Source organism: Chrysemys picta, chromosome 1, assembly GCF_011386835.1.
Source record: "Chrysemys picta bellii isolate R12L10 chromosome 1, ASM1138683v2, whole genome shotgun sequence".
NCBI lineage: Eukaryota > Metazoa > Chordata > Testudines > Emydidae > Chrysemys > Chrysemys picta.
Window position 1 is genome coordinate 106,441,194 of NC_088791.1, and position 144,179 is coordinate 106,585,372.

The following is a 144,179-nucleotide window of genomic DNA, read 5'->3' on the forward strand; positions in this document are numbered from 1 at the left end:
CCGATTGTGTATTCACTTCAGTCTGTTCCTGCTCTGATCAAAGTCAATAGCAAAAGTTCCACTGACTTCAATGACAGCAGGATCAAGCCCCATAACTTTTTTTTCAGGACAACAACCATGTCTTTCCCACTGTAAATATCTTACATGCTGCCATCTGTTTGGGCTACTCAGACACTTGGCAGATACAATTAACCTCCTACAACTATATCAGCTTTTTTAAAAAAAAAAATTCTTATCCTTATGGGTGAAATTTGAAATTAATATAATCCATGATCAGAGATGTTTAAAGCATGTTAGAGCCATCAATATACTGTCTAAATGTAGCTCTAAAGAGAGTGAAGGCCAATTGGAAAGTTCCCTGCTGTGCAGCAAGTCAGTTCAATCTGCATTCCTATTCAGTGGATACTGCAGAAGTGAAATTTCACAATAGGCTGCACTGCAGTCAGCCATCCTTATTAATATTTTCTCTTCTCCTTTTCAAAAATGTTCCTTACTATTGTGTGCACTTTCATTAAGAAAGGATATAGGGTTTTTATTTTCTTCATACATGGTGATTTATTTCTTCATACAAATGTCATTTTTATTCTTTTATGATCATATTCTTGCATTGCCAAGATTTAAAAAAAAAACTTGTAGGAACTAGTCCATTTTTCAAATTTGCCATCAGTTTCCAGTCTCTGGCTATATAGCTAGGATGTTCTGCATAGAAAAAACTTTGCCACTCACCCCTTTTGTGCCACCTACTGGCACAAAACTAAACAATAAGCAAAACAAGCATGTTGTAAAGGGTAAATGGTTTTGTAAAGGGAAATCATGCCTCAATGTGCTAGAATTATTTGAGGGGGTCAACAAGCATGTGGACAAGGTGGAATCCAGTGGATATAGTGTATTTAGATTTTCAGAAAGCCTTTGACAAGGTCCCTCACCAAAGGCTCTTAAGCAAAGTAAGCTGTCATGGGATAAGAGGAAAAGTCCTCTCATGGATTGGTAACTAATTAAAGATAGGAAACAGTAGGAATAAATGGCCAGTTTTCAGAATGGCTAGAAGTAAATAGTGGTGTCCTCCATGGGTTTGTACTGGGACCAGTCCTATTCAATATATTCATAAATGATCTGAAAAAAGGGGTAAACAGTGAGGTGGCAAAATCTGAAGACTATACAAAACTACTCAAGATAGTTAAGTCCCAGGCACACTGTGAAGAGCTACAAAAAGCATCTCTCAAAACCGGGTGGCTATGCAACAAAAATGGTAGATGAAATTCAATGTTGATAAATGCAAAGTAATGCACATTAGAAAAAATCATCCCAACTATCCATATAAAATGATAAGGTCTAAATTAGCTGTTTCCACTCAAGAAAGGGATCTTGGAGTCATTGTGGATTGTTCTCTGAACAACATCCACTCAATGTGCAGCGGCAGTCAAAAAACCCTAACAGAATGTTGGGAATCATTAAGAAAGGGATAGATAATAAGGCAGACAATATCATATTGCCTCTATATAAATCCATGGTATGCCCACATTTTGAATACTGGGTGCAGATGTGGTGGCCCCATCTCAAGATATATTGGAACTAGAAAAGTCCAGAAAAGGGCAACAAAAATATGAGGAGAGATTAATAAAACTGGGACTTTTCATCTTGGAAAAGAGATGACTAAGGGAGGATATGATTGAGGTCTATAAAATCATGACTAGTGTGGAGAAAGTAAATAAGGAAGTGTTATTTACTCCTTCTCATAACACAAGATCTAAGGGTCACCCAATGAAATTAATTGCAGGTTTAAAACAAACAAAAGGAAGTATTTCTTCACACAATGCACAGTCAACCTGTGGAACTCTTTGCTAGAGTATGTTGTGAAGGCCAAGACTATAACAGGGTTCCAAAAAAAGAACTAGATAAGTTCATGGAGGATGGGTCCATCAATGCCTATTAGCCAGAATGGGCAGGGATGGTGTCCCTAGCCCCTGTTTGCCACAAGGTGGGAATAAGCGACAGAGAATGGATCACATGTTCTTATGTCATCTTTTCATACCTAACTTTATTTAACCCTAATTCTCCCTCTTCCAGATGTCTCCTAGTTCAGCCTCCATACACTGCTCCATGACACAACGTTCTTGTGATATTTGTGTGTTGGTAATAACAATCCTCTCAATTTAATCTCACTTGTTGTACAATGTAGGCCAATTCTTAAGAGGTACTGTGCGTCACCAGCTTCCATTGAAGCCACAAGGAGTTGAAGGTATTCACCAGCTTTTGGGATTTGGCATTAGCTGGAGTTGGCTGCTAGGCGATCCCCGCCAAACAACATCCAGTACTACAATATTTGTGCCTCGCTCCACTCTGTGCTGGGGAAAGACTCCGGCAATTGGCGCGCTAGGATTTCATCCCATTTTATAAATGTTTTGCTGCAATTTTTCATTTAGACTACCGTTAATATTCTCTCTTCTCTCAATTTTTCAAATCTTCCTCTGAAAACATGTAATGATATTTAAATTGAAATCCCTAGCTACAATGGATTTGGTTGATTAGAAATGGAGTCTTCATGATGCAGTACCTTAATCTTCTTTGAAAACAGCACCTGGGGCTCCCTGCAGCTGTAAAATTACAAAAACAAAGGTGGGGGAGGTAAGCATATTGAAGAGAATTATTTTATAGTTCAGCATGTGGTGTTTAAACAGGAGTGTATGAATATATAATTTAAATAAATTAGGGCTTGAATACTCTTTTTTAGCTTCTACCTTTGCTATGTAATTTCGATTGGTGTTTTGTTATTGTTGTTTTAGTTATTTTGAAGGCACCTGGGTCTCGGTCTTCTCCCACTTAGACCAGTGTAAACCAGACAAATCTAGTTACATTTGTTTAAAACAGGTGGGAAATCAGAGTTAGACCTCTACAATATGAAAACCTGACCAGCTGATTCTCCAGACTGCACTATGGCTTCCTTTCCACTCTTTGCCTGTCCTTTCTTTAGATTATAAGCCCTTCCAGGCAAGGACAGTCTTTCACTATGTGTTTGTATATTCCCTGGCACAATGGGGCCCTGATCTCATTTACTGCCTTTAGCCATTGCTGTAGTATAAACAACAGAGATAACAATAAACAACATGATAATGCCTGAGAGCTGTGGTGGGAGACATCGGCCATTCCCCTTTCCTGAATCTTAAGTTTTCATCAAGAACCTGTCGTAGTATTTGGTTTGAACTATGGTAAGGAAAAAGAAAATCAAACTCCCTCCTAATTGTCATCCATGTACCACATAACCAACACCCACTCTTTAAGCCTGGAATTCTCTCTTTATCTGACTCGAGAATAATGAGTGGCTAAGTCTACATTTTCAGTCCAGCCCCTCTTTTCAGCCACAATCCTGCAAACTCTGCTGCATGCACGGACTCATAGAAGTCCCACTGAGTTCAATAGGGCCCTTTGCAGACTTTCAAGATGAGGGATCTAGTTGCTTGACTATCAACATAGTAGCAGCTGCTAGTCAGAGGGAACCACCATGGGAATCAGAAAATTCTAAACATTCCTTGACAAGTCCCCTCAATGCTTTGGCAAGAGAGAAAGACACCAAAAATACAGCAGCCAGCATAAGAGAACTTGGGTGCTATCCACACAAAAGATGTGCAAACACATGCTTCCTATGCACACCCTATTCATGGTTCTTTGGCTGTGTGGTCTAGCATTCAGAGCTCATGGACTAGAGTCAGACCTTCTGACCTCTAGTCTCAGTTCTGGTGGGGATTATGGTCTAGTGGTGAGAGAGGTGGGACTGGCAGTCAGGACTCGTGGGTTTAGCTCTTGCATCACAATCACTCTGGACTCATGATTCCAAGTGGCACAGCGGTAACCATTAGAAAACACTTTCCCATGGATTCAAGAATAAGATATCTGTAAGCAGTCTCTAATTCAGGGGTTTCTAAACAATGGCACATTACCACTGGAGGTACGTGCGCTTAATGGTCCATCAATTCACTTCACAACAGTTTTTTAAAGAAATTGGTATGTGACTCAATTAAGTTGGGAACCGCTGCTCTCCAGTTATTGGAGGACTCTGAGCAGAACGAGGTCTGTGATCCTTCCCAGCATGTCCTTCCTTTCTCAAAAGGAATCCTCTCTATCCTTTGGCTATGTTTCTTTCCCCATTTCCTACACTCCTCTGCCCAGTTGAAATAAGGAACAAAGCACTCTCTTCTTCAAAGTGTTTCATTCCCTGTGAGACACTTTGAATAGGTTCTTTTCAGACATCCCCTGCAGAGTGCTCAGGTTACCAAAGGGAGGCATTTGTTTTACTTTCCTTTAATTTAAAAAAAAAAAAAAACACACACACCACACACACCATAGTTCCATTGGAGAGCAGAATTTGGCCTCTTTTGGTCCAGAAGATGTGTGTGTTCTCTAAAAAGAGAATGAAAAGAAATCCAAGGCAAGGACTACACTGAAATAGTATCTTGTTTCTTAATTTTTACTCTCCAGGACATAGACATCAAGCTAAGACTTGGGCAAATGCATGAGGGAACACTCTCTATGCAGGGATCCTATTGGGTGCAGACAGAATGAATGCTCTTGGACAATCTCGATCTTTGTGGATGCAAACCAAAGAGGGGCAGTGCAAACACAAGCTGTTACTCACTAATAAAACTATCAAAAAATGATAGACCAAAAGCTAATGGCAGTTTTATTTATAAAATGCTCCTGCTCTCTACCTTAGCCCTCACACCCCACCAAGGCACTTGAGGTAAAACAATTTAAAATACAAGAAAAACACCACACTTCTGAGTACTTGGGGCTAGATTGTGGCATTTAGCCACAGCCCATAATAAGGGCGGGTGCCCATGTAGTATAATGAAGGGAACTAAAGAGAAAGGGACAGGTTACAGGAGGGACCTAGTCTGGTGGAGCCAGGGGCTGAGGAATGTAAGCCAGGGTGCAGTCAAGACTGAGCTTCAGCACATCTAATAGCTCTCTTGCTAACAACTCTGCCTGCTTGCCGGATCCCTGAATGAAGCACCCCAGGGCAGCTTTGGAAGCATTCTGAAAGCCCACCGGCTGGGCTTCACAGGGGAAAGAGCATTCTGCAACATTCCTTTAAGGGGTGCATCATACTCCACTCTACCCCAATGCCTCTGGTCAGCTCTGCTGGTTGATCAATGCACAAGGGGACAAAGCCATAGCCTGGCCTACTCCCTGTCCCTCCCCAACCCCTTTTGGGTAGGTTGTTCCCAGTAGTAACAACCCCTGCACGCCCCTGAACAGAGAGACTGCAATTCTGTCAACTCCAATATGGGCCGCACACAGAACTTCTACCTCATTCCTTCCCCATTGCTTCATGGCTACAGAAGGCTACATTCTGCCCCTTTAATAAAAGTCAGTCAAAATGGGAAGAGGCTGTCCAAAATGAATGAGGGGAGAGGGGACTTAAAAGAGGAAAAAGTAATAAGGAAGACAATAGTGATCCAACTAAAAAATTACAGCTCTGAAATATAAACATTTGAAGATGATTTTTAAAAGTGGGGAAGAGATAACGTCAAGAATTTCAATGAGGTCCAGTTCAGCCTGGCAAGGCCCACCACTGCAATGGCTACCAAATTAAGGCCCTGAGTCAGGAAAGCACATCGTTCAAGTTAAGCATGTGCTTAACTGCTTTACTGAACCTGGGCCTAAGACTGGTGGTGGATTTCTTAAATAGGACAGCTTTTCACTGTTCTATTAAAAAATAAATATATATATATATATATATATATATATATATATATATGTGTGTGTGTGTGTGTGTGTGTGTGTTTTTTTACTGGAGATAGCTAACCCAATGTAAAATCCTGGGGAAGACAAGGCAAAGTAGTTTTTCCCTCAGCATAGCTAATTGAAGTAAAGCTCAGGTGCAACATATAGGTTTGACCTCAACCACCTGCATCAATGTACAAACTACTTTTGACTTGTCTCTATGAGGATATTATAGTGAGATAGACATCTTGAGTTAGTGAACTTGATATAAAAATACACCCGTTTTGCAAAGAAGACATAGCTTTAGTGTGATCTGAGTGAAGGACAGAGTTTGGAGGGAACAGGAGAGGGGTGTTCTTGAACGTGTGTTTAGGAAGAAGATTAAACAAGGAAGAAATCAATTAATCTCTAAAATGCTTTTGGCATTCTCTTTTCCTGTTCTAAGCAAAAATGTAATAGACTTGGGAGGGCTGACAGACCCTCGTTAATCTATAAAGTATATATCATTCGGCCAAAGAGTCATAAATGCAACAAGATCTCTTCCAAAGCTTCAAAAGAGGGAAGAACCACCTATGGTAGAATGTTCACACAAGGCTCCATTATTATTTAAAAGTGGAAATAACTCAGGTTCTAGTTTCTTGCACCTTTTCATTGGGACATTTTAAACATGCTAAATAGTGGGGAAAAAAAAAAATCAGGATTTTCAAATGGGAGTGAAGTAGAAGTAATACTTCCAATGAACAGAGCTTTTCTTTTTTTATTGTTAATATCAGATGTTATTGGGGCATGAAGTTTACTGCTACAAGATTATTGCTTTGAAAGTAAAGAGGGGAGTATCTGGACCTCCTAACTGAAAACCTTTTCGACCTTCTTGGGTTCTAGAATTCAGTCTTATAGAACTTGCAAGTACAGGACGTGCTCTGTGGCTGAATCAAGATGCTGTAGTAAATGAGGCTGTTGTCTGTAGGACCCCTGCATTGTTTGTTGCAGAAGTTAGAAAGTGTGTAGTGAATTAGACAGGGGATTGCAGAAAAAGAAAATCAGGCCTTGTGCTTAAGGCAATTGAATACAACCTTGGAGGACTGGATTATACCCATGTCTCTACCATTGAATTTCTATGTGATGCTGGGCAAGTCACTTAAAACCAAACTTTTCACAGGTGACCAATGTGTGTTCCTCATAGTCTGGGTGCCTGATTTGAGATCCTGGGGTCTGATTTGCAAAAATGCTGAACACTCATAATTGCAACTAAAGTCAATGGGAGCTGAGCTTTGAACATCTGCAGTGCTATAAAATGTGTAATACTCCAAGAAATCAGGCCCTAATGTCTCAAATTTGGCAACCAAAATTAGCTGACAATTTTGATTTCCAGGGTCTCCATTACACATCTACAAAATGAAAATAGTAAAACTTCACTTGGATGCTGTGAAGGTAAAATCATTAATATTTGTAAAGCACCAATATACTATTATGAGAGCACCATAATAATGTCCAGAAGGAAATTATTAATTCCGTATTGCATGGTTTGGATGGCATATATTGAATGGGGTCACACACTGAATGAGGAGCATAACAATAAATAGTGAATAGCTACCCATTCACTGGGTCTTGTGGGATAAATAGCATGCAAGTATGTAATTAAAGGCTGTATAATATTGCAGATATGCAAAGGGGCCAAATTAAGATTGCACAGGCAACTTTAATTCTACTGTTCCCTAACTTTTGAGGGCTTGACTTTGTAACCTTAATGTACTTTGAATGTCCATAACACACACACACACACACACACACACAGAGATTAAGAGACTATAAATTGCTAGACTATGATATTAATTTTATTATTAATGCAGCTGGAATAATCTCTCTTCAAAAACTATTAATTCTTGTCTATTTTCTCTTATAGTTCTTTTTCAAGAGAAATGACAGTGCAGAAAAGCCAGTTTAAGCTTAGCTACTGTTGTCCCCTGTAATAGAAGGCTTGTTAATTAGCAAACTGGGGATTTCACTATTAAAATTTCAATAATTGTCAGTTCCCACTGAAGGTAAGTAAATAAATCTCCTTTTTGAAAGTAGCTTAGGGTGACGATTGTTCATCTTTATGTAAAGTAGTGATAGTAGATAATGTTTGCACCCCTCAGCTCATAGGTATTACAGGACATGAAAAAAATCAGACATTATGAAGTAGTTTGCTACTGTACTTAAAAAGTCTGTTAGTGTGTATTCTTGTAGCCTGTGAGCAAAACAGAGGCAAGTGACTTGAGTCATTGTCATTCATTATTTATTAAAGGCTTAGATGTGAATAGCACTGAACATACAGTTCCAAAGATAAAAATCTTTCTTGTGTGGGGATCTATAGGGCTAGTAGGTCCCTGAGCAACTGCCGCATCCATGACACCCCCGAACAGCTCCAACAGAGCAACAATTGATGGGTTGTGAGCCTTGTGGGACCAAGCACCACTGGATGTCCCGCCCACAGGGGCGCTGACTGCTGGAGCCAACCATGTTCCCTCATTGGCACACTATTTAAGGCCTTGGAGAAACACCCAGAGGCTGTCTGTGCAACAAGGTAGATTCCTGGCCCACTGCTGAGACAGACTCTGTATTGTTCCTGTTTCTTCGCCTTGTTCCAGCTCTGTCTCAGCCTCGCTCCTGCCTCTGACCCAGCCCTGACTCTTGCTTTCCCTGGCTCCAGGCTGGATAACCCAGTTCTGATCCTCAGCGTTGATTCCTGGCTGACTCTGGTTTGACCCTGGCCTCCAGCTTGACTCTGGTTCTGAGCTTTGGGTTCCATTTTGCAGCTCCTGGCTCCTGCTCTGACAACTAGGTATGACCAATCACACCCTGATTCATGGCCCTGGAGAACTGATAATTATAGGATTTGATCTAACGCCTGTTAAAGTCAATGGAAAGACCTCCGTGGATGTTGGATCAGGGTATAGGGCCATATTTTGCTTTTGGACTCGTACATACTACTCATGAAATAATAGGAAGGCAGGATGTGTTCCTAAATTCTCTGCAGGTACAGTGCAATACAACAACAGCAGCATCAGTTAGTAAAAACATTTAGAGCAAGAGTTTAATAGAAGAACAGTACAACAATGTGATGGAAAGGTGTGGCAGTGATTGTCTTTGAGTGACTAGTTAGATGGTACACAAAATAGAACTGGAATCATAGTGATGAGGCAAGATGGGATGTGTCATTGTGTGCTGTTTCATGGGGGATGTGCTTGTAATGGCTGCTAAGCTGTATTATACTGTTCAGCCAGTAGGTAGCACTGTGTGTAAAATACCTTATTTACGCAAACTTCAGCCACACCTGGCAGAGCATTAAAGGATCTGATGATGAACACGTCTGGTGTGTATAAGAAACTCTGTGACCAGTCCATATCTGATACAGGAGCATGACATGGTGTCAGGAGTAAACTAAGAAGGAAAACAAAAGGAAAGCAGCAACAAAGATTGCAGATAGAAGGACCAACAGCAAAGTTTGCAGGCCATCATCAACATGCCACTCTTCAATGCCCAGAGAACTTGAGCTTTGACAAACCTTCAGAATGGACAGACTGGAAACAATATTTTGCAAGATTTTGCACTGCTACCAAGCTGCACAAAGAAACTGGAAATATACAGGTATCTTCTTTAATTCATGCTATGGGGAACTGTAAGACAACCGGACTCACCCCTGCAGTGCCTCCTGCTGGTCATCTCAGGAATTAGCTCTTCCAGCATCCTGGAGCACCCCTGCAGGCTGGTGATCCACCTGTCCTCTGGCCCCGTGTCCCTCCCGGACCCCAGTGCCCTTGTATCTGGGGTGCTGCCCCCTGGCAGTACTCACACACTAGGTCTCCCCTCCCTGGGGAACCCCCACCCACTATCCCCACCTTGCCTCAGCACTAGGCCACTGCCAGTCACCAACTAGCCCCAATCCCTGGGGCAGACTGCAGTATAGGCCACTCATCACTGGCAAGGAGGGTTTGGACCTGCTGCCTTGGCCTAGCCCTGGGCTGACCTCTGCAACCCCCAGTACCCCTTGGCCTTCCACTAGGCCACAGTCTGGGGCTATCCAGGCTGGGGCTCCCCAGCCCCGCTCCACTTACAGATACCTTATCTAGCTCCCTGCAGCCAGGCCCTTCTCTCTCTGAAGGCAGAGAGAGACTCCAACTGCCTGGCTCCCAGCCTTCTTATACAGGCCAGCTGGGGCCTGATTGGGGCGTGGCCCAGCTGTGGCTACTTCCCCAATCAGCCCAGTAGCTTTTCCCTTTGCCCCAGCCCTCTGCCAGAGCTGTTTTAAACCCCTCAGGCAGAAGCAGGGTAACCACCCTGCTACAGGAACCAAGTAGACCATATCTTTAAATCCTTTGACTTTGCTGGACACAGCATTTTATAGCCATCTTTGGGACTATGTCTGATGCATATTTTATACCTCAGAGAAATGGGGTGTATGAAAAAGTAGCTTTCACCCAAGAATTCAAGGACCAGCAGAAAATGTTGACTGTTTTTTTTACAAGAAATCTGCATACACTGGCTGAAAATTGTGATTTTGGGAATACAAAATATGAAAATATAAGAGACAGGCTGGTAATTGGGTTAACAGTTAAAACCTTTCACAGCAACTACAACTGAAGAGAAATTTAACACTAGCCACAGCTATCCAAATAGCGAAGCAGTCAGAATTAGTCAAACAGAACAGAAGGCAGAAGCAACTTGAAAACCTGAAACTAGCTTAGAAACTATTAACGGACACGTCAGTGTTAACAGTCATTATCATAAAACCCCAGAGACAAAGAGAGACAACGCACAGGCTAAGAAGGACAAATTCCAGCCTACATGCACAACGTATGGAAAAAAGTCGTATCCCAAGAGATAATGCATGTCTAGCTAGAAGAACATGTGAAATACATGCATGAAATATGGACATTTTGCTGCTGTTTGCCACACCCAAAATTGTTAGGGAGTTGACTCATATTACAGAAAATCAAGAGCCATTGTTTCTGGGATATATCACTTTTGATATCACAGACCCTGCCTGGAGAGTGAAACTATTAACTTTAAAATTGACTTAGGGGCTGATGTCACAGTCATCTCAGAAGGGACTTACAATCACCTTCAACCCCTCCCAGAGCTGAAGTGACCTGACATAGCTCCAGACTAGCCTTGGAGTGATTCTGAACTGCATGGGCTGGGTCACCAGAGAAACAACTTACAAAGATGAAAGCTCTGCCTTCAGAGTGTATGTGATGAAAGGATCAAAGATCAACAACCTTCTCTGCCACAGCATGGCAGCCAGGATGAGCCAAGTGAGATAGGTGGAAGAACTCGATGGAATATTTGATGTTGGACTTTTGAAAGGAGACCCGGTACACATCAACTTAAGAGACAATGCTGAATCATACAGTGTACAAACAACCCTACCAGAGAGAACTTGGAAGAGACTTGCTGCAGATTTATGCAAATTCAGAGGATATCATTACTGGGTCGTAGTGGACTATTTTTCCAGGTATAAGGAAATAATGTACTTGAAAGATATAACATGTTGCAGTGTTATAAAGAAACTGAAGTGCATTTTTGTTCACTTCAGTATTCCAGAACAACTAGTGACAATGGGCCACAATTCACTGCAGCAGAATTTAAGTCATTCCAAACAAAATATGATTTTGATCATATTATTAGCAGCCCACATTACCCACAAATGAATGGAGAGAGCTCTGCAGACAGCCAAGAAAATCCTAAAGCAGGAAGATCCATTCCTTGCTCTTCTGAGCAGGGGCGGCTCTAGGCACCAGCAAAGCAAGCACGTGCTTGGGGCAGCCCATTTGCAGGGGCGGCAGGGATCCAACATGGGAGTTGAGAACCAACAGGGGGCCCTGGGAGCTGTAGTTCCTTGGTTAGCTCCCTGCCTATAGAGCCAGCCCTGGAACAGGGAAAGAACTACATTTCCCAGCATTCCCTTGGCCACTACCAACAGGAAAGAGGGGGAGGGAGTGAGGAAGCTGAGACCTCATGCTGCAGCTTGCTTTGAATGGAGAGCTGCATTGTGAGTAGGGATCCCATATTTTAACATTCAAAAAATAGGACACTCCACGGGGAGGGAGGGTAGCCCCACCCTGCCCCCATCCACTCCCTCCGACTGCCCCCCAAAGAAACCCCAACCCATCCAACCCCTCCTGCTCCCTGTCCCCTGATCACCCCCTCCCGGGACCCCTGCCCCTAACTGTCCCCCAGGATCCCACCCCCTATCTAAGCCTCCCTTCTCCTTGTTCCCAACTGCCCCCTCCTGAGGACCCCCCCAACGTCCCCCGTAGGACCCCACCACCTACCTGTCCCCTGACAAATCCCCGGGACTCCAATGCCTATCCAACCGCTGCCTGCCCCCCCAACCCCTGACCCATCTAACCCCCCTTCTCCCTGCCCCTGACTGCCCCCCCCCCGAACCTCCACCCCATCCAACCCCCCAAACCCCTTACCCTGCCACTGAGACCAGCGTGTCTGGCTCCACGCAGCGCCAGACACACTGCTGCATACATGCTGCCATGCTCCCCCGCAGAGCCATAGCCCCCTCCCCCCCCCCCCCCCCCAGCACCTGCCTTCCAGATTTGAACACCGCAAAATTCAGGAGTGCTCAAGCTCAGTTTGGGCAGCTGTTACTTCATTTCTCCCAGATCAAATATACTGATCCACTGTAACTTGCTTTAGAAAAAGTAGGATAAAATTGAGCAAGAAATGCTTTCCAGTGGTTATTAGGACTGGAATTGCTATTTTCAACAGCCATTGCCTTTTCTGTTTGTTTGTTTGTTTGTTTAAAAGGAAGACAGTGATATTGCATTGGCAAATTCCCCATAGAAAGAAAGAGAGGAACAAAAGAATAATAAAGGCACCTCAACTTTTCTTCATTTATGTAGGACAGTCTTATAATATGCATCCAGATATCCTCCAGTCACACAAGTTGAAAATTGTTCCACTTTACTGCAGTTCTGTAACCATATAGGAACCAATCCTGTCTGTGTTCTGTGCACATCTAAAATTCCTGCTGAATGACCTGCCGTGGGAGTGAGTTACCAGTGACTCAGGGCTGCAGTGGAAGGAGGGTGCAGGTGGGGGGCAGCCAAAAATTTTTTTGCTTGGCGGCAAAAAACCTAGAGCCAGCCCTGCTTCTGAGTAACAGATCAATATAAATAGTGGCTATATAGGCCAGCACAACTCCTGATGAGAAGACAACTCAGAACTATTTTTCCAGTTTTGGAAAAGATACTATTTCCAAAGTGGCCAGACATGAAGAGAGTGGCCAAATCAGATAAAAAGGCTAAAAGAGTTCATGAACACTTTTACAACAGATTTCACTCATTTAGAGAACTGCCAGATCTCAAACCTGGTGATCATGCTCATGTCAAATTGGATGGAGAAAAGGAATGGGCAATTCCAGCTGTCATAAAGAAAAAGAACTCAGTGTCCAGATCATATGTGACTGAGACTGACCATGAAGAGTTCAACAAAAACTGTCGACATCTACAGTTTGTTCCTCAGAAAGTCCAATCAACAGAGCAAACTCTACCGGTAGCAGATGCGGAACAAGAAGGAGATGCAAGGATTCCAAACTGATCACAGCCAGTTGTTGCAACTAATGGACAGCCAGATGACCAAGTTGTTGCACGTCCATGTCATGTAATTAGGAACCAGGATGATTCACAGACACTTAACAGATTGATATGTATTGAATTGTAAAGACTGTGTGAAAGTAAATATTGTAAATGGTAGGAATGTAGAACTTAAAAGGGGAGATATAATAGAATGGTAAACTGTATTTTACAGTTCAGCCACTAGGTGGCACTTTGTGTAAAATACCTTATTTAAACAAGACTCAGCCATAGGTGGCAGAGAATCAAAGGATCCTATGAGGAACACATCTGGTGCGTGTAAGCAAGCTCTGTAGCCAGTCCATATCTGATACAGGATTATGACAGGCATGGACCTTCTTCTTCACACATGCACAGCCTATTATTATTGTGGGCATCTTCCTGGCTTTCCATATTAGGCTCAATTTAGGAACAAGGAGCCCAAATCTCATTTACGGTAAAATCCTTTGATACTGCTCTGGTGGCATAAAGAGGCCTTAAAGGGGAAGGAGGTGCTCTCCCCCAGTAATGTGCAGGTATGACTTCATCATCAGGTCTTTGCTGGCCCTCTGCACAGTGGTGAATTTAAGCTCAACTCTACCCTCGCCACACATACCCCCCATGCAATGAACCAGGAGGAGGCCTGTGAATCACTAAAGACACATTTAAGTTCTACTTTGAGGGTTTTCGTGGACTAAATTCACCCTATCCTCCACACAGGGTGAATTTCACCCATAGTGATATAAGTGTACACTTGTGCATAGGTGCCTTCTTCTATAACTTCACAAGCTGCTGTACACTTTTGCAAAAGAAGGTGTAATATAAACACAATGGGCCAAATCCCTGTGTGCAATCCCATTGAAAGCAGTGAAGAATTTAGCCTGATACTTGAAAATGATCTTTAACATTTTTGATGAGTGACTTAATTCTGAATTTTAGATTTCCTTTTTTTACTGTTTCATGAAAATATCACATAAGTCAGAACAGAGTGCTTTACAATTGCAAATGACAGCCTTAAGTTCTTATTATGGCTCAGGGAGCATTAAAGTATTAAAATCTTTCTTAAATTGTGGTAGGACGCTTTCTTCTATATTAAATATGAAACATCTAAGTTAATGCAAAATTAAGGTAGCATGGTTAAAATAACAAAAACCCAGGAAAGTTGGGAACCGTTTCCACCAGCAATGTTAATTTGGCTGCATTGCAAATCCTGGGTGCAAATTTATCCCTGAAAATTGAGCTTGATCCAAAATTCATTGATTTTAAGAGAGAGACTCCCACAAAGCTTTGAATGAGGTTTATTGCATGTCCCTTTGCCTGTCTGGCAACACCTGAGGGGCATTTATCTACTACCCAGTACTTGGGTTGTTGCCCAGAGGATGCATCTTTAATCTCTCTGGGGAGCTCTATAGAAGATTTTTCAGTTAGGCTGCCTAGAATTTGTACTGAACTACTGAGTGTCCCAATTGCCCTGGTCACATTCCCTCCCTGGCCAGCAATGCCCTTGTTTGGGACTGCTCTGAAGTCAGTGGGAGCCCTTCCATTGACTGTAATGGGATTTAGATTGTATTCCTAATATGCTGCAGGCTCTTTGGCAGGCCGTTACAAACCTGGACTGGACAACCTGTCTGTGACTGGGGCCTGTTTTTGCAGAGGCAGAAGCTGGCCCTGTGACTTTGGTTTCCTCTGTGATTTGTGGTATGCATTTCCCACCTTAAACAATAATATATTAATACATATTTAACCAAAACCCAAGAATACAAAATACTGCTTATGTGGCTCTGTAAAAGTTGCTGCTAGAACTTTTTCATGCTCTGGTATATTGTGATTGTAATTGTGCCACCTTAATATTGCAGCATTGCAGTAACTTAGTGCTGCACATTTCATGTCTTTTTTTTTTTTTCCAAAAAGAGAAAAAAACAACTATGCTATGGTTAATTATTTGAACAGTGTAATCACAAATAGGCTTCAGTGTTCACACTGCATTGAGGAGGGCATATGTTCCCACCTTTGCCACTGCTGTTACTTAGCTGAGGGCAATTTTCTGTAAAACTGGATTCAGGGGGCAGAAGCACATTTGTTTATATTATTGTTTATTTGTATTGCAATAGTGCATAGAGTAAGGCTGTGGTGGAAGGAGTATGTGGGGTGGGGTGGGGCAACAGTATGCAGTACTGCAGAGATTCAGGGAAGCACTATGGCCTATAGGGCACGCCAGGGAGGCTGCGGTAACTTACTGTGTTTGTCTAAATTACCCCAGGAGCCACAGACAGCCCAAGTTTGGGATAATGCAAAGATGGCTGAAAGCCTCTCTTTCCCTGCACTGCAAGTTCTGCGCTGTGCTTCTAGAAAAGCAATTTCCTTAATTTATTTCTAACCAAAATGTCCTTAATTCAGTAAAGGTATTAGTTACCCTGATCAGGACCATTTTTAGTCTTCAATTCAGGCAACCGCATCTATTCAGCCAAGCACTTGAGCATACACTTAAGTGTCATTGACTTTAATGGGACTTAAGCATGTGTTTAAAGTTATAACACATGCTTTACTAAATAGGGGCATTTGGGAGCAAGGCAATTGATTCCTTGGGGCTTGGAAAGACTCTTAAGGTACATCTACACTGCAAAAGAACCCCTGCGGCAGCAAGTCTCAGAGCCTGGGTCAACTGACTCAGGTTTGTACTACAGGGCTAAAAATAGCAGTATAGACATTCCCACTTGGGCTGGCAAGGGAGGTGGGTCTCAGAGCCCGTGTTCCAGCCCAAGCAGGAAGGCCTACACTGCTATTTTTAGTCCCATAGCACGAGCTCGAGTCAGTTGACCAGGACGCTGAGACTCACTGCCGAGGGTGTTTTTTTGCACTGTAGACGTACCCTTCAGTAGACTTATTGACTTCAGGAGAAGTTGGATCAGGCATTTAGCCTTTTAGCTGACATTTGCTTTATCCCCACTGAAAGCCACAAAAGAAACCAAATTCCTTACATTACGGTAAATCCTACATCTTTTGGACATATTTTTCTGCATCTTCAAATTATGTGCAGATAAACTGGATCCAGAAAAAGTGAATGTTCAACTCATTCCTCTTACTGTCTCTCTGACTCTTCTTTTTTATTATTCTTACTGTTTGATTCAATTTAGAGTAAAAAAGTATGTTTAATAATTGCAGCTACATCCATCTTCCATTACTAGATTTAAAGCTTTATTCTTTCAGGTATGTAGACAGACAGACAAAGAATTTCTAGATATCCTTTAAAATAAATTACATTTTATTAGAAATTGTCATTTTATGCATAATTATATATATACCTGTATTATTTATATGTCTTGTATGCTGCTGAAATAATAGTCAAGTACTGTACATGTTGTCCCTGGGAATAAAAAAATAATATATACTGTAGCATTTGTGATGCTGAAGGGATGCTTTCCAGTTGATTAGGCCACAAAATTGATTTACCTTTAAAGATTTTTCATATTGTAGCTCTTTACCTCCAGACTCCCAAGCGTGCTTCTTTTTAAAATCAGTCTTCATTGACAAGTGTTTATGACAAAGCAATAACGAATGGGGCAAGGGTCAGACACAAAGAGTTGGTGCCGCCCATAAAGTCTGGGGAAGCTTTTCAAAGGCACAAATGGAAAGTAGGCAGCTAACTCCCATTGACTTTCTGTAGCAGTTAGACACCTATCTGCCACTTGTGATTCTTAACATCTCCTCCTACTAATTTTAAAGTACCGGACTGTAGCACGTTATAATAAATTAGGAATTCTGAACAGAAGTCATCTTGGACTACACTGCTGGAGGCTCATCAAAGAAAACTGTCATCAGAAATGCACTCATTAACTTCATGCATATATTGTATTCCATCGTGGTGTACAAAGTTGCAGTTTCTGCTGATTGCTAAAAAATTAGGATAACTTATCAGACAGTACAGTATTTATGCATAGGGCATGATTTACAATTTCTATGTGAGCCATTGGGGTTTTTTAAAGAGCCACTAAAACATGCTGTTGCATTATTGAACATGGCAAATATTATAGAAATTTCCCCCAGCGTGCTGATCACCAATATCCTTGGATCACAGCAAGAAGGCAGGGATGACTTGTGCTAACCTTGACAAAAACCATCTGCGAATTGCACCAAAACGTGTTCACCCTACATCATCTGGTGTCGGCTGGGAGAGTGGCAAGGTAGCTTGATGAATTTCACCACTTATTCCAGTAACTGTAATGCATGTACGTGTAGAAACCTTACTATGGAATTGAAATGGCATTGTGGACTGCACACCTTGAGGCTCACAAAATTTTACTTCACTGGGATCTCAATGGAAGAACCATAATTTAACAGATGGTCTTGTATAAAAAGAGGGAGAGAGAAAACATTTCTTCATTTTTTATTCTTTTTTATTCTTTTTTTAAATGACAATGAAAAGAGGGAGTGCAGCTGCAAAAACTAAATTAGAGTACACTAAAAGTATAAATTAAATCCAGAGAACAACTGAATTCAGAGTAAATGCTGGAATTCTGTTCTTAACGCTATCATATCACACTTAGTTTCTGGGCTACCATAAAGCACTAGAACTGGTATGATATCCTGTACACGTGCTGCAATGCTTAGGCTCAGTGGAATGAGTTAAGGATGAAATTGTAGTGGCTTTTAATCTATTTCCCTGCAGTAGTGGGTTTAAATTAAACAATTAAGGACAACATTTTCAAAGCCCTGTACAAAGGGTGGACTCACCAAGGGAATTCACATGCAACTGCCAAGTTGCTCTTGCAATTACATGACTTGTGTGTGCAAACACAGATGAACTCATAATGGATACATGTACATTTTTCTGAATGAACACATTGTGCTGGGCTTTGAAAATACAACCAATATATTTGTATGTATCTATTATTATTATTACACTAGTATCTAAAGGCTCCAACTGGGATCAGGACCCTAGTGTACTCAGCACTGCACAAACACAGTCAGAGTTCTTGCTCCAGAGAGCTTATAGTATAAATAGATAAGACAGTCAAAGGGTGGGAGACAGGCAAATCACCCCATTTTGCAGATGAGGAACTGAAGCAAAGAGTGATTAAGTATCTTGTGCGAGGTCACAGTGGAAATCCATGCCAGAACTGCAGGTTGAATTCAGATTTCCTGAGTCCCATTCCAGTCCCTGAAGCACAACTTCATTTTTTCTCTTAACAGTAGTACCTTCACATTTAGATAAATATAAACCCAGCTGGCTAAATTAATAGGCTGGGTTAAAAGCACAGCATATAGTCAGCTGCACCTAAGTACCTTAGTTATAAAATAATCTTTCTATTTTCCTTTCCCTCCCTTTGGCCTTTTCTTGTTTTCTTCAGTAATTGGCAATTTCTTCCTTTAGTACATCAGCTTCATCATTCTACCTCCAAGGATTAGCTGACAGGGAAAAATATTACAGGTGTTTGCTAGAACTACCACTGAATATCACTTTATACAAAAAGCTTTTAAACAGCCAGCATCTTCCCAAGTCCTTCTCAGCAGTCCCATAGATCTGTCCCTTTTCTTTTATGTTACACGTGGAGTTGAGCAAAGAAAAAATTTCTATTGACATTTGTTCACATATTTAACCAAATTTGTGCTGGCAATGTTTGCACCCTGTTTTGTATTTGTGTTACGTGAAGAATCTAGATATGGAGGTTGCTGGCACCAGCAATTGCAGAAAATGATATTCAAAGCATATATGTATTTAGATTCAGTATATAAAAATGCTTAGGAAGTATACCTGTCCATAAGATTTAGGCACCTATGACATAGGGTATTATTTGTGCTGTATTTTTAAGCTAAGTGCAGCAGTACAATTAAATATAATCCACCCCCAATAAGCCAGGCAGCTGAAAATGCAAATTTTCCTACCCCTCCAAGAAATCGCCAACCTTATAATTCCCCTTCTCATTTTCAATTCCCCTTCTCATGCGGGGAAATGACAAGCTTTGCAGCGTGCCCTGACGGTCAGCAAATTCAAGCTGTTTCAGATCAACAGCTGGACAGATTCCAAAGCTGCAGGGCCCTTACAGAGAATTCCACTGCCAGTAGCCCCCTCTCATTGATCCTCTCATGTTGGAAGTAAGGATATATCCACACAGAGCTGGGAGGATGCTTCCCAGCACGGGTAGAAAGACACGCTCTAGCTTAAGATAGTGTGCTAAAAATAGCACTGTCGCTATGGCTTGGGCTAGCTGCCTGAGTACAATCCCACCTCATCCTGAGTATGTACTTGGGAGACTAGACCGAGCCACTGCCCATGCTGCTGTGGCCACACCGCTATTTTTAGGGCACTAGCTCCAGCAGAGCTAGCACAGGTCTGTCTGTTCAGGCTGGGAAGCACCCTCCCGCAGCTGCTGCTAGACATTGTAGCCCCATGGGATTATTTTGCTAGCTATTATATCCTACTAATCCAGCCAGCCGTAACAAATAATATGTTTTTCTTTATGAATTAATCCCTTTCATATATGATTCTTATATTTTATCAGTATTAATTCCTATGAAGTTAGGATGTGTTGAGACATATATGTGTTTCCTAATAATTATACATAGAATAAGTTTTGCTGAAATGCAAGAAGCCTACTGGCCTGTATCCGGTAAGATCAGCTAAACAGCTAAAAGTGGTGAGCTGGAGCTAGTTTGCACCGGTTTGCAAGAACCGGTTGCTAAAATTAGACGCCGGTGGAGAACAAGCTGTTAAAGGGCTGGGCAGGTGGGCAAACAACTCCAGTCCGCAGGCCACATCCAGCCCGCGGGACCGTCCTGTCCCCCACCAGAGCTCCCAGGAGTCCCAGCTGGGACCTCCCCGAGCACCTCCCTCGCTTCCCCCACCCCCCATAGCCGCAGCCTGCCGAGCCGCTGGCAGCTCAGCTCCCCAGACCTGCCGCTTTGAGCAGCTGCCGGCAAGGTAAGGGGGTGGGGGGGGCTGCGAGCTCCAGGGCCGTCCAGGGGGGCGTCAAGTGGGGCACTTTGCCCCGGGCCCCACAGGGGCCCCCATGAGAATCTGAGGCTCCCCCCTAGCCCCACCTCCACCTTCCCCCCACCCAACCCCCCTCCGCTCCCCGTCCCCTGACCGCCCCCCAGAACCTCTGCCCCATCCAACCCCCCCTCCCCCCGCTCCCTGTCCCCGGGACTCCCTGCCCCTTATCCAACCCCCCCCCCCCCCGCCCCGGCCTCTTACCATGCCGCTTACCCCGCTCAGAGCCGCATGGTAAGGCCGGGGTGGGGCTGCGAGCTTCGGTCCGAGTGGCGGGAGCTCAGGCCCTGGTGGAGCCACTACGCCGCTGCAGCGCTGTCCAGGGCTGCTCCTGGACGCTGCTTGCTGAGACTCCGGGAGAGGGGGGAGGCGGGAGTAAGCAGCATGGTAAGGGGCTGGGGCTGGGGGGGGTTGGATAAGGGGAAGGGAGTCCCGGGGATGGGGGAAGTTGGAGGGGGCAGAGGTTCTGGGGGGGGGCGGTCGGGGAACGGGGGTGGAGGGGTTGAGTAGGCGTGGGAGTTCCAGGGGTCTGTCGGGGTGGTGGTGGATGGGGTTGGGGCAGTCAGGGGACAGGGAGCGGGGCGAGTTGGTAGGGGGTGGGGTTCTGGGGGGCAGTTAGGGTAGGGGGTCTCGGGAAGGAGTGGTCAGGGGACAAGGAGCAGGGGGATTGATGGGTTGCAGGTTCTGAGGGGGGCACTCGGGGGCAGGACATGGGTGGGGGTCAGATGGCGGGGGTGGGCTTGTACTCACTGGGCGGTTCCCTACCGGTCTTCGGCGGTACGTCCTTCACTTGCTCCAGCACTGAAGGACCTGCCGCCGCCGTGCCACCGTGCCGCCAAAGACCTGGTAGGGAACCGGTTCCTAAGATTTTGGCAGCTCATCACTGGTTAAGAGTAAGTCAGCATAAAGGCTGGCAACCTTTGGCACAGATAGAAATGCTCCCTGAACTTTGGTGAACTGAAGGGAGGAACTACACACAACACTGAATAGGTTTATCCAGCGTCTGCAACCGGTTAGTAACTGCAGGGTACACCACAAACCTGAAAGTCACCAAGAGAGCCTAGGTTGGCAGTTTTTAGAGTGAGACAATCCTTATTAATATGTAGAGAGATAATCCACTAACCTATAGGACAGGGGTAGGCAACCTATGACACGTGTGCCAAAGGCGGCACGCAAGCTGATTTTCAGTGGCACTCACACTGCCCGGGTCCTGGCCACTGGCCTGGGGGACTCTGCATTTTAATTTAATTTTAAATGAAGCTTCTTAAACATTTTAAAAACCTTATTTACTTTACATACAACAATAATTTAGTTATATATTATAGACTTATAGAAAGAGACCTTCTAAAAATGTTAAAATGTATTACAGGCACGCGAAACCTTAAATCAGAGTGAATAAATGAAGACTCGGCACACCACTTCTGAAAGGTTGACGACCCCTGCTATAGGATAAGGATACCCATAAATTTCTTAAGGTACGGAAACAAGATTTGGGTATAGTAGGTTGGGCCTGAATTACATAGCGTCAGGATCTTATAAAATATCATGAAAATGTAACCCTTCTGCCCATCTAAGTTGGCAGCAACAAGGGCCGGGTTCTGTATCTAGGGGTTCCGTTTCAATAACACAATGCAAAACCGGCTCGAGCCCCCACCCAGTGACCTGGGACAATTACATACCACCCCCTGGGCGCCCCTAAGAGGCAATACTTCCCCTCTCGCAAGCACGGAGTCTGAGTGTAACAGAAAATGTTTAATAACATGAGGTAAATGGAATTAAATTGGAAAAAACACCACAAACAGGATTCATAACACAAACCATGAGCAAAAAACCCACCCCAGCAAGTTGGGCTGTGTCCTTTCCCTTGGGTTCTTGAAACCAGCAACCCAAGGTTCACCAAAGTCCCAAAAGTCCAACAACCCCCCAAAGTCTCTGTCCCTGGTCAGTGCAGCCCCAGAGTTCAGGGGGGGGCACGCAGGGTGTTAAGGGGCACCTTACGTGATCCGAGGCCAACGGGGTTCCGCCGCAGCCTTCACCACGAGCCACTCCACTCCACCAGCTGCCCCGTGAGCTGCTCCCGCCGTCCCACGAACTGCTCTGGCAGCTGCTCCACTCTGCTCACCGACCTGTGAGCCGCTCAGCTCTGCTCCACTTCAGCCGTCCCTTGGGCCGCTCCCACAAGGCTCCGCTCTGCTAGCTGCTCCTCCAGTCACTCCGCTCCGCTTGCAAGGCTCCACTCTGCTCGCTGCTCCGCCAGCCGCTTAGCAATATAGCTTCAGGCTCCCCCACTAGCTAACACAGCCTCAGTGATCTCAGCTCTTTTGTGATTTCAGCTCTTAGCAATTTCAGCTCATAGTAGTAAGGGAGCCCCAGTGCTAGTGCACCATTGGCCCAAAGTGAATTCAGCTCAGCAGTCGGTAACTAGACTTCTAATGGAATCAAATTTAGCTCTGATATTCAACAGTGAAGAGAGGGGATAATGCAATTGGTGTTTCAACCCCTCAGAGAGGGGCCCATCCCATCAGGTACAAATACCTGTCCCCATCCTCTCTCCCTTCACTGGGTTTTGTAACCCATGCCCCTTGTCAAGCAAGTGCTACTTAGGTAATGGTGAAGGACTCCCTCAGTCCTTCTGTCATACAACAGTTCCACTGGCCTTGATTCACAGAATCAGGGTAACAAAACTTTATTCTTCCTGCCCCAATAACAGAGAAACTGGGGATCCCACACCAGCCAAAGTAACCACTTTGAGTTGCTGTTGTTTCATGCCAGGCGAGTGGGTGTGCCTATGCAAACAAGATCAGCCCCTGGAGTTCTTTTCCACACTCGCCATAATTCACCACCAGATGTCAGGGTAGAGCTCATCCTGACTCTGCTTACATCAGGATATCTTATGGAGCTTTTTTCTTTTCTTTGTTCTCCTATATTCTATAGACTATCTTCCATCACACTATCAGCTCAGCTTGTGTAGTATAGTATAACTACTCAACATTCCTAACTATTGGGGAAGCCAGAATCATCATGTTATTAGGCATGCCAGGAGTAAGGCTGGTCCTTCACCTCCTATTACTGGGTCCTCAAGAAAGGGTATGGGTATGTTAGGTTAAGGTACTTATAATAGGAATGTTACCACCAGGAGTTTTGGAATTCTTTTACTGTTTTGCAGTGATAAGTTTCATAACATTTCTTATTCTTTTGTTAATCTCAATAAAGTTTTTATCAATTTGGTATTGTCCTCAGTGTAAGTGTTTTTGCCAAGCACCCCAAGAGTCCTCTCCCGATATAGAGCTCTCTGAGTTCTCGGACCCTGTAGTCTGAATTGGACAAGACCCTACACATCTTCTGGTCGGATGTGATCAGTGGCGAGCCATAACAACTAACCCATCAAATTCAGGTCAACAACATAACCTTTGTGTGTGTTCATCCAATCAGAAAATGGAAACATGCGACTTATTTGACCAGTCTCAACAAAGCAACAGAGCTTGAATTTAGAATATTTCCTGTCAATCACAAGAGTAAAAAAGAAAAATTCAAAGAGCTATTCATCAAATACATTCAAATAATTAACACATTTCAGAAAACTACAATCTGCTCATGGATATTCCGTGATCAGAGAAAGATGCCAAAAATCATCAGATAAATTGTTTGCTGAGAATGAGTCACTTGTGACTAATTACTAGTGCTTCAGTCAAAGCCAATGAAAATCTGAGCCCCTGCCATCAGGTGAGAACGTATGTTATGTCTCATTCACTGATCTGAGGTAACAGGCTTCTTATGATAGGTAGCAATATAACAGTAACAAAAGTATGTTGTTATCTCTTTCTTTGTAGTTTTTTTTAAATTATCTTCTTACATATCCATATTACTACTTTATCTATTTTCACATATAGACCCAGATTCAGCAAAGCTAAGTATGAGCTGAAGAAAGATCTTAAAATGGAGTGCGTACTGGAGAAAGATCTTAGGCCTGGTCTACACTACGAGTTTAGGTCGACTTTAGCAGGGTTAAATCGAATTAAGCCTGGACATGTCCACACAACGAAGCCCTTTCTTTTGACTTAAAGGGCCCTTTAAACCGGTTTCTTTACTCCACCTCCGACGAGGGGATTAGCGCTACAATTGGCCTTTGCGGGTCGGATTTGGGGTAGTGTGGACGGAATTCGACGTTATTGGCCTCCGGGAGCTATCCCACAGTGCTTCATTGTGACCGCTCTGGACAGCACTCTCAACTCAGATGCACTGACCAGGTAGACAGGAAAAGCCCCGCGAACTTTTGAATTTCATTTCCTGTTTGCCCAGCGTGGAGAGCACAGGTGACCACGCAGAGCTCATCAGCACAGGTAACCATGATGGAGTCCCAGGATCGCAAAAGAGCTCCAGCATGGACAGAACGGGAGGTATAGGATCTGCTCGCCATATGGGGAGACGAATCAGTGCTAGCTGAACTCCGTAGCAGTAAACGAAATGGCAAAATATTAGAAAAGGTCTCAAAGGCCATGAAGGACAGAGGCCATAACAGGGACGCACAGCAGTGCCGCGTGAAAATTAAGGAGCTAACACTTTACCATGCCAGGCTAGTAGCACGTAGTCTGGAATCATTGCATAACAAAGCATGGCAGCGTATGGTTTGCTGGCATGCAGACAACATCCATTCCTTATCTCTCTTTGTTATCCTCAGGAGAGTGATATCATTCACGGTCACCTGGTTGAAATGGGGTGATTTTATTAAGGGGGCATTCAGAGGTGCCCGTTCCTGCTCGGCTGAACAGAAATGTTCCCCGCTGATAGCCACGTGGTGGTGGGGGGAGGGATCATCCCAGAGAATTGGGTGTGTGTGTGTGGGGGGAGGGTAGTTGGGTTTGTGCTGCATGTTAACCCGGAAACCCCAGCCCCTCCTTTTACATTGCAAACCCATTTTAAATGGCCAACCCAATGGGTCCTTGGCATGGGAAATGAGGGTGCTACTGTTTGAAACCATTCCCACATGTTATGAGGGTTAAAAAAGCCAAAAGACTGTGGCTTACCATGGCTGCCTGCAAGCCGAATTCTGTTGCCTGGCACCGCGTGAGTGATCTCTCACACCAAACCAGCAGGCCCTCAATATAAGAGGAAAAATGCGACCTTGTAATGAAAGCACATGTGCTGTGTAATGTGAACAGCAAAATGTAACGTGAAAGAGTGTACCCATTGTTCTCTAAAATGTGTCTTTTTTAACCACCTCTCCCTTGTCCTCCACCAGCTGCAAATGTTTCTCCTTCGCAGAGGCTAGCAAAGATTAGAAGGAGAAAACGGTGGACTCGGGATGATATGTTCACGGAGCTCCAGATGTCCTCCCACGCTGAAAGAGCACAGCAGAATGCGTGGAGGCAGTCAATGTCAGACTACAGAAAAGCACAATATGAACGAGAGGAGAGGTGGCGGGCTGTATCGCGGGATGAACAGAGCAAGTGGCAGGCTGAAGATGATAGGTGGTGTCAGCTTGCAGACAGAAGGCAAGAGTCGATGCTCCGGCTGCTGGAGCATCAAACTGATATGCTCCAGCGTATGGTTGAGCTGCAGGAAAGGCAGCAAGAGCAGAGACCGCCGCTACAGCCCCTGTGTAACCAACAGCCCTCCTCCCCAAGTCCCATTGCCTCCTCACCCAGATGCCCAAGAACACGATGGGGGGGCCTCCGGCCACCCAGTCACTCCACCCCAGATGATTGCCCGAGCATCGGAAGGCTGGCCTTCAATAAGTGTTAAAGTTTTAAAGTTTTAAACTGCAGTGTGTCCTTTTCCTTCCCCCTCCCACACCCCTCTCGGGCTACCTTGGCAATTATCCCCCTAGTTGTGTGATGAATTAATAAAGAATGCATGAATGTGAAGTAACAATGACTTTATGCCTCTGCAATCGGTTCTCGAAGGGGGGAGGGGAGGGTGTGGTGGTTGGTTTACAGGGAAGTAGAGTGAACTGGGGGGGAGGGGACGGAGGGTTCATCAAGGAGAAACAAACAGAAGTTTCACACCATAGCCTGGCCAGTCACAAAACTCGTTTTCAAAGCTTCTCTGATGCGCACCTTGCCCTGCTGTACTCTTCTAACTGCCCTGGTGTCTGGCTGCACGTAATCAGCGGCCAGGCGATTTGCCTCAACCTCCCACCCCGCTATAAATGTCTCCCCCTTACTCTCACAGATATTGTGGAGCACACAGCAAGCAGCAATAACAATGGGGATATTCTTTTCACTGAGGTCTGGGCGAGTCAGTAAGCTGCGCCAGCGCGCTTTTAAACATCCAAATGCACATTCCACCACCATTCGGCACTTGCTCAGCCTGTAGTTGAACAGGTCCTGACTCCTGTCCAGGCTGCCTGTGTACGGTTTCATGAGCCATGGCATTAAGGGGTAGGCTGGGTCCCCAAGGATCACGATAGGCATTTCAACATCCCCAATGGTTACTTTCTGGTCCGGGAAGAAAGTCCCTTCCTCCAGCTTTCGAAACAGAGCAGAGTGCCTCAAGACGCGAGCATCATGTACCTTTCCCGGCCATCCCACGTTGATGTTGGTGAAACGTCCCTTGTGATCCACCAGGGCTTGCAGCAGCATTGAAAAGTACCCCTTGCGGTTTATGTACTCGGTGGCTTGGTGCTCCGGTGCCAAGATAGGGATATGGGTTCCGTCTATGGCCCCACCATTGCAGCGAAGCCATCCACTATGGCCTGCACATTTCCTTGATATCAGCAGGTGTTTGATTGCCCTGGCAACTTGGATCACAGCAGCCCCCACAGTAGATTTGCCCACTCCAAATTGATTCCCGACTGACTGGTAGCTGTCTGGCGTTGCAAGCTTCCACAGGGCTATCGCCACTTGCTTCTCAACTGTGAGGGCTGCTCTCATCCTGGTATTCTGGCGCTTCAGGGCAGGGGAAAGCAAGTCACAAAGTTTCATGAAAGTGCCCTTATGCATGCGAAAGTTTCGCAGCCACTGGGAATCGTCCCAGACCTGCAACACGATGTGGTCCCACCAGTCTGTGCTTGTTTCCCAGGCCCAGAATCGGCATTCCACGGCATGAACCTGCCCCAGTAGCACCATGATTTGCACATTGCTGGGGCCCATACCTTGTGTGAGGGCTGTGTCCATGTCAATTTCCCCATCACTCTCGTCGCCGCGCTGCAATCGCCTCATCGGCTGGTCCTGGTTTTGCTTTGGCATGTCCTGGCTCTGCATATACTTCAGGACAATGCGCGTGGTGTTCATAGTGCTCATAATTGCCACGGTGATCTGAGCGGGCTCCATGATCCCAGTGCTATGGCGTCTGGGCTGAAAAAAGGCGCGAAACTGACTGAGGGAGGGAGGGGCGACTGACAACATGGCGTACAGGTACAGGGAATTAAAAATCAACAAAGGTGGCTGTGCATCAGGGAGAAACACAAACAACTGTCACACAGAATGGCCCCCCCCAAAGATTGAACTCAAAACCCTGGGTTTAGCAGGCTGTTGATTTCACGGAGGGAGGGGTAAGCAAATGAATACATCTATTTTTTACATCTTAAGCTGGCAGCAGACGGTGCAGCATGACTGATTGCCCTCGGCATCTTCTGGGTGCTTGGCAGAAGATACTGTACTACGACTGCTAGCCATCATCGTCAAGATGGTTCAGTCGGACTGCCGACAGGACTGAGTCTCCAGGAGACAAAGCATGTCTGCCCAGGTGCCTCTGATTGAACTGGAATACGACGATGACGGATATCAATCTTAATACACCATCTACTGCCAAAAGGCAAGGGGCTACTGCTGTGTAGCAATGCAGCCCCATGTCTGCCAGAACCCAGATGACATATGGTGACGCTGAGCTGAGCTGAGCGGGCTCCATGCTTGCTGTGGTATGTTGTCTGCACAGGTAACCCAGGTAAAAAGGCGCGAATCGATTGTCTGCCGTTGCTCTGATGGAGGGGGAGGGGCCTGATGGCATGTACCCAGAACCCCCCGCGACACGGTTTTGCATCATCAGGCATTGGGATCTCAACCCAGAATTCCAATGGGTGGAGGAGACTGCGGGAACTGTGGGATAGCTACCCACAGTGCAACACTCCGGAAGTCGACGCTAGCCTCGGTACTGTGGACGCGGTCCGCCGGCTTCATGCACGTAGAGCATTTTATGTGGGGACACACACAATCGACTGTATAAAACCGATATCTATAAAACTGGCTTTTATAAATTTGACCTAATTTCGTAGTGTAGACATACCCTTAAATTCATGTGCTTAAGTCCTTTGCTGAATCAGGGTGACAGGCAACTTTGTTAATTTTACCCCTAAAGGCTTTTTGTCAGGCTAAGAAGAACTATCAATATTCAAGAAAGCCCCCATTGCTTACAGTTGGCATAAGGACTGCAATATCTTTTCAGTCCACTAGAGAGTAGTCCTTTCTTCTCATGTGAAAATGTGGAGTAATATATACAAGAGGCATAGCAACTAGCCTTTGAAAAAATAATGTATGTAAATTAGAGACACAACTATAAAACAGTATTCTCACTGCTGAACAAAGAAGTGGGAGCAGAAAGAAAGCACACATGCAGAGGAGTGCATTAGAAATGGGTCCAAGCCTGAAGTATGGATCCAGATTTTGAGCCCTTCCCGCCCACTCACCTCCCAAGTTCACACTGTGGGGAGTTTGGTTTGTTCTCATCTCTATTACACATGACTCTACTCACACTAGGAAGTTCTCTTTCAACTGATCGTTTTATGATGAATAATGAATTTAGATACCATTCCCATATCCTTTCCAATCTCCTTAACAAATAGGAAGATAGTCAAAGTTGCACCGTGCTTAGAATGATACTTTTTTATTATTATTTTGACCTGCAATCAACACTTGCAGTATTTTTTCTTAAGAGGAAAATTCAAACATAAAGCTGGCAGCCCAAAGCATTTGTATCTGATCCACTATAAATCTACAAAATGAACTGTGATTAATACATATAGGCATTTTAAGCAAGTGATTATACAAGGGCCATCAAAGATTCATGAATTCCAAGGGCAGAAGGAACTATTGTGGTTATCTAGTCTGACCTCCTGTATAACATAGGACATAGAACTTCCCTCAAAATAATTCCCACAGCAGTTCTTTTAGAAAAATATCCAATCTTGATTTAAAACTTGTCAGTGATGGAGAATCCACCATTGTCAGTAACAAGGGGAAGAAAAAGATTTCCAAGAAGCTACAGCGAAGAAGAAATTGTACAGATAAAAATTGCTATACGTATTCAAATGTTAGTTGACATATTAAGATAAATGGGTGGGTCAAAGTTAGATAAAGTAATTTGAACAGCGAGTGAGCAGGACAATATTTTCTCAACGATCAGCAAGAGCACAGTGTGCCATCAGCCATAACAAAAAGTATCTAAAATGTCCTCATGTATTTCTTTTTTGGACTGGTTCCTCAGATAAGTACCACTTTTTTCTGACTCCCTCAGTGTCCTGGTAGTCTGCTGGCAGGGAACAACAGTGTTTTGGTGAGTCATACTGCTGTAATACAAATAAATTGCCTGGCTTATGCTGCAGCCCATAACAATTATTATGTGGGATTCTTTAGCTTTACCATATTTTTGATTAGCTTGGAATCCTGCATACAAGTTAGTTCTCCCATTGACCCTGATCCAAAGCTTGTTGAAGTCAATGAAAAGACTCCCATGGACTCCAGTAGGCTTTTGCTCAGGCTCATAGAGCTTGATCGTGCACCCACTGAAGTCAATGTTAAAGCCCCTATTGATTTCAATAAGGCAGGTTCAAGTACTTAAAGGGCAATTGCACCATTAATTAATTTCTCTTTCCCCACCTATCATCAGAACTATAGATCAATTCATCTCTCATGTAAGCACATTGAAGTAAATGGTTTTACACCACAGATTAGCTTGATCCACAAAGTCTGGGGGGAAAAACACCTTCCAATTAAAAAATGTTATCATTAATCGAAGTTTACCAACCCAGCTGCAACAGATTCTTGCATAAAGTTTGTGGACGATACCAAGCTGGGTGGGGTTGCAAGTGCTTTGGAGGATAGGATTAAAATTCAGAATGATCTGGACAAACTGGAGAAATGGTCTGAAGTAAACAGGATGAAATTCAATAAGGACAAATGCAAAGTACTCCACTTAGGAAGGAACAATCAGTTGCACACATACAAAAGGGAAAATGACTGCCTAGGAAGGGGTACTGTGGAAAGGGATCTGGTCATAGTGGACCATGAGCTAAATATGAGTCAACAGTGTAACACTGTTGCAAAAAAAAATTGAACATTATTCTGGGATGGATTAGCAGGACTGTTGTAAGTAAGACATGAGAAGTAATTCTTCCTCTCTACTCCATACTGATTAGACCTCAACTGGAGTATTGTGTCTAGTTCTTGCTGCCACACTTCAGGAAAGATGTGGAAAAATTAGAGAAAATCCAGATAAGAGCAACAAAAATGATTAAAGGTCTAGAAAACATGACCTATGAGGGAAGATTGAAAAAATTGGGTTTGTTTAGTCTAGAAAAGAGAAGACTGAGAGGGGACATGTTAATAGTTTTCAAGTACATAAAAGGTTGTTACAAGGAGGAGGGAGAAAAATTGTTTTTCTTAACCTCTGAGGCTAAGACAAGAAGCAATAGGCTTAAATTGCAGCAAGGGAGGTTTATGTTGGACATTAGGAAAAACTTCCTAACTGTCAGGGTGGTTAAGTACTGGAATAAATTGCCTAGGAAGGTTGTGGAATCTCCATCATTGGGGATTTTTAAGAGCAGGTTAGATAAATACCTGTCAGGGATGGTCTAGACAATACTTAGTTCTGCCATGAGTGCAGGGGACTGGACTAGATGACCTCTCGAGGTCCCTTCCAGTCCTATGATTCTATGATTGAACCTATGACCCAGCTATTCATTCACCTATCTATAGTGGGCTTGTTTCTCCCCTCCTGATGCATTCAGTAGCTCTACAATCTAACTAACTCAAATTTATTAAAAAAAAAAAAACAACGAGGTGCAACATCTGTAAACAAAGGTACAAAAGAGTATGTTTATCTCTTGTCTGATACTTTTATCCTGGACTGAAATTAAGCATCATGGATCTCAGTCGAAGAGTAAACAATTTTCATCAAATGTAAAAAAAATTGGCTAGGGCATTTTTAGGTCTAAAGTAGAAACTTTAAATGTGAGACCCACATATATGAGTGCACAGAGTACTAGAACTCTTGAATGATCATCTGTGGATAAAAAGGAGGAATACACACCTACACCCACCTACCTCTATACCAAGCAAGAGAGAGAAAGTTAGTATACAATGCTAAGTTGTGGAAGCTACTGTGAAAATAGATAACTTTTCAAATCCACTAATCAAAGTGGATGCATTTTTCATTTCAAGGCAAATGACAAGATAGTAAATATTGATTGAAGGCAGTTAACTAGTATCTATAACATTGTATTAAATCATAAAATATCTATGTGCATTGGTAGGCTTTTGACAGTTCTGGTTATTTAGAAGCTGAGCTTTTTTTTCTAGACTGAAACTTAATATCTATAATGGGGACTACCTACAGCAGTGGGTCTTAAACTTTTTTACTGGCGACCCCTTTCACATCACAAGCCTCTGAATGCAACCCCCCTAATAAATTAAACACTTTAAAAAATATATTTAACACCATTATAAATAAATGCTGGAGGCAAGCGGGGTTTGGGGTGGAGGTTGACAGCTCGTGACCCCCCCCAAGTAATGACCTTGCAACCCTCTGAGGGGTGCCGACCCCCAGTTTGAGAACCCCTGACTTACAGCCTTTGGGAGATTTTTGAAAAACATATATAGATAGATAGGCTCAAACCCAGAGACTGGGTCTGAATCCAGATGCCAGTTTTGCAGCATAGGCCTGTCCATCTTTTATAAAATGGATTCAACCTGGAACACTGGATTCAATATATCCCTTCAGCAGCCCCTGCTGTTGAGATAAATCACTTCATTCTTCATCCCCAGTCCTGAGATCCAAATAAAGCGTGTTAGTAGCCCTTTCTACCCTCCCTCAATGCAAATCTTGAGACACAAGGGTTTAAGATGGTTATGGGAAGATTAATTTACATCTAACTTTCCAATTTTGATGAATCTGGCCTCTTAATGGTAAACAGACTTATTTTTAGTTTTGATGTTATGTACAATTCTCTGTAAAATAAAAGTCTCCTTTTAAGGATGACATATCATCCATTATTCTGAATTTCCTTAATTTATATTCTTCACTGCTGGATGTTTCACCTCCTTCCAACTCCTGTACAGACACTTTAAATTCATGTGCCACTGAAATTAATGGAAAGTTAGGAGAAGAGGCTACTTTGGATAATACAGGTGATATGTGGTTGTCAAACTAGTCCATTTACACAGTTCATCTGATAGCATTTGAATAACCCTTAATATTATTTTATTATAGTTTTTAAAAATCCAGTATTAATGCATTTTCATTTAATTTCTAAGTATGTTTCATTCCTTTGACATTACAATATTACAGATAATATTTTAAATGTTCTGTCCATTTAACATCTCATTACTGATGTTTTGCTAGAGGTCACTTGTAATGTATAGTGTGAAATCTGAGTGTCTAATCTGGAAATAAAGATCAAAATTGTATACAAAAGGGTTTTATGCAAATGCACTGTCTCCATAGATCTTGGCACTGTCTCCTGCATCTGAAAGGCCCAACCAATTCCCAATCAGTAAAACATGCTTCAGCCACAGTTCAGAGAGTAACTACTAATAAAGCAAAAGCAATCAGCAGGAGAAAACACAAATTTACATCTGAAGTGGAAGAAGTATTACTCAGAGAGATGCCAGGAGAAATCCAGAGAAAGAAATGAGAATTCTTAGGGTCTGATCTTTCAGTCTTCATGCAGGCAAAACTGTGATTGATGCCATGTTAATTTTTCTGCATCATCAGTTCACCTGGATGTAAGTTGGGCAGGGAGCTCTAGCGGTGATATTTTCATTCTTCCTTTTTTTCTCTTTGGAATGTTGGCAAGGCTGAATCCCCACTCTGTCACTCCGAGTCCAGAAAGTGGGGGCCCTCAAGGATTCTAAAAATTAATACTTTCCACTTCAGGCTTGTATTAAACTCCCCAGGTTACAGCTTTTCTCTGACCTTGGCTTGGTAAACGCTGCCACCACCCAAATGCAAAAACAAAACAAAACAAAAAAAAACCTTGGACTGGGGAAGGAACACTTGGGAATTCCTCCCGGTGGGATACCCTCAAGCCTTTTCACACACACCCTCCGGGGAAGAGCTGAGAAAGAAAACAAAGGAAATTAGCTGTTGCCACCAGCTAATCAAACAGCACATGCACAAATCTCTTAGGACACCAGAAATCCAAGCCTATTCTTAAAAATGGTAAATTTTATTAAAAACAAAAAAGGAAGAAAATACATCTGTAATTTAGGCTTTTGCTAGATTTTAAAAAAGCAATTCCAAAAATTAAGCACCCAAACTAGCTTTCTTGGAGGTTCAGCTTAAAGGTTACAAGCAAACAAAAGCATCAGGGGTTAGCACAGAGAAAATCCACAAGCCAAAATAAAAAATAAACCTGATTGTGTCTAACTAAACATTCCCTATCCAAATAATTTCTTCTAGGTATGGAAGATGAATTTTCATACCTGGTTCAAGTCTTATACAGCATTGCTGCTCCGTGTCTCCATCTCTGGAGAACAACAGACAAAGGGAAAGTTTCTTTCTCAAATTAAAAAGTTCTAGCCTTCCCACTAAAAAAGCAACAGAGGGCCCTGTGGCATCTTTAAGACTAACAGAAATATTGGGAGCATATACCTGCCTCTGGAGATTTCCATTACTTGCATCTGAAGAAGTGAGGTTCTTACCCACGAGAGCTTGTGCTCCCAATACTTCTGTTAGTCTTAAAGATACCACAGGACCCTCTGTTGCTTTTTACAGACTAACATGGCTACCCCTCTGATACTAGCCTTCCCACTGGCTCTTTTGATCAGGTGCCCACTCCTTTTCTTTACCTGTAAAGGGTTAACAAGCCCAAAGGTAAACGCAAGCAGAAAACAGCTACCAAATTGGATTTTACAGCTAACTGGCTGGCTGGGTGTCCATCAAAGGGAGCTTCACCCCTCCCCCCTCCACCCCCCCGCCACTTCATTTATCACAAATGTGGGGTAAATGGAAGTTTGACACCAGTGTCTAATGTCCTCTCATCAATTAAGTAGGGTACCAAGTCAATATTCTATCCTCAAAATATATCTCCACATGGTCTTCCCCTCTCCTCCATACCCAACAATTGTACAACTCCACAGAATGCTCAGTTTAAGGTTGAATCAGTGATGGACACATGGCTAAATATTACATTATTCAGATGCTGTCCAAAAGAACACAATGTTGAGTCCATTCAGTCTAACAATGTACAGACATTTCATTGCATGCACATTGTTTGGGCTGGCAAAAGAAGCAACAGAAAGACCCCTTCATGTGAGCACCATTATATGTGCTTTGCTGACAGGGATGGATTAACCCTTTCTGTTGCCTTGAATCAAAACTGAAAATATTGCCCGCTGGCCCACCCCACTAGGGGCAACAAAGACATATAAATAAATAAATGAATAAAAATGCTCCCATGATCTGTATCTTTTTGGGGTAAATAAGAAATCAATAGCAAGAAAAAAAAGTTTGTATTTGAAGAACATAATTAAACCTGCATGCCAATAAATACTACTTCAAGTAATATACTGCATTAGGACTATACACTATTAACTATTCACATGTTTTGTTTTGAACACAGTGCACATTGTATCCAATATACATTTCAGTTCTTACATTAGTTTTTTTTTTCCTAGACTATAAATTAGAAAATGAATCCACAGATTCATCAAAACCAAGGCTCTATTGAAAAGACCAAAAGTGAATTTAATCTATTCTAGGTCATCTCCTTCTTATTATAGATAGAGCTGATAGCACAGCCTATAGTTAAGGTTGCCTGATACTTCCCATTATAAATCCGGTTTTCAATTGCTTGTAACTTTGCCAAGCTTTAATCATTGGTTGCCTGGCATAGGTGCTGGAACTAGGAGTGTTGGGGGTGCTGTTGCACCCACTGGCTTGAAGTGGTTTCCATTATATACAGGGTTTACAGTTTGGTTCAATGCCTCTCAGCACCCCCACTATACAAATTGTTCCAGCACCCCGTTACCTGGGCAACTTTAACTCAAGCATTTCTTAACTTTTGAGCGTTTAACTTTGCAACCTTATCATCCTTTTAATGTAGTGGGTTTTTTTTTTTTTACATAATTAATAATGTATAACATGTTTACTACTCCTCAGGTCAAAACTCTATACAAACGTTATCTAATTAAATCTCACAACTTCCAGATTGGAGAAACTGAGCCAGAGATGTTAAGTGACTTGTTCAAGACCGCAAGAAGCATTAGGACTCAGAAATCCCAGATTCCCAGCCTCATGCTCAATCCACTGGAACACGCCTTTCTATTAAATGTAATTCTTAAATCAGATTTTGTTCTCTTTGTTTTCCATAGTATTCATGTGAAGCATGAATGTGTCCTTTTTATCCTTCTCTCTGATAACCACAGAATGTTTCCCCCGGCCTTGGCCCATATCCAAATTTGGCTCCATTTTGCTAAGGTCACTGTGAAGTGTTATGTGGAAGCTTCTTCTCTGCTCCAAAACTGCAGTTTATAGACAAAGTTAACACAGCCAGTATCAGAGCTATACCATCAGTTTCACAGCATAAAAGAGCTGAATAAACCATTTAGGATCTAATTTACCTGTGCAGCACTTAGGTACTTGAGTGAGGGGCTCTATAGAAAACCTAACATAAAAAGATCTTCCTGAATCACCCATGTATTTATTATTACTAGAATATCTAAGTGCCCCACAGACATTTTATGAATTTTCCCTCATAACACACCTGGGAAGCATTAGCTCCATTTTATATATGAGGAAACTGAGGCACTGAGCATTTACATGATTTGCCCAAAGTCACACAGGAAGGCTGCGGCGCACGCAGGAACATAATCCAGATATCCTGAGCCCCTGTTGAGTGCTTTAACCAGAAGAATATCCTTTTTCACCAACTGCAGTGCCTAGGGTACACCAGAGAAATAAAATTCTCCTGCTAAGGAAAGCTGTAATAGCAAAAAAAAAAAAGGCATGGCTGTGAAGCTGGTCTACCTTTGTTATAACCTCAAAAACCCCAGCAGTGATTAGCAGCAGATAGAAAAATAGCATATGCTGACATGTAATGATCTGCTGTCATATCTCACTCACAGAAAAGAACAGCTACAAACAGGGCTGGCTCCAGGCACCAGCGCAGCAAGCTAGTGCTTAGGGCGGCCCTTTGAGGGGGGCGGTGGCACGTCCCGGTCTTCGGCGGCAATTCGGCGGCCGGTCCCTCAGAGGGAAGGACCAGCTGCCAAATTACCGCTGAAGAATGAAACGGTGCAGGAGAGCAGCTGCCGAAGTGCCGCCGATCGCGGCTTTTTTTTTTTCCCCTCTTCGCCGCTTGGGGCGGCAAAAAAGCTGGAGCCGGCCCAGGCTACAAAAAAAGGCTCTTTTTCAGAGTGTACCCACTTGGAAGCAGTTATATCTTTGCCGACATACTGTATTCAAGATATTTGTTCTATTGATGAGGCCACCATACCAAAATAGATTCTAGATAGATGATTGCAGCAGCATCTGGAAGGTCACTGGGATTTGGTAAGGCACAAATCACTAGTACAGCAATATAAACATATGCTCCCTGGTCCTATCAGGTAACTGTAGGTCACTGTGTCTGTCCTTGTCGGATCAAAGTGTACGTCCCTCATCCACAGTTCTGTACAGCACTTGTAATTGTTAAGTATGCAGATAGTTATGAAGTACTCAAATGTAACTGCACACAATTCTCTGTTTAGGAAAGTATAATAACTAATATATTGATAACAGTAAGTTTCAGAATATATCAACTTTACACTTACAGAAATAGGATTATATCATGCAAGAATCTCACTCAGTTTATACATATACGGATTTAGAGGATGCCATTACCGCCTATAATTTCAGGTCAAAATATCTTCTCAATTATGTGCCCTACCTGCATATTAGTGGGTGATATAAAATATGAAATATTTTATCCATCGATCTCAAAGCACTTTTCACAGATGAGTAAGCATTACTGTCCCCATTTACAGAAGGGTGAATGAAGGCAGAGAGAAGTTAAATAATGTGTCTAAGCTCACACAGTGAGTCAGTGGCTAAAATGGAATATAAGGCAAGATATTCCCCTATTGTAAATCAACATAGCACCATTTATGTTAATGGAGCAACACCAATTTGGCTGAGATTGAGGATCTGGTCAAGAATCCTGACTCCTAGTCTGTTCCCTTTTCTACTATATCATATTGCCTCCTAACTGGTGGGGTCTAATCACTCATTTTAGTGCTCTCAAAAATGCATGTACCATAGTCTGTAAATGTGTAGCTCACTTGCACATCCGGATATCCTTCAAAGTCATGTATATTGCAACTACATGTATATTTTTTTAAAAAACCCTCATCAAATAAACCACATATGCTCACTCCCAGAACAATGTGTTTAGCAGATGTTTCACATACACTTTTGGGGGTTGGAAACACATTTGACAGAATAGGAAGTGATGTTCTGCTCATGCATCTACAGATGTGGCTTCTTACAGTCTGCATAGAATAGATTACCATGTTTGTATGAGATCCATTACATCCAGATCCCTTCTCCTCATTCAGGCTTTATGGAACCTTATGATTGAACTGATCTTATGTCTTTAGCCACCTCATTTTCCTTAACTATCAACTAGATGTTCAGGAACAAGGTACTTGTCAACCATAAAAGGATACTTAATATATCACACAATGCCCCATAACAGAATCATATATAATTTACCTATATTACCACTAGAAGTCAGACAATATAGCATGACGAGATGTAGTATCGCTAACAGGACTATATCTCCAAATACATCTAGCAAGAAAAGTATATTACAGGTGTAATACATATATAAGAAGAAAAAGGCTTCCGCTTCCTTTTCCCCATCAAAAAATAAAATTGTATTCTTGAAACCTCATAACATTAGATACCAATATAGTGGTTAGGCATACATAATTCTATAAAATATAAAGCCTATGTGCAGTTGAGTATGGATCTTCTTTGAAAGTATAAACGAGCACAGCAAAGGTCCCAATCCTCACAGTGCCTCAAATCTATCCAAAATTGAAAGAGTTAACCAATCACGGGTTGCCATCCCAATTGAGGTAATATTTTACTGGAATACCTTCCTTATACATTTAGCACAAGAAAACAAAACCTTCTGACTTTTTTGTCTCAATGAGAAATGCAGCCCCAACCTTGAGTATACATATGGAAGATATCAAATTCTAATAATAGGTTTGAGCATTGGCCTGCTAAACCCAGGGTTGTGAGTTCAATCCTTGAGGGGGCCATTTAGGGATATGGGGCAAAAATCTGTTAGATGATTTAATTGGGGATTGGTCCTGCTTTGAGCAGGGGGTTGGACTAGATGACCTCCTGAGGTCCCTTTCAACCCTGGTATTCTATGATTCTATGAAATCATGAACAGCTACTTCCCTAAAATATGTTCTTAGGTTACATACTATCATACACTGCACACAAAGTGAAAAGAAGGGAAATATTTTTTTTTTAAATTTGGTACCAACTTCTTAATATGCACAGTTGCCTATGGGCTCCTTGATCTCTGGTTCTTGAATATTGCTTAATATCTATAACTGACAACTCTGCCAAAACACAGCAGATAGATTTGTCTGCTATGAAGGTGATGTATGGTTTTAGTTAAGGCAGACCATTATCAGGGTTCTCTATCCACTGTGTAATGAATCAGTTACGTTTTAACCACGTTTTAACTGTAGTGGTTATTAAGCAAACCAATGTAGTACAAAGGAAATGTAGGTTTACTTACAATTACGTAAAATGTAAAATAATAAACAAAAGACCTGTGTACAAATGCTCAGTTCACTTACATATACTACCAGTGATAAGACAGGCTAGTGACTTATTAATACTTGTGAACTAGCCTTCATAATCTTGTTCCTCCTTAATCATTTCTAATATCTACAAAACTGTAGGCCTTACATGTTCCATATGGCTGCTCTAGATGTTAGAAATAGCATTAACTGTAGCAGGGGAATCACAAGACCCAACAATTCTAAATGTAAATGCTGTAGGCCTGCCCCTGCAACCTGAATAGTAGTTACTTGTATGAATAGTTTTATTATAGTCACTGTGAATAAGGATTGCAGAATTAGGCCCAGAGTTTACAGTAAAAATCTTGTTCTGAAATGCTGCAGAATACACATCTGTTCTATTCAGGTATTCTCTTATTCTTGTATTCCTTTGTAGATGTTTCACATACACTGCATTGCAGTTTTATCAAAGCCAAGTCATGTGCACAGGCAAATGTCTCTGTAATGTTAATCCTCCTTGAATTCCTCCAAGGAAACTACCAGGTAAGGCCAAATGATTGGCAGTTTCCATGGAGAGATGCAAGCAGATGTCAAGCCGTAGTGAAATGCACAGTTTGTCATTTGCCTTTGTCACCACCTCCACTGTGAAACAATGCTGAGTTTGACACTGCACAGCAGTTTCTAGTTGGAGAGTAACACCTGGTGGATAGAAAGAGAAGCAAGTATAACAAAGTTTTGCATAGGAAAATGCAAGATTAATTATTAGCCTATACAAATGCAATCTGAAATCAAATTGTAAAAGTGAACTGTGATTAATACTCCTAACAGTCAGTTTGCTGCTCTGGGCTCCTGCAAAATAATAGAAGACACAACAAAAGAATGGATATGCAACAAGACATGCACAACAAGTGGCCAGTATGTGTTTATTTACCCTTTTATGGCATAGACATGCCACTTCTATACGCTATCCACCCAGAGAGAAGTAGGGTAGTTTATTTTTAAAGTAAACTCATACAACTATAGTGACACAGTAACTTAGAATATTTATCTATGTGAGCCAAGCATGAATGACAGGAACCTTCATCACTTCATAGTAGATGAGCAGCCAGTATTGTAAATAGTCATCCTTCTAGAGGAGATCCGGATACACGACCCACTCCATTCTCCACTGAGCCCTCAATATCTCAAGGCTCTGCTGAGAAATTTAAAAAATGGCATTAGTTAACTATTACGGGCATATTTCTAAATATTTAGAAATAGTAAGAAAAAGCAGAATATGTTAACTGTACAAATGGCTCTTTCTTGTATGGTACTGTACTTACTGCCACAAACGCTATGACCCCAGCTTGTTGGGCATCATCCATGTTGAGGCCATAAGTGATCTGACAGAACATATTGCACATTCTTTAGCCATTCTGTTGTTATTGTTGCAAGGCTCTTGACCTACTCTCATATAGAATTAGAATGATGGACATTATTATTGTGTGAGGCTCTGCAATAGCGTTCCCAAGATATCATTTCACCAAGAGGTGTATACACTAGAGAATAATTTATTTAGCCCCAAGACTGTATCGGATAGAGCAGAGGACGTGATCCGTGGACGACCTGTGGTCTGCGTGCTCCATTCAGGTGGTCTGCGGATAGTTCCCTCTAAGGTGCACGCCTGGGCAGCCACACACAAGAGAATGAAGGGCCACTCACCTAATTAGGTGCCTGGACCCTGGAGAAGATGCACATGTAAGGTGAGGTGGTGGCCTTGGGGGGAATAGGGAGTAGGTGGGAGGGGGCAGTGGGATGAGAAGAGGGGGTGGGGAAAATTTGGGACGTGCAGGGCTGCGACGGCCAGAGAAAGAGGCGACTTTCCCCAGCTCCAGGGCTGCAAATGCCGGGGAGAGATGGCCCTTCTTCCCAGTCTCAGCTCTGTGGCTGCTGTGGTGTGGGAGAGAGGAAGAGACCCCCCTTCTTCCCTGCCCCAGCTCGGGGGCTGCTGCAGTGGGGGAGAGAGGGAGAGATCCCCCTCCTTCCCAGCCCCAGCTCGGGGGCTGCTGCGGTGGGGCAGAGAGGGCACATCCGTCACATTAGAAAGGTAAGACTACTGATGTTAAAATATGAATTGTGTGTTTTTATTTGTAGAACAAAAAAAGTTAATTATTATTACGCTTTTTTTATATAGCGCTTTTAGCCAAAGCGCTTTACAATAGTTAGCTAATGGTACCAACAACAATTGGAAAGATCAAGTGGTCCGCCGAGACCCTCAGCAATTTTCAAGTGGTCCATGAAAAAAAAAATTGAGAACCACTGGGCTACAGCATGACCATATTTGGCTAGAATGGAAGAGGCAGCCTAGCATGTGAAACAGCCCCAGAAAGATCTATGACTGGAAAGTATCACCAAATGTAGAGCAGTGCCTGTGTAATCTGCACAGCCCACGTCATGAGCACAGATGTACACCTACTCAGAAAAGCTATTCCCTTCTTCAAGAGTGTGAAAGGCAAACCCAGCCTATGCCGTGTATAAATATAGATGATGGTGAGAGCATTATAACAGCTCTGCCTCAGCTAACAGGAAGTACAGCCAATGCATTTAATAACAAGCAGCCTAGGAGAGTGGGAAAAATAAGGAAAGGAGGAAAACATATCAAGGAAGACAAAAATAAATAGGATAGCATTTGAAGCCAGCAAAAGTTGCTGATTAAAAACTAACATCTGCTACTTAAAGTGACACTTATACTTGCAATATATTAGGATAGAAACTTTATGCTGAGAGAAATGAATGTTATAGCAACAATTTAGATTCCATCTCCTGTCCACATTCATACTACAAAGAGAGAAATATAAACAGAAAGGTTTGTAATAAAAAATTATGTAGACTCGGAGACAATAGTTGTGAAAGCACTGTATGAAAATCTGTTAGAATAGAAAAAAATTTCAAAATACTCTATCAACAGCAAAAAGACATCTATGGGTTTGGCGAAGAACTTTCTTGACTTGTATATTTTCATATATATTGGTCCTTAGACATGAATGTTCATCAACAGCAGAATACTTTCTATTTTGGAAGCTAATGCTCCTTTCGCAAACATGTTCTGACACATTTCTATAAAACTTTTTCTCCAAAGATCAGTAGTAGTAATAATAATTGATTCCCCACACCTAGATCTGAAGTATCTTGGCATATGACTGCCAGGACCTCCCATGTCACCCTTGCATTAATATTACTTTTCACTTACACTGCACCTTTCATCTGAGACTCTCAAAGCATTTTACAACAGTGGGGAAGTATCATCGTCCTCAGATTGCTAATGGGGAAACTAAGGCATGGAAAGATAAGGTTGGAGAACACTGTCTCACTCTGGCATTGTGACTGATTGTTATTATTATTATTATGTATTGATTGTTAAATGCCAACTGTATGATCTTCAGTGTCAAAAACACAAAGGAAGATATGGTCCCTGCCTTGAGGGACTTACAGTCAAAGATCCAATCCTGTCAAAACACCTAAGTATATACGTAACATTGCTCACATAGGTAGACTGTTCAAGTAAGCAAAGTTATTCATATGCTTAAATGTGAAGCAGGATTGGGGCTTATGGGACCTAATTCTGCATGAGATTCTGCTAGTACAGATCCCCTGAACATATGCAGCGTCCCATTGAAGTCAGGGGTGTAAGAGTCCCTCCTATCAGCTTTGGATGCAGAATCAGGGACCAAGACTGAGGTATAGTTGTGATGGGAGCTTTAACATAGAAATTTCTTAACAGTTGTGAATTTGAATTCTCACCTTTAACATTGTATGTCTATAGCTCTTTGAATGTACTGTAATAAATATATCTGTTGCCTAGTCATTCTTTTCTGGGGGGCTGAGAGAGGGCATGGGAGTGGGCAGAGGATGTTAGGCCCCTGCAGTTTTGCCATAAAATGTTCCTCATATATGACTCAGAAGTCTGTGCTTACTGGGACAATCAAAATACACAGTAGACATTCAAACTTGTAAAAGCATAGGCCAGGTGACTGTATTTGCCAAAAATGCTCACAGCTAGATCCCTAAATATAGTTTCAGAAAACTCAAAAGGCAGAAAACAATATAAATTCCTCTGTTCATATAGGGTCAAATTCAGGGGTGACATAAATGTTGTGTGTAACACGTAAGTTAATCAGCCTGTCACACATTGAGTGCATGGAAGTGGGGGGCAACTGGCAGGAAACACAACCAGAAGCAGTATATTAGATGATATTGGAGAAAGCAAGCTTGACAATGGCTTATCTTGCACTTCTTTACACCCTTCTTTCAGTTTCTTTTTCTGCTAAAACCCACCCTTCCACTCTCCTATCATGTAAGTTACACCAACTTGCACTCACTTTTCAAAGTGCAACTTTCACCACCATTTATGCTTCCTCTGACTAAAGTGCACAAGGATGTGTCAACATTTTTCTCTTCAGCATTTTTTTCCTCAAAAGGGCAGAATTTCAGCCATAATATTTTAGCATTTGGAATTCCTACTGAGCAATGTCCGTACTATAAAGTGTATTTTAGTTTTTTAAAAAACCCACATCTGGATTGTGTCTTAGGTTAGCAGTTAGATGTTGATCCATATATTGCTTTAAGTGTGGTGATGGTGAAAAGACTTATTGTGAAAATATCATCTTGTTACTTTACACATGTGTATCATCTTGTTACATTCCCTATGTGTCCAAGTCTTATTTGCTTACTGGCAAAGGATTTCACCATAGTTAGAATGGCAAAGTCAACAGAGTTGTGAAAAAGAGAGCTGCATTCTATTCTAACTAATTCATTATTAGTAAAACTATGAGCTAAGTTCTTCTGATTGTTACTTTCAACTACATTGAACAATCACACATTTTAGGATACAGACCTCCATCTCTCTCATGCAACCCTGAGGCTACCTGATGTTTAACTTAATAACAACAACAGTGTTATAGCCAATTTAGAGAAATTATATTGGAGAATGTATTGTACTGTTACTTCCCTTTTCCATTTCAGAGAGGTAGCTCAGTGGACTAAGCCTCAGATTTTAAACACGTAGGTTTTATCTACCTTAGACATTTGCCCTGATTCTGCCAGTCGGTAAATAATTACCAATGTAGATGCACTGGTGCAAACCCTTAGTGCACAATTTGCACTAGTTGAGCTCATCTTGGTTTTGAGCAGGGGTAAGCTTCATTGGTGCAAATCACAACCTTGTCTACACATGTGGTTTGCACTGATGCAATTACGCCAGTGCCTGGCCACTGATCACTGAAATCCAGGTAAATTCCCAATGCAGACAAGGTCTTATACATCGTGAATATGCTTGTTTAACTCATTCCAGGGTCAAGTCATTGTTGGATCACAGAACCCCCCTTCGGAGCTGCCACCCAATGTGCCAAGACTACTTCTACCCCTGCCTTTCCTGCCAGTTCAGGACTCTAGCACCCTGTCTCGCTGAGCCAGACACTCCCATCTGCTCCAACAAAGACCCAGGGTCTGAATTAGTTGTCCCAAAGCTGCAGGTTTACCTGAAAGCAGCTAACAGAAGTGTTCCTGTCTCTAACACTCTGATTTATTTGGGTTTAGACCCCATTGGGAATTGGGCATCTATTTTACCCTGTATAAAGCTTATGCAGGGTAAACTCATAAATTGTTCGCCCTCTATAACACTGATAGAGAGGTATGCACAGCTGTTTGCCTCCCCAGGTAGTAATACATACTCTGAGTTAATTAATACGTAAAAAGTGATTTTATTAAATACAGAAAGTAGGATTTAAGTGGTTCCAAGTAGTAACAGACAGAACAAAGTAAGTCACCAAGCAAAATAAAATAAAAGGCACAAATCTATGTCTAATCAAACTGAATACAGATAATCTCACCCTCAGAGATGCTTCAGTAAGTTTTTTCCTCAGACTGGACACCTTCCAGGCCTGGGCACAATTCTTTCCCCTGGTACAGCTCTTGTTCCAGCTCAGGTGGTAGCTAGGGGATACCTCATGATGGCTCCTCTCCTCCCTTTGTTCTGTTCCACCCCTTTATATATCTTTTGCATAAGGCGGGAATCCTTTGTCCCTCTCTGGGTTCCCACTGCCTCCTTCTCAATGGAAAGACACCAGGTTAAAGATGGATTTCAGTTCAGGTGACATGATCACATGTCACTGCAAGACTTCATTGCCCACTTGCCAGCACACATGTATACAGAAAGACTTACAGGTAAAACACAGCCATCTGGAGTCAATTGTCCTGATTAAAGGGAGTCATCAAGATTCCAAACCACCATTAATGGCCCACACTTTGCATAATTATAATAGGCCCTCAGAGTTATATTTCATATTTCTAGTTTCAGATACAAGAGTGGTACATTTATACAAATAGGATGATCACACTTAGTAGATTATAAGCTTTGTAATGATACCTTACAAGAGACCTTTTGCATGAAGCATATTCCAGTTACATTATATTCACTCATTAGCATATTTTTATAAAATCATATAGACTGCAATGTCACAGTCATCTCTTCATTTTTCCAAGATAGATAAACTCTTGAAGAATATGTAATTCCCTATATGTAGTCTTTTACTGCAATTTGTAGTACAGGAGTTTCCTTGGTGCAGCCTTCCCCCAAAATGCAAGTCTCAAGGAATCCACTGGAAGAAAGAGCCATTCACACAGACGCTCTGTGCCACATTGGTTCCTGGGAAAGACTTCATCCAGGAACGCTGATACTGGCTGCTGTGCCTGAAACTTCCCTCATCACATTTTGGTTTTCACAGCACAGGGAGGCGAGGCACAAAAGTTAATACTGCTCTGTCATTATTAATTTTAATTTGGAGCCTTGGTTCCCCAAACCTTCCATGTACAGATCCCCAACTGCTTGGAGGGGCTTCCATGAGGTGTTGGAGAAATGGAAAATTATGTCAGAAGCAGGACTTCCTCTTCCAGATTCCTTGGGTGAAGGCCTAAGTGATTTTAGCCCTTTCTACCCACAGAGATGGAGGGGGTGATTTGAACCTGTACTTTTGTAAACCTGAGATAGTCAAAGAGTCTATAGAGCTCTATATGCAGTCTATAGAGCATATTGGCATCTACAAATGATATTGATACAGAAGAGAATCCAAGGCTGCAAGAATACTTGTTTCATGAGATGATGCATAAGTCCACCATACTGATTTAGAGTTTGATCCTGCAAACCCTTACTCACGTGAGTAGTCTCATTGATCTTACTGAGACAAATTATGTGAGTATTGATACACTCAATTTGCAGAATCAGGCTCTTATTTAGTAACTGCTTCACTAAGGCCTGGTCTACAGTGGGGGGGATTGACCTAAGATACGCAACTTCAGCTACGAGAATAGTGTAGCTGAAGTCGATGTATCTTAGGTCAACTTACCTCGCATCCTCACGGCATGGGGTCAACTGCCGCCGCTCCCCCGTCGACTCCGCTTCCGCCTCTCGCCGTGGTGGAGTATAGGAGTCGATGATTTATCGCGTCTACATTAGACGCGATAAATCGATCCCTGATAGATCGATCACTACCCGCCAATCGATCCGGCGGGTAGTGTAGACGTACCCTTAAGTGATAAGTTATGGGGCATTAGGCATTGCCCAGGATTACAGGCAGTGAGAAGCAGCACCAGCCCAGGGAAGCACATGGACGTATTCATTTCTATTTCAAGGAAGTAGAATAACATCCTTCTCTGCTGCAGGAGGGGAGCACAACTACTCTTATACTTCTTTATAAGGTGCAGCCCCTTACTTAGGGATTCATGGGCCAGTGCAGAGAGGGTGGAGCCATGGCCTCATCTCATCCTGGTCCCCTTTGTTGTGCCAAACACCCTTGTGGGAATAGAGTGAACAGTTCTTGACCTTTCAAATGCAATTCTGCCCTCAGAAAAGGGAGGAGAGAAGAACATTTTATACCCCCTCCTTCCCTCTCTCTATGCATATTATATTAGGGCCAAGCAAAATTGGACCCTATGAGTTTATTTCTAAAGTGATTTAGACGAGGGGAGTGAATTTCCAAAGGATAAGAATAAATTTATTTCCAACAGCAACAAACTCTATTCAATCATGTCATCAAAGATTCATGCAGCTGAAGAAAGAATTTATGGAGACAGGAGCTATTTCCATTTTCTATGCTGCTAAATTATGGGTTCAAATTGATGGGAGAAAAAAAATCTTTGTTCTGACCATTATGAGGTGATACAATTGCTCGATGCACAGCATACAGAGAATACTTCAGAGTTTCCTCTCCAGTGATTTTAATGGGAGACAAAGTGTATCAAATCCATTAGAAACGTAGCAAACTAACAAAAGAAAATAATTATGTTCCCCAGTTTTCACACCGGTCACTCCTAGAACTCCGGTAACATTTTAATAACCATACTGAATTTAGAGTGGTGTTAAGAGTTTAGTGTATTATTTCCTGAGTTGGTTTGATTTCTTTCTCTTGAGAAAAGGATTTTACATGAGATTGTATTTTGCATTTATGTTTGTTTATTACCTCTAATATAAATATTGTCTTTAATGAATTTTATGGTGCTATGGCTCGAGGTAGTATATGGTAGGTTTCTTCCTTGACCAAACAGATGTAGTTCTCCCTTGAACAAACAGGACTTTTAAAATAAAGCATGGAGGGGTACAAATAGGTACTGTGTCTCCTGTTTTTTTTTTTTTTATTGGATAATTAAAACAGTTGGATACTCTTTGATTCTAGAAAATGTGAATAATTTATTGTGATTATTTTATTCCTTCCTACCTTTATGATTTATTTATTTGTTGAACCATATTCTTGCTCTTTTTTGACCTGATCAGCTAGTCAACGTTTCAGGGCCCTTGGGGTGTTCTGGTTGGAAGTAGAAATTGATGGAATCTGGTATTTTCTTTGATGTAGTTTTATTTACAAAGAATGTACAAAGTCCTGTCTCTGAACACAGAAGGAATCAAATAGCAGGAAACGGTTTCAGTTGCTTGTTTTTAGTACCAGAACCACCCTTTTCAGCCTGCACCCTGAACCAAAAACTGGTCACCCACCAGGGTGATCATTGTGCTTTTAGCTTCTCATTTAGGTAGTCTCTCTCTCTCTCTCTCACTTTCTCAGTTATTCTGTTCTGCCTTCCTTCCCACCCCACATACCCCCTTCTATCCAAATAATACTCAGCCAATACTCCTGGGCAGGTTCACAAACTCCTTTTGTCTTAGATGGGAATTTTCACTCAACTTATAACAAGGTTCCACCCAGCTCATGACAATATAAATAAAAAAGTTATTTAAGCTAGATACAGTATTTATATTCAACAAAAATGAAATTCACGCCTGTGCAGAGGCCTTTGCACCACTTAAGTAACCACTGAAGCCCTCAAAAAAGGGTGTAAGTGGGACATAGCACAAGGATGAATTTAATAACATCAGATGTAATGGGGCTGGAGGCAAAGCAGCATTAACTTCTGGCACACCCACTTACCAACCTTCTTATGCCTTGCCTCAGCACCTTTCTGCTACCGCCTCCAATCTCATGGGGGATATATGAGCATTTCCCATGCTTCTTCCACATAGTCAACCTGCTACAGTCCCCCTAATCAGTGCTCCCCAATTCTTATCTGCCTGAAGTACATACACAGACACCACCTCATACATATAAACTACTTGGTTTCAATAATCAGTTAAATTTACAAAGTGACAACTTATCACATCATTTCTGAAACACAAGCACTTATATTGTGTTCAATGGTGTAGAAGGTGGTTTCTATAATAGGTAGACATAATCCCAGGCTATAAAGAGTTTAAAATCCATGAATCAGACTCTGTAGATCTGGGCTGTCCCCCATACTCTGTCATGGGCAGAACCCTATGCCATGTGGGTTCACTTGCAGGATCCTGCCCTAAATTTTAGACTGGAAGCAACAATTGAGGGACAAAAGAAATTAGAGGGGAACTAGACAAGGATGTAAATATGATGTTGGTGTCACTCTGTGCACAATTTTAGGTAAGTTTTTTTGGTTTACATTTTAAATGGTTCACTGTTGTAGACTTTGTATCAAGTATCTAGGAGTCTCTTGGATGAGGTTTAGGACAGTGGCTGGTTTGAGTAGGTTTTTTGAATCTGCTCCAGATACCAGAGGCAGCATAGAAAAGAAAGAATTGGGTTTCATTTGCTACTTCTTGGATTTTATAAACTTCAGTTGTCCACAGAGTCTCTTTAGGGAAATCGGACATATAAGTCTGGGTGTTCTAGCAACAACAAAAGAGATTAGCATACTTTTCAGCCTTTCTTTATTTAAAAAAAAATCAGGAAAGGGGGTGCAAAACCCTTTTCCCTTGTAGCATGAAGCCATCCTCTGCAAACAGGGGCAAAAGCTCTTGTTCCCATTTCTGAACCTTCCTCTATTTTACCAGTCTGCAGCCATCTCTGCCCCTGCTTTTATGTCCTCATTTTGCTCAGGGAACAACCCTCTGTCAGCAAATGAAGACGGGGTACAGCAGGGGCTTCAAGGGTGTGCGTGGTGGCGTTACAAGGAAGCAAGAACCTGCGCGGGGAGCCCGCGGAGTTTAAGAACCCTGATTCCAGCCACAGCACTGCGACAGGCGTTCATTCGATCAGGCTCCCGAGGCGCATGCTCAGTTAGACAAGCCAGAGTGGTCCGGAGGCGCATGCGTAGTTTAGTGGCCTTTCTCTGCTGGGGTGGAGGGGGCTGGGCTCGGGCTGACCGATTGAAAACCGGAAGCGGAAACGCTGCGTGTAAAACCGCTTTTCCCTTCGGTTAGGCGGATTCCCCTCCCCCTTCTCGATTCCCGGCGTAAAGCGAGAGCTGCAGGCCCGGAACGTTGTAGTATAACCGCCCTAACTGCCGCTCGCCCGGGTCCCCTCCCCTAGGACAGCGAGAGCCGGCCAGAGAAGGGTCCCTCCCCCGACCTGAGCAGCGCTGCCCCTCTCCGTGTGGGTGCTGGGCCCTCGCCGCTCCCGCCTTCCCGTGTCTCTGTCAGGCGGCGCTATGTCTGACAAGGAGTTTATGTGGGCCCTCAAAAATGGAGACCTGGATGAGGTGAAGGACTATGTGGCCAAGGTAAGAGTCGGGCGGGGCCGTGATGGGGAGCAGCGCCCCGGCGGTGCGCTTGGGTATAGCGGGGTGTGTGTGTGCGAGAGAGAGAGAGAATAGGCCGCCTCTGCCCCCACGTTGCCAGGGGCCGGGCTGGGCTGGGCGCTTGCAGGGGTGATAGCGCGGTGGGGGTCGGGGGTGTAACAGGCCAGGCGGTGGCGGCGAGGATCGAGCGGGGCTGGGAGTTGTTTGCAGCCGGGCGCGCCGCGCCCAGAGGCCGGGAGGAGGGAGGGAGCCTCGGGCCACACGCGCGGGTGGGGAGGTGTCAGTGCCTGGGGGCTGCCCCCCCCCCAACCCCCAGGTAGTGGCGGTAAATCCTACCCAGGGAGCTGAGGGATAGCTCGGTGCTGGGCTCTCCTGGCTTACTAGGACTGTCTCTGCGGCCTTGGGCTGGTCCCGCTCCCGTTTTGAGTATCGGGGCCCCAACAGTACAGCGGGGGCAGTTCTGATCTACTGGGCATGGTGCTTAGATCCAGGAGAAGGGCAAAGGATTATTATGACAGGGTAATAAACATCTGTGTAGTTACTGTCAGGTCTTTCTGCCCTGAGCACTTCAGGGGATGAACTCTGCCCTCACGCCCTTGCAGCTACCATTGAGGATTGGGAATTGCACACATTGTGGGGGGAGGGAATTCTGCCTTGACAAATCTTCAAGATGCTGTGGGAGGTGGATATGCTCCCTTCCATCTTGGTAGAGATGATTCTAGCAGAGTTTCTCAAACTCATAGCATGGACCTGCATCTTACTGTGTGTTGCAGGCCATCTTTCCTCCTGACAGTTGCTTACACTGAATACTTCCCTAATATTACATGTATCTTTATTGTATTACAGGCAATCACTTTTTAATTTATTTGAAAAAGGTAATTATCTTTTGCTGATTTATCTCCTCTTAACTAGAAGTAGTCAGACACTAGGTCAGTTTGATTTCTTTGTTTCTAGTAGCTTTTGTAGGCCTCCAGGTTCTTCTTTTCACTGAACATCCAGCATACCTGCAAAAGCTGTTGAAAGGAGCCAGCACTGTGTGAATAGAGAGCTCTCCATGGACTACTATTTGAACACTGTGAAGAATGTCAGATATAAATTGATGCTACAAGATGCTTTCGCCATCTCCAACATTAGGCGCAATCTTGAAATGGAAAGTAACTAACATGGGGGGAGATCTATTTTATTTTATATTTCTGCTGCTGATTGAAAATGGTGTATTCCACCTCAATTTGAAGCCACCTTTATTTTCTGTGTTGAGTGCTTCTGATAGAGCAGACTAGCTAGTGATAGAAAGACTTAATAGATGTAATGATTCTTTCTTTCTCCCCTACCTATTAGGTTTGTCCACTAGATTGTTGTGAGGAATTATACTTTCTTCTCCTCTCTCCCGACACACATTCTGCCTCTTTGATTCTCTTCCCCCTGCTTATGAAACTTCTATCTGCTGCGGCCCATTACTTTCCCACCATTAGTATAGTGTAGCCCTCAGAATCACGTAAACGTCATATTGCTGTAGCAGAGATTCCCACTCTGCATGGGAGAGTGCTTTTTACTGGCGGTGCACTCAGAATACTGAGTACTACTGTTCCATTTTCTCCCCTTAATCTCACTCTTAGTGACTCCCCTCAGCACTTCTGAAATACTTCCAGTTGCCCTACACAAAACCATCCTTTGTTCCAGTTTGTTGTTGTTCTAATCTTAACTATGCACATTACCTCTAATGTTGCAGTCTTGTCCTTTCTTTTCATGTAAGGAGTTCAGTCTTCTGCCATGTTAATAACTGATTAGTAAATGTTTTCGTGCCCTGACAGAAAACTACAAATAATCATGAAAGACAAGGGTCAGGGTGGGCTTCACCAGTGAGGTACAGAAGCAAAACATTGTTGAGCATCTTAGGCTCCTCTCCACTCATGGCCCTGTAGGCTTTAAAGATTCTGTACCCTGGATGTGCTGTTCTTTCACATCAGCCGCTGGGCTGGCTATTAGGTGTTCAATATATCTTAAACTATACGCTTTCATTTTCTGCTTAGAAGTGAGAAGGAGCCATGGGCCAATATTGTCATTGCTGTTGTTTAGCTGAAGTGTAGCAGCACTAGAGCACCTGTCTGCATACTTGGAAAGACAACACTACATTGGCTTATGTACAGTTAATATTTGGAAGGTTATTGGTCTAACTGTAAAGATTTGAAATTTTCATTATTTAAAATGAAAACTTAAATTCTGCAGAAATTGTGGGCTTAGGCCCTGTGTTTGCCAGTGAAAGCTTCCCATTGGCAAGTAAATTTTTCAAGCCTTCCTTAGTGTTTCCTTTATGCTTAACATTGTTATGTTCAGCAGTTACAGACTTTTATTTTAGATTTATCTACATTGTCCCCCTTTTGACCTCTCAAGAACAATTCTTGAGTGGTCACCATATAAATCTTTTGTATTTGTTGCAAACAAACCAAACAATTATAACCAGGTGAATATAACTAAAACCATTACAATTGACTAAACACCAGATATAACATAAACACAAATGCAAACAATTATAATAATTGGAAATACAACAAAACCATTACCATTACAATAATTGGGTACATTAACAAACAAAATGAGGCCCAAGTTTGATGCTGCAATAGCCATCAAACAATAAAAGTCACTGAGGTCAGGACCTTCTTAAGCACACACAACAAATAAGATTTTGTAGGAGTACCACAGTTGTTATGCAAGGCCAAGCTGATTTGGACTCAAACCAACATTTAGTTGCAAAAATGTTGTAGAATTCCCTATTTTTAACAGTTGTTTTTAGAGGTTTCTGGGGACCTGAAAGATGGGGCCATACAATTATGGGCCAAGGTCTTACAGGTTATGGGGGCCCAAGAACTACCCTTCAGGGCTTGGGGAAGTAGAACCAGAGTGCATAGAGGAAAGTGTGGAATTAATAATAATACAAGCAAATGTAACTAACAATACAAATGTATTAATAACAAAAATTAACAACAAAATGACTATTAGAGAACCTAACAAAAAATAAACCTGATGCATTGGGGACCACAGTTTTTTTTGGACACAAGTGGTGATTGATAAATTGGATGGACATGGGGGAAGTAGAGAGAGGAAAAGACTTTTATTTTGACTCTTCTATTTTGACTGAATCATTTTTACTAGAAATGGAGTTTTTGCTTTATTGTATAGGCCATTGGATAACAAGCAACAGCACATTTTTAATTTGTTGAACCCTTATTCTTTGGGTGTCTATGGCTAATCATTTTCCTTTTCTTTTTGGAAATGAATAGTGTCTATTGGCTTCAGATATGCCTTTGCTGGAGATTATGTGGGATGGTAAGAATTCAGTGTGATCTTCCCCCTTTTGCTTTACCCACTCAAATTCTTAAAATTCCATTGTAGGAAGGCCCCATGGAATAAGATCACTACTATTCTGTTGGGGATGGTCCTATGTGTAGTAGTGTAGAAAGTGATTCTTCCTGGCAGAAGGGAACCCAAACAGAATGGGGAAGTGGAAGGCATACATGGGGAATTAAATATGACTATTCAAAAGAAGTGAAGGGGGTGGGGAGGGGTTAGCTTTGTGGCAGAGCATATACAGCCTTGTATACAGTGATGAGCTCCCAAAATCCTAAGAACCGGTTTCCTACCGGGTCCTCGGTGGCAGGGGGGGGTCTTCACTCGCTCCGGGTTTTCGGTGGCAGGTCCTTCACCCGGAGCAAGTGAAGGACCTGCTGCCGAAATACCGCTGAAGACCCGGTAGGGAACCGCACAGTGAGTACAAGCCCCACATGCCTGTCTCCCCCCCTGCCACGCACCCAACCCACGTCCTGCTCCCGACTGACCCCCTCAGAACCCGCAACCCATCAACCCCCCCGCTTGTCCCTTGACCGCACCCCCACCCTAACTGCCCCCCCAGGACCCCACCCCCTACCCAACTCGCCCCACTCCCTGTCCCCTGACTGCCCCAACCCTATCCACCAACACCCCGACAGATGCCCGAGACTCCCACGCCTACCCAACACCCGCCCCCCCCCCCACCCCCCCAGTCCCCTGACTGCCTCCCCATAACCTCCGCTCCCTCTAACCGCTCCCTACCCCTCCTCCCAGCCCTGGCTGGCCCCCTTACTGTGCTGCTGTGTAAGGATGCTGCGCAGCTGCTGGAGCTTGCAGCCCCACCCCCTTGCCCAGAGGTGAAAGTAAGCTGGTACGCCCCCGTATGGCGTACCGGCAAGAGCAGGGGCTGGAGCCCCAGGCTCTTTAAATAGCCCCCAGAGCCCCACTGCTGGAGCCCTGGGGTAGCGGCAGTGGGGCTCTGGGGGCTATTTAAAAAGTCTGCGGCTCCTGCTGCTTCTATCGGCCCTTTCAATAGCTGCTGGAGCCCCGCTGCCACTACTCCAGGGCTCTGGTGGCTATTTAAAGGGCTGGGGCAGTAGAAGCAGGGGAGCCCTGGGCCCTTTAAATAGCCGCCAGAGCCCTGGGGTAGCGGGGGGCTCCAGGGGCTATTTAAAGAGCCAGGGCTCCAGCTGCCTCTGCCCCCCGCCCCCCCCCCGGTCCTTTAAATAGCCGCTGGAGCCTGCCACTTCCCCCAGGGCTCCGGCAGCTCTGCGAGGGGGGAAGCAGGGAGGGGCCGGGGGAGCCTTGGCCTCCCCAGCTGGAAGCTCAGGCAGGCCAGATAGGATGACCGGAATTTGCCCGCCCCTTTAGGAACCGTTTCTACACCAGCTTCTACATTTAGCGACTGGTTCTTGCGAACCGGCTCCAGCTTACCACTGCTTGTATATACTAAAGCATTTTGCAGGGCTAGGTAACTCTTACTTCCCCCTCTCTCTTGAAATAAACTTTGTGTCCACACAGAAGAACTCCTGTTGGTTTAGTAAAGAATTTAGGTAAAGTTGTTGAGTCTGTTATTCCAGGCTTAATCACTGGATGGATGGATGGAAGTACTTGTGCAAACATTTTATAATAATCTTTTGCTCTATACTTATCAAAGCTTCTGTACTTTGATGGCTGAGATTGACATCCTTTCCAGGCCGGCCTGGAACATCACCCGTGTTGTTTCCCCCCTGAAAGTGCTGCAGTTTATATCCTCATTTGGCAAACCATCTAGTTTACCAGCTGTAAGACAGATCAGCAGGTAGTTTGTGAAACTGAAACTCTCAGCCAGCAAAAGTTGGCTCACTGACTGAGAGTAGTGTAATGGGAAGTTTGGAAATGGGCAACATTTCTAGGTGGCATTCAACTGGTGGGCATGGCTGATGGAGGGGATTCCTGGTTAGTGAACAAAGGAGGCTCAGGTTTCAGAGTAGCAGCCGTGTTAGTCTGTATCCGCAAAAAGAAGAACAGGAGGACTTGTGGCACCTTAGAGACTAACAAATTTATTAGAGCATAAGCTTTCGTGGACTACAGCCCACTTCTTCGGATGCATATGATATGCATCCGAAGAAGTGGGCTGTAGTCCACGAAAGCTTATGCTCTAATAAATTTGTTAGTCTCTAAGGTGCCACAAGTCCTCCTGTTCTTCTTTTTAAAGGAGGCTCAGTGGCTCAAGCTACTGTGGAGTGCAGCTAGTGGCTATGCTTCCTACCCCGTGATGGGCATGGGTATAAAGAGGGCCTTGGATTGAATTAAGACAGTGCTAGTGAAGACACAAGACAAAACTAAAACAAGTTCATTGACTTGTGTGGAACACTGCTTCCACCCATTTATTACAATTGTTTGGAGCATAAACTATTAGGTCTTAGAATGAGAGAGAACTTGGATCTTGATTGCTAAGGTTCTCTCAATGTGATGCAAATTAACAAAAATAAAAAAAGTTCTAAGGCACTGGTGGCTGGATCTACTCTTCTAACTGGTATATTTAAACTTCTAAACCAGTTAGAAGAACAGTACCAGCGACCTAGAACCATACATGTTGATCCACCTGGTTTAAACCGAGTTAGATTTCTTTTTTTCAAGAGGGGCGATGGTAGGGCATGTCTACCCTGGGGAAAACAGCCAAAGTTGGCAGGTGTGAGAGTTATCTCTATTCTGCATCACTTTAAACTATGGCTACACTGTGCACCTTACAATGTAAGTGTGTAGCCACTCTTTATCTCTGGGAGAGAGCTTTCACGGCGACAAAATTAAACCACCCCGAACAAGGGCAGTAGCTTCATCAACAGGAGAGCAGCTCCTGCCAATGAAGTGCTGTCCACGCTGATGCTTTTCGTCCTTAAAACTTTTGTTGTTCAAAGGGGTGTCTTTTTCACACCCCTGAGCGACACAAGTTTTAATGATGAAAATCCAGTATAGACAAAGCCTTATATTGCTCTCCTTAACTTCCCTTTAGTTGATTGTAAGAATATTGTTGACAGGCTCCAGAGGGAGCAATGTGAACACTTGAACAGAGGGAGGAAGTAAAGTCTCATAAGGGGCTTCTTGAGAGAGAACGAATCTTGGCAGACAGCTTCTCCAAAAACAAATTGGAAAGACTGAAGAAAAAGGCATGATTTGAAAGCAAATTTAATAGAAAAAGAGTAGCAGAAAGAAGGGATAGGGTAGAGGGGGGTGGGAAGTAGGTGGAAAGGGATGGCAGGATTTTTTTAATTTATAAAAGTCAAGGATAATGGAGAAAAAAATGAGAATGAAGAAATTAGTTGCTTAATTTTAGGTTATATTTTCAATTCTTTTCTGCTCGATGTATCTCCCTCTTCGTTCCCAGGACAAACAGAACTAAACATCATACAAGATACTGTCTTGTCTGCCTTCTTAATGCCACATACTTCTTATGTTCGGCCCCAAGTTTCAACACTTTGTGGTCTGTAACATGAGCCAAGTTTTTCTTGAGTTCAGTACACTGTTACGTTTGTACCATCCCAGTTTTCTAAGGGGATGGGAGTTGAGAAACCGTTTTGCTATTATGTAATCATGCTGGATTCTAATGTGTTGTTTTGTGGCTTTTAATATTAAAATACATTTAATTGTACTGGGCCAATGTAAAACAATTTTCTGTAGTACACAGCATTGATCATAGTGCATAATGACAGGTCCAGCAACAACTGGTATGATGTGGAGTAGTACATGTAAACTTGGTTATAATATGAGAAAAACAAAGGCACTCAAAGATGGTCAGTCAAATCATTCACTTTTTCTTAAATCTGTTTGGTTGTGGATGGCAAACTCAGAGTAGGACATGAATGCAGCAGTAAGGGAGCATCAAGCAAAGCCCTGCAAATGAGTATAGGAATGGACTATAGAAAAGTTAATACTAACCAGAAAAGCCCTGATAAAAATGTAAATGAAAACGCCTCCAAAGCCCAGATGGAGATATATTAATTTAGATAGAATATATAGTCTAAAGGAATTAACACAACCCTGTCACTGTCCAACAATAATCATCGTTAAACTGGGTTTGGTATACAGAGACCACAGCCTGCTTAGTACCATGGCATACACATTGTTGTATCTTTACCTATTTTTCCTTCTTTTCTAAAATCTTTTTATTAAAACCTTTGAAATGTAAAGTATTAAATAATGCTTTCATTTTTAATAAAAGAAAGGGAAGAAGGATGTTATCTGGAGAGAGTTTTTTAAAAGGGGGAAGGGAAAACCTTGTTGACAGTCTCTTAAATGATGGTAACTGTCCTTTTTGGGAAAAGAAAATAAATTAGTTGGTATGAGCTGGAGCGGTTGCTGTTGAAGTCTTTTCATCCCAGTTGGTGGTTATGATTCAGCTGGAGGTGATCAGGATGGTGATGTTATCTGGCTCCCTCTCTCTGGCTTGGCCTGGTCAGGATATTTCTCAGGATCAGGTTGATGAAGGCCCGAGGTCCCCGGAAATGGTGGTGGCGTTGGCCATGATAGCAAAGCTTGTTCCAGTAGTCTCTGTCTGTTCTTCCCCTCTGCTGTTCTTGTGTATGTGACCCACAAAATCTTTCTTTTAAGGACCCCAAAAGGATGTGATGATTGAAATAGACCATCCCCTCATTATTTTGTCCACCTATTGCGCCTACTATCTGACATCCGTTTTATTTTATTAACTTCTGGCTCCATATCATTTGTTTTTAACATGCATAATTTCAACAGTCCTTGGAGTATATCAATGTTGCCTTTTTGGTTTCAGCTAATTCAGTTTATCTGGTTTTCATGTACCTGTTCCCATCCGCATTAGCTGTTATAGATTATTGTGGCATTTTATGAATGTACTCATTTTTTACAGTTAAAACCCACAATTAGGGTAAAATTGTAGGCCCAGTTGCCACAACAGTGCCCAGATGGGCTTCCAAGCATGTCCTAAGGTCAACAGGTTTGACTTAATACAGGTCAAGGCAAGTTCCATAGTTGAAAGGCCCTCCTAGATAATGCCCTGCCGGAGACATCCTTCCCCCCGCCCTCCTTCCCCACTTGCAAAAGGGCTACAGGTCAAGTGCCTCTTCTCTCTGTAGCTGAGTTCTTTATTATAGGTCAAAGCCAATACCTTAAATACCAACCGGAAACTGATAGGTGATTGATGTATACCATAGCAATATAATATGCACATAGCAGTATTTATTGATTAACAATTAGAAAGCTGAATTCTGCACCAACTTCAGTTTCAGGAAGGACTTAAGATCTATTCTAACTCATGTAGAATACACAGCACCAAAAGGCATAAAATAGCAAGATCCCTGTCCAAAATAAAATGTTTCAACTTTCTGGTATTACAGAGGTCAGTGTTGGCCTTTGCTGCCACTTGTCTAGTTGCAGCTGGTATTTTATCTGGACCCCAAAACTGCAGAGCCTACAATAAGGCGTGGATATATGCAATGAAAGGAGAAGACCACCTTATTTTCTAGCTACTTCCTCTAAACCAATCAATATCACCTTGATCTTTTCTGGATCCAGTATTGGTCAGCTAGCCCTCAACCAAGCAGAGAACAAAGGTAATTGACTGCTTTGAATGTGATGGAGATATTTATGAGCATGCCACATTCCAGGTCTCCTTGCTAACAGTTCCAATGGCTTCATACACAGAGTAGACAACATGGAACCCTACAGAACCTCATATGAGAACCTTTGGAGAGAAGCACTTACATGTCATTACCTTTTGAGTGCTTGGCAAAAAAGAACAGAGCTACTAAAGGGTAGCACTGTACAGTCCTGCTGGAACTGCAGATGAATCAATACATTTGATCAGCTAGTTGTCTTTGATACAGTATCAGCATGAACACCTGATCTTCATCTATCATCATAAGTTGTATCCAATTCGGTGTCTATGCCCCATGTCTGTTCTCAAACTGACAAGGTTAGTGATGGTTTGAGAATAGTTTTGACACATCCTTTTCAGTAACATTAACCAAGAGTGAAAAACTAGATACAAGGTGATAATTGGCCAGATTGTCAGCTTCAAGTGACTTTCTTGTGCAGTATCCATGTATGTGATTCTTAGACCAGGTAGCTGACTTTCATCATAGTCAAGGATGTCTAAATAATATCCTGATGGCCTTCACCAGCCATGAAGGACACAAGCATTTTAGTAACATGTGCTTAGCACCTCTCATAGCTCAGACTCTGAAAGAAACTCAAAGAGAAGACTAACACACTATTGAGGTTTATTATACTTGTAACTTTTAATAATTAAGAAAAATCAGCAATTTGAGGTCAATCAGGTTACAGTCCTTACATGGGAAGAAGCAGCTTATAGGAAGATGTAGGGTCCTGTGTGTGTTGGGGGGGTAGGGGTATTGATCCTGTAAAGACTATCATAATACATGTGCATAAGGGGGCAAATTTAAGTTGCACGGGCAACCTAAATTCTAGGACTTCCTAACATTCAAGTGCTCGAAGTAAGCATGAATGGGGATCAATTTTATGAATTTATAGCTAAATATTTTTAAAGCTGAAATCTAAGAAGTTGAATCTGCCAATTTGATAAGTGTTGGTCAATATTTGAATCTAATTTAATTAGGGTAGACCCCTCTTTACAGAGTGAGGAAGTACTAGCATAATGATGCTAGGTTCCTTTTAGATCAGGTCTTGAGCAGTATTTCTCAAATTGGGTGTTTGGTGCTCTTAACCAATCAACAGTTTATTAATTTACCCAAATACACTTAATTATAGACTCAGCAGTTTATAGATGAAGTTTAGGATACTCCAAATGTTCTAGGCATGTACTGAATATATAATAGTCTTGTGAGCAGTAGTCCCAGACTAGGGTTGAGGTACAGTAGTTACACCATGTAACAAATCACCAAAATGTCTGATTACTTACCAGTTCTTCAGTACCTTTAATATATTTTTCACCCTTCCAGTACTTCTCCGAGCAGTAATGCTATTTTAAGGCACTCTTAGGAATGTAGTCCCTGTTTGAATTGTTTGGTGTGAATGGGAGAAATTTTAAGTATTAAGAGTAACTGCTTAAAGCTGTGTTGTTGTGATTCTTACAACAATTTACTTACCCTTATAAAAGGGAAATAATGGATATAACATGACTTACAAAAAAAGTCAAAATATGATTCATTGGAGTCTCATCGGACAGCATGTATACTCACCAAGAACTTGTGTTCTTTAAAATAAGTAACTGAAAGAGAATCTCTAAAATTAAATCTCACCACTACTACTTAGGCCTGGTAACTCTTACAGGGGGGAGATTTGGACCTCACCGCTGCTCCAGGTGTCCAGTAACATTTCTAGTTTTGCTGCAGCTTCGGTGGGTTCATCAACTATGGGGTCCACACAGTGGCCTCAAGTTTATATACTCTGCTTCAGGGTCCAGTGGAGGAGGACAATCTTATTTTCTATTGGACTCTGGGCTCTGGTTGGGACAGTGTTCTGATTTCAGTTCTGTTTCTTTGCCATCTACTGGATACCAATGGAAACATCAGTGTAATAAGTTTTTTCAATTCTTTTATCAGTAGAGCCCTGCAAATCCATAGATATCTGCATCCGATCTGCAATCCACAAAAATAGTCCACGGATGCAGATATAAATTTTGTATCCCCGCAGAGCTTTTATTGGAGGCCTTTTATGTTTGAAATGAGTTAAAGATTGTATTTCAGTGTTAATCAGACTATTAACTGGAATCCTCATTTATCGCAAATACTTCTAATATTCCAAAGTTATATCCTGGTTATCTTTCATAGCTGCTGGGCCCTTTGGGTTACATCTAAAATGCAATAAAATACCTATGGCTGGCCCTGATCAGCTGCCTGAGGCTGTAGGGCTAAAAATATCCAGTATAGACTTTTGGAACCAACTCAAGCCCAAATGTCCGTGCTACAGTTTTATAGCCCCCAAGCCCTGCAAGCCCAAGTAAGTTGATCTTTGCTCTGAGACTCTGTGCTGCAATTTTTTTTTTTTTACCCTGTGTGTCTAAAGCTGAAGGTGGGGGAAGTTCATCCAGAGGTGGTGCCCTTTGTGGCCATACTTGCCCTATGCAGTTAGTTAGAGAGACAAAATGGTGAGGTAATATCTTTTATTGGACCAGCTTCTTTTGGTGAGAGACCAACTTCCAAGCCCCACAGAGCTGCTCTTTAGGTCTGGCTGCAGTTACTGGGAATCAGAGTGGATTGATTTAAATCAAAGTGACTTTAATCACTAATCTTAATCATGATGTAAATCAGCAAGCAGGAAACCTAAATTTAAATTTATTTTAACCTTGTTTTGCATTTGTACTTTTTAATTTTTTTTCTTAAAGAGTGGTTGATTCTCGTTGGTTTTTAACCATTAAAACATTCACCACTAATCTAGTCTTAACACGGAAGTTGGTACTTCTTGCTAACCAGGAGTATACACAGTATCTTTACATTTATTTGAGCCATTGTATAGTTTAAGATAGTTGTTTGGATTTTTTTTTTTTTTTAAGTTTTACATTCATTGAGAAAATGATGGATGATTCATTTCTTGCATACTAGATTAGTTTCTTACTAGTACTGTTCGGCTGTATTTGGATGTAAATTGAAATTTAATTTAAATGCACAGAATGAGCATTTTGAAACAGTTAAAGGTTACATTAAATGTGCTGGATACATAAGAAAAGTAAGTTTATGAAAACATGTTTTGCATTTAAAACTGGTTTATTAAACAAAGGAAGTATTATCTGTAGTTAGTGAATTGAACTGATTGTTTCTGGTTATCATTTCTTTCAAGATTTTAGAACTAGTACATCTCACTTCATACTAAGTTTTTATATATATTTGGATTGAGGAGAAAAACAAGCTTTCCTTCTTTTTCAACTTCCAGTCAGTTCCTTAACCTTGAATAAACTAGTTGTGATGGGTTCGGTCACAGAGACCCCCTTGGGACTGTCAACTGATGTGCTGGAATTAACTCTGAGCCCATTTTCCCTGCTAGTTTGGGACTCCAGAACCCTGCCTTGTTGACACGCTAGCCTGCTGCAGCACAGACCCAGGCCTGGTCCACGCACCCAAAGCTGTAGATTTTAACCAAAAACTGCTCAGCAGGTTACCTGCCTCCAGCACCCAGTTCCCAATGGGATCCAAACACCAAATAAATCCGTTTTACTTTGTATAAAGCTTATACAGGGTAAACTCATAAATTGTCCGCCCTCTATAACTGATAGAGAGAGATGCACAGCTGTTTGCTCCCACAGGTATTAATCACTTACTCTGGGTTAATTAATAAACAAAAGTGATTTTATTAAGTATAAAAAGTAGGATTTAAGCGGTTTCAAGTAATAACAGACAGAACAAAGTAAGTTACCAAGCAAAATCAAATAAAACATGCAAGTTGAAGCCTAATACATGAAGAGACTGAATACAGGTAAATCTCACCCTCAGAGATGTTCCAGTAAGCTTCTTTCACAGACTAGACTTCTTCTTAGTCTGGGCCAAATCCTTTCCCCGGTACAGTCCTTGTTGGTTCCAACAGGAATCTTGGGTGAAAAGTAGGGGCTTTCTCATGACTGGGAACCCTCTTTGTTCTCTTTCACCCCCTTTTTATAGCTTTGGCACAAGGCGGGAATCTTTTCTCTCGGGGAAATCCACCCCTCCTTCTAAATGGAAAAGCACCAGGTTTAAGATCAATTCCACCATTCTTCCTGGGCTGGCTTACAGGAACACAGGAAGGCTTGCAAGGAAACAGAGCCATTTACAACCAGTTGTCCTAGTCAATGGGAGCCATCAAGATTCTAAACCATCATCAATGGCTCACGCTTTGCATAATTACAATAGAACCTCAGAGTTATACTTTATATTTCTAGCTTCAGATACAAGAATGATACATACATACAAATAGGATGAACACACTCAGTAGATTATAAGCTTTGTAATGATACCTTACAAGAGACCTTTTGCATAAGGCATATTCCAGTTGCATCATATTTACTCTCATAAGTGTATTTCCATAAAACATTATGGAGTGCAATGTGTCATTAGTCATTGAACTGAACTAGCTGAATAAACTGAAATGATGAATGTTCTCTTTGCTCCTGAAGAAGAAACGATTGCAGTCAAAAGATGGTATAGTCTTCAACAAACTCTTGTTCTAGGTGCTTAGCCGGTGACTTATACCAGTTCGGTGATTTGACTTTCTTTAAAACTTTGGCAGCAAGCATGCACTGTTTAATATTTTTATTTTATTTAAATTATTTCAATAGATTAGGTCTTAATATAGATTGTCATAATTTTGAATAGGGTTATTTTTAAAAAGGGAGGAGGGATTAGCTCAGTGGTTTGAGCACTGGCCTGCTAAACCCAGGGTTGTGAGTTCAATCCTTGAGGGGGCCACTTAGGGATCTGGGGCAAAATCAGTACTTGGTCCTGCTAGTGAAGGCGGGGGGGGGGCTGAACTCAATGACCTTTTGGGGTCCCTTCCAGTTCTATGAGATAGGTATATCTCCTTATAGTAAAAGAAAAATGTACACCTCTACCCCAATATAACGCAACCCGATATAACACGAACTCAGATATAACGCGGAAAACCAGCGCTCCGGGGGGGGGGGGGGGGGGGCAGGGCTGTGCACTCCGGTAGATCAAAGTAAGTTCTATACAACGTGGTTTCACCTATAACACGGTAAGATGTTTTGGCTCCTGAGGACAGCGTTCTATCGGGGTAGAGGTGTAGTTGCATTTAAAAAACAATTTTTACTATTTTTTTTTTTAAATTCACCTTGTTCGTGGTTCCTGCTTATGTGCTTCTACCTTGAAAGCCTTGTAGGATCCTTCATATCTGACCAAAATTGGGATATTTGGAAGCATATTGCTTTACTATATAGCTAGCCCTTCTTGTAAAACATTCACCCCTCCTTGGCTAGAGGATCTTTTAGAGCCTTGAATGGGGGTTGTAATAAACCATTAACTCCATTTCACTTATAGTCATGTGATGCAGATAGCAAATTCTTATTGCAAGATTTTATTGGAAAATTGATACTATACATACAACAAATATATTAAACAAGGAAATGACCTTTCTAAAAAAGTTTTCCATATGAGTTCCTAGCTGAAAATTGTACTCTTTCAGTTTTTGTGAATGGTAGTAAAGTCCATAGTCAAACCCTTTCTGATATTCACACCTGGGCACCTGTTTTCAGTACCGAACTCTGATGAAGCTCAAGTAGCTTCTTGTGGATTTTCTATCTATATTAATATTAAGATGTGATGAGAGAAACTTTCTAAACTACTTAAACACGCTTGAGTCATTGCTGTAAAACTGAATTCTCTAATTGTTTACATCGAATGTCTACTTTGGATAAAAACTAGTATTGTTTGGATATTACTGTGTGTACTTCCCAACTTGTTTGTTTCCTAAACTGGAATGGGGTTCAACGTTGATTGTGTAGACCCCGGAATTTTGTTTTTGTGAATAGCTTTTTCATTTCATTCTGTCTTCATATGAGTCCATGCATGTAGTCACACTGAAATTTAATTCCACATCTGTGACTGTTAATCTCGCTGAGGAATAGTGATAATTCAATACTGTGAATAATCCCTTTGTCATTGGTGACACTAGGGAATACTCGCATGAGATTTAAAAACAAAAACAAAAAAATCCCAAAATCTTTTGACAAATGTAGAGGACAATATTATGCATAATAACTAAAAACAGTAATTTACTTTTGGATTACACTGTTCTTTAACTCTTTTACCTGGTGTTTGGATTTGAGATAGCAGTGGAATATTTTAAAGCGTGAGTAAGTCTTGACTTAGGTACATTTTGGATAGCAAGGAAAAGTCATAAATTGAACATACTATCACTCCAGGGGTAAATTCCCAGAGAATGGAGAAGTGAAGAGCAGAGAAGCTTTTGTAAGGGATTATATTCCAGAATATTAAGATACTGTATTTTTTCAAATTGCTCAGATTTGTTAATTTACTAAATCATGTTTAGAAATTTGCTATTGATGTAGTAATTTATATTTACATGTTTCCCATACAGTACTTTTTTTTTTCCCCAAGAAGTCTGATGTTACTTTTAAATAGACACTTAATAGGTTTTTTAAAGAAGAAATAAAGTCCAAAGATATCATTGACAATACTGGAAAGTGAAATCCTTAGCTTTGTCTGGGGCCATAGTGATATGTGTTTGGACAATTAAAAAGCATGCATTTCCTAATTCTCTTTATAACCAGACATTTGTTTGCCACAACACTATCTGATGTAGTTTCCCATACATTTTGTGAAAATGACGGGGGTTAACTTTCAGTAGGCAAGAAGGCTACTTTTCCATATCAGTAGGCTCGGAGCAGATCAATAACACTGATATTGGAGCTAGCTTGCTCAGACCTCAACTGTTTCCTGCCTCAAATATGTCTGTTGCCCTCTGGGCTTGGAGGATTTTACTAAGTTGTCATCTGGCACCCAGGTGGACTGAAATATCATTTTCCACTTAGTATGTCCCCGGAGGGATAAACAGTTCAAAGCAGCAACAGTGCTTGGTTTTTGGTCAAATTCTGTGCTAACTTTGGACAGCCACATCACTAGAATATAGAATTACCAGATGGGCAGTTCAGGGTTGTCAAAGAGATTGGGAACTGCAGTATGCTCAGTTGATGATCTGTCAGGTGTGAAGGTTTTCTTCCCCATCCCTCAATGTTTAGTCATGATACTGTTAGATTCAGAAAAAAATACATGGCTTACAGAAAGTTTACATGTAGCCACATCTACTAACTGATCTTTAGAATCTTATTTGTTGCTCTACTTCTGATACTCAGAATTATTTTAGCTAGTTTCTATTCTGCTTTCTGTTGCTCTTCCTGTTTCACCCAAAGGGTGATACTTTGAGAGTTTAGTAGACCTAATCTCCTCTCTAACGCAGAGTGTCTGATACAAGGTTTATTGGACAAAGGATTAAATGGGAATCCTTGAGTTCAAGCTGTGTCTTTAAGTAGCTTGAGAGAAGCTAGGCCACTGGTCCATGGATTCCCATGTCTTACCCAGACATTTAAGTTCCAGGTGATCTTCTGTCAAATGGAACAGGGAATCAAATGAAGAAATGGGGTAACTGACTGTCATTCTTGTCCTACACTGTACAGTTGCTGGGGGTGGGCTGTTTTGAGACTTCAACTACCAGTTCAACAAACTATTTCATTGGTCATCAGACTTCTTGAATAGTCTTTCCCAACAGTATTAACTCATTCCTTTTTTCTTTCTCCTTTACCTCTTGAATTTTGTGCCTTTCTCTCCCTCTTATTTATTTCTGCCAGTATTTCATTCCTCAGTCTATTGATGCTTCTCTTCAATATGGCTCAGGGAATGAGAGACCATGCTTGGACTTAACAGTTATCATTAGGCCACCTCTTTTGGCTTGCTTCTTTTTCTGTTCCTGTACATAACACTTCCCTAGAAATGCCAGAATGAAATCTATGATAAGCCAGTCACCCTGTTCCTGTTGTGCCACAGAGGAAGCACCATATACAGGAGAAGTACAAGGATGTTTTACTTTTGTCAGATCTCATTTTTCCTCCAAATCACATTATTTTCTTGTTGCATATTGTTTCCTAGCAGGAGTGAAAAATGTAAAATTGGCCAAGTTAGCATTTCAGTCTAACTGCACTGCAGGGAAAAATATTATATGCAGGAATGAACTTGAGTGGGGACTCAAAATTGTGGGTAAGGGGTAAAATACATGTCTGTAGTGTTTCAAACAATTTAAACCCTTACCCATGTATTGGTCACACATATAATCTCTTGCAAACGGAGTAGTTTTCACTGTAGTTTAAGATGGGTGCCAATCACTTGCATAGTAACATGCAAAAACTAAATTATCCTCTACTAATTTGATATCCGACACTTATCAAATCTTTGTATCACCTGGTGATCTAAAGGTGGTGCATCATACTGTAGCTATACTGACATAACCCCATAATGTAGATGTAGCCTACAGCAATTGAAAGGTTTTTTTGTTGCGGCAGTAACACCATTTCTCTGAGTGATGATAGCTAGGTCAATGGAAGCATTCTTCCATCGACCTAGCTGTGTCTATGCCAGGGCTTAGGCCAGTATAGCTATGGCGCTCAGGGGTGGATTTTTCGCACCCTGGTATGCCATAGATACATCAACTTAAATTTTAACTGTATACCAGGCCTTACTCTTCTGGCTTGCAAATGTAGTGTATTCGGTGCTGGTGAGAGGCTGAGAATGTTGCCACAAAGGAAACTTACTGGAGGACTTAATTTCACACTTTACTTTGAACAGTCTTGTTATTGGCTAATCAGACACGCGTAACAGATTTATGTTCCTATTTCAGCCAATACTGTGAACTTTGAGCCTATGTCCATTGTGGCTCTTTATCAGTAAAATGTTGTGAATTAGTATCACTCAGTCAGTTGTTAGGTGTATATTTAAGATTTATTCCCTTGGAAATATTTCACTAAATATTCTAACCAGGTGAGTTTCTACCATTTGAACGCAATACCAATGCTTAAAGTGTATGGGCATTATTTTCATTTTTGAATTGTGTGTGTAAAATTTCTACTTAGTTTTCTGAAGTCAGGAGAGAGGGACAAGCTTCTAGAAGCTCTCACTAGAAAATAATAGAGTTCATCCTTGTTCTATAGAAATACTCAAATGCTTTGCAGGGTTTTTTTTGTCTAAAAATGCTGATACAACAGCAAAAACACAGATGGCTCAGTGGTTCAGTTTGTTTAGCAGTTTGTTTCTGGAATCATATTCTTTAGATTGAGACAAAGGATTTCAGATTGCATTTGAATAGAGTTGGGCAAATTGGATATTTGTTTGCCATTGACATTACAACCACCAAAGTAGACCTCTATACTATACCTTACCTTTTGTTGTCATAAGCCAACAGAGGTGTAATAGTGCTTAGTGCTTGTATAGCACTTTCAAAGGATTTTATATATAATATATATATAAAGCATTGTAAAGTTGAATTTTCATTTATTAGGCAATGCTCTTGGAAGGCAGGCAAGGTTCACAGAGATAGGGCAAGTATTTTAACTTGTCGATTTTCCTGGGAATTCAAGGCCTTGTATTAAACAAGAAAATACTATGCCTGTTTTCCAGCCAAGGCATAAGTGCAAGGCTAGACGTGGGTCTTACCTGCTTCTGACATAATAAAATGCCTTAGACCTGAGTACTAGCACTTATACTGTTGCTACACTATGTGAAGATCTGGGATGTTGTTTGCAAATAAGTATGCAATCTTCCTGTGTGGATGCACTCTAGGAATTCCTGGCTACCAGCCCTGTCCTCACTCACCTCAACTGCACTGCCTAGTGAAACTAATTGGAGAAAACAGGCTCTGAATCTACCCCAATAAACTCTTGTCTGCGTTCACCTTCCCATTGCCAAAAATACATTTATTGACTCTCCATATCTGAATGGTCTCCTCTCACCCCTTGTCTCCCTGCTCAGGTAATCTCTTGAGCCTGCCCTCCAGAACTCTGTTCCTTGTGGTAGAGGCTGTTACGACTTTCACTTCTGTAGGAGGGAGGAATAGAAATTAGAGAGTCTGTATAAAGTATTACTCCTGGGGGAATTCATGTCCCACGCAGATTTCTTTGCTTCCTGCAGAAAAATGACTTTCTGACAAGGAAGAAAGGGGAAGCCGCAAGAGCGGTCACACACCCCTCCCAAGTAGTGCAGGTACATCGTTTCCAGCACCTGGAGCAGCTGGCGGAGAGATAAATCACCGTGGGGCTGGGGACACCCCAGCCAGTAGCTCCTATCCTGCGCCAGGATCAGCTGCTAGTCCCGGCTTTAGGCTGGAGGTGGGAGAACGCTGGACGACTTCTTTCCCTGCAAGGAGTGGCTGGGGCTGTGTCAGACTCACCCCCAGAAACCTCCCCCAGCTGCAGGAAGCTCACCATCCTCACCTGCTTCCTGCCCCAATTGCTCTTTACTGCAGGGGTAGGGGTCACTGTATGGGTAGCTGCTCCACCATCTGCCCAACCCTGGTGCATCCAGATTTCCCATACCCAGACACCCCCGCCAAGCCTCACCCCGTACACCCAGAACCCCCTAGCTCTCCATACCCTAACCCCATCCCACTGAACCTCAACCCCCTGCACCCAGACCCCCTGCCTCCGGACCCCCCACCCCTGCACCCAGATCACCCCCCACCGAGCTCCCTGCACTCAAACCCCCGTCCTGAAGAGCCCCACCACCCTGAGCCCCCGACGCCACTGACCCCCCAACTAGCTGCACCCAGACCCCCACCAAGCCCCACTCCACAAGAACCCAGACATCCCCAACCACTTGAACCTGGAAGTCTCTGCACCTGGAACCTGCCCACAACAAGCCTCTGCATCCAGATGCCCCCCCCCCCCGCAACTACCCCCCGCCCTCTGCCACTGAACTGCGTGCACCCAGATTGTCCCACACAAAATCCTCTCACCCCACACCTGGGTCCCCCACTCTGAGCCCCTTCACACTTGGATCCTGCCTGGTTGAGCCTACCTGCCCCACACCTGGTACGCATGGCACAGAGGGGCAGGGCACCAGGGTGTTTGTGGGGCAAGCCCTGGCCTTTGTGTCAGGGTCAGGTGCAGCCTCCCTGCTAAGTCCATGTCCAGGGTGATCTTCCACCTCCATGCAGTCAGTGGCCTGAGCTCTCCACTGCCATGCTGGAGCCTCCGCATTTATTTATTGACAAATAAAACTTGCGGAATTTTTTTGGCACAGAATGCACTCAGGATTAAAAGTATTTCTCAAGCCATAGGTGGAGGAGGGAAGGAGCACCTGGGTAGAAGAGAAAGTAAGCGAGGGCGGCGGGGACCAACCTCCTGTATTACTTGTAGTTCTTTCTTTCTACTCCAACTTGAAACTGAGCTCATCTTGTCAGTGTCATTGCTTCCTTCCTTGCCTTGCTCCACCCCCCCCCCAAGACACAAGAATCAGAGATCAGTGAAAACTGACTAGACCAGCCAGTTTTCACCCTGTTGTAGCTTGTGGAACCACCGAGCAGCAACACAAACAATGGATATTTTAAAAATGCAGACTTAAGCCATGTCTACAACTACAGGTGCTACAGCAGTAGAACTATAGCATCATAGCTGTGCTGGTGTCGTACGATAGTGTAGATCAGTGGTACGCAAACTTTTCCAGTTGCACTGCTCCCCCCGTACCATTAACAAAATCTGTCCATGCCCCCCTCCATTACTGCATAGTCAAAGCTGCCCCCAGCTCCACTACTGAGGACCAGGGCCTTAACAGGGTCGGGGAGGAGCTGATCTGTTGTGGGGCCGGAAGCATGGTGCTTTCCCCTCCCTCCCCCCCTGCCCCCCACCCAAGGGTGCTGGCCTGGGCCTGGAGGCAGAGCAGGACTGGGGGCTGAATGGGGTTGGGGGCGGAGTAGGGCTGGAAGCATGGTGCTCCCTCTCCATCTCTCATGGTGGCTGGCCCAGGCCCCACTGCACATTCACTGAAGGTTTTAGGGGGGCATGCACCACGATTTGGGGGCCACTGGTATAGATACACACTACTGTGATAGAAGGGTTTTTTCTGTAACTGTAGTACGTCTGTGTCCCTGAGTGATGGTAGCTAGGTTGATGGAAATATTCCATTGACCTTGCTGCACTTAAACTTCAAGTTTAGGTCAGCTTGGCAGTGGTGCTTAGGGGTGTGGATTTGTTCCCATGACTCAAGGTCATCTTTTCCTAGACATCACTCTATTCTAAATCCCCACCAGAGTGCTGTTGCTTGTACCGACACCAGTAACGGAGGCATCTTATCCCTCCAGAATCTGACCCTCCTGTTACAGATGTTCAGCAGAAAACAGAGCAGATGGACTTTATAGTACCTCCTCTCAACACTTACTCTACACCAGATGAGGCCACTGTCTTGGAACCATCCTCCCCAGTACTGGATGTTACAAAATGTACCAGGAATTTATGAAAAGGTAGCCACCTCCATACGTATTCAGATTGAACTGGTCCAGGATAATCCACACATATTAGTGGATATTTTGCATTCTGCGGGACATACTAGAGTGGCTCTGCCTATTAAAGAGGCCACTTAGTCCATGAAAATTCTTTAGCAAACTCCCTATTCTGACACCCACATCCAAGAGAACGGACAAGAGGTGCAAAGTTCCACAACAGGATATGATTTTTTTTAATTCACATTTATGAATGCTGTGTAGGTGACAGTTCTCATTTTTAGGCAAAATAGATGTATTCTTTTGTAGCTGGCATCTGTAACCCCCTTGGTATGGAGCGGGGAGCCTACCAATATCCAACAATAAAACAAAGCTAAGACACCGGATACCCTCTACTGTCACCCACGCTTCACCATTCCTGCACCTGCTGTACACTGCAGACTGGCTGCACCACATTTTCAACCTACAAAATTCCACAGTTGCTGCTACTCCACTCCAAGTCTAAATTTGCCATCAATAAATGTCTTTGTTTCTCTCATGCTTGGTCAAGGGGGAATATATGGATTGTAGTTCTTTGCAATGGTAATAGAAACGATCATAAGGAGTGTGTGTGTGTGTGTGTGTGTGTATATATATATATATATATATATATATATAATATACATACACACACACACACACACACACACACACACACACACACACACACACACACACACACACACCCCGTAATATATTGCATAAAACCAACTAATGTATAACTGGGAGTTCAGAGAAATGGCAGAGGAAAACATTTTGATATAACCTGTAGCTTTAATTTATTTCTTATAGTTCCTGTTGGACAAGTGCACCCTAATCAAAGGTTTGAAATACTCGGGGTTTCTTACTTAGCTTTTACATTAGAGATCTCAAAGGTTTTAGGTGCCAATTTTAAAATCAGATGTCCATAGTTAATCCAATATTTACCAATATTACTGCCCCTTGGCCTTCTTGATATAGTCATCAGTTGAGAGTGGAAAAAGAGTTGGAAATACAGTTCAACTGCAGTGTTTAGCACTGAAAGCTTTCCTTGAAATTTTATTTCAGGGAATATCTAACCGATTAAACAAAGATCTGTGGAGAAGATTTAAAATACATTCTCTAATCTTGATTGGGAATTTTTGGGAAACATATAAATTTGGGATTTATTACCCAATTTATTTCCTCTCAAATTCCTTTCTGTAGGGAAGTCATTTAAATTAAGAAAAAAAAAACTGTTCTTACTCTGAGTGTAAATCAGTGAAGTCATTACTTTCCTTGAAGTGACTAGTCTATCCAGTAATCTAAATTATGCCCTTCCTGTCACAGGTATCTTGTCGCATCTGATGGTATTAGTGAGAAATGGAAGAGGTGGTATGTGAAGGTGAACTTACACTGCTTTTTAGGATTTGAACAGACAACCCAGAATCCAAAAAAAATACTTTAATTACTTCAGGAGGGGTTGGATGTTGGTGTTAAAACATTTCTTTACAGTTTTATTCAAGATCACAGCTTCCAAATAAATAAACAGTCTTTTAGTTGCACCTTGGTGACATTTTAAAGGGCACTGAGCCAAAATGGAAAGATACTAGTCTAGTGTGGTTTAATTGGCTAGCAGGAAAATAATGAGCTTTTAAATTATCACTTAATTGTGTGACTTGGAATTTATAATTTATCATTAAACTTACTCATTGTGCCTTCTTAATGGGCTGATGTCATAGTGAATTGTAGGGACAAAGACAATAAAGTCTAATTCACTTCTACAATTTGAGCTGCAGAAGAATTGAAGAATTAAATTAAATGGTTGGACTTAATCAGAAAATTATTCAGGCGCAGATACTACAAGCCTGTCCTGGGAGCCTTTCAGTTCTAACAAATGAAATAATGGGGGCTGGAATTGATAAATTCCTGAACTGCCTAGTATAGTTCAGAACCTTGTCCAAAGCTGAAATCTAAACCTAACCTGACTTATTTCCCCCCTCAGGGATGTATTACTAAACAGTTTTAAAAAGCATACTGTTGGCCACATTTTTGTCAATGAATAAACAATCTGAAATATACTTTGATAATGAATTGCCACATTCCAGAAACCTGCTGACAGTTGTTCTCAAAGAATGGAGAACTCTAAAATGAGACCTGTTAATTTTGAAAAATTGGAATGATTGTTGAAAGAACTTGATTTGTGGTTAAGTTTTGAACTGAGGGTTTCAGGAGTCTTGTCGGGGAAGGGAGGGGCGCAATGAAGGACAGAGGACTTCAGCTATAAAATGTTCAATATTAATATAATTTTAAAAGGTTACCAAGATTTTAATAACCTTATATTGACAAGTTGCTTATGAAGTTCTCCTAATTCTTGTACCAGAAGAACAATTTTACTCAGAACTTTTTCCAGCGGGTTTACCAATTTCTCTGAAAAGTCTATGAATATATAAAAGGAGCAGATCTGATTAAGGTGAGTAATGTGTTGACATTGGTGAGTGGTTTTATTGCTATTCTTTGTGCATCAACAAAATTGTTTAGTGCATTTGAGTTGGTTATAATTGTGTATAATCAATAAATGTTAAGGTAGAGACAAGTCAATATGTGGCAGGTTATTACAAATTGAGGGTGTGGTACAACAATGTACAATTTGTGCTACCATTGATAGTTAAATTTATGTGGGTAATATCAGCTCTAATCTAGCGTTCGCCTACAAAGTGGAGTTATATCGGATTATTTGTTCCTGATCAACTACATGTGTAAAAGTTGTCATTGCTGAAAGTGTCTTATCCCAAATTAGCCTCTTCCAAAGTTACTCCAAATACAAAGTTACTGCCAAAAATACAAAGGCATTCACTACATTGTTTTATAATGGAATGGGAGAGAGAGAGGTGAATGGACAGAGCTTAACTTTCTCTGTTTTGGAGGATCCTAGTTATTTGCATATCTTTGACAATGAATATTTATGCTGAGCTAGCCAAAACTGGCAGCAGTCTGGCTAATTTGTATTAACTATGGAACTTACTGAGCCATTGACATATCCAGGGTAATGATTATTCATGAAGCTAGTTGCCTAAACTTTCCAAGGGAAAGATAAGGGAGGAGAAAATATCCTTGTCTTGTACTTTTATTGAGTATAAAGTGCACTCTTACTTTATCCATAAACAATCAGTTTAGAGTGCCTGAAGATATGTGTCCAGAATACTCCAGCTATAATTATGGCACCACATCAGGTGTCCATAGGTAAGGTTGCAACTGGTTCCATTACAAGCCCAATTTTGACCTTCTTTTAAAATCTACAAATTCTGTTGGCCTTAAAACGAGAGAACCAGCATTTTCCCTCAAGTGCTAAATTCATTTGCACACTGGTTCACTTAACACATGGTACCTGTCAGTGTTCAGAGTCTAAAGCTTTCAGTTGTTGCTAGGTGACAATGACCTGGTTTTATTTTGGATGGTGTACATCGGCTGAGGGAAATACAACTGGTATATTGCAATAATTAGTTTTTTATTGTGTTTATCTAGTGAATTCACAGGTGAATACTTACCTTGGTCCTGTTAAAGGAGTAGCATTAATTATCCCTTTTTCTTCACCCTCATTTGGTTGGCTGTTTTCAGTACATCCTTAAGTTTACAGAAAATGAAAGATATTTCAAAAACTGCCATTTAGGTTTTAGATTGGTGCTGATCATATGCTGACTCTCTTCTAAAGGTGTCCAGGCTCCTCATTGTAAAGAGACCTGTAAAAGCTGCTAGAAACAAGCAGAACAAGTTAGCCTTGCTATCTCTATTGGTTAGTGATGGTGACTGGTATGGCAGTTGCCATATGAAAGGAAAAGGAGGTGGAAATAAGAGCCATTCTTGGCTGTTACTGTAGCTGCCATCCACCAACAGAAGAATGCCCAGAGGAGGAGAAAATGAGGCAGCTAAGCAGCATGTGCAGTAGGGTTAGAAGGCTGCACAGTTGGTTTAGAGGAAAAGGGAATCGAGCTGCATAAAAATATGTGCAGCGGGAGGGGAGCAAAGGGAGATTGCCATCTTTCTTCAGAGAACAAACATTTATTGGATTAAGTCTGTCTAAAAATACTCAATACTTAACTTCCTAAGTAAGCAATTGCTGTATTTGACATATAGATGTTGCTCAATCACGAGAGGGGAGGTAGACTGCAAGGCAATCTCTGGAATGTGGTCTACATCTGAAAAAGTGCAAGGACCCCAGTCTCTTGAGTTTTTTCTTAAGTAGTAACTTAATGTTTGCGGGGTTGGGGACAAGTGAATTGTTCAGTGTATCAGAGATGTTGGACCTTCTGTTTCTATTTTAAAGGATATTGCATGAATAAGGAAATCTAACACGTTTTACTTTGTTTTTTATAAGGGTGAAGACGTCAACCGAACACTGGAAGGTGGGAGGAAACCTCTTCACTATGCAGCAGATTGTGGGCAGCTTGAGATTCTGGAATTTCTGCTATTAAAAGGAGCTGATATTAATGTATGTTTAGGAAATTGCAGGAAAACTTTGACTTATGTTGTGTGCCTTGTGTAATTGATTGGGTTAGATGTGTAAAGAGCTTTTTGTGAAAGACTCATTGTGAAAGACTGAGGCAAATGTATCAAATGAAATGTATCAATTTCATGTAATTGAGAGATCACTGAGTGAAAGGTTTTAAGAACAAAACAGGCTTGAAGCTTAAACTGACCTTTACATATTAATTTTACAGCATGTAAATTACACACAGTCCAGAAATCAAGTTCCGTTTGTTAGTTTCCATTAAAAATACAGATTAAGTCTGGTCAGTGAAAACCAGGACCCAGCAGTCACATCTGGCCTTTTTGAGAGTTTAAGATATTGTGAAGTTGTTATACATTGCTATATTGAGAGACGATTCTTGTTTAAACTTAAGTTATGACAGAGTGGCAACTAAGGCAAACTTTTCTCTCCAATTCACCCAGAGGTTTGTGAGGACTACAGCTAGCACCTGTAAACAGTACGCTTCAATAATTCTGCACACTTTAAAACCCCCAAACTTTCGAAAGTTGTTTGTAATTGACCAGTTAAGGACTTAATTTACAAGTCTCTCTTCTTTGCTTCCTTGCATTGGGGAGAGGTGGACACTTCCTTTTCACTTGTGTTCTCTCTTCTGCTTTCCTTTTAGTTCTGCTACATCTTGCTCTGAACCTGTAGCTATTCTGTATAATATGGCATTAATATCGCTTTAACTATTCCCCTTCCACCCCAGAAAAAAAACAAAACTAAACTAAACGGGCTTTCCAGCAAGGCGAATAAAACAAACTTGGTGTTTTGTAGCCAAGCTGTTGTGGAAATATGAGCGAAGAAAGCTTTCCAGAAAGTTATCAGTCTGCAACAGGAAAATCTTTTTAAAACAGTAACTTTGAAATTCCTGGCTTTTGTTTTGTTTTGTTCAGGAGGGTGGGTACACTGAAAAATGGTTAGTTTTTTTTTGTCAACTTTTCATTATAGTAAAAACCAATGTACATACCATAAAGGCTGAAGTGTAATCTTTTTAAATACAAGTGTGAACTTGTGCTTCAATAATTGTTGTGGTTCCTGTCTTTACAGGCTCCAGATAAACATCATATCACACCACTCCTATCAGCAGTCTATGAGGGTCATGTCACTTGTGTGAAATTGCTTCTGTCAAAGGTGAGACTTAAATGTTTACCCAGTACTAGCACTTATAACTTGCCCATTGATGAAGTTCAGTACTCTGACTTTATCAATAACAAGGTGGACCAAATAAGTTCAAAATAACTGAACAGGATAGTCATTCATGTCATCAGGCCAGTGGCTGGCACTTCATTATGCAGAAACCAACATTTGGTGCTGCTGCTGCTGACTTGCTGCACGTGGGCCAAGGGAGCAGGTAAAAAAAAAAGGAGTGGTTATGTCTGCTCATTTTATGTAAGACTACCATTTGGCATTCCGTATTTTGGTAGATGCAACACTTGGTTGCTTTATCAGAGTCCAGCATATTTGCTGGAAGGGTGACCGGGGAAAAGTCCTGTTTTTAAAAATTTCCCTTTTCTAACTATTTTTAATTCTGAAATGTCCTTTGATCTCCCTACTCTTATTTGGGCATTGTTATCCAGAACCCAGAGCCCCACAGTCTGTATTGGTTGCAATAGAAATAGAAAATCTGTTTAGTCAGTAGAATTTAGTTATAATGAGAAGTGATTTTACTGAACCTTTAAGATCACTGTCAAAATGGAGTACAACTTTCTCAGTTGAATGACTTGTAAGTGTAGATGTACTGTCAGGCTTAGTCTCTTTGCTGACATCCTACAGTTTCTGTAACTTTATTATTACAGAACTGATGCACTTTCAGAAACTATTAGAGCAATCTTAATTTATGCATTTAAGTGTATTCCTGATACTAACTTAATGAATGAAATCTCAAAATACAGTGCTATTATAATCTCCCCCTTCCTGGTGCATACCTTGTTCAACACTTGTTCAACCTTTTACCCTTTAGCTTCCTCTCAGGACACATGCCTGTAAAATATCAGGGGATCTTGGCTGCTTTTCCTAACTCTACTTTGAGGGCCCTGCAGATCTCTTCAAAACCCCACCAGTTAATTCCACCTTCAACTTCTGGATTTGAAATTTGTAATTACTTTGATTAAACACAATAGCTTTCACTAACCCTTCTACTATTTACTCCACTAGGGAAAGCCTAATCTTATAAGAGCCTAGCAGTGCTTTCTTTCCTGATCACAGTCCAGCTCCCCACCTGCTCTGTGATCCATCTTCTCCAGGAGCCAACCGACAATCCTTCACATTCAAAACCCCCAGAGTTCCAAACAGGCAGTCTGGGTGGACCTTCCATTCAGGAGTCTAAGCTCCTGTGTTTCTGTGCACCCAGCAGCATATATTCTTTTTTAATCTTTATCCCACTACATACCCTGGTTTACAGTTTTGCTTAATGCTTATTTGCAGCATCTTGCTATACAATTTCTTCACTTGGGGGAAATCTGCGCCACTGCTTGTGCACAGAATTCATGTCCCCCACAGATTTCTTTGCTTTCCTGCAGAAAAATGACTTTCTGACAGGGATACATAGGAAAGCTGCAAGAACAGTTACGCACCACTCCCACGCTGTGCAGATACATTGTTTCAGGCACCCAGAGCAGCCGGCAGAGAGGTAAATCACTGCAAGGCTAGGGACATTGCACTCAGTGGCTCCTACCCTGAGCAGGATCAGCTGCTAGTCCCTGCTGGGCTGGAGCCAGGGGAGGATGGGATTTCCTCTTCCCCTGCAAGAGTGGCTATGTCAGATCCACTCCCAAAAACCTCCCCCAGCTGCAGGAAGCTCAGCATCCTCTCCTGGTTCCTGCCTCCATTGCTCCTCTGCTGTGGGGGTAGGACTCACTGTACAGGGAGCTGCTCCCCCATCCACCCAACCCCCATGCATCCGGACCTCCCATACCCAGACACCCCTGCCAAGTATCACTTTATAAACCCAGAACCACCCTAGCCCTCCATACCCAAACCCACCCCACTGAATCTCAACCCCTGCATCTAGAGCCCCTCTGTACCCAGACCCCTGGCCTCCAGGCCCCCACCCCTGCACCCAGACCACCCCCCCACTGAGCTGTCTGCACTCATACCCCCACCCTGACAAGCCTCAGCCCCTGCAGCACCCTGAGCCCCCACATCCAGATCCCCACACCCCTGACCCCCACCCCACCAAGTACCCCTCCGCTGATGCCCAACCACTTTCACCTGGAAGCCCCAGTAGACTCCCATTGCCCCTACACCTGGAACTCCCCCTCCTCCCCCCCCGCAAGCCTCTGTGCATCCAGATTCCCCCCACACCTAGATCTCCCCCATTGAGCTGCCTGCACCCAGATTATCCCACACAGAATCCTCTCACCCCACACCTGGATTCCCCCACTGAGCCCCTGTACACTTGGATCCTGCCTGCCCCTCACCTGGTGCACCTGGCACAGAGGAGCAGGGCCCCATGGTGTTCCTGGGGTAAGCCCAGGCCTTGTGCTGTGTCAGGGTCAGGTGCAGTCTCACCACTGAGTCCGTGTCGTGGTGGTGGGGAGGCTGCAGGGTGATCTCCCACCTTTGTACAACCAGTGGCTTCTGCTCCCCACTGCCATGCTGGAGCCTGCACATTTATTCATTGACAAATAAAGCTTGCAGAATTTTAATTTTTTTGGTGCAGAATGCCCTCAGAAGTAAATTTCAATGTAACATTGTAAATTCTCCATGAGTGTGTATATAGGTCAAACTATTATCGTTAGGACTTTCCTGGCCCAGGCAGTAGAACTCTTAATGGGTTATTCACAAACTAATTAAAAACAAGTGTTAAAGGATTCTGCATGGAATATATATTGCTTCTAATTTAGATTATCAACTGTTTTTTTTCCAAGAAAAGGTAAAGTAACTACTGGAAACGAAAAAATTTAGTATGATCATAGCTAATGGAATATGAATTCTAAAAGAGTACATAAATATTAAGACTACATGTCTTTGTTTTTTATCACAGTAGTTCTGCCAATTTAATTTCCTTCTTAAACTGTTCTGATGTGGTGAAGTACTATAGCATTTCTCATATACAAGTTAGGGAAATGTAGTCTAGATGAAATTACTATAAGGTAGGTGTACAACAGGTTGAAAGATGGTACTCAGAGCAGTTATCAATGGTTTGCTGTCAAACTGGGAGAGCATCTCTATTGGGGTTCTGCAGGGTTCAGTCCTGGGTCTGCTACTATTCAATATTTTCATTAGACTTGGATGATGGAGTGGAGAGTATCTTTAAAATCTTCAGAAGACCCAAATTTGGGAGGGGTTGCAAGCACCTCAGAGGACAGGATTAGAATTCAAAACAAATGTGACAAATTGGAGGATTAGTTTGAATTCAACAAGATGAAATTCATTAAAAACAAGTGCAAAGTACTATACTTAGGAAGGAAAAATCAAATACCCAACTCCAAAATGGGGATTAACTAGCTAGGGGGCAGTACTGCAAAAAAGGATCTGGTGGCTTATAGTCATTTACAATTTGAGTCGTCAGTATGATGCAGTTGTGAAAAAGGCTGCTATTTTTCTGAAGTGCATTGACAGGAATGTTGTATGTGAGACGTGGAAGGTAATTGTCCCACTCTACTTGGCACAGGTGAGACCTTAGCTGGAGTATTGTGTCCAGTCCAGAGGAGAGCAACAAAAATAATAAAATTTCAGAAACCTGACCTATGAGAAATAATTAAAAACTGGGGATGTTTCCTTTTGAGAAAAGGAGAATGGGAGGGGGGGGGGAATCTGGTAAGTCTTCAAATATGTTAAGGGTTGTTATAAAGAGGATTGTGATTGGTTGATCTCCATGTCCTCTAAAGATCAGACAAGAAGTAATCAGCTTAATCTTCGGCAAGGGAGACTTAGGTTAGATATTAGGAAAACTTTCTGACTGAAGGGTAGTTGGTCTCTAAAATAGACTTACAAAGTAGGCTGTGGAAGGGGGATTTTTAAGAACAGGTTTAGACAAAAACCTGTCAGGGATGGTCTAGGTTTACTTGTCCAGCCTGAGCTGAGGCAGGATCATGATGACTTTTTGAGGTCCCTTCCAGCCCTGCATTACTATGATTCTGGAAGGGCTGTGAGATTTTCCTTAATTAGCCAAAAGCTTCAGGTGCATTTTATCCAAGTTAAACATTGACCCTCGCTGTTGTCTGAGTCAGGCTTTTTCATAAATATATCACTGTCCACCTGGTGAATGATAGAGTTCTGACTATATGCTTAGTCCTGAAGGCAAATGTCAACCAGTTCTTACACAGTGACAGATAACCTAAAAGCTGGATATGACCATAATGCTGTTACAATCCTGTATGTGTACTTCCAGATTAGTTACAAATCTGCAGTACCACCTTTGTGTAAACAGCAAGTTTACCATGAAACTCCTTCATCAAAGCTTACTGTGCTGTTTTGCCAAACACAATGTAGACACTGGTTTTCATCAGCCAGCGTTAGCTCATGACTTAACTTCATATTTTATGACCAAATGTCTTAAATAGTATGCTTTCCAATACACAGAATCCACCTCAGATTTTTCTGTTTGAAATGCTTACATACTAATAAACAAGCCCAAGGCAACTGATTAATTCAGGGAAAGTAGCACCAGTTTTCTAGTTCTTCAGGCATAGTTTAGTGTTGCCACTGTTCCCACTTCCCTCAATTAGGCAATACCAATGGAAGCAATGGATTCAAATGTTGCATTTACTGGGACTCAGCTGTAGTTGAATTTTCTGACCAGATCAATTAAATGTTTGAGGCGGTGTTCTCTGTGATAAGACAGACCTGTTCAATGTATTAAACAGCTTAGAACCCTCGTCCAAGTGTCCTAATGCCATGCTTTGTCTGTTCCATGGTCTGAATTACACATGATCTTGAAGTGTAGTTACTTAAACTGTGAAATGATCTTAATGTAGTAAAGCCTGCTTGTGACTAACTTAAAGCTAAATAATTTATATTTTAAAAATTGACTGGAGGATGGAAGGCCATTTAACAGGCTATATAGAGATCAAGCAGAGAATCAAGAATCTATAGGAGTTGTGAAATGGGAGAGACTCCTTCATAATGGGGTTTAGAGTGTGCAAAGCAGAGTTTCCAGCTTAATGATGGCTGAATCTGACACTGTGTGCTTTAAATTTATTTTGAAACACTTCTAAAAGACTTCACATCAAAGCCCACAGAGGACTGACTGCTTAGCTTTATACTTTTGTATGTAGCTAAACAAGACTGTCACGTTCATAACAAAATCAACTTTTATTTTGGTTGTGTAATAGTTCCTCCTGCAAAAGAGATCCTTCGATATTGATTCTCCTGTGTCCCTACCATCAAACCTTTCAGGATTCTGAGTTGGAGTTGTATTTAACTGCCTCTGCAAATATAGTGAAGTAATGTTGCAGAAAGAAAGCGCTTTCATAATTCCAAATACAGTAAAGACATAGATTTAGAGTATTTGTATGTGTGTGTGTGTGTGTGGGGGGGGAAGTTTACGATAGCAGGGAATCCATTCTACCCTGTCTTCATAGCTTTGACAGAACATTTGATACAAGTGGCCAATAGGTAGCTATACAAGTGGCGTTCAGAACCTGTTATTCTGTGGGGAAATAGAAATAAGGTTAACTTTTGAGGTAGAGCGCCTCTTTTTCAGTTGTCAGTTTGAACATAGGAGAACATTTTCACAAAAAATGAATCTGTCTGGTAAACCTATGTAATTAACTGATTCCTTTTCCTTGGGTGAGCTGAAGGCAGTTAGGTCCCAGCTGAAAGTTAGATTTATCTCCCAGCTGCTCAAGTACAGACTTTCATGCATCAAAGCTGGGAGGAAACAACAGCAGTACTCAGTGTTTCTATCTTTTTCTTCTAAGTAACTTCTAATACTGAATATTTTTATCACAAAATAGGAGTTTTGAACCCCTTTTTACCACTACTTTACAAAAGGGATAAAACGTGAAGACCTTTGATACTATCCCAGATAACCTTAATGGGTGATGGTTCTTCCAGAATACTATAAATGTCAGCTGGAAGACCAGTAAACTTGTAGCAGGACTGGTAAACAACAGTGACAGATTTGCCTTCTGGACTAGTTCTCCATAAACTTAATAATCCTGCTGCTATGAAAGATACCATTTTAACTGCACCCTCCACTGTCTCAGCATGTTGCCTATTCAGGTTGAAAACATCTCTTCTGTTGCTTGATTTTTGAAACCCAGTTGACTCAATTCCTAGAACTTGATATGCCCTACCCCTTTCTCCACACACATTCAATGTCAGCCCTATTGTCAAATACAAAATTGGAGGGGAGAGGATCAGAACTTAACAACCTTGTTAAATAATGTTTATTTTTATTCAAGATGAGGAGTTCACTTATGCACTTCATGACTTCTTTGCTCTGAGCTGTGCTACCTTAACATTGCATAACTTTAATATTTTTGCATTTAATAATGTGTCTAAGTGGATAGTTGATATAAGTAAAAGGACTTAACAGTTTAGTGAAGCAAGAAGAATATAGATCACTTTCATACCTGTAACTGAATCATGGTAATTAAAGCAGAATAAGGAATCCAAGTGAATAATAACCAAGAAGTATCTTGTATGTGAAAAGGTGCTGAAGCATGTGAACCATAAATGCCCCCATACCAATTAATTTCCTACCACTTGCTGCAGGATATGGATACTAAAGATTTTATTTAAAACCTGAGATTTTTACTGTGTCAGTACATTACTTTTTATATAAGACTCTGAGAAGACCTTGGTTAGAGTACGTTCTGTGCACCAAGAACTGTTCAAAGAGTGAGTGCAAAATGTATGCTAGTATGAAAGTGCAGTTATAAAGAAGAAAGTTAAGCTTAGTCAAGGTGACCTACAGTAATCGAAAGCTTTAAAAATTCTGGAGGAGAATGATTTAACTGATGCAGGAAAACTGTTTGCTCTTACACAGAGCATAAAAACTCAGTTTTAAAGATTACTCTCTTTGGAAGCAGTAAAAGCATTTAGGCACAACTTATTCACATAGGCTACTAAATGTATGGAAGAAGTTAAGGTCCATTGAAGCAAGACGCTTTCTAGCTGTGATCCATCAAGATGAGATTGTAACTGCAAAAACGTTGACAGCCTCTTGAAATTGCGGGACAAAGAAATTCTGGACCATTTGGTTTTTAATACTTCACAGTTAATCAAACTACAGTGTCGCAACATTGGAAGACATCAAAAGAAGCCTTGAGCCTTGCAAAGTTTGTAGTTAGTGTATGCAGGTAAATCCCAATGTCAAATGCAGGGTTATCCAAAACTATCTTGTCCCTCATAATTGAAACTTCTGTAAAATTTGTACTGCAACCTACATGTGTAGACATAACTCTGACGTCTAATTGGGGTTTACCTGTAATATTTAGCTATGTATCTGAGCTTGTCTGTGGCATACACAAATGTAAAAATTCCTGTACATCATAGATGACTGCTTCCAATACAGTCTTAATTAGAATTTTTATTTGGCCTCTGTTAAAATAGGCTTTCTCCAAATTGTCCAGTTCATGTTGGCTCTCACTAGCAGTCATTATGGGTGGGTTTTTTTTTCTTTTTTTTCCAACTTCTAAAATCAGGTGAATGCTGACTTAGTTTTTGGATCTAGTCCCTCTTGAACACTTACAACATGGACATCTGTCCATTAATTCATCTTCTGGAGGCATCTGGCATTAACGATAAAAATCAGGGAAACTGACTTGAGGCTGAATGTTTAACCCTCACCTGCCTTGTTGGGGTCAAAAAGACAGGTACAAAGAATTGTTTGGTATTGCCTTCAATACTTGGACACAAGGGGGAAGATGGAGGATTGTAAGTGAAACTTAATTCTTCCCTCTGAATTTCCTACCTCTTGCTGTTTTTCAACCCAGCCCTTTAAAACTTTCATGCATTTTTTTAATGAAAATATTATGCGATGTACAATTTCTTTAGAGGGTAATGTATGAGAGTCTGCAGTTTAAACTTTGCCTGATTAGACATTGTGTACTCCTTTAAAGCCATCACATATCTTGGCAAAACTCAGTATAACCCTGGTGAGACAAAATAGATAAGAATAATCTACAGAAGCTGTAAATCAGAATTGAGTTGTACTGCTGTGTGTGAAATTTACCTAGCAACTGTCCAGTACTATCAGCTCCTATTGTTAGATGTACAAAATATTACAGTGAGCTGAATGTAAATAGGGTTAACGCATGTGCAAGACAACATAACTAAAATACTAGTTACTGCAAAAAATACTTTTTTTTTTTTTTTTTAAAAGCTTACCTCATTCACTGTGCTAAATGCTAATGATGTAGCTCTCAGCTCACCTCATATACTTTAGGTGGCAAGGGCAATAATAGTGTAGCAAGTTTTAAAGATGGCTAACCCAGATTAAAAATTTCTATTGGACATTTACCTACCTGGAGGCCCACTGCTGGCTCTGCTTTGTCCTCTCTTCCAGTTAAATAAGGGGCTCCATTTCTTTCCTCTCATCTGCTGCAAGAGAATCATTGTCCTGGCCCTCCCTAAAATTCTAAGGCCAGCACTGGTCCTGTGGCCTACTGCACTTTTTACATAGGCAGAAGTCTGCTTGCTATGCCTATAACTTAATGCGATATGGTTGTAACATGGTTTCTGATTCCAGATTGAATTGAGCAAATTGCTGACTTAAACTGTTCTGTGCTCTGGTCCGATTTCAGTCACTTTAAAAAAAAAAAAAGAGAGACTTTTCCAAAAGAGCATCTTGATTAGATAAGCTATCTTACTGAATTGCTCCTATAAAGGAGTAAATACCCAAGAGGAAGCTAAAATCTTGCTCTGAAAAAAGTCTGTAAAGTCAGTGACATAAGAGGTTTTTAATGTTAAATGTTTGTTTTTTAGTAGTGAAAGTTCTCCCTCCGTCAGTGATGGACCTAAAGCATCTGGGAACCTGGTTGAACTTTAAAACTCTGAAACTCAATATGATGGGGACATAAGTGATCAGTTAGTGAACATTTTTTTTTCTGGGTAGGTGAAGGAGAGGAGGAACGAAAGTTTATTTAAAACTTTATTTAATTGGTTTTAACTTAATGTTCTATAGGATTCTCTTTTTTTAAAACTGGATAGTTAACCACTCAATAAATAATACCTATTCCTTATATAAGAACGTGTCCCCTGGGAGACAACAAAAGAAACTTGACAGTGTATAGAGCTGCAGTCTGCAGACTAGATTTTTAGTTTGTTTTATAAGCCCATAGCACAATTATTTTGTGTATCACTTGCTGAAGAGACTGACTTCCTAATAATAATAATAAATTGGAGGTAGTGCTGACAGCTGAAACTATAGTACTACATCCCAGAAAATACTATAACTGTCATAAGACTTGCAGATAGGCATGGTTATCTTAAGAAGCTGTGTTTTTATGGAGTGGCTGGTAGCAGATCCACAGGAAAAGATTGTGGCTAAGTTTCCATTAAAAGCAGAATTTTCCACTCTCTAAAATCCACCTCCAATCCCTCTCACCACCTCTTCCCTCCCCCCTCTTCCCCCCCAAAATCTGCCCCAAAAGCTGTGTAAGTTAAGAGCTAGGGCAGAATTTATGGGGGGAATTCCAAGTAATTTAAACAGTCTTTTGTGAGATAAAGCACATTTTAAATGTGTTTTTTTTAATAGCTGGAAACTTTTTTGTAAGATTCTAGAGATAAAAATGACAACTGAGAGAAGACTTCATTTGACTCTCTAGTACATGGTACTGTAAAGGTCAATAATTTGTTACGTTTGGAACAGTGGACTACTAGTTATTCACCCATGGATCACTGGCAGTCCCTACTCAGCTGAACTGGTAGCTTTATTGACGGCTTTGGCACCACTCCTTGCCTGCTGCAAACCTACCAGAGTACGTAGGTACAGAAAGGGGTGCTGGTCTTGAAACTCTTGACAGGAGAGTAGTTAACAGTTCAGCTGCCCAAGTTAACAGACTTTCTGTAATTCAGTTAAGTTCCTGTTTGATGTACCAGAGTTGGCTCATCTGACTGAGGGAAGTGGTTGGAGGAAAGAGGGGAGGGGACAGATGGGTAAGCAATATTGGAGGTGCAGTCAAGGGGCCCCTTCTGTAGTGTTCCTGGAACTCAGCTCTCTTAGCCCTGAGTCTTCAGTAACCTCCCTGTTGCAGCTGTTGGTGGAGATTCTAAACAAGATTAGAAGGCAATCATCCTCATCAAATTTGAGATGTGAAGGGCCTCAGAAGGTCCATTGCCCTTATCAGAATCCCATAGAGCCCTGCAAATCCACGGATATCTGTGAAGGTCTCTATCCATTTAGACACTACAAAATCACTAGAGCCTTTTGGATTCTTTTTTCAACATTCAAGCAAAGTAAATGTCTTGTCCCTTAGATTACATATTTAATTATTTACATTGTCCTTTTATAGGAAAAATCTTAGCTGATAAACCACACCGTGAGCTGCTGCAAGAGGAACAGAACTGAAAACTCTTTCACTACCAGCACTCCTGGTCCCTGATGTGTTTTGGGAAGGGAGAGGTGGCAGGGAGGCAGAGCTGACTTGTGGCACTTCTGGCTGCATTTGCAGTGGCTGCAACTAGCTAACCAGCTGTGATTCACTAGGCTTGGCAAGCTGCCTGAGTCAGAATAGCTGTTTCTGAGGCAGTTAACAGGAAGTCCTCACCTTCCACTCCCCTTCCAGTTTACTTAAAACTGTTACAGGAGCTGAAGTGCCAAATCTGACTTCTCTGATTCCCTTGACTATGATCTACCTGAAGATTACCAGTAGTGGAATTACCTGTCTGACAGGCTCATCAGACAGGCCCTACTTTCAGGAGGGGAGTTACTTCCAGGGCCTGGACAGGTGGGGAATTGCCTTCTGATCATCTGTAGAATTCACCAAGAAACTTTGTAAACAGAGTTCAGGTTGCCAATTGGTGTGGGGAAAATGCTGTCTTGTCTTTGCATTTCTTGGTTTTCTAACTTTTAAGCGTTGGGTGTTGAATACCCATATTCAGGAAAGATACAAAGAGAATAGAGCATTGAGTGTATACATCCTTAACTTTACATTGTTTCTTTTTAGAATCTATTCATATGCATAAAGTTTAAGCCATCTCTGGAATTGTGTGTTGGCCCTGGTAAGAATGGAAAAGCAATTTTGCAGCATTTGATTGGCCTTGGAGAGTAACAATCAATAAACTAGATGCTTGAAATTTTGCTGAACTTGTATCTTTATGGACTTGAAATGCTCAGTGGAATTTCAAGTTGGGTATAAGTAGAACTTTCTGGGAGCAAAAAGATGTAGCTGGCAATTAGTCCAGTATGCCTCTTTTAATGCTGCTGTGGTTGCTGCTGCTTATTCCTGAGGGCATTCTGTGCCAAAAAATAAAAATTATGCGCACAATATTTTAAAATTCTGAAAAATTTTGCGATTTATTTATTTATTTATTTATTTATTTATTTTGGTCAAATAAATATGGAGACTTCAGCATGACATTGGGGAGCACAGGGCACTGGCTGCACAGAGGTAGGAGATCACTGCGCACTTCCCCCCGGGACACCGACTCAGCGGTGAGGCTGCACCCAACCCAGAGACAGCACAAGGACCGGGCCTGCCCCAGAAACACCCCAGGGCCCTCCCCTTTATGCCAGGTGTACCAGATGTGGGCAAGTAGGCTCAGAAAGGCAGGATCGAAGTGTTGGGGGATCCAGGTGTGGGTTGAGAGGGTTCTCTGTGGGGCAATCTGGGTGTGGGCAGCTCAGTGGGGGATCTGGGTGCAGGGGGATCCTGGATGCACGGGGCTGCTTGGGTGTGTGTGGGGGGGGGAGTCTGGGGGCAACAGGTAAGGGGACTATATGAGGGGGGGTTCAGGTGAAGGTGTTTAGGGCTCAGCGGGGGGGGGTCTGGGTGTAGGGGGATACAGCTCGGCAGGGGCGTTTGGGTGTGGAGGGCTTAGTGGGGGGGGTTCAAATGCAGTGATGTGAGGATCCGGGTGGTTTCTCTGGGTGGTCCAGGTGCAGGGGGAGTGGGGCTCATCGATTGGGGGAGGAGGGGAGGTCTGAGTGCGGGTGGGTGAGGCTCAGCAGGAAGGGTCTGGGTATGAGAGGGTCTGGATGCACGGGGGTTGGCTGAATGGGGGAGCAGCTCCCTGTGCTGGGATCTCTCCCACTGCAGCTGAGGGGTGATGGGCGCAGGAAGCAGGGTGGAGGGGGAGTTTGCAGAGCTTCCTTCAGCCGGGGGAGAAGTCTGGGTCTGACAACCCCAGGGGCTGTGCAAGGGAAGAGGAAATCCTGTCCTCCCCAGCCCAGCCAGGACTAGCAGCTGAGCCCGGCGCAGGGTAGGAGTCACCATCCGGGTATTCCCCAGTCCCTCCTCCTGCTCCACAGTGACTTACCTCTCTGCCGGCTGCCCTGAGCCCCTGAAACATGCTGCTGGGGAGAGTCCCATGACCACTCTTGTGGCTTCCCTGTCAGAAAGTCATTTTTATGCAGAAAAACAAAGAAATCTGCAGGGGACATAAATTCTGCACATGTTCAGTGGTGCAGAATTCCCTCACGAGTAACTTCTGGTCAATTCTTTAACAGTACTGACATTGCTTCCGAGGGAGCATTCTCTCTCAGGCTTTGACCTACTAATGTAGTTGCACTGAAGTTCCTGGGGGAATGAAAATGTAGAACAAAATTTACTATAGTAATTTTGGACTTACATTTTTGCTCTTCTTAAAAGGTTTTTCATGTGTTATGGAAGCATGGCCTTATGGTTAAGGTATTTGAACTTTTGGTTTAATACATCAATATATCTTAAGATGGTGATATTATACAAGTACAAGCATTTTCATGTAATATGAAAGTCAAATGTAATCAATAATTAAGTAATATGTAATCTATCCAAGAGGCAAGACATTTACATTTCTTTAATGTGCAAAATACAAAAGAACCTACTGATATTTAGTGTGAGATTTGTGAGTGATTCAGTATAAATCTAATAAGACTCTTGCACAAGGCTTATGGCACTGAGACACTTCATCTGAAGTGCATGCCTTGTGTTCCCTTTCTACCTGGTTTCCCTAAGCCACATGCTTCTGCAAAAGCTAGGGGTGTCTGTTTCTCATAGTCTTAGCCCTTTAGAACTCGTGCGTCAATGGAAACACTCTACTGTGTTTCTATTCAGACTTTTTTTCTCAAAAGTAGAAATTGATTTGCTCAGTTTGATTTAGTGAGGTGTATTTTGAAAATTTTGAGATTGCAGGTGATTGAGTGTTCTCAGGCATTGCTGTCACGCTAATCATAGTGATTGGCTGCAGTCTATTTCAGGCATGATTTTGACAGATTGGGTTCATTAAATGTTTTCGGATCAGTTGTCTTTTTCCGATGGTTCAGTCCTATCTGAAATCACCTGAAACACAAGCACTGATAAACCATCAGGAAGTTACTTTTGTCCCTCAGGTTCAGCTTGGCAACATTTTCTTTCGGATTACTGGTAGATAGGGCTGAGAACCCTTCCGAATTGTGTTAACCCTAAAACCTTTAAGGGTCAAAATTCACTAACTCTTTAGTGTTTCTAGCCCCTCGGTTTGCAACTAGTTGTGCAATTTGAAAACAGATTTAAGTTAGGGTTACCATATTTCAGCAAGCAAAAAAGAGGACGGGAGGAGTCCTAGCCCCGCCCCTGCCCCTTCCACTCCCGCCCACTTCCCGCCTCCCTCAGAACCCTCCCCCTGCTCCTTGTTCCTTGACTGCCCCCTCCTGAGACCCTCCCCCCATCCTAACTGGACCCCTAGGACCTTACCCCCTACCTGTCCCTTGACTGCCCCAACCCTTATCCACACCCCCACCCCCTGACAGTCCCCCCCCCCAGAACTCCTGACCCATCTAAACCCCTCTGCTCCCTGTTCCCTGACTGCTCCGATCCCTCTCCCCACCCCTGCCCCCTGACAGCCCCCCCCCCGCTCCTTGTCCCCTGACTACCCCTCCTGGGACCCCTGCTCCTAACTGCCCTCCAGAACCCCACCCCCTACCTAAGCCTCCCTGTTCCTTGTCCCCTAACTGCCCCCTCCTGAGACCCCCCCCCACCCTAACTGTCCCCCTAGGACTCTACCCCCTACCTGTACCCTGACTGCCCAAAACCTTATCCACACCCCCACCCCCAAAAAGCTCTCCCCAAACTCCTGACCCCCCGCTCCCTGTCTCTTGACTTCCCCCTCCAGAACCTCCCTGCCCCTTCTCTGGCCCCCTTACCCTGCCACTCAGACCAACGTGCCGGGGAGGAGGAGCAGGGGGAGGAGCTCCAGACTGCCGGTGCAAACTGCTGGCTGGTGATCTGCGAATGCAGGAGGGGAGGGAGGGAGGAAGTGATCTCAGCTGCAGGGGAGAGGAGGAGGGGCTCTCTCTGGCTGTCGGAGCCCCATGTAAGTGGCACCATCCGGCCAGCTGCCCTGTCAGCACCGCGCGCTCTTCATGGGGGGGGCAGGGTGGTGGTGGGGGAAGTCTGGACATTTACAGATTCCCCCCGAACGCTATTTTTAACTCTAAAAGCCGGACATGTCTGGGGGAATCCGGACAAATGGTAACCCTATTTAAGTGGCAAAAATTAGACTTTGTGGTGGGGGACATTTAGATGTATGCAAACTCCTTTCTGTCCATTACAAAAGTAAAAGATAGTTTGAGGGAGAATGCCAGTTTCTCTGGTACAAAACCAAAATGGTGGATTACCAAAATCATTTCTTTAATATACTGGTTATTTCCCATCAAAACTGTTAGTAAAGCATAGCTGGCTAGGAAATACTGATCAGAGTAGTAGATACAAGTCCCACTGTTTCATGCCAGGCTCCTAAGAATGTTCTAAATTAGTATTTTGATTTGAAAAAGTTGCATCTAGGGAAAAATAGAACTGTATTTGCCTATTTTAACAAAAGGCAATTGTAGTCTTATACTGTCCAATACCTAAACAATGGATAGTAATATAACTGATGTGAAGTTTTAAAGTAGGAGTGTGAAATGTTGACATTCTGAGGTGCAGAGCAAAATTTGGGGGTCAACATACTTGGGTTCCCACAATGAATTAGCACTTTGTCATACCCATTTAGAAGGAAAGTTGGGCTGCTGAAATCCTTTCTTTTGTGGCACAGCAAGACCTTTGTGACAGAGTATGCAACTAACATTAACTGTGAGACTTCATTTTCAAATGAGTTTGAGACATGACCTGAGATGCAATTTTAAAAATAACCTTCCAACAGAGCAGTGATATTGAAACCTCATAAGGTCAGGAGCAAAATTAGTGATCAGTGTTACCCAAAAGAGCCCCAGTAGTGTGAATTCATTGTTTAATTTACTGTAGTACTATATTTAAACAGTATGATGGGAAATATTTAGTGATTATTTTTATATAGAATATAAAGTAATACTAAAATACTTGGTCAGTCATTTTGCTGTGAGACTAATTATATATTCTCACAGCAAAATTACCAGGTATTATTATTAACTACAGTCAGTTAATAACATAGTAAAATAGCATCCTGATTGGTTAATAATTAAATCGGTGTTTTAATATTATGAGCTGCAAAGAGATGCAGGAGACGCATTAAAGCACCACTTGAGGCCCACGAGCCTCAGTCGAGTATCGCTACAATAGAGGGTAATTTTTTTTTTTGTACTTCTCCTTTGCCAGGAAGTGTGCGGTAAATTCTCTAGATTTGCATATAAATAAAGTTACACTAGTCATGACATGCACACTTACAAACTCCCTGGCAAGCAAGTTTGGTCTCCCTAATGCTGATTCTGACTACTTTGACATATATTTAACAAAAAAACTCTTGTTTTGGAGGCATAAAAGTTCATTAATAGCCAATAGGTTTACTTATCAAAGCTTAGTTTCAAATCCTAGTTGGGTCTCAATTGAAAATTAGTTTGGCCTTTTCCTTCTGTGTGGGCATGTGGCTGAATCCCAGTTTCTCAAAGATGTTTCTACTCCCCAAAAGTCTTAGGGCTCAAATAATGGCAGCTTTGTAAGGTTGAAGTGCCTTGGCAAAAGTGTATGGACAAGCACTACATAGTTTCTTGAGTTACTTGTGAGCACTAAACTTGCCCACGTTTTTTTTAAGACCTGTTTTTTTTCAATTGTATGGAATTAGTATTATACTGAAATACTGTAAATCACCGATTTAATTTCTGTTGAATGCAGAAAGAAATTTGATGCAGAAGTAATGTGTGACTTCAGCTCGGAAAATTAAAGGAAAAAATGGACTAAAACTATACTGCAGTTGTTTGGGGAATCAGAACTGGGGCAAATGTTTTGATAAAAGCAGTTTTGGTTTGTTTTTTTAAATCAGTGGAGAATTAGGAAGCACAATCTGTGAAATGTTTCAGGCCTCTGAGCTACTAAAATACAATTAGGGATTGTGCTAGGCACAGTATACATGTCATGAAAACACTGTACCTATCCCAAAAAAGTCTAAGAATGAAATGAGACAGGATTAAATACAGTAAATTCCTCAAGGCTTGTTAGACAGCACCTGTTTTTTCTTCCCCACTCCACTTAATCTAACCAGAAGAAAAGCTAATTTATCTGAGGGACTATAACAGCTTCTTCTGAGATTTTTAAGAGGTTGATTTTCTTCAGTGCTACTCCATGATTTAACCAGAAGGTGAGGAAGTATCCTCAGACCTTTGGAGTTCCAGCAGATCACCTCTGATGCATTTCATGTAATCTGTCTTGGGACTCAGTACCAAAGTGAATCTCATGGGGCAACATGCTCTGTTGCTGCCAAGTTAAATCTTTTTATTTTTTTTAAATAGAACTGCCTTTTGGATTATTACTTTAAAAAAAATCATTTTTCCAACAATGTGTATTTTTAAAACTAAGGGACTTACTGTAAGTCTAATGGCTTTTCATAGAGCTCTTAAAGAATTTGCAGGTCTGTAATTGTTCTAGGTGACTACTAAGTTATAAAGCAGTTAATAAATGCCAAACAATATTAGTGCTCTAAATAAGTTTCCTTCACCGTTAATAAATCGCCCTCTGCACTCTGACTTAGAGGGAGTGGGGAAGGAGTATTGCTTTGCAAGTCTGCCTTTCGGCATGTGGACAGCTCCAGTAGGTCACTCTTGTAGCATCACAGAACACAGCATTGCCCAGATCCCTTTGTCTTGTAAGTTCCAAGTATTCACATGTGATTTGGACATGAAAGAAGCCTTGGTAAGAATAACAATTAAGGTTTTTGAAATAGCTTCTTTCATCCAACTGGATCCTGAACTTTATTTTGTCATTTAAAATTTGATGCATGAGGAGACAGTGGTTTTCCTCAGAAGAAAAAGTCCCAACTCCTGGGGCTTGGCCTACACTATAGAGTTAGGTCGATGTAATGCAGCTATTATGTCTGTGTACACACTACAGCCTTGCTCCTGCCGATTGCAAGTGCCCTACTACAGTGACATAATACCTCCACCAAAGGCGTAGGGCTTATGTTGGTGTAGTTAGAACGACAGTGTCCATGTAGGTACTGTGTTACTTACATCGACTCTTGGCTGTCATTCTTATCAATTTAACGGCTCTGTGTTGGAGCTGTGAAATTGTCAAGAAAGCAAGGCTGTCACCAGGATGGGTGGGTGGCTCCAGCTAGAGCCTGGCTGCCCCCAGGCTCCCCATCCCACTCCATGCTTCCAGTCGAGCTGCTGCCTGGAGGTTCCCCGCAGGGATGTGTGGTGCTGTGCACGGAGGCTTGCTGCGGGGAGCCCTGGTATTTCCCTACCACCCCACTCTCAGAACCCCACAGCTGGGCTCCCAGTGGGGAGTTCCGCATCCAGGGTCCAGACAGATCCTGGGCAGCTGCTGGGCTATCGCCAGGGAGCTGGGTGGGAGCAGCCCCATTCACTGCCCCTCTTAATTCGGTGGAAGCAAATCTCGACTCTGAATCAAATCTCCACCTGTTGAGCAGAGATGGAACATCTGTAATTGGTACAGAAGATCTGAAGGAGAAAACTAACAGAAACTTCCCTGTTTTGTAATTCCTTTTGGTTAATCTCTAGCTAGTGTATTCTAGTATTTCGGTTGGGTTTAGTGTGCAGATGTTGGATGGTGTTGGTGGCTTGTGGTAGACAGGAGGTCATGCTAGATGATCTGGTGGTCCTTCTAGCCTAAAACTCTGACTCAGCTTGTTTACATATAACATCTTGTTTTCAGTCTGGAATACAAATTAATGTATTCGGAACCTATTTTACTGTTTGAAGCAAATGGTATCTTTTATTTGTGTTCTTTCCATTGTAGTAATACTTTTATGCCCACATACAAAACTAAATGTTTCTGGCCTGAAAACTTATTTTATTATCTTTTACACTACCTAGGTGCTGCACAGTTAGAAACAAGAGCTCAGGACTTGGTCTCGTCCAGAACTTAAAAATGTGATTTCCTTGCCAAAAATTCAAACCTTCCAGTTCTGAAGAACATTTAACTGTTTTGAAATCTAAGCAAAATTGACTCAGAACATTATATGTGCAGGAAACATTTTAGTCAGTCACTGTCAATGTAGATAGCCATAAAAGCACACTGCTAAATCCCTTTAATCTTGTCCAGATGAATTGTGACAAAACTCTCAGATAGTATTCCAATTCCTACTCCTCAGATTTTGACATCCAAATCACAAGTGTAATTGGGTATGGTATCATGGGAATCCTGAAAGTATTCTGCCCTTGAACATATTTAAAAATTCCCTCTTAGACATGCATATGTGCTACCATTACTGCCCCTAATTGCTTCCTTCCAACATGCAAACAGAATGGCTGCGGTTTTGGTAATGTATTCTTTTTGGGTACAACTACACTGCACTAAAAGACCCACAGCATAGCTGCCCGAGTCAGCTGACTCTGGCTTGGGGGACTCCAGCTTCCGGGCTATAAAATTGCAGTGTAGACATTTTGGGCTTGGGCTTGGGCTGGATCCCACGCTATGAGATCCTTCGCCCTCGCAAGCTCTCAGAGCCTGGGCTCCAGTCCGAGCCCAAATATCTACACTGCAAATTTTAGCAGCGAGCCCAAGTCAGGTGACCCAGGCTCTGAGACTCTCTGTCATGGGTTGTTTTTTCGCTATGTAGACATACCCTTTATTCCTCTACCCAATAGTGCTTTCCCATGTGCTGGGGGCAGCAAAAGCATTATCTTCAGCTGTTGTGCATTCAATACAAAACAGATTAATCTCTCCTGCAAGTGGCCCTCTCCATACTCACACCAGAAAAGCAACACACACAGTAGGAACGGAGACTGAAGATACTACTGAGTCTGGAAGTACACTAGTCCCTCCTGGTCAGTGTGGAAGCATATTAAAATGGTATGGCAACGTTTCCATTTTTGCTGACTATGCTCTACCTTCTCCGTATATAGAAAATTTTAGTCTCTAGTCCCACCAGTATGACACTTTTCTGAAAGTACTCTATCTTTATTAGAAAAGGGTATTCTTTGAGGGATTTATTTTGCAATTTTCATAACTTGTGTTTTTCAAGTTGTCATATCATTTCAAGTTATCAATTCATATTCAGTTCAAATTTAATTAGTCTTAAAATAAAATGTCAAATATTTTCATATTTGTACATCCAGAAGCTCCAACCTAGATTTGTCTAAGACCGTGCACTTTTCAGGTGACAAAGTTCATGCAGGGATTCATATTATAAACTCTACAAAGGATTCAGGTAGTGCTACAGAGCCTTTCAGATACTATCCAGTCCTGAAAACTGCACTGTCAGTCTTGTGTCTGTTGACCACACTTTACTTTGCTCCAGTTTTATTGTTCTACATAAAAATAATTAGTTTTGGTACAGAAGTGCAGTTGCTTTGTAAAGTATAAAAGACAAATGCATTTGGTCTTATTATTGCTTTAACGACTTCATTCTTGTTTTATTCTTACATTTAATAGGCACATTTTCCAGCTGTTGTTGTACGATTAAAGGGCTTATGGTGTTAAAAACAGCATTATCTTTCAGTGCCACCTGCTGCCCTTTCCTCAAAGGGGAGCTGAACTATAGCAATACTTTTAGTTGTTGAATATTGTAATTTTGGAGTAAAATTACTCCTTATCTAATAGTTACTTCCATTGCTAAAACCAGACTGTATACAGAACCTGGATAGTGTAAAGAATCTTAGCACTTTACTCACTTCCAAAATGTGTTTATTTTTGAAGTTTTGGCATGTTCATCTTCCCTAGAAGTGTGTTCTTGGCCTGATGGAGGTGGTGTGAAGTAGTAACTTACAGTAAAGCTAATATGAACCTCCTAAGTCCAATATCTCAGAAAAGTGTGTTATGAGTGTTTTCAAAAAGCACTCCATTTGGCTCTCAGTTTTTGCAGCATGTCTGTTCCATGTGTTGGAAAGTAGCAGAATGTATACTTACCTGCCTTAGTTTTATTTTCCTGTTGTCAAGCCCAAATGGTAACTATCAGTTTCTCTAACTTATCATTCACTGTGTCTCACTACATTGGGCACACTTAAACTTTTACCATTCTGAATGTTTATAGTGGAGTTCACAGTAGTGGCACAACTTTCACTAGAAACTAGAATCTTTCAAAATGACATTAACCCTGCCCATTGTGTTGGCACCTAGCCCACTGGGGTCTCTCTGGGTGCTGCAAGATAAAGATAACTTCTTATAGGCTGGGTTAATGTGAGTAAGTATGGGGGAGGCTTCATTTCTTAGAAGACAGGATTAGGAAGGTAAATAGATCAGCAGGCTGAAAACAGAATGTTTGTGCTAACTATAATAGGTAAATGGGTAAGTGAGCTAAGGGACACATCGGAACTAGCTAAGATAAAGGAAGGGAACACCCAGTGGGACAATCTGGTAATGATTGAAATAAGTTGGGAACATAAAGATGAGGTAAAGAGTAAGTTATATATGGACAGTGTTGTGGACAGAGCATGCTGTTTAGGGATTGATTTCTACCAAGTAACCAAGCCAATCCCATGACATGTAATACAATGTATATAGTACATGCAATGTAATGTGTAAGGGTGTATATAAAGAAAGAGATTTGCTGTGTAATTTTGGGTATGTGGTACACCCTACAACCACCCCCTCTGCTTGAGTCAGATCCCCATGAACTCAGTTGGACTCCAGTCTTGGAATTCAATTTAGTTTATTTGGCATACAGCACTGCAACGCTGAGTTGATCAGAGTGGAAGAGGTCTTGAGGAATCCCAGCACTTTTGTGGTACACAGCAGATGCATTTTGTTGCCCTAAGGGGCATGCAGTGCACATCTTTGGGTGGCACAAGCACATTGATCTTACAGATGATTTCCTTGGTTAATGCTGCTAGCATGTTAGAGTAGGAAGGTGAGGAATGAACCTCTTCCTCAAAAAGAGGGAAGAGTGAAGTAGACCAAAGGGCAGAAAAGCTGGCTTAAAATTTTTAATCTGTTCGCCTCAGAGGGGGAAAGAAATGAAAACTGTAGAATCACCTTGCCCTCATTTTCAAAATGTCTTGTGCTTTTGAAAATTGAAAACTTGGGTTTTTTAGGCATTTTGACCTAAACTTATGACTGTTTTGCATTGTGCAAAAATGCACGACAGGAATCTTTCCTTCAAGTGGGGAGACCATTCTTATAAACCAGAGCATTTGTTTTTAGGAAACCTAGTCCTTTGTGAGACTAGGTTAGACTATCATAAGTAATACGCAGTTGGTTTTATCCTACATGTCATTAAACAGTTTTATAACTCACACCTTAGATAAGCTTCTTATCTATACTGTATACAGTAAATGTTTGCTTTTTTAGTATTGAAGTAGTGTACTATAGCAAATGCAAAATTAATTTTGCTAAATTATGCTTATATTTACTAACCGTTTTAATAACTTTAGAATGTATAATAAACACTGATAAGATTCTTTCAATTGTTTGAACACACCAGTACTTAAAAAATAAAATAAATAAATAAATAGGTCAATGAGGATATCTCTGGTTAATCTTTTACCTAATTAAGTCATCTTGCAAGCTCTTACAGCATGTCATCTGCTAACATCTTGGGAACATAACAATCAGGGTTCAGATGCAGTCACAACAGACTGTCCTAATGGCACTAAAAGATGACCTTATGGCGGTGGACATAGGCAGAATTTCCATGCTTATACTGCTGGACCTCTGGCAGAGTATTGCTAACTCAGCTACCTGATGTAGGCATAGCACTGCAGTGGCTCCAGTAGTTCCTCTCCAGGAGAACTGAGTGACAAAGGGTAACTGCTTGAGATGCACTTACTTGTGGAGTCCCAGAGGGATTCATGCCATCCCCCATTGTTTAATATCATATGTGAGATGCCACAAAGTTAGTGGCCAACAACATGACATGACACGCAACTGTGTTTGATTCATCACTCATGCAGTCACTGCCACAGCTAAGATGTCACAGGCCTACTAGGGATCACTGGATGAAAAGTAGCTGGTTCAAGTTGCACCAAGGTAACAGAATTGATGCTGGTTAGAAGGGGAAAATGATCTGAAGAACTAGCAAATATTGTCCCCATCTTCCATTGAAGGCATGCAACACCATTTATCAAACTGGTCAAAATGTCAGAGAGGACCCAGACTTCTCACTAAGCTTTCATGACCAGGTGGTGTTGGTGATTTAAAATAAAAAAAGCCTTTCAACTCCAGCTCACTAGGAAATTTGTACAGCTCAGAAGAAGGGGCCTGCTCATGCTGTTTCAGTACACAAATTACAATTGGTAGGGAAAGTTTACATTGAATATATGTACATTGCTTTAAAAATGAAGTACAAGAATGTACACATGTTAACTGTGCTGCCTGTCCTGGGGACATAGTGAGTGTTGTCCAAATACTAAACCTCACTCAGGTTCCACCAAATGTAGTTTGCTGAAGGTCACATAGCAATTTAGTGTCCGAATCAGAGTTAGAACTCGAGTTCTTGGCCCCTATTCACAGGCTAAACCTTTTAAACAGTTCCTCTTCTACTGGAAATAAGTGTTGAATTTCCAAAAGAGGCAAATTAATCTAGCACTCATCTCTCTATTTGGGAATTTGCATCAAGTTGATGATACTGGGAAAAGGGCTAATAAGTGCCTTTTAGGAGAAATCCTACATTGTAGACCACTAAGTAATAGGTGAGAGGTTATCTTCGTATCTTGAGATTAGACTTGTTGGGTGTTTGTTTGGTGTTTTTTTTGGGGGGGGGGGGGAGAGATTACCATTTATTGGGGGTAGTTTAAAGAAACATGTACAATTTACATTGAAAGCCTTCAGGAGTTTGCTTCCAAGTGCAGTATGTTCCTTATTCTTAATCATCTAAGTGTGGGCTTGTGTGAAACTTATAACATGGTTTCATTTTAGCAAGGGCCTTATTTTATGTTCTCACTCAGAGATATTCATATCCTTGGTGTGACATTGATTTAAATCAGTCTTGGAAAAAGTCAACCTAATTTGAAATTGTGTGCTATTGCAGTTTTAGGTTAAAATGTATGAGCTAAATTGAAAATGCTGTTTAAAACACTACTAGTCTTAAGTAATAGAGTATTTTATATGAATTTCACAAACCTGCTGAATGTAAAACAAAAACAAACTCTTAACACTGTACTTACAATGATTCTATTCAATTGAGGGTTACAAGGAAAAAATATAAGCACATAACTAAATTACTTCAGTGAGAACTATGGAAGTATAGAGATGAAATTTGTGTAAATTGCAATCAAATATAACATATCAACAGAACAATACTAGTGTTATAATGCAACATTTTCAACTATAATTTGAGAGCAAAAATAAGAGTGCCATTACCCAAGTTTCCTTAAGGGTAAGGTGACCATATGTCCCGTTTTGGCTGGGACAGTCTCTTTTTTTTAAGCCCTGTCCCAGCCATCCTGACTTTATTGCCAAAAGTGGGCATTTGTCCCATTTGCTCTTGCCAGCTTGATTAGCTGGCAAGAGCAAAAGGGACAAATGCCCACTTTTGTCAAAAAAGTGGGGTGTGGTATGGAGGAACATGCAGGGGGCAAGCTGAGATGCCAGCCTCACACAGGGTGGGGAGGCAGGGCTTTGGGGGGGGGGTGTAAGGGGAAGTTCCAGTGTACGGGTGGCAGTTTAGGGTTTGAGTGACCAGCGACATGAGGGAAGTGGTGGAAATATATGCAGAGTTCATAATCTTACATATAATTAATAAATCGTACAGATTCCCAAATTATCACAGGTGGTCTAACGACAAAGGATGTTAATGAGGCCCTGGGTCCTGTCTTTATTGGTATTGATGAATACAGAGTGTGAAACTTAGAATTTTAGGTTTTATATATATGGATTTAGAGTCTGTTTAAAAAAAAAAAATAGGAACAACTAAATGTTTCCAAGTACATAATAGCTGCTCTAGGATACAGCTGAAGCAATAATTCTGTATTCTCTACACTTTTCTTCCATCAATATAGTTTTAGTATGAAATAAAAAAATTATTCTTTAATTTTAAAGATGGGGGTAGTAAATAGAATTAAAGATAGAAAAGGTCTGGTAGTCTCTGAAATCCTTTTCTTTCCAGAGTAATTCTATTCACTCAGCATACTTCCTGGCACCTTGTCCAGTCTAACTTTGTCACTACCAATGGGTCTTCCTTCTCTTCCCGAGGGACACTCTTTCACAGTCTCATACCTCATTTTTAGGAAATATCTTTCCTGAATAACTTTTCCTTTCATCCCATTAGTTCTTTCACTCCACCTCCATTTCATTTTGTATTTCCACCATTAATCTGCACACTTACCATGTCCTCTTAGTATTTTAGATAAGCTATCCATAATTTGTCCTTAGTCTCCACTCTCATGCGCAATGTGACTAAACAAAATGCAAAGTGAGTACAGTATAATTAACCACACAAGGTGCAAGGCAATCAAGATGGGTCCATTCCACTTCTAATTTTTCTGATATAGGGTTACCAGATGAGATGAAGGAAAAAATCGGGACACCGGGGGAGGCCCCCCCCCCAAAAAAGCAGAGTGCTGCATTGTGGGACTTATCAGGATGTCTGGTCACCCTATTCTGTTCTCTCTACTTTCAGATCTGAGATTTTTTGTTCTCTTTTGAGCTTCCTCTAATTTCTTTTTGATCCTAATGTGGCTAGATGTACACGGTATTGCAAGTGTAGTTGAATCTGATATGTTAAGAAAAGGTGCTGTTGCTTCCCTTCTTGGAAACATGTTGCTTTTGGTTATTCCGTTTTATTCTACCAACGTTTATGGCTTCATGCTTTTAGAATGCCATTTTAAGAAGTCTAGAAACAAACACATCTCCATACTGTCCTAACCTCACTCCCTCTCCACCCTCGTGCTGCCTTCGCCGCCAAACTATAGAATAATCACCTACTGACATGACGTGGCATAGGGGAAGGAAAATTGGACAATCTTGAAAAGAAAAGGGGGGGGGGGGGGAAAGTGAGATGAGTAAAGTAACATTGAATTGCAGTGCGGAACAGCCTATTCATATTCCTGTAGTTTAGGACTGACCAGATGAAAACTCTGTACTGTGCTAGGTTTGGGTCTTATACATCAAAACCATGTAGTGCTGTTCATTCATTAGCTTCCATTTTCTAGAACATTGTGGAAAGTTGGGTAGTAAAGCCACTGTCATCCAAATTTCAGTATGTACTTAATTTTACATTATTTAAATAATCTGCATTGGGTCTTGTAAAATTCATTTGGCCGTCATTAATGACCTAATATATTGAAATTAGGGCAACGTACCTTGTGAACAGGCTTCTTGAGAATTTTGATGTGATGGTGGACGGTATTTCTTACTAACTTTTATTTTGTTTAATTGATTTCCCCTTCATTGGATCTTAGGCTTTTTTGAAGGTGTTTGTATCATTTTTGAGAATATAGGAGAACGTTACCAATTCCTAGAAATTGGGGACCTATAGTGACTTATTGAACTTTGCATCATAGCAAGTATATGAACAAACAAAAAGAGAGTGCATAATGAAATACTGTTTTTCATCCAATTTCTGATATCTAATGGGCTATGTTAGTAAATAATATGTACTGTAATTCACAAAATAGTTTTAATGTGACCTTTCTGCAGCACTCTGTATCATTCAAAGTGGAGTGGCAACCATTTTTGTGTACTAGCTCAAATTCCAATGTACTTCAAAACCAAAAGACTGAATATATTTAGCTATGAAACTAAGTGGCTTGTGGTTTCTAACTGAGAAATATATACAGCATGTAAAGGAAATTTGTGAGCAGTTTAGTGAATTGTTCAAAATAGTTCTCCAGTGAGTAATTACTAGTATGCCAGAACCCCTTCACAAGAAACTGCCGATACCAAGATGCAAACTCCTTTATTAAGTGACAAATCTTCATGTTTTTACAGGGTGCTGATAAGACTGTGAAAGGCCCAGATGGACTAACTGCCTTTGAAGCCACTGACAACCAGGCAATCAAAGCTCTTCTTCAGTGACGGATGGACTGATATAACTAATGTCTTTTCTGTGGCCTCACACTGCTGCCTGTCTGTCACTCTTTGTATCTTCCAGCTTCTTCAGCTAAATACTTTGGGGGGGAAGGGAATTCTCAATGAATCAAACTAACTAGGGGTCTCTATCAAAAAGATCTGTTTGGAGAGAATGGAAATCTATATAATCAGTGTCCTTCAGGATTTGTTTCATGCACAATCTTTTTTTTCCATTTCTAGTGAAAACAAACTTCTGCAGGAGGGAGAAAGAACATGCACTTAAAAATTGGTTGTATGCCTCCCTGGTTAGTTCTATTAAGTTTTGTGTTGAAAGATCAATTTAGACAAAAGTACTGTATTAAGTACTCTAAAATGTTAAGAGGCAGTAGTCCAATGCTGTTAGTGTCTGCCATGATATAAAATGTAGTAATTGAGGTAGTTGGATTGCTTATCTCTTGATAGCTATATCCTTCTGCTTTAAAGCATATGTTGAAATTCTGAAGACTTCTGATACTAGTTAAAGGAGCTATCTCCACCTTGACTAATCAGATGCCACACTAACCTTTTTTGACTCCTTGTAAATCAGGAAAGATCAGTTTAGGCAAGACCTTGTTCTATTCCAAAAGACCTGCCAAGGTACCTTGGTAGGATTGAACTTTGGGATTTCCCTCTCTTTCCCCCCACCCATGTGTTCTAGTCCAGAACTGACCAATCTGACTTGTAATATTTTTGGGTCTGATAAGAAATGTCTCTGCAGTTTACCCTTTTTGGGTTGTCAGTTGGAATTTCCTCATTTACCATGTCAGTGTAAACGATATAGGCACATATGGTGAAAGCTCCAGGCCCTCTGGTACGCAAGAAGAATTTCTCTGCTACCTTAAATGATTTAAACTTCGTGCTGCTGGTAATTATTTAGATATTCTCACTAGAAACAAATATCAAAGTTGCTAAATGTCTTTTGCTATAGTTTCAAAAAATAGTTATATGAAGAGCTTTCTATATTCTACTGTCAGGAAAAGGAAGACTTAAATACAGTTTCACTGAAATCTGTAACTACCACCAGAGAAAAGGTAAGATTTCTTTTTTTCCCAATGAATTTCCTAAGATTCCTCATCAACTGGCTAAAAAAGCACTTTTTTTAATGTCATGAATTCATGGAGAACAGGCTTCTTCTGAAGCTCCTGCTACATTCCTATAGCATGTATGATCCTGCAAATATATTTAAATTTAATCTGGAAGTTAACGTACTAGTAAATATTACAGCAGTAGAACTGATAACTAATGGAAGCAGATTTAAGATTGTAATAAGGGATTCCCACCCCATTCCTCCAATGAAAGTCTGAGCTTTTGATTTTCATCTTTAATTTGCATTAGACACATACCAGCTCACCCAAACAATTCACAGTACTCCATACATTGTATAAAAATATATTTACCTTTTGGGATGTCAATATATGCAGCTTTCAGGCATTATGGTAACATGCAAAAAATGTGCATCATGTTTAATGCAGAGTATGTTTAAACCAAGCAAATCTTATTTTGATTTCTCACGTCTGGGATTGATGTGATATCAGGAGGGTGAGCAATATAGTATTTGGTAATTGCCATCCAGATAAATATATACTGAGACATTTTGGGTTCCTATTTTAACCATGTTGCATAAAATTGAATGTATTTCAATTATAAACAACCCTGTATTTAGAATGTAAAATGAGAACAAACAGAGTTCTATATATGCAGCATTCCCACAGGATAAAAAAATCAGGAATACAGTCATTCTGGCCAATGAGAAACTGTAATGAGCCATTATTGATGGGTTTCTTGGATTTATGGGAGGTATGGATGGCAAAGAGTGGAAAGATTAAATATGTTTTAAAAACTGTAATCAATCACTGAGTAACTGGTAAATGAATGAGCACATTTGACTAACTGTTTTTTATTAAGTCTTTAAATAAAGAACTCTGTAATCTATCTCTAATCAATGCTGGACTATCATCTCATTATGATAGTGTGGACTCTGAATACAAATTCTGACTTTTTGTAAGATATCGCTGAAGTAATTAGTTCTATGTTGGCATAAACTAGTCTCTATTTATGGTATTAAAATAAACTAGTCCAGAAAACTGCAATTTGAAATCTTTTTTTTTTAAAATTCAAGTTTGTAGTATCAACAAATTGTGTATCTGGCCATAACATAACCTCCTATTGTCCTTTTTCTCTTTGCCTTAGCCTCCCCGCACTCCTACCTCCTATTAAGTGATCATAATTGTAGCACTGGATCATTTGAACCTTCTTTGTACTAGTTCTTCTGGTGATACAGTGGAGGCTATTTAGCCTTTATTTCCTACAATTATGAAACACTTGCATTTTTCTTGACCTATTTCACATTTAAAAAAAAAAGGCAAACACTCTAACACGACAAGAGTGTGTTTAATTTGATTATAATATGAATCCAAGCCACTTTGCCAGAATAGTTAAAGGGTGATATTTAAATGTATGTTTTTACTAAAGAAGAAAAACTTGTTTGCTTTTTGCACTACATAAAGGGTTGTCATTTTTGTCCAGGTTTTAAGAAATATTAAACACTTTAATCTTTCTGTTTTGTGCATGGACAATAGGTTTGTTCATTCACTTCCTTTTCATCACATTATGTGAGAAATTGCCTGGCTACCTGTTTCTCTCACTAGCCCTTCGATGGGTGAAATTGTCAAATTATAAATTCTTTTACGCACAGGAAACTGTAAAACAGTCAAACACAAAGGCTTAAATATCTTGTCAAAGCCAACTGGAAATGCATACATTTGGAAATCCACATTGTTTTTATTGCTCTCCCTTTCAAATTTGGGTTGAATGTTTTAAAACTAAAATGTATCTTGGATTTTACATCCTCTGCTCCTCTTCCTTATTTAAAATAAATCCTTGAGACTTAAATGGAGCTTCCTCCTCCTTTAATACAATATTGAATGCATTAATTTGTCTATAGAAGAGGCTGGTAAGAGTGGAGTGTCCTAGTTCAAGCAATTGCAGTGTTGCATGCAAAATTTCAAAATGAACGGTCTTAATTATATTTTGTAAATGAAGAAACAATCATATCTTTCTACGCAGTGATGGAAGAAAATTAATGCTTTGTGCATTTTGATATTTAACTTCCTCTTTTCACCAGTGTAGTTATTTTGACACAGTTTGGTTTATCATTGTCATGGTTCATGGACATCAGAATGCTAAATGATACTGTATTTTTAAGTTTGTTGCAAGAGTGAATGAATGAAATAAACTTGAATTGTGCTACAGAAGAATCGACAACTTTATTTCACTACACACTCTTCCTATCTGTATTTTCTGTTAATCTCTGCTCAGACCTACATAGCTGTTTAGCTCTAGTTGTTCAGTTTAACTGGCACTGTGCAGAGTACCTTCAGCTATATTAATACAATAATGTGGACAAATCTGAAGGCTGGCTTACATGAATGCTGTAAATTGATCTAAGTTACTCTAGTTGATGTAACTTAGGTCTATTTACAGCGGTGTTTGTGCTGCACTATGTCAATGGGAGACGCTCTCCCATCGATACAGCTTCCGCCTCTCCAGGATGTGGAGTACAGACATCCACAAGAGAGTGCTCTCCCATCAACTTAGCGTCTTCACCAGACCCGCTAAATGGACACCACTGCATTGATCACAGCAGTGCCAGTTTAGCTGGTAGTGTAGACATGGCCTGAGAAACCAGTTTTGCTCTTGACTGGCCACTAGTCTTAATATTAGCTACATATGATTTCGAGCACATAAATGCTGTCTCTTCTCCTACCCCTTCCCTTTCTCTCCCCAAACCACCATCCCACCCCCCCAAAAAAGTTTTGGACTGAATGAACATGGAGACTCCCATAGACTTTCACTGGTCAATACACAATTTGTCATATTGAAATTTGCTGCTTTAACGGAATGCTTGCATTGCACTGGCTTCAACTCTTATTTGCCTGAAAGGCAAAGAGACTCCACTTCACGTTTTGTGACAACTCAGAACTTAAGAGATTAAAAGGAATATTAATAAATACATGGAACCAGAGACTGGTATGGAAACAAAGTGCAAGTGTACTTTCCAAACTAGATCAATGTCCACTTTGAAAGAAATGTTATTTTATGAATCCTTTGCTCCCAGAGCCTGTACTTTCCCTGTTAAGTAGTAATGCATGGTGCTAAAGGCTTGCTGTCCCTGAAATCCGTTTACTGTATATTGCCTTCTAGAGTGGATTAAAAGGACCTTGGAGAAAACCAAACTTTTCCTGCCTCAATTGTCCTTCAGGAGTAATGCAGTTCCTTCCTTCCTCAACTTTACTGTCCAGAACATTTGAGTGAAAAGCTCATTTAGGTATAGCTGGAGTGTATGTTGATGTTGCATATAACTTCACATTTTGTATTGATTTCTGTATCTTTATAAGAAAGCACTGATAACACAAATAATTTTAATAGTTAATACTGTTCCTTGTAGTAGGAGAAATCTAGGTCTCATTTAAATTTTGTCCAAAACAAATTCAGTTTTTAAATGCACGTATTTTAAAAGAAATAACTTATGGTACAGAGTGGTATTTCTTATAATGAAATAGAATATTGTTATAAAAATTATAAGGGACAAACTAGTATTCCAAAATGAGAAGCTTCACTTAGACTTGGATTTTTTTTTGTAGTTTTCTATTTTGAAATCATAAACTTATCTGCTAATGCTGTATGCACAGCTTGCTTCTTAAAAAGTGGTAAATACACGTGGGACACATTCACCACACATTGTTAGCATTCCAAAGCAGTTCAAATGGTGCCACTGCCAGTGACAATTCATAATTGTATGGGTATGTATGCACTCATTTGACATTCAGATGTTTATAAGATAACTTGCAGAAGCTTAACCCACGTCAGCCTATTTCTACTTGGCTAAGGAAGGCAGAACCTCATTTTCTGAATAAACATACTTAGAGTACATCCAAGGAGGATAACACAAAGGGTATTTTTATGTTGGTAACTAATATCTTGAAAGGGCACTGTTAGTGGAAGTTAATTTTAACATATAGTGCCAGTCAACCCAAAGTGCTTTTCTACTCTATAACAGCAAAATTCAGCCACCTTTGGGGAGGACAGCAGCCAAGTTACTGGCCCATAATATATGGCAGTGTTTCTCAACCTTTTTCTTTGAGCCCCCCCGCCCCCCCCCCCCCCCCAACATGCTATAAAAACTCCATGGCCCAGCTGTGCCACAACAACTGTGTTTCTGTATATAAAAGCCAGGGCCAGTGTTAGGGGGTAGCAAGTAGAGAATTGCCTGGGGCCTCATGCCCCAGGAGGCCCTGCAAAGCTACATTGCTCAGGTTTCAACTGCAGCCACAGGGGTTTCAGCCCCATGTGGTACAGCTTTGGCTTTCTGCCCTGGGCCCCAGCGAGTCTAACACTGGCCCTGCTTGGCGGCCCCCCTGAAACCTCTCACTCACTCACTCTCACAGACACCCACACACCCCGAATCCCTGGTTGAGAACCACTTTTACGCACAATGTGGGGAAGGAGAGAATTTGTACAATGGTATTTTTAACTTCTAAAAACACTTTTTTCCCCCTCAATACTCTTGCAGTAATAGTAGAATATTTCAGATTAATATGATCACTTTTCCTTCAACAGCTTTTTTCCTTGAACAAAGTGTTGGGTATAGTATATGCAGATGGATGGATAACAAGTGTCTGGCATGGGGTTGAGGGCAGGGAGGAATTAGTTTTGTACATAATCCACATCTAACTTTTAGCCTCAGTGGCCTTCCAGTAGTGCCAAGCAAATTCTTACAATATTCTTATAATAATTCTTATAAATAATAAGCATATGTAGATTGCTTATAAAGGGATATATTACTCACTTTAATAGCTAAATTTACCTCAGATCTTGAGTTTAAAAAAGAAGCCCCATGTTGGTCATGTGGATTTAAGAACAGAATATTTTATTAAGAAGAAAAGTACCATTGTTCTTCTTGGAGCGATGTCCCTATGAGTGCTCCTCTTGTAGGTGTGGCAGTGCCCCTTGCACCTGGGACAGGAGATCTTCATCAGCAGTGCCCATCGGACGGCACATGTGCACCTCCCCCCTCAAGCTGTGAGTGGGACATATAAAAAACGCTGTGCGGTCTGACCACCCCCAGTTCCTTCTCTACTGCCTTTGGTCTGGAACAGAATCCGCAGCAGAACCCACTTCTCCTATTGCTTTACTAAATAGTGCCTTACCTGTTAGTGTAGTGTAGTTAGATGACAAAGAAAACATATCTATATGTGTGTGTATATATGTATATAATTTTTTTCATATACCTTTTTTTAACTTTACTTTCAGTTATTTCATAGGTTTGGTTTCCGTTTCCCACCATTCCTGCTTAGGAAGCTTTTTCTTTCACATTTATGCCCAGATCTCCTGGGTTTAAGAGGTGTGTTTCTTGCAGGGCCCCCTCCCAGTAACGGAGGCCACCCACAGTGCATTTGCTGCCTGGGAGAGAGAGATGTCCCACAAAAGTGTTCCCACTGTCTTGTCCTGAAACCCAAAGCCAGAAAAGACTGAGACAGATTAAAACTTCTCCTTGGGGAGAAATCGCTGTGACCGGCAACAGACCTGGGCCTGGACTCTTCCCCAGAGAGGCCCTCACACTCAGCGGGTCATCTGCCAATCCTCAGTCCCAACATCCCTCGAAGAGAGAGTCTTCTCTTTCTCACTCAGATGAAAAGAAACAGGCTCTTTCCTCACACACTGAAGCACAGCCCACCAGAACACTATCCCTGAGTTTGTCTGTTGCATCGTCTGCCAGGGGACACTGCTCTAGGGCCCGTCTGAGTACCTCCGGTACCAACATGAAGAAACTAGCGATCCTAACTGGTCAGACCTACAAACATCAGCACCGTTTCCCAGCTCTGGGAAAGAAGACAGGCTTACTTCAGGAACTATGGCACCGATAAAAATGCTAGCACTGGTGCCCTTTCCAAAATTGACAAAACTCTTATTACAGGCCAAAAGAACAGGAGTACTTGTGGCGCCTTAGAGATTAACAAATTTATTAGAGCATAAGCTTTCGTGGGCTACAGCCCACTTCTTCGGATGCATAGAATGGAACATATATTGAGGAGATATATATACACACATACAGAGAGCATGAACAGGTGGGAGTTGTCTTACCAACTCTGAGAGGCCAATTAAGTAAGTATAAAAAACTTTTGAAGTGATAATCAAGCTAGCCCAGTACAGACAGTTTGATAAGAAGTGTGAGAATACTTACAAGGGGAGATAGATTCAATGTTTGTAATGGCTCAGCCATTCCCAGTCCTTATTCAATCCTGAGTTGATTGTATCTAGTTTGCATATCCATTCCAGCTCAGCAGTCTCTCGTTGGAGTCTGTTTTTGAAGTTTTTCTGTTTTAAGATAGTCACGCGCAGGTCTGTCATTGAATGACCAGACAGGTTAAAGTGTTCTCCCACTGGTTTTTGAGTATTATGATTCCTGATGTCAGATTTGTGTCCATTAATTCTTTTGCGTAGAGACTGTCCGGTTTGGCCAATGTACATGGCAGAGGGGCATTGCTGGCACATGATGGCATATATCACATTGGTAGATGTGCAGGTGAACGAGCCCCTGATGGTATGGCTGATGTGATTAGGTCCTATGATGATGTCACTTGAATAGATATGTGGACAGAGTTGGCATCGGGCTTTGTTACAAGGATAGGTTCCTGGGTCAGTGGTTTTGTTCAGTGATGTGTGGTTGCTGGTGAGTATTTGCTTTAGGTTGGGGGGTTGTCTGTAAGCGAGGACAGGTCTGTCTCCCAAGATCTGTGAGAGTGAGGGATCATCTTTCAGGATAGGTTGTAGATCTTTGATGTGCTGGAGAGGTTTTAGTTGGGGGCTGAAGGTGACAGCTAGTGGTGTTTTGTTATTTTCTTTGTTGGGCCTGTCTTGTAGGAGGTGAATTCTGGGTACTCGTCTGGCTCTGTCAATCTGTTTTTTTTCACTTCAGCAGGTGGGTATTGTAGTTTTAAGAATGCTTGATAGAGATCTTGTAGGTGCTTGTCTCTGTCTGAGGGATTGGAGCAAATGCGGTTATATCTTAGAGCTTGGCTGTAGACAATGGATCGTGTGGTGTGTCCTGGATGGAAGCTGGAGGCATGTAGGTAAGTGTAGCAGTCAGTAGGTTTCCGGTATAGGGTGGTATTTATGTGACCATCGCTTATTAGCACAGTTGTGTCCAGGAAATGGACCGCTTGTGTGGATTGATCTAGGCTGAAGTTGATGGTGGGATGGAAATTATTGAAATCATGGTGGAATTTCTCAAGGGCTTTTTTTCTATGGGTCCAGATGATGATGTCATCAATGTAGCGCAAGTAGAGTAGGGGCGTTAGGGGACGAAAGCTAAGGAAGTGTTGTTCTAAGTCAGCCATAAAAATGTTGGCATACTGTGGGGCCATGCGGGTACCCATAGCAGTGCCGCTGACTTGAAGGTATATATTGTCCCCAAATGTGAAATAGTTGTGGGTGAGGACAAAGTCACAAAGTTCAGCCACCAGGTTAGCTGTGACATTATCGGGGATACTGTTCCTGATAGCTTGTAGTCCATCTTTGTGTGGAATATTGGTGTAGAGGGCTTCTACGTCTATAGTGGCCAGGATGGTGTTTTCTGGAAGATCACTGATGGATTATAGTTTCCTCAGGAAGTCAGTGGTGTCTCGAAGATAGCTGGGAGTGCTGGTAGCTAAGTGCCTGAGAAGAGAGTCCACATAACCAGACAAGCCTGCTGTCAGGGTGCCAATGCCTGAGATGATAGGGCGTAGCCCACGAAAGCTTATGCTCAAATAAATTTGTTAGTCTCTAAGGTGCCACAAGTACTCCTGTTCTTTTTGCGGATACAGACTAACACGGCTGCTACTCTGAAACCTGTGATTACTGGCCAAGTTATCTGGAAGTCTCTGGTGCCATCTACAGACACTTCAGGGAAATACATCCTCCCTTCAACACGGAGTCATACCCTGGCACTTATGATGCTTTTTCCTCTCCACAAGACCGTAGATATTCTAAAGACCTGCTGGTATCTGACACTCCTGAGTCTCCACTTCTTTGACGTGACCTCCCCATGCTTTCACCCTCCTCTCTGGGCTGTCAACACTCCTCCCTTTCTCCGCCAAGGATGGCACCTCCCTTCCCTAGCAATGAGGAGGAAGAGGAGGGCTCTATTGCTCCCTCATCTACCAGGCAAATCACACCTATTCATCCTCACAATCCACATCTGGCCCATAATCTTGGTATGAGCCACCATGGATGCAACCACATGTTCCATCCTTCCACACTGGCCATATTGGGACCCATGGGCCATGTACAGGGCACAGCTTGGGAACCCTCCCAGGGAGGAAAGCCTGAGACCTACACTTCTCCCGTCTCCATCAGTTTCTTGTCCGCTGAAGGCTGAACCCCCACTGGTACCAGGGCTGAAGGCAAAAGCCTCCTACCAAACGTAGACAGCTCGCTACCTCTTATGCACCCCCACCGAAGCAACAATTTTGAAGGTGTGGTGGAAGCCCCGAGAAACCTCCCCCTATTCAAATCATTCCCTCCATCTTAAACGTTCCACCAGTTTGGTGACTGACTAGCTCAGTTTTTCCCATCTTGGAGACTAATCACCTTGGACAAGTGAGTTCTAGAGATAATCAAGGAAGGATAATCCATCCCACCCTGCCACCCCAATCCCTTTTCAGGGACCCCTATCACAGTTCCATTCTATGGGAGAAATAAATCCTCTTCTGCAACTGGGAGCTACGGAATTGGTCCCTTCCCAGCTCACGGGACAGGGCTTCTACTGCTACTATTTCTTGATCCATAAGAAATCCGGAGGCTGGTGACATCCTGGACCTTCGCAATCTAAACAAGTTTGTCAAACTGAAATGCTTCAAGAACATCACCCTCTCCACTAGTATCCCAGCACTGGAAGCATATTTTCATATTAAAATACACCCTGCCCACAGGCGATTTCTCCAATTTGTCATGGGTAACAACTACTAGCAGTACAAGGTACTGCCTTTCGGACTATCCGCTGCACCTCGGGTGTTCTCCAAGATCCTCGTGGTAGTTGCTGCCTATCTTAGGAAAAAAGGAGTCGTCATTTTTCCATACTTGGACAACTGTCTCCTCAAGGCCCCATCCAAGATCGATGCTTTCTGAGCTGTCCACATAACAATAGACCTGTTCACAAAGGTAGGCCTCCTTCTGAACCTAGAAAAGTCTACTTCAATGCTAGTACAACAACTGGAATTCATCGGCTCACAGTTGGATGCTATACAAGCCAGAGCCTTCCTACCACCTCGCAGATTCTCAATTATAGTAGATCTGGTATCCAATGTATGGATCTGCCCCCAGATCTCTGCTAGAACATGCCTCCAACTTCTAGGTCGCGTGGCAGCAGCCACTTTCATGGTCAGGCATGTAAGACTACACATGTGATGTCTTCAGGCATGGCTCCGTACAGTTATATACAGAGACACACTGGACAATCTCGCCTGCATGTAGTACATCAACAGGCGGAGTGGAGTGAAGTCCCACTCTTTATGCTCAGAGGCAATCAAACTGTGAAACTGGTGTATCCAACACAGTCATTTCAGCAGTGTCTCTCCTTGGACACTAGAATATCACCACGGACCCAATGAGCAGGAGGTTCTCCCACAATCACAAAACTGGTCATGTGAGCACTTCAGCTGATGGGGATACCCCACTATAGACTTTTTTGCCTCACAGCACAACACCCACTTCCCTCAATTCTGTTCCAGAGCAGGACCGGGACACTGCTCAATGGGAGACGCAGTCCTCATAATATGGGATGCACCACTCCTATATGCCTTCCCCCCCTTTTCATCTTCTTGAGGGAGAAATTGGAAGGAATCATTTCAGAATTGCATCTAAAATTATATCCGATAAATGCACAAGGCTTGTTTTTCTGGCTGGGCTTCTACTGGAAAAATATTTACCAATACTGATGCTTTTACTTTAGATTTTGTTCAACTGCTGTAGAAAACCATCTGAATTATGGGTCAGAGGTAATTGATCATTAATGTTTCTGTTAGAGTTGTCTAGTCAGTTTTACTGCCACTTTCTGGATTTTAGTATTAGAAATATGTATCTGTCCTTGGAAGTTTGCCTTTCTTGTTCTACAGACATTCTGGGATTTTTCTCATGTCCTTTGAAGTAAAAGGATGCTCCCATAAGCCTCAGCCTTGTCCTACATTTAAAATTGCCCAGTAAAATGAACACAATCAATTCTACCATACTCATTGGTACTTACACTAAAATCAAGCAAACCACAGTGTTAATGAAGGGCTTCAAAATAAGGATTAACACTTAAAATAGTTTGCGTATATTTTTTTGGAAGTGGTTTTCTGTCTAAGGGGTGCAACTTTATCTGGGTGTAAGAGGATTGTATGAAACTTCATGAGTCCATTATTTGCTTCCATCATCTTTTTGAGATTTCAGTTACTATGCAAATAGTAGACCCTTCCACAGGTGGCTAACTGGTTGCATAGATTAACAATAGGACAAAATATTTCAATCATGCTTGTAGAATTGATACTGGACAGACCAGATACTGTGCACCAGAAGACTTCAGAAAAACACCTTCTAATTTAGCAGCAGCAGCTAGTTCTAGATATATCCTGTTTTAACAGGGGTGTTAATATTGTACAAGCAAATAAGTACTGATATCAAACTACAATAACTCCTCACTTAAAGTTGTAGTTATGTTCCTGAAAAATGCAACTTGAAGCGAAATGATGTTAAGCAAATAATGTAAATATGGGGTTGGGGGGGGGGGTAGGTTCCAGGGAAATTTTTTCACCAGACAAAGTGTGTGTGTGGGTGTGTACACACACACTATAAGTTTTAAACAAAAATTTTAATACTATACACAGTAATGATGTTTGTGAAGCTTGGTTGAGGTGGTGGAGTCAGAGGGTGGGATATTTTCCAGGGAATGCTTTACTGCTAAATGATGAACTAATACTTGGCTGAGCCCTCAAGGGTTAACATGTTATTGTTAATGTAGCCTCACACTCTACAAGGCAACAGAAATGGAGGGAGGGGAGACAGCATGGCAGACAGACAGAGAGACACGCTGTGTGTGTGTGTGTGTGTGTGTGTGTGTGTGTGAGAGAGAGAGATGTACATTGCCCCTTTAAGTACTCTGACCCCACTTGAAGTACATTGCCTTTTTAAGTAGATCAGCAAGTTGAGACATCAGCTGCTGTAAGCAAGCTCCCTCTGTCCTGAGCCCTATCGTACCCCTCCCGCCCCCCGCTCTATAGAGATGGGGTAAGCGGGGGGCAGGAGCGGAGGGGCGGGGGACACTCTGACATTAGCCCTCTTCTCCCCTCCCTCCCCCCGCACAGCAAGCAGGAGGCTCCTGGGAGCAGCTCCAAAGCAGAGGGCAGGAGCAGCACATGGCAGTGGGAGGAGGGATGGCTGAACTGCCGGCAGTTGATAGCCTGCTGGGCGGCTGCGGTATAGGGAACTTAGGGGAGCGGGGAGCTGATTGGGGGGGGGACTGCTGGTCCACCCTGGTTCCAAGCCGCCACCAGCTAGCTGCAACGGGCTGCTCTTTCTGCAAGCAGTGGACAAAGCAGGCGGCTGCCAAACGTTATAAGGGAGCATTGCGCAACTATAAATGAGCATGTTCCCTAATTTAGGGTTACCATATTTCAGCAAGCAAAAAAGAGGACGGGAGGAGCCCCGCCCTAGCCCCATCCCTGCCCTAGCCCCATCCCTGCCCTAGCCCCGCCCCTGCCCCACCCACTTCCTGCCCCCCTCAGAACCCCCAACCCTCCCCCCCCGCTCTTTGTCCCCTGACTGCCCCCTCCTGGGACACCTGCCCCTAACTGCCCCCCCAAGACTTCACCCCCTACCTAAGCCTCCCTGCTCCTTGTCCCCTGACTGCCCCCTCCTGAGACCCTCTCCCCAATCCTAACTGGCCACCTAGGACCCTACCCCCTACCTGTGCCCTGATTGCCCCAACCCTTATCCACACCCCCAGACAGAGCCCTGGGACTCCCACACCCCATCCAACCACTCCCCACCCCCTGACAGCCCCCCCCAGAACTCCCGACCCATCTAAACCCCTCTGCTCCCTGTCCCCTGACTGCTCCGATCCCTCTCCCCAACCCTGCCCCCTGACAGCCCCCCCCCAAACTCCCAAACACCCACCCCCGCTCCTTGTTCCCTGACTGCCCCCTCCTGGGACCCCTGCTCCTAACTGCCCTCCAGAACCCCACCTTGTACCTAAGCCTCCCTGTGCATTGTCCCCTAACTGCCCCCTCCTAAGACCCCCCCCAAACTGCCCCCCAGGACCCTACCCCCTACCTGTACCCTGACTGCCCAAAACCTTACCCACACCTCCCAGAAAGCCCCCCCCCGAACTCCCAAGCCCCCCCCCCTTGACTGCCCCCTCCAGAACCTCCCTGCCCCTTCTCCTGTCCCCTGGCTCCCTTGTCGTTGGCCTTCGGTTCGCCTAAGAGCTCTCTGGGAGCTTGCTGAGTCTGAGCCGTTCTCCCGGCACGCTGGCCAGCAGCGGGGGAGGAGCTCCAGCCTGCCAGAGGCGAATGCAGGGAGGGAGGGAGTGAGCTATGCTGCAGGGGGGAGAGGGGGAAGCGGAGGAGGGACTCTCTCTCGCTGTCGGAGCCCCATGTAAGTAGCACCATCCGGCTGCCCTGTTAGCCGCGAGTGCTCTGCATGGGGGGGAGGGAGAGAAGTCCGGACATTAACAAATTCCCCCCGGACGCTATTTTTAGTTCAAAAATCCAGACATGTCCGGGGGAATCTGGACGAATGGTAACCCTACCTAATTGATCAGCAACGTAACAATGAAACAACGTTAATCAGGATGACTTTAAGTGAGGAGTTACTGTACATAGGGAAAAAAACCTCGGAGGTGGACAGGGAGGAATCAATGTCTTTGAAATGGGTAAAAGCAAAAGCATTGAGAGAATCTCTTCTGTGGTGCCTGTGGGTATAAAATAAAATGGTATTAAAAAGAGGATGTGCCTTTTTAAGGAGGGAAATGACCAAATTATAGAAATATATGGCTGAAAGAAACCTCAAGAGATCATCTAGTCCAGCCCCCTGTGCTGATGCAGGACCAAATATACCATCCCTGGCAGGTGTTTACCTAACCAGTTCTTAAAAATCCTCCATCACAGTAATTCTACAATCTCCCTTGGTATCCTGTTCCAGTATGTAGCTATTCTTATAGCCTTCCACCCCCTTAATATCTAACCTAAATCTCCTTTGCTGCAGATCAAGCTGATTACTACTTCTTATTCTACCTTCAGTGGACACTGAGAATAAAGTGTGGCACCAAAAACTGGACACTACTCCAGCTGAGGCCTCACCAGTGTAGAATAGAGCAGAATAATTGCCTCCAGTGTCTTATGTACAATACTCCTGTTAATACACCCTAGAATATTAGTCTTTTTGCAATTGCATCACATTGTCTTATGCTCAATTTGTGATCCACTATAACTCCCACATCCTTTTCTGAAGTACTGTTGTCTAATCAGTTATTCCCCATTTTATAGTACTGGACCCAGGACATCTCTCAGCTAGATCCCACTAAATATTTCCTCCCAGTTTGATGGTAAACCATTGATAACTGCTTTGAGTGTGGTCTTTCAACAGGTGTGCATTCCCCTTTATACTATTTTCATCTAGACTACATTTCCTTAGTTTGTTTATTATCTCATGTGGGCCTGTTTCAATAGCCTTAGAAAAATCAAGATATATCATGTTCCCTGTCAAAGAAGGAAGTTAGGTTGGTTTGGCGTTACTTGTTCTTGACGTTCATGCTGGCGATTCCTTATAACCCTATTATTTTCCTGTGTTTACAAATTGATTAATAATCTGTTCTAGTATCTTTCCAGGTATCTAAGTTAGGGTGACTGGTCTGTAATTCCTTGGGTCCTCTTTGTTCCCCCTTTTAAAGGTAGGTACTGTGTTTGCTCTTCTCCAGCCCTCTGGGATCTCACCCATCCTCCATGAGTTCTCAGAGATAATAGTTAGTGGTTCTGAGATCGTTTCAGCTAGTCCCCTAAGCACCTTAAAAAGAACTTTGTCAGGTTCTGCTGACTTGAATACATCTAACTTTTCTCTAAATATTCTTTAACTTTTTTTTCCCTATTCTGTCTTGCATCCCTTCCCTCTTGTTTTCAATATTAATAGTGTTAAACATCTGGTCACAATTAACATTTAGTGAACACTGAAGCAAAATGGGCATGAAAAACCTCAGCCTCCTTTGTGCCCATTATAAGCTCTTCTTCCCCAATAAGTAGTGGATCTACACTTTCCTTCATTTTTTTCTCGCTCCTAATGTATTTATAGAACCTCTTATTGCCTTTTATGACTCTTGCTAGGTGTCACTCATTTTGTGCCTGTCTTTGATGTTGCCCCTATATGCTTGCACTATTCTTTTGTACTTACCTTGAGCAATTTGTCCACTTTTTGTAGAACTCCTGTTTGATTTTCATTTCATTAAAAAGTTTCTGATGCAGCCACACTGGCTTCTTGTTATTCTTCCTATCTTTCCTTTACATTGAGATAGTTTGCTTTTGTGCCTTTTTATATTGTTTCTTCCAAAAACTACTAACTTTCCTGATCTCCTTTTCTCCTTAGATTTCATTCACGTGGGACCTACCTACCAGTTGTAAGTCTGCTTTTTTGAAGTCCATTGTCCTTTATTCTGATGCTCTCATTCTTTCCTTTCCTTAGAATCATGAAAGTCGTCATTTCATGATTACTTTCACTCAAATTGCCTTCCACCTTCAAATTCGCAACTAATTCCTTTGTGTTAGTCAGAATCAAATCTAAAATGTCTGCCTCCCTGGTTACTTCCTCCACCTTCTGGAACAAGACGTTTCCCCAACACATTCTATGAACGTATTGTACATTTTATGCTTTATTGTATTACATTTCCAACAGATGTTTGGCTAGTTAAAGTCCCCCATTACTACCAAGTCTTGTGTTTTGGATATTTCTTGTATAAATGCCTTGTCCAGACTTCCTGTTCTTCCTGTTTATTCCCCATAATCCTTGAGCATATGTATAGATATTGAAGACGTTGAGCAGATTCCCCACTGTATTCTCTCTTGTTGCTTCTATGACCCTTACATTTTACATTCCTCTACCCCTTCCCCCTCCAACTTCCAGCCTTCTGTCAAGGTCACCTTTCTATACTTATCTGCAGGGCTTTTGTCAGCTTCCCCCTTTGAACCTAGTTAAAGCACTCACTCAGTTGGAAAGTTGGAAGATGCCCTTCTCTTTCATCAGGTACACTTCATCTCTTCCCAGCAGTCCTCCTTCCTGGAATGTGCATCCCATGGTTGAGGAAGACAAAGCCCTTCTGTCAACACCATCTGCGCAGCCATGCATTACATCCAGGATGAGTCTGTCCTTGTGTGAGCCTTTACTCTCAACTGGAAGGATGGACAAGAGCACGTTTTTACATCAACTGGTCCAGTTAACTTCCATCCAAGACTTACAAAATCTGGCTCAGGAGCTCTCTTGAACATCAATGTTGGGTTTTTTTTCAATAAGTTTTGCAACACTGGATAAGTGCCAGAAGATTGGAAGAAAGCTTATATTCTCCTTCAAGTGTCCTCTGCATGTTCCCACTCATGGGATGCTCCAGACTAGTGCAGCTTGAATAGTAGAGCTTTAACTAGCAATAGCCATTGGAGCACTCACGTGCCTCCCTCACCTCTTTCCCCCTCCAAGAATGTGAAGCGTTCCAGGGCAAGGGTATAAAAGGGGCATGGCACTCCAGATGCTTCAGTTCCTTCTAAGTTCAACCAGCTGAACTTCTTGTGTGGAGCTCTGGAATCCTTCCAGATCCATGATGATTAACTAATTTAAATCCTAATTGTGAGATGTCTGTAGCATTGTAGGTTGTTTAGTATTATACTTAAGTAGTATGTAATGGAACCAAAGAAGAAACATGATTTCAAAAGAGGTGTACCTTGTCCAGTGGTGGTTCTGATGTGATACATATGCCAGGTGCCAGTCATGTTTAGGTGAAGGGCATTTGCCCCCCAAGTTTGCTCTGCACTTACATGGAGAGCAAAGAAAGACACAATAGATTCCAAGCCATTCTGTTAAGAGGCATTGTTGGTGAAACCATCTGGAACTGGCAGAGGACAAGGTTCTAGGAAAATCCATAGACCATCATCTGCTCTAGACAGGTCCACTGAGGAGAAAGATAAATTATCTTCATCAAATTCTAAGAGGTCCAGTGACAAGGTCCATAAAAAGAGAACCTCTAAGGTGTCAGCCTCTGTCTAGAGTTAATCCTTTTAATAAAGACTGCTGCCAAATCAGATGTGGGTTTTCATCCCTCTGTGGTTTGTCTCTTTTTAAAAGAGCCAATCCACAGGTGAAAAATGTATCTTTACAAGATATGTTTAAGGAGCCGAGTCGCAATGTACATCCCCTTGGGAAGGTGAGGAAACCACCTTCCTTAGATCAGTTATTCTCTGATCCAGATGAATAAATTCCAGAAAAGAGATTTAAGGAATTGGTGAAATGAGGGAATACTCCAGAACTGGTTACTGGTAGCACAGCACCACAGTGGATAATAGTTCAGGCACAGATTCATAGATCGGATCGGATCTCAGTTCTGCCAGACATTGAGTCAGTTGAATTAATGGAGCAAGAAGAGAATGTACTCCAACAGACTCAATTTTTTTGTCTTCAGAAGGAAAAGGACACATAGAGGATTTTAAAATTTCTCCTCTTCCTCCACCACCAAGAACTCTTTCTGGATCCCCAGAGAAGAATTTTTCTCTAATTTCTCTTTTCAGCCAAGGGTATTGCCATCTCTGGTTCTATCTGAACTGAGTACAGCTTGGGATCAGAGAAAGAAATTTGATTTGTAGATTGGATCAGCAGAAGGAGTATTATGGACAGAGCTATCTGCATGCCTCTGATTCATACAAAGATATATGCATCCAGATCTAAATATGGGGTTTTGGCCTGATTGGGCAAATACTACATTGACTGCAATGGCCTCAGTGGCTTTCTCTGGTTCTTTATCAAGAATTCCCAGCATATGGGAATAAGGCTTCTTCAAGTGGGTACAGAGACAAGGTACAACAACTGAATTCAAAGGTGTGACGCTGTGTGGAATATGTGGGACACTTTAACAGTATCATAATGCCAATATTATAAAATTGCAAGAAATCTGACCAGATATGCCATGTGAGGTATCTGCAAAAATGTTATAATTTGCCAAGTATTATGATCTTGTTTATACGTTTGTATTATGAGTTATAGATATCTAGGGTATATCTGTATTTCCAAACTTGTGGTGTGTTTCTGGGTGACACCCCCACACAGGTTGGCATTAGCATTGCCTAACCTGTTTGATGGCCCATTGAAAGGAACCAGGGAAGACACCTTATGAGTCAGCAAAGCATGTGGTATGCCCGTGGACAGAGGACTCTAAGGCTTCCATGCTATGTGCTGTAAAGCCTGTGTTTGGGACAAAGGAAGCACAGGCCACATGGCAAAAGACTATAAAAGGCATCATCTCCATTTTGTCTTCAATCCTGCTTCTTACCTCTGGAGTAACTTTTCTACAAAAGGCTAGGGCTCTGATCAAATGTGTGAGCCCTGCTAACTCTTATAGCAGGAAAGGAATTTTTGGTAGAAGAGGAGGAACGAATGGGGTTGCAGGAGTCGGATCAGACTGTGGAGGAATGACATCCCCAGATAAAAATGTGTGATATAAGTCAGTTTCATCACCTTCAGAAGATGCAGTGGCATTTCATGAGTTAATGGATCATATGGCAAAGAGATTGGATATTCCCTCAGTTTCATTTGAGAAATCTCATCCAATTTTTCATATTTTTGGAGCAGCTTCTAGACAAAGGGTTATACTTCCATTATTGGAAGGATTGTGTCAACCAGCAAAGAGAGTCTGGAAAATCCTTCATCATCTTAACCTTAATTGAAAAAGGCTGATAAATTGTACTAATTTCCTGAGGATGGTCTGGCTGTGTTCCTTATCCACCTGTCTCCAAATTCATTAGTAGTAGAAGCAGCTTTACAGAGGCCAAAAGGTGCTCTGCTGCACTCCAGTCCATCTGACAACGAAGGGAAAAGACTAGATGCCTTTGGGAGGAAAATGTTTTCTTCTACCACTTTAGCCACATGTATTTCAAATTATGAGGTAGTCATAGCAAGATACCAATACCATCCATAGGGAAAGATTTTATTCCTAAATGCACTACCACAGAAGCTAAAGAGATTAGTGAATGCTCTGCTCATGGAAGGGCAGAATGTTGCCAAACACTAACTCAGAGCAGCATTTGACTCCTCAGATGGTTCAGCTAGGGTAAATAGCTTGAGCCATCACTTCTAAGGAGGCATGCATGGCTCAGTCGGTGCACCTTATGAGACAAAGATAAGGATCAGAAGACCTTCCTTTTGAAGGGGAAGGTTTATTTAATGTAGAGATGGATGAAACATTAGAAAAGATGAAAACTGTTAGATTTACAGCTATTTATCTAGGTTTCTTTAGTATGAATAAGAGATTAGTTACAGCTCCAATGTTTAGCTATTGTGACAGACCCAGACCAGTGGGGTACAGGAGTCTGGTAGAGGGCAAATATACTGGTCACTAGATGAGTAGATTTGTTCCCTGAGTGACCAGAGCAGGGGCTGCACTAGAGTACTCAGGAACCTGCTAGAACCAGTTCAGGCAGGCAGGCTAATTAGGACACCTGGAGCCAATTGAGAAGAAGCTGCTAGAATCAATTAAGGCAGGCTAATCAGGGCTCCTGGGTTTTAAAAGGAGCTCACTTCAGTTTGTGGTGTGAGTGTGAGGAGCTGGGAGCAAGAGGCGCAAGGAGCTGAGAGTGAGAGGGTGTGCTGCTGGAGGACTGAGGAGCACAAGCTTTATCAGACACCAGGAGGAAGGTCCTCTGGTGAGAATAAGGAAGGTGTTTGGAGGAGGCCATGGGGAAGTAGCCCAGGGAGTTGTAGCTGTCATGCAGCTGTTACAGGAGGCACTATAGACAGCTGCAGTCCACAGGGCCCTGGGCTGGAACCCGGAGTAGAGGGCGGGCCAGGGTTCCCCCCAAACCTCCCAATTGACCTGGACTGTGGGTTCTTCCAGAGGGAAAGGTCTCTGGGCTGTTCCCCAACCCACATGGTGAATCTCTGAGGCAAGAAAATCCACCAGTAAGCGCAGGACCCACCAAGATAGAGAAGGAACTTTGTCATACTATCAAAAACAGTATCCGATTCCTTCTATGTTGATTCCTTACCAGTGCCAGAAGAGAAATATGATCCTCAACCTCAGTATCATGCTTTCAGTATCAAGAACAGAGGAAGAAGTCTTATAATAATTCTTTCCCTGTAATAATAAGAGGAAGAATTCTACAATTCAGTCACCTGGGAACACAGCAAAGTCTCAGATTTGACATCCCTTTTGCATTGTCCACAGCATCGCCAGGGTATTTACAAAATTCTAAGAAGGCAGGAGATGTTTGTGTGCCCATACCTGGATGATCGCTTAATAAATGCATAAGCCAGCGAAGACATCCTCCTACATGTAAATCAAATGTTTCCTTTTTGCCAGTCAAGGATTACAAATAAATTGTGAGAAGTGAGTTGAATCCTCTTTATTGGGGCAAAACTAGACTCAACTGTGGCAAAAACTTTTTTTCTTCTAGAGGAAAGTTTTATAAATATAAAAATATCTATAAATCTTTCTCAACCCCCCCACAACAACCAATACTTGTATTTCTGTGGCTGCTAGATTTTTTGGCATCAACCTTGTCAGTGACACCACTTCAATGGAATATCTTTGCATCCCAAACAAACAGAAAACTTCCCCTGTAGTGCTCCAGAGCAGCTATGGGTCACAGATCCCAGGGTTCCACTTTCCTGTTGTCATGAACTATCTCAGATATGCCTTTCCTCCCATTCTGCTGCTACCAAAAAAGATACATCATGACTGGGCCAGAGTCAATCTCCTAGCATCCAATTGACCCAGGCAGTTTTGGTTCCCAGCACTCCTGAAAATGTTTGCCCTCCCTGCAATCAGGATCTACCCCTTCCTGGACCTCCTAACTCAGGAAGAGGGCAGAATCAGACACCCTAACCCACACTTGCTTCATCTTACAGCCTAGGATTTGGATGGCATCAGAAATAGCACACTGCTGTTCAGCAGCCATTGAAGCTATTCTTACCCAAAGTAGGAAAGATTCAACTAGGACCTGCGACCTGGCTAAATGGAGACATTTCTCTGCCTGGGTGCAACATAATCAGCCTTCTCCAGACACTGCAGGTGTTCTGGTCATTTTAGATTGTCCTGTCTCTAAAAAAACTCAGGCCTTTCTATTAACTCACTGTGGGTCCACTTCAAAGCGATTAGTGCCTTCCTCTCTTTCATGGATGGGTGAGTGGAAACAGAACATCTGACTACAGTAAGATTCATGAGGGGCCTAGTCAGGACCGTTCCACTAGTGGTAAAACCCTACACCTCAATGGAATCTCAATCTCATTCTGCCAACACTTTTCTCACCAGATGACCATTTGAACCCTTAGCAATGTGCTCCATGTCCCACCTGTCCATGAAAGTTGCATTTTTAGTTGCTATCACTTCAGCCAGGAGAGTGAGTGAGTTGGGAGCCTTCATGGCAGATCCTTCTTGTATGTTTTTTCACAGGGAAAAGGTATCCCTTTGCCTCCTCTTAAGTTCCTCCACAAGGTTATTTCTGAATTCCATATCAACCAATGTATCCACTTACCTGCCCTTTTTCTGAAACCTCACATTTTCGCTGAAGGGATATACGTCATTCCCTCAGCGTCAGATGTGCCTTGGCACTCTACCTGCAAAGGACCTCATCAATCAGAAAATTATCAAGATTTTTTCATGCCATAGCAAAATGGTAATGAGGTCAAGCAATATCCTCTCAAAGAAGCTCCAAGTGGATTTATGAGTGCATCAAGCGCTATAGATTAGCAGGCATACTTCCTCCTGATGGAGTCAAGGCACAAGCCGCCTCTGTAACATCCCTGCAGGACATTCCAATAATAGACATATGCAAAGCAGCCACCTGGAGCTCCATCCACATGTTCACTAGACTAGCTAGTTCAGGCCACTGCTGCAGATGCAGCAGTGCAAAGTGCAATATCACAAGCATCTTTGCTGTCGGCTTCCTCACACTGCCCTTCAATCTGAACACTGCTTTTCCATCGCTCACGTGTGGAGTACACATAGGGACCAGTACTTGAAGGAAAAAATGGAGATTACTTACCTGTAACTGGAAGAGTTCTTTTGAGATGTGTGGTCCCTATCTGTATTCCACTATCCACCCTCCATCACCTCTGCTTCAGGTCCTGTTGGATTCATAGTAAGAAGAGGAACTGGAGAGGCATCAGCCTGCACTGCTTCATGTGCTCTTGAGTGGGAGTACAAGATCTACTGTGCATGTGCCAGCCAATGCACACTGGTGGTTAGAATTTCTGGACTCTGGTGCATGGAATACGTGCATATGGAAGTATGGAATACAGATAAGGAACTACACATCTCTAAGAACTAATGGTTACGAGTAAGCAACCTCCATTTTTCCATATCTCCCTGCTGCTGCAGGATTGTTTCATAGAATGTATTTTCTAGTGCTCTATCCTGTCTAGTTTTGTAGATAGCTGAGAATTTTGTGTTTTGTTGTTGACACTTTCTTCCTTTTTTCATATGCATGCTGGCTCATTAATCCCATCTGAAGCAATCCTAGAACAATGTAATATATTATACCTGTGACTATATCTGAAAAGTACCAAAACTTCAGCTGGTTCATAATGTAGCAGTCTGCTTACCTAGAAGTGTTAGCCATAGGGATCCTATTGCACCTGTTCTCAGTGGGTCTGCACTGGCTTACAACTTGTTTCAGGGTGCAATTCAATAGATTTGATTTCGACCTCTAAAGCCCAAATTGTTTGGATCCTGAATAGTTTAGTGACTGTTTCTCTCCTTGTTTTATACTGCAATAGTTAAGAGCAGCTTAACTTGATCATCTGAGAGCACCTTGATTTTTAAAAAGGAGGGCCTAGTGCCAAGGCACGTTCAATTCATGACACATTCTAAATCTTTTGTTCCGCTGAATCCATTCTAAAACTTATCCCCTTTCCCAGATTTTTCTGTAGGTGGCTGAGACTTTACTCAACATGGTTCTAATTTTTGTAATGTGTACATTTGTCCAGGCTACCTCAGTATTTCTAATGGAAAACCTAACTAATCTAGAATGGGGAAATGTTTACAAGTGACTACGTTGAGGAGGATAGAAAGAGCACATTCTGCTCACACTGAGTCTTCTGGATAAGTATCTCTTTATTCTCAAAATAACACACAGTGTCATTCTTCTAAAATAGCAGAGCTGTCCCCTTTTGCCATCTTTACATACTAAGTAAAGTCTCAGCCACCTACAGAAAAATCTGGGAAAGGGGATAAGTTTTTCTGAAGTACAAAGCTTCCAAGGTTTGTTGGCTGTAGGTAGGAGACATTCATTTTGACAGCCTCCATTAAAAAAAAGTCACATTTGGGCATTTAACCATGAATGACACACACCACTTAATTAATCTACCTACAGTACTGGAAAGCGACATTACAGCCTCACTGAAAAGGAGGCTATCAAAATGAATGTCTCCTACCTACAGCCAACAAACCTTGGAAGCTTTGTACTTCAGAAAAAGGAAACATCAGAGATAAGAGAGAGCACCGTAGGGCAGACATGAGTTGTGGCAAGTCAACACACAAAGAATAGTACTTAAATAGAGCATGAGAGAGAGAGAGAGAGAGATCATGGTCAAGTTTATAGAAAGGCACAGGGAAGTGTTTGTCTAGTTATTCCTTGCCAATAATTAATCTTTATTTTCTGCCCTGACTTACAAGAGGTGCAGCCACACATGCCCTTCAGTGGGGTTGTATGGTATGTAAGGGCAGAATTTGGCCCTTAATATCTGTGAATTAAAGTGGCTCTAGTTACAAGTATTGGAGGCTTAGCATACCTTTCCCTTAACTACATCATCACTTCTGTGGCACTTACTCTTGGTGTTTGCACTGTTGCAGAATCATGAAAAATGTAATCATTTCTTCAGTAAGTGTTGTTTCTAAGTATACATTATCTCTCACCTTACATCATCTTGAGAGAGGTTCTGTTACACATCATTATATAGCTATTTGCTCACTTGAACATTTTTGATTTAACACGAATTCCAAAGTAATTTCTTCATCTGTCCACCATGTGATGGGGTGTTCAATCCACACCAGTCCTGAAGGGCTAAAGGGTAGGCTAGAAGGGTCAATTAACCACACAGGCTGCACCTGGAGGGTAGCCAAGGATCCATAATGCTTAATTAAGGATGACACTCACCTGGGCAGGACCAGAGGGGACTTCTATAAAGCTAAGATCTGAGAACAGAAGGGAGCTGCAGGGTGAAGTAGTCTGTAGTTACTCCCTGACAGAAGGGAGGGAGGTTTGTTAAAGATTATACAGTCAGGCAAGGAGTCAAAGGGGGAAAGTAGCCACAGGGAGCAGAGGAAGCTTGGATGGGTGGTAAACCTAGAGATGCCAGAGGAAGTAGGATAGAGCTATGGGAAGTAGCAACCGGTGCTGGGAGTAAGTAGACCATAGCTGAGGAGCATAGGGTCCCTGGGCTGGAACCTACCAGCTACTGGGGAAATGGCACAGCCTTGTACGTAGAACAGAGAACTGCCTTGAATGGCAGAGGGGCAGCTTGGCGAGAGAGAGACTGACAGGCCTGTGGAAAGGAAGAACTAAAGTGACCTGGCTGGAGAGCTGGGTCACAAGAGAAGACGACTACCCAGAGTCCTGGAGGGTGAGATTGAGGCAATGGGGCTGAGCAACCGCAGAAAGGGGTGTCTGACCTGCGGTGAGCTAATCCCCAGATGAGCCACAAGGAGGTGTGCCAGTGGTGAGTAGTGAAACCCATTACCCCCCCAAAAGCCTACAAAAAGTGTCCCTTTTGAGTTTTCTCAGCAATGCCTTAGTAGCTATAAGTATTCTACTGGTGGAAATTTCTGTTCTATTCTTTAGATCTAAAAATCAGGTTAAAAATGCCATAAGAATGTCTGTCTGAGTTTCCAGAAGCTCATGTGCTCTGTCACTTGGTTAATTTTATATGTGCAGCTACTGAGCTTGTGTGTGCAGACTATCTCTGCATGCAAAATCCTGCTTAATATGCACAACATAACTGCAAAGTAGGTGATAACTATATGCTCATATTTGCTTGCTGCCCACGACTCCCAGGATTTAGAAAATCAGGCTCATAACCCACCATAACATTAAATATCTATATGCTCAAGAGATGTCTTTGCAATCTGTGCTTCATCTGGCCTTTTGAAATGCTAATACAGATCTCTTCTTGTTCAGAGGATAATAACTTCAAATTCCATTGCTACTTTCACTTGCTCAGGATGACCAGTATTGTAGTTTTCTTGTCATCTCAATTCAAATGTTCACAGTTTGGGCAATACTTGTTGAACAAGTACATGGGAAAATATCTTAATAGCTCGGTTTACTACCTGAAATCTTTTAAGTGCATGCCCATCATAAGCCCACTTTTCTTCTGCATATTTCTTTCCAGTGTAAGTGAGAGTAATGGTTATGAGACTTCTCTGCAGAAGTTGAAAAATCCTGATGGGATACACAATACGCAGAGACTTTGTCTGAAAGGTTTCACGCTCCTTACATATTTTGGAGCAACTTTCAGCTGTGACAAGAAGATAGCAGTTGCATAAACCTCCGCAGATCTCTCATCTATGTACTAGATTTGTTGATTATATTCTTAAAGAGCTCAAACCAGTGGCAAATATAGAAGGATTTCCTCTGCATTGTGACCCCAGTGATGATCTGTTGCTACAAGAATAATCTCTGCTATATCTCTTTATGAGTGATATTGTGGTAGCACTCAGAAGGTATGCCTACACTGCAATTAGACATCAGGGGCTGGCCTGTGCCAGCTGACTTGGGCTGGAGCTATGGCACTGATTAATTGCAGTGTAGAGGTTTGGGCCTGGGCTGGAGCCCAGGTGGGAGGGTTCCAGAGCTCAGGCTGCAGCCCAAGTCGGAGAGTCTGCACCACAATTAAACAGCCCCGCAAGCCTGAGTCAGCTAGCACGGGCCAGCCACGGAATGTACTAAGGCTTGGAGCTTTCCAGATACATGGAAGAACACACTCACTGTCCCACAGAGCTTACCCTCTACTGCTAAGCATGCTGCAACAACTCAGAGCTACAGCAATAGGTGGAGACAATCAGGGACAGGCTAGTGAAGGTTACAAAAATAAGGACCTGTAGCTACTGAGCTATTATGCATACATCTTGTTCTAGTTAAAACTTAGAATTCAGTTCTTCTCCATAGCCGCTCTAAGCCAAAGGCTGCAATCAACCTAACATTCTAACCTCGGACTGCAGAACAGAGACTTGTTGGGGGTGGGGGAAGTATTAATGTGAACTTTTACTGCTAAATAATTCAACTAACTTTCCAAAATGTTTAGTTTGCATGTAAATCAGTGGATGTGTCTGTTCTAAATGACTGAAGACTTTTTTTTTTTTTAAATGTACACTATAGAACTAGGTTTTGATGTGAACTGAAGGGCCATATGAATTCAGAGCTGGCTGCTGTGTGCACAAGTGCTCCTATTGTAGAGGGCAGCTGCGTCAGAATGTAAATTTCTAGATGACATTTTTCCCAGCAATGGCAGTGAGAACCACTTAACTTCATGGCCATTTTAGGCAGAAAATTGTTACTTTTTAAAAGGGTTACACCCAGATTGTTCTTAACTTCAGATAGTTATGATTTACAAGGTGAACAGATGATATCTTGAAAGAGGTAACTTAAACCTGACCTGCGTAGTATCCATTTCAATGCTTTCCACTAAATCTTCTTCCAAGGAAGTGTCCCCGAGCATTAAAAGGCAAATAGCATGTACACTAGAACTCTACAACTCACTAGCCATGTTATCTTCTTCTTTCACAGGGGGCATCGGAGTGTTTGTTCTGGTGTTAAGAATTCTGCTGTTAAAAAGCAAGGATTTGCAAACTTGTTAAAATGTCCTAGATAAATAGGTGTTTGTTTTGAAAAGCTGCAGTGAGAAGTCCAATGGCAATGGTGGTACTAAGAGAAACAATGGTATGTGCTGTGAAACTGAGATGTGTAGAGCCAAAGGTTCCTTGCATGTTTTGTATTATATAAGGCCACTGATGATTGAGGCTTGTAGCTAGTAAGAGAAGAGGCTCTATTTTGGTATTTAGCTAAATAATACATGGCTAATTGTCTTAACACTTTATATTGGTTTTGTAATTTGGCCAATAACTTATTCACAAAAAGGGATAAAAAAGGGAAAAAATGACTTCTTACCTTAAGGTGTCATTACCACTTGCCTTATCTAATTTGGGTTGTCTCTGATTTTCTTTTGTCATATCAGAAAACTGCAAGCTTTTCCCTCATGTTAACAATTTACTCTTAGGTGAATCAGCTCTTCTTGAATCCCAGCTCTCTTTGATAAGATTCTTTGATACTGCCTTGATTAGTGAAAAATCCATCAAAGCCTGGGACACTTCTTACATGCTAGCATGACCAGATGTCCCGATTTTATAGGGACAGTACCAATATTTGGGGCTTTTTTTTTAATATGGGATCCTATTACCCCCCCACCCCATGTCCCGATTTTTCACACTTGCTATCTGGTCACCCTATTATATGCAAATAAACAGGGCAGCATCCTGTCCAGTAATGTTGATTCCACATTTTAAAGCATTTTTGAGTGTCTAATATTCATTTTGCTCAGTGGACCATCAGTCAGAGGGTAGTAAGAGGTAGGAATTGCTCTGATGTCAGAATATTGGTATAATTCTCTTTAGAATGTCTGATTGATTGAAAGTTGGTTCCCTACTCTCTCAGGCTGTCTCTGAGTATGCTTATATAAGTAACTAAAAGGCTTCACTGGTGCTTCAACAACTGTGATGGCTGTACCCATAAACAGTGACAACTTCTGGATATCTGGTTATATAGCCGCTGATGACTAAGATGTAAGGATTCCCTGTGGAAAGCTGATATTCAGTGCTACTCTCTCCAAAGGCCTATGTATAATGGAAACTTGAATCAGTGTGTCTTTCTGATTTAGGTCAGGTACAATACATTGACACTCTTGGCAACATTGGCAGAATTCTACTATCACCATAATGATAAAGAATTACTGAAAAATTTAGGCCAACATCTTATTCCTCCCTGGATGGCCAGCTCGAGGAATTTGGAGGGTTACCTTCAGGATACCTGAAAGACTTAGGAACTGCCAAATGTTTCACCCTTTTACCAGTGTTTGTATACTTACTTACCATATACAAGATTAAGGATTTTATTCCCTAAATTGGTGGACGGACTCACAAAGCATTTGAGTGGGAGTTCCCTTCCTACAACCTTCTCCCTTGAGTATTATCACTACAGATGCCTCCCTGATAGGTTGAAGCACACACTTCCAGAACATTATAGCTCAGGTCAAATGGACCCGTCAGGAGGCAATCCTCCATTCAGCACACTGGAGCTCAGAGCAGTTAGGAACTGTTGACAAGGGCAGCAATCATACATCAAGAGCCACCCAATCAGAATAATGCTGGACAACGGAGCAGCAATGTATTACCATAAATTGGCAAGGAGGAGCAAGGGACACTACTCACAGAGGTTAATTGCCTTGTATAGCAACTTGAGTTTTTTGAGACGTGTATCCCTAGGGGGAGTGCAGCCTCAGAGTTTTTCTCTGGAGATTTGTGTTTGAGAAGGAACTGGAGTTGCAGCAGATTTGCACCTTCTTATATAGTCTTGTATTGGGGCATGATGGTGTCTAGGGTACACGTGTGGATATGTGGGCACTGCTGACAAAAATCTCTGATCAAAAGCACACAGGCATATGCATATACTCACGTGGAGGTTCTTCATAGGGACACAAATCTTGAACTCAAGTTTCTGTACAAGATAAGTAACCTCTCCTTACAGAGCTGTAAGGTAGTGGGAGAATCTGGCTCATAAGTTTGTACGCTATAGCTTGATCTCCTTTTACATCACATCTTTAAACAAATGTTTTCAGGTGCCATCATTTTGATTTTTAGCCACATCCAGATCTTTATTCCGAGTGTCCACAGGAAGCCCAGTGCCTCTCAACAAGTTAACTCTTTTGTGTTCTACTGTCATGGGATGCAATTTTTTCTTTCCTGTAGAAATATTTGGAGAAAAGGAAAAGAACTCTGATCACTGTTTTTCTATGCATATTTGTAAATTGATACTAGGGGGTTTTGTGCTGTTCCTATAGTGTTGCAACATTGCATCATTCTGATGAAATATCACGGAGTGATGCAAAATTCCAATACACTATCTAGGGCAGAGAATGTAGGTTTCTGTGGATGCAGTTTCTGTGAAAGTTTGTTTTTTCCCTGTCTTGCTCTGGTAAAAGATGATAGTTAAGAACTGCCTGACATCTGTATCCGATTCAAAACCTTAATTAACATTCAAATAAAAATAAGTGAAAATTCCCTAGAATGTGTGCATTGCCTCAGGCTCCTACTTATTTGGTGCATAGTTCCTTGAAACCATTTTTTGATATTGGCAGCTATGGTAAGTGGGCCCCTGAGAGCTAATCAATAACAGAAGATGTCCTTGAGTTTCAACACTACTCTTCTCTACAAAAGCTGCCATCACATCATATAGAAGGTTTAATTTGCTCTTCATTTATACTGCCCATATCATGCTTGACAATGGCATTGGGATGTACAATAAAATCTGGCAAAACAGTGGGGATAGTGCCAAAGTGAAGAAGACTCCATAAAAGACAGAAATAACTAAAGAAAACCTGGCAGGATTGGGGAAAAGCGTTTGTGATTTTTACTACTGCTGAAGCACCTACAATTGTGTTTGCATAGAGTTTACTGTTTATTAATAGAGTCCTGTAACTCATGACTGGAATGTGTGTGTTTTTTTTCCTTCCACGGTTGAAGCTGAAACTGGGACCCCAGTGATCCATCTGTACCAGCCAAGTTTTAAAAAAAAGGCTCTTGCGATTAAACCAGTCTGGGTATCTTACTTCTGAGACCAACTGGGCATGTAACACCCATGTTGGTTGGGGATATTGTTCTTCACGTTTCTCCATAGCAATCTCTCTGTCTGCTTAAAGAGTGACACAGTTTCGAAGGAGTTTCTGAAATGGCATGAAAGATGGTGGTCACAACCATATCTTTGAGGGTGCTGGGTAGCAGAGATAGGAAGCAGGGGAAAACTGGGGAATTCTATGCTGCTTCACAAAAGTGGAGACCCATCAGGCAAAATAGAATAGTAATACTAATACAAAGCCTGTGTCACGAACAGTGTGAGGAGATGAAATGTTAGCAGAATGAAACATAGGTTAATTACGATATGCATAGTGACAGACAACAGCCCAGACCTATTATGTAGCCAAGTCCATGGAAATAGTCTTGACTATATAGAAAAGGAAAGCAATGGGTAATAGCCTTCTCCATGGCAGTGCACTCCCTAATGAACTGTAAATTTGTACAGTCCAATGCGTTCTGCTCCAGAGAACTTTGACTAGCTCACTCTAATGTGACAACAATTGAAGGTTTGTGTGTGCTGTTTATGCAGCTGTAATTTGAGAGAGAGAGAAACAAGTCTACACTTGAGGACATTAACTGGAATCTAGTTGCAAATTACCATTGAAATGAACACTTCATTGTTTTACTCCTTTACACTTTTCATTGAGATCTAAAACAAACATTTAAACTATTGTAAACAGCCATTTACAGGAAATTTCATTTGGGAAGTGAAGGGTGCAGCTCTGAAGTTTTTCCGCTCCCTGTTTATTTTATTAATTGTGATATTTAATACTGAATTGTAAAACTACTGAGTGTCATATGAAATGCTAATGTATTGAAATAGCATTTTTGGAATGCCATTGGATTGAAATCAATGTGGTAGAACATGTATGGTGTTGATTCCTTCAATTTATAGCATACACAAGAACACCGTCCCCAAACCTGGGGATCTTTGACATTTTGTTTTAAAAGTATACCATCGAACAATGAAAAGTCAGATTCTCAATTACCCTGGTACATGGAGTCTCAAAGTTTCCAGGTCCCCTCTCCCTGCAGGGAGCAACCAATCTCCTTTTCTTTATGACTAAATGGGTGTCCTGAAACTTTTTTCTATTGCAACACTGTCACAATATGGAAAATGTTGAGCATCACTACTCTAACCCAATACCCCAGCCACAATAGAGAGATACTAAAACTTCAGCCTTTCCACAAAATACATCATCAGCAACCCCTCCCCCTACACTACTTCACAAGTCACTCTCCTCCTTGCGTCCGACGCAGTGGGTAGTCAACCACGAAAGCTTATGCTCCAATGTGTCTGTTAGTCTATAAGGTGCCACAGGAATCTTTGTTGCTTTTTACTCTCCTCCTTGCAAGCCAGGGAGAAAATATGAACCTGGCAGCATACCCTGAAGGTTAACAAACTCAGCTTAACCATTTTCAGTTTTCCTACCCAGTGTTGGCAATGGTGGGAGTGCACAATTGTTGACTGGCCAGCTGCATTTATTTTTAACCACCATGTCTAGGTTTGTTCTTAGCAGGGCTAAGTGTCACATTGGTAAAATCCACAGCAGCTTGTCCACCCTAGCACTCCTGCCATTGCTAGCACCAGTGCGGCCTAGTGCAACTGTGGGAGAATTTGAAAAAATCCTGAGAAGACAAAGCCTCAGATTGTCCTGCTTTCTGTGGTAAACAGGAAGAATTGTCCAGTGGTTAGAGCTCTAGTCTGGGACTCAGGGGATCTGTGTTCACTTTCCTGCTCTGCCACAGACTTCCTGTGTGACCTTGAGCAAGTCATGTAATTTTTCTCTGTGCTTCAGTTCCCCATCTGTAAAATGGGGATAATAGCACTATCCTGCATTACAAAGGTGTTGTGAGGCAAAATTTATTAAAGATTGTGAGGGATTTTGGGTTGGTGTTTACTATTTAGAAGCAAATTTTACTGTTTAGATTTTGTAGATGCAGCCCTGAGATACATTAGTGAGGACAAATTTTATATAGCTCTCCTGGATAAATTGAATCTGGCTCATTGCCTGGTTTTGCTAGGTCTTTGTGGGGTTTCTCACAATTCTCCCTGGCTATGAGTAGCTAAAATAATTGGCACATTTAGTCACCCCACTATTCACCTACTCTTCAAGGCTGTTAATATGTATACTGAGCACCTTCCTAGTATTGGTCCCTGGGAACCCCAGTATTAACCTCTGTCAGCGGTGAGAAATGGTCATTTATGCCATCCTATCTCTTATTTAGTTTTTAAACCATGCCATGACTTTACCTGTCATCCTGCTTACCAAGTTTCTTTAATAGTCTCTTGTGAGGGATTTTATCAAAAGCTGTTTGAAAGGCTAAATAAATTCTCTCTGCTAGTTGCTTTATTTAATCTGTAAAATAGAGGAAAAAAATATTTTTTTTCCAAACCCAACCTAGACAAAATGTTTTTAAAACACAAACTCCCTCAGCAATTAATACTTTATTTTGCAACTTCCAGTCCTTCAAAGCACTGAGCACTGACTTCAGTGGAAGCTGTGGGAACAAGTGTCTCATAAGATTTGGTGCCTGGGCAATTAAAATCCCAAGTAAGACTTCTATGAGTTTCCCAAAAGTCCTGAGGGAGCCCTTACTCTCTAAACTGCCCTTTTCATGGTAAATGTGCACTCAAGGAATTAACCAATGAATGAATCAATTATTTCCTGCAGTAACACACAATACAATTACAAGCTTCTATTAGGGCATCTTCAGTGCATTTGACTTTTATATCCATCTAAACCAAGTGTGGATAGAACATTGATACTAGGCACCTATGGATGAAGCACATTTTATATCTCCACAATATTTTCAAGGTGCCTGGCTGTTGCATTTCAAAGCTATTAAATAATCTAGCAGTTCCAGACCCCATATATAAAGATGCTAATGTCTGTCTTTCCTTCCAATAATGTATCATTCTTTGTGTATGCCATAAGCATTTTTTTTTTGGTGTCAAATACTCTCTGTGATATATATCCATCTATGCCTAGAGCTCACTGATCTGGTTCTTGTTTGGCCAGAAATAGGTGATCAATCAGCTGAGGGATACTGTATTCACGAATACGAATGCTTAGTTCTTATAGACCACATTGCATTTGGAGATCTCAGTGCTTTACAAAGGAAGGTCACTATAATTATACCCATTTTACAGATGGGAATGAAGTTTCTGACAGGCATGGTAACTTGCCCAAGATCAGTGGCAGAGTTAGGAAAGAATCCAGGTCTCCAGACTCTGTCTAGTTTGTTATCTGCTGGCTGGTTCTGCCTTTCCAAATAATGGTTTATTATTGTATTACATTAGTGTCTCGAGACCCCAATCAAGGATCAGAGGCTTATTTTGCTGGGTACTGTCCAAACATATATAATAAAAGAGTCTGTAACTTAACAAACTAACCTTTTCCATATATCACAACTACTTTGTATGTCCCTCTGTTGACTCTAATAATTCTAATTAATGTTAAAGAAACTCTGGTGGTATGTCCCTGTTTTATTATACTGTACTCCTATATGTTCCTTTACTTTGTCACTGGACATCCCAATGCATTTACTTGAACCATGTATTTTAAATACAGCATAAGTACTGATCAAACATACAGTGTTTAAAATATATAGGGTTTACATTTTAGTGCATACATGTATATCTTAGCCATAAACTACAGTTTGTCATGCAGAAAAATACATAGGGAATGTACTTCTGCACACTCAATACGAGCATAGTCTTTTTGCTTCAGATCCTCCCTTTTTGCTGATCTGGAGAACACACTAGCCCTTTACATAAAATTTCACAAAATGAGAGGCTACTTCTTGCTTCCTCTACATCATGGTAAACAATCTAAAGGGAAAGCAAAGGCTGATGCCAGGGACAGAGTTTGTAAGCCAATAGTTAATTCAAGATAAATAGACTGGTAATGCAGAGCTAATAGGATGTTGCATGGGAGATGACAGTCTGTAAATAATATCAGATTTTAATGAGAGCTGCTATCTGATGAGGAGGGACCATGCTGACTGCAGGCCAAGTATATGCTTACCCAATTTCCCTAGCTTCCTCCCCTTCACTGCCTTTTCTTTTTAGAACCCTTTCCTCTGGGATAAAAAGGCATTTAATTCATGACTGCCAGAAAAGACCTGAAAGTATACAATTCTTTCTACTTCCATCCTGTTTCTTAACCATACACAAATAAATTTCCATCCTATGCCTCCATATATTAGTTCAAATTTCCATTCTCCAGTTTTGCCTTCACTTACACACTTCAATCACACGGATGTTACTAGGACTGCACTGGATGTGAGGTCAGTATTTGGCCCATAGTATCTAGGCAGCAGGTAGTCAGATCTGTACTTAGAAACCATCATTAGGCTCTTCCCCACCCCATACCTCCACAAATCTCCTAATGTTCTATTAGAGCAGGATGAAAGTAGAGGAACAGGCTGGCTAGTTTTTCCCAGAGTTTCTGTGAAGCTGCAGACGATAGTCCTCTCTTGAGAAGAATCTTCAAGTGCCTTGGTCCTGCATTTTGTTTCCATATGAGGTCTATCATTAGACTGATGTCCATCTCAGTAAAAACAGTATAACAATATGAGGAGATTTGTGGAGTTACATGGAAATAAAATAAGCCCAAGACGCATCTGTTTAAATTTTTCTAGTAAAGATGGACCTAGAACTCCCAGTGTTCCAGCAATTTCCAATCAAGTCCACCAGCATTCACACACAGAAGGACATCTCTATGGTTCGACCACCCTGCTCACAAGTGAAGGGGTTGGCAGCGAGATCAGCAGACATACTGCTGAGAAATTGATTTTTGACCTATTAAAAAAAAAACAAACGGAAAAAGCAAAACAAACGACAATTTCTCAAAGCTGCACATTTTTCAGTTTTTGAAACCAAAATTTTAGTTTTCAGTATTTCTGTCTGTTTTTTGCCCACCTTCTCATTTCTATTTTTTTCCTCACGCTTTGGGCTTTTTCTATGGCAAAACAGTTGGGTGGGGGAGGGGACAAAAATAGAAACCCAATCAGGTTTTCAGTTTTTTGTTGAAAAATGGAAAAGTTTTGTGACTTTTGAAATTTTAAGGTGAAAGTTTTCATTTAAAAAAAAAACAGCCATTTAAAAAAAAAGTTTTTAATGAAAAAAGTGTTGACCACCTCTAGTAATGAAATATCCCAGTAAACATATGGCCTGTCAGAGCCAAGATTTGGTGACGTTTAGGATATGCTGCAGGAGTTGTCCATTTTCATAGTTTTTTCCAAGGGTTGTGTGGGGCTGTTTGTCTGTGGGTGGGGAAAGGTGTTTTTTGTTGTTTTAGATCTGTATTTAGTATGGTTAATTTAACATGTTTTTTTGCTTGTGACTTGTAGTGTTTGTGCCTAAAGACTCTGCTGGGGAGAGGGGGCAATTGTAAATAAATAAGTAAACTGGTGAGCTTTGAGTGCCAAGTGACATCCTGCAGGGGAGTCCAAGCCCTGGTCTACATTGGGGGTAGGGGGATCGATCTAAGTTAAGCAACTTCAGCTACGTGAATAACGTAGCTGAAGTCGACGTATTTAGATCGACTTACTGTGGTGTCTTCACAGTCGACTGCAGTGAGTCGACTGCTGCCGCTCCCCCATTGACTCTGCCTGCGCCTCTCGCGGCACTGGAGTACAGGAGTCGACGGGAGAGCTCTTGGGGGTCGATGTATCGCCTCTAGACTAGACGCAATACATCGATCCCTGCTGGATCAGTCGCTGCCCACCGATCCAGCAAGTAGTGTAGACATATCCTAAGAGAGGAGAAAATAAGAGAACCAGAAGAGGTGTGGAGGACAGATAGGGGAGACATAGGGAAATAGCGGGGGGGGGGGGGCAGATCCTCAACTGCTGCAAATTGTGGAGCGATGACCATTTACACTAGATAAGGATCCGCTCCAGGGAGAGAAAAGGAGAAGACAGAGGACAAGTGATAGATGAAGAAGAAGAAGATGATGATGATGAGGAGAGCTGAAAGAGGGAAGGAGTAATTCAGAAGGTAAAAGAATGAAGAGACCATGGTATATAAGAGGAATAGACATAGGTAAGAAGAGGAGAGGTCATAGAAGAAGAGCGAGAGAGATGGTGAGAACCAGAAAATAGACATAGCACTGATTTTGTTGCAGAGTATAATAGTTATGTTTGGGAGTAATATTTGCTTTATTCAGATATGCAATATATGTATGTATTCTTATGTAGGAATATTTTAAATGTAAAAGTTAAATATGTTTATCAAGGGCTGGGAGTGCAGCAGAAGCTACATGGTTAGTCCCTTGGCAAGAGAGGGGAGTGGCTGATGGTGCTCAAGAGTGACCCTATTGGCCAATCGGGGAATAGTGTGACAGGCTCCAAATGGTAATTGGGAAAAGGGATTCTAAAAATAAAAGATGAAAAATTAATAGCCCAAGTACCTCTTAAATAAACAAGGCCAGATTGTGGTACCTTACACCATGAATATTTCCCTTCCTTTACCAATATATAATTTGGATTCATACACAGAAAGGCAATTATTCCTAGTAGTCTTTCTGACTATTCCAGACTTCCCCCAAAGGGGTGATGTATCATCCCTTTTCTGATGTTCTGACTCTCTTTCCTCTAGTGACATTCAGACAATCTGAAGAGTGACACAGTGAGACTGAGGGGCTTTATTATTTCTTTTTAGAAATCCCAGCACACAAACATAGAAGGAAGAAATAAAAAGGCAGGGGAGGGAGGAGCATTTTTCAGAGACCTGTTTGGATAATGTAGTTCAGTTGGGGCAGAGGTGCAACAAATGAGCAATAATGTGTAATATTTGTGACAGACACATCTCCAGCATGACTGCAGGAACTTTCACTGACTCACTTGACGTTTCACCAGCCTACTCCATTTTATTGTTAATTAGCCATGCACTCCCCTTTGTACAGAAAATGTACATTACGCTCACACAGGCCAGAGACCAGTACTGCCAAGTATTTTCAGACAAATTAGTGCCAGAAATGAAACCTGCTAACCCTAGGATGGCTCACAAAGGATTGCCTTCCTCCTGCTACATACAGGGTTTGAGTTACTTCAGCTGAGGTAGCACCACCCTCTCCTGGAATAAGAGGGAGGGAGGAGTCAGCAGTTGTCAGTGATAAAATAATTATTGTTAATCTTCGGAATGACACATTGTTCTCTTAAATATCCAGTGTAATTGGACACCCCACATGTGTGAATGACTAGCCTGGATTTATTTCTAAATTATTCCGAAGTGAGGCTTGTGCCATATAGCATCTGAATGGTAATTGCCCCTCGATTTGCGATAAGGTTGCAGCGTTAATTTATGACTTTGTTATGCAGTATTAATCATCTCCTTACAGGTAACGTGTAGGCAAACAAATGGACAGCTTTTCTGCTATATTATGAGGATTGCATTAATTTATAGGAATAATGTCTATTAATAAAACAACGCAAGGAAATACAGTTCAAGCATAGGAATGTCTGGAGACACAATAAGGACCCCACTCAGTAAAGCACTTAATATGCTTAACATCAATGGCAACCACTTCCTTTCCTGAATCAGGTCCTTAACATATTCCTCTGCTTGAACTATTTTTTTTTTTATTTTGTATCTGCCTGAGTTAGACTGTAAGCTCTTCCAAGCACTGAATGTGCTTTTGTTAGTGTGTTTATTAAACACCATATACACTCACTGAGCTAACAAAATCAGCAGCATCTAACAAACAAGTACTCTTTTTATTATAGCTCTTTTCATACCAAAAGCCTTGGGTTACGAAAGTGCGAGACAATCAGCAGAAAAGCGGAGGTAGGGATGGTGGTAAGAAGAGAACAGGAGTTTAGGAGCAATTCCAAATAGAGCTTTTATAAAAGCACTAATACATTTCAAATACATGCAGTTACACAAGATACAGCATGTAAACTCCTCACTTTGCTGAAGACATTTTGGCCTTTCACAGAGAACTCAAAGCAAGTGGGTACTGTATTCACTATAACTGCGTGCTTTTTCTCTTACTTCCACCTCATTTGAATTCTCTGCCTGTCAGGAGCTGTATGTGGCTCTACCAACATTCTTACTTCACAGAAGCAATCAAACCAAACATACTAATGACCAGCTCAGGGGATAATTGGCTTCTACTGTTTGCTGGCCTTCACTCCATGCAAAACCTAGGTTGTGCTCCTTATGTGTTACTTTTTTGTCATGGGGCAAATGTATGTTTTCACTTTAGGTGCCTCTGGCCACCTCACATGCCAGACTGCAAATCTAAAGAAATAAAGTACCATCTCTGCAGCTTGCAGCAGTACTAATCAAAGCCAAACCAGCTGCTGTAGGTTCCCCAAATTATTTTTATTGTTATGAGCATTTGGAAAACGGGGCGGGGGTGGAACGAGTGTTTCATCATTTACAGAACTGCTCCATATGCCCTCATAGTTAATATAATAGGAGCAATTAATAATTCAATGTATAAATATTTTGAGGATGAAAAGTTCTACACAAGTTCCAAGTATAATGAAATGTAAACTGTACATGAAACCATTTTTAGTTTCTTTATGATGTATAAAGAAGTCCTCAGGTTTATATGTTTTCAGGTATTTTTTCCCTTGTTTTTCTCAGTTTAGAAATATCAAGTCTTGCAGATTCTGCTTTTGCAGAGAACGCTATTGCTGATGGGAGAATTAAAAGGATTATAATATTACAACAGACTGAAACTGAACAGTTGAAAGGAGAAGGGATTTTTAAATCAGACTATATAAAATCCTTTGTTTTTACCCATATATTTAACTCATAGCCTAACAAATTCTTGGGAGAAAAGATCTCTGTTGAAAATTCAGATAGCCCGTTCAAGGAGAGAAAATATTCTCATTCTAGTTCAGTAGCCCTTTAAAGAGTCCTCCAAGAAAAACAGAGAAGACAAGACTTGACATTTCTGATAATATTTCTAAAGTAAAAAAGAAAGAAATATACAGTACTTGGAAAACCTCAAACTTTAAGCCTGCTTTGAGGCAGCAACTTTTTGTTATTGTTGTTCTATGTTTGTACAACACCTAGCACAATGACGTCCTGGTCCATCACTGGGGATCCAACATTAATGCAAATAATAGTCACAAATAAATATTCTCCCTCCCACTTTGCAAGGCTCCTTTAATAATTATTACTCGCATATGTAAGTGCAGGAAATCTGGCTTGGTCCTGATTATGTCTGACAGCTCTTAAAACAACCGCCCTAATAGCTGCATATTTATAAAGGACATCCGCTGGCTGTAAGAGTGCAGCTGAGTTCATCCGCTCATCTAGCTGGATGAATCTGAGACCTAGGTAAGTATAATACAACTTTGCATCATTCTAGCAACACACTCTGAGATAGAGGAGAATAATCTCAACCTGTATAACGCCAGGTGTTTCTGACCCTGGACTAGATAGACTTCATCATGTCAGTTTTTCATTCAAAGTTTTACTGTTGCCCCAGCCTTGAGCAACATGTCTAGGAATGAGCAAATTTCAAATGACTTGGAGGTTTGGTTTGGTTTGGGTAAGTACCCAAACGTTTGGATTCTCTTTTAGCCTTTACCTAAACAACGGTGAGCCTCCTGACTCTGAAATATAGGGTTGGCTGAAAACTGCACAGGAGCAGATTCTTTTAAGATATATGTAGAGTATTTCCCATTTTGTACTTCCCTTTGCTAATCAGGCCACAAATACCATTAGGGTTCTGTATTTAACAGATATTTCAACACTTCTGTTTCCAGACTTGACTGAAATTGGGAAGTGCAGAGACACATTAAAATGAAAAACTGCTATTTGAAAGCTAGCCAGACTGACTCTTTCTAAAAAGACTGTGGTGAAAGGTTCCATTTGAACGCAACCTAATTCTCTTAAAGTTAATTATTATTAAGTACAATTTTTAAAAGCACCTAAGTGAATTATTAACCTAAGCCCCATTTTCAATGTTGCCTTACCCACGTTGGAGCCGATCTCATTGAAAGTCAATGGGACTTAGGCTCTTAAGCTACTTGGGTACAATTTTCATAAGTACCTATTATCATTGTTAATGATTTTTATTGTAGTAGAGCCTAGAGTCCCCAGTCAGGAATTGTGCAAGATGCTGTACATACAACTAAAAGACTTAAGCTCTTTGGGACAGAGACTAAGTATGGGATGAGGGACGACAGATGGATACAACAAACACAGGGGAGTAACACAAGGTGACGGACAGTGAGACCATTTTAGTTAATAATTACACACAAAACTATATTAAAGTTGTAAAGTCATGTGCTCAAAAGTTAGGAAATGCCAAAATTAAGGTTGCTTGCACATTATGTCAGTCTTTAATTACATGATCACACACTAGTTTTCCACAGGACACCTGCCTTATTCAGTGCACAGGGTGGATGGTGCTCACTTAGTCAGGAGCTGTTCAATATTTTATTTTATCTTCATTCTTCAATGTGTGGCTCCAGGCTTTATTTACTGCCTA

The 144,179-nt window shown here is 41.9% G+C and overlaps 1 protein-coding gene across 1 annotated transcript; it reads left to right on the top strand.

Annotated features, from left to right (window-relative positions):
- Window positions 1-49,678: 49,678 nt before the first annotated feature.
- Window positions 49,679-106,802, top strand: MTPN (myotrophin). The gene is made up of 4 exons (XM_005296349.5): window positions 49,679-50,333; window positions 75,967-76,080; window positions 77,170-77,253; window positions 103,434-106,802. Exons 1-4 carry the CDS (start codon window positions 50,262-50,264, stop codon window positions 103,518-103,520), a joined length of 357 nt encoding a protein of 118 aa, XP_005296406.1. The 5' UTR covers window positions 49,679-50,261; the 3' UTR covers window positions 103,521-106,802.
- The last annotated feature ends 37,377 nt before the right edge of the window (window positions 106,803-144,179 follow it).

What these genes read in the sequence shown, in the direction of transcription:
- MTPN (XM_005296349.5), top strand. Translation starts at nt 50,262, where the DNA reads ATGTCTGACAAGGAGTTTATGTGGGCCCTCAAAAATGGAGACCTGGAT. An exon ending in TGAAGGACTATGTGGCCAAG is followed by an intron (nt 50,334 to 75,966) that starts GTAAGAGTCGGG and finishes GTTTTTTATAAG; the next exon opens with GGTGAAGACGTCAACCGAAC. An exon ending in TGAAATTGCTTCTGTCAAAG is followed by an intron (nt 77,254 to 103,433) that starts GTGAGACTTAAA and finishes ATGTTTTTACAG; the next exon opens with GGTGCTGATAAGACTGTGAA.